The sequence below is a fragment of the Lacerta agilis genome, chromosome 11 (genome assembly GCF_009819535.1).
Source record: "Lacerta agilis isolate rLacAgi1 chromosome 11, rLacAgi1.pri, whole genome shotgun sequence".
NCBI lineage: Eukaryota > Metazoa > Chordata > Lepidosauria > Squamata > Lacertidae > Lacerta > Lacerta agilis.
Window position 1 is genome coordinate 33293459 of NC_046322.1, and position 144179 is coordinate 33437637.

A 144179-nucleotide genomic window follows, 5' to 3' on the forward strand; every position below is an offset into this window, starting at 1 on the left:
GGGAGAACATTGGCAGCTCCCTGCCAAAGGCCCACCAAAGCCTGACACTGGCCCTGATTTGCCTACAGTCTCCAAGTTCTACAGAGCTACCCTACCCGGAAGAGATGAAATTTGTTTGTGGAAGTAGAACTGCATACTTCAATGAAAGGAATGGGAAAGTCTGTGTAACAGCACACGAAAGCTCATACCAAGAACAAACTTAGTAGGTCTCTAAGGTGCTACTGGAAGGAATTTTTTATTTTATTTTGTTTTGACTATGGCAGACCAACACGGCTACCTGCCTGTAACTGGAACATTGTATCCATCATTCATCTGTCTATCTATCTGTCTATCTATCTATCTATCTATCTATCTATCTATCTATCTATCTATCTATTTTCTATCATTTACCTACCTATCTACACACACACACACACACACACACACACACACCCCACCCCACCACATTTTAGTTTTAAACTTTATGCACAGCAGCATTAGCAAAGCCATGGCAGGAGGGACACATGCAAATCAATTTCTGCAGAAGCTGCAGAACTGCACCAGAGATCCTGAACTGTGGTTCGGGTAATAGTCTTAACTTGTTTAACTTAGCTGCACCAAATGTATAGTCAGGGTGGTGGTGGGGAGGAATATATTGTATGCACTCAGAAATTCTGCATGGATACATAAGATCATTTTTTTCTGCAGTGTCTGCCAACATGTGTCTATGCATTTACGTGAAATCCACTGAAGTACCATTAACCGCTACTTGGCATAAAAAATGTTCTCCAACGTTTGTGTTTCTTTTAGATGGGGAGCAGTATCACTCTCAACATCGTGAGTGAAATACGATTGGATGCAATTCTTTGGTGACTTCTTTCCCTGCTGGATTTAAAGAGATTTTTCTCTTGTCAAAATAAAGAAATAAAAAATAAATAAATGCATTCAGAGAAGAATATTTTAAAATCATTTGTCAGTAAAATTTGTGTTTCAACCAGCTCCGTAGGATTTTCTGATAACTCTAGAATCTCACATAGAAATAAACTGCTAGTTATTGCCATGATTTTTAACTGATTTCTTAAATTGATAAGGATTACAAAGTAGCTGTGATAGTTTACAATGCAACTGAGATAGTGAGAATGTTAATAAAGATTGCAATTTCTTTATAGCCATAGGAGACTCAATCCAAAACATAGAACATGTACATGCAGTTCTCCCCTTATGTACAACAAGATGTACAACATATGTACAACAACAGCAGTGAAAGCTATTGCTTTCACTGCTGTAGTTCCCACTAGTGATGTTCTTAATGTTCAGATTTACCTGCATAGCTTAAGAATTCCACCAATTTGTAATCCTCACCCACTTTACAAATTAAGCATTATGTACATGTGACATTCTTCTCTGGCTTGGAAAATATTCTGAGCTGAGATAACCAAGGAGTCCTAAGACATGGAGATTCCTGGAGCACCATGCTGAATCCCTGGCACCTGAAATGACTCACATCTCCGTAACCATACACCACCAGATAATGTTTTAGTGGCATTTCACTATTTCAGAGCTCAAGGACTAGTTGCATAGGCCAGTGGAAGGCAACTTATACAGCACCATTTGCTGAAACAACATGGGTTACTCACAGGGCTTTTTTTTTCAGCCGGAACTCACCGGAACTCAGTTCTGGCACCTCTCAGGTGTCCGCCATTGCCAATACAGTCGTACCTTGGTTGTCGAATGCCCTGGAACTCATACTTTTTGGCTCCCAGACGCCGCAAACCCGGAAGTGATTGTTCCAATTTGTGCACATTCTTTTGGAACCTGAACACCCGGCGGGGCTTCCACGGCTTCTGATTGGCTGCAGGACCTTTCTGCAGCCAATCAGAAGTTGCGATTTGGTTTTCAAACAATTTGGAAGTCAAACAGACTTCCGGAACGGATTCTGTTTGACTTCCAAGGTATGACTGTATAAGAGAAGAAGGGATGTGTTCATGGTGAGTTCCAAAAACTCTTTCCAGTGCTTTTTTTTTCTTTTTTAAAAAATGTTTAGGGGTACTCTCATTAAACTCTCGCTTCCATCTGAGACTCAGAAAACACTGAAAGGAAATGAGACCACCATTGGGGGTAGCAATGGAACTGATGATTCACTGTGCTAGAGAAGAAACTAATTTTTTTAAAAAAATATAAGTAGTTTCTTCTCACGTTAGATTCACAAAATGTTTAGGGGTATGCATACCCCTGCGTACCCCCAGAAAAAAACTGCCTCTTTCTCTAGAAAAACAGCACTGGTTACTCACATGAAGGGACAACATGAATCAAAAGTGGCTTCAGGGCTCTGAATCTATCCTCAATCAGAAGTTGTGTGGCTCCTCCTGGCCCTTCATGTGTTGAGGAATAACTTCTGAAGGAGGGAGTATTTTCTGAGCATGGGTTCTAAATCATCTGGGAAGCCTCCACAGATAGAAATGGCTCCCCACTTCAGAGGTTATTCCTCAACAAGTGAAGATCCAGGAGGAGCTGTATGATGTTGGGGCGGAGCTAAGCAGCAGCCCCCTCAGACCCATTGCTCCTTTGCATGAAGATGAATGTGTGAAGACTGCCACAGCTAACAGTCAAGGCTACTGCTTAGCTTGCAATCAATTTACCACGTATTTACAAAACCTCAAACACACAGAGCCTGAATCAAGAGAGGCACAAAAATGATTACCAACAATGCTGTCAATGTGGAGTGAATACCACTTCCAACATGACAGTTTGGATTAAAATCCAATTTATATCCCTTACTTAATTGCTATTAATTAATCAAGAACACCAACTATTCAATTACTGCTTTCAGCCTTCAGCAGACCTGTGACAGCCTTTAATTGAGAAAGGCTGGCTTTCTCCATTTCTTTTTTATCCTTAATGATATTTTAATGTATTTGTAGGGTTCAGCTATAACAGTGTTGCTAAATGGGCCTGTTTCTTCTGAAGAATAATAGTTTTCAAAAATCAGTGTTTTCCTGCTGATTTACCAGCTGTTCCAATAAACACCCGTCTCCCAACTTCAAACAACTACATGGCTCCCTTACTTAAATCAGCACGTCAAATCAAAGCCTCTGATTCCTGTCTTTGAAGCTTTTATTGAATCGAAATCTAACATCTCCTTAAGAAGATGCTTCATTTTCTGCATGCACAACATTTTAGTTGTCTCTTGACGGGTGGGAGGAGAATTTTAAAACCTCATACATTGTTATTTTAAGCACAAATGCTTATCCCATAGAGAAGGAAGCAACACCTTGATTTTGTTTTGGGTTTGTTTGTTTTTTTACTGCTAGCTCTCCTGATCTAGTGAAAATAATTACTTGGGGACATGTCAATTAAGAGATTTTTGGTTTCTCCAATATGTTATTAAAAGTAATAAAGATATCATGCTAGATTCAGTGGTACACGGGTGATAATTTCACACGGGAAAAGCATTGTCTACATTTTTTGAAATGTTTAAAAAAAAGACTTGTTTATGCAAAATGACCTTAGGCAAAAGAAAACACGAAATAGGTATAACCTTGTTAGAGGTAAAGCACAGCAGGAAATGACACTTTCAGCTTTACATTTTAATCAAAGTCTGTACTTGATTGCAGACTGAATATTTGCATTTTAAAAAAAATATCCAAAGAAATTACAAATTAAGACTGCAAGTTACAGGCAGACAGCAATTGCAGTAGTAGGTGCAGTCTAGAGGATTTATTCTGGATTTGTATTCAGAAATGAGGTCCTTTCTTTACAGAAATATCAAAATTACGTACCTATTGTACAACTGAATGCCTCCTAAAACACTTATTTGCTAGTCCACCCATAAGGAAGACTCAGGAAAACAGAACTGTGTGGTGGCCACAATTTTCTCTCAGTTTCTTATTTATTTAAAAATGTACTGGTATACCCCACTTTCTGGAGGAACTTCTTCCACTGACCAACTTACAGTCTCCAATAAATGCCAACTCCACGTAACAATAAAATGCAAAAATCCAAAATATAGTGCAATTATTCAAAGCAGCAGGAAAAGAATATAAAACATAATGCAGATCATAAAAGCAGTGTTAAGATATACCAGCCAAGAAGCATTTTAAAAATGCAGAGCTAAAATAGGTCAACTTGGGGAGGCTTAGGAGAAATCTAGAATGTTGTGATGAGTGACTATGTGTTTCTCTATACAGCCCATCACTATCTCCAATGTTTAATGATGGACCCTATAGAAAAAGCCATTGACCACTTACATTTGAAGCACTAGCATAGCACTTTAAAAGTCACCGTTCTCCCAAATAATCTTGGGAACTGTAGTTTGTTAAGGGTGCTGAGAGTTGTTAAGAGAACTTTGTTCTCCTCACAGAGCTACAATTCTCAAAGTAGTTTAACAACTAGCCATTCTTTCCAAGGAACTCTGGGACTTCTAGCTCTGAGAAGGATAGTGGTTTTCAAACAACTCTCAGAACTCAAACTACAATTCCCAGGAATCTTTGGGGGAAGCTGTGGGTATTAAAGTGCTTTAAATGTATGGTGCGAATGTGGCCATTATTGCTCTTCACATCATTCTAGTCCTATGCATAACTATAGCTAGCCTGGATGATATTGAAATAGAGGTTTTATGGATGTTGTAGAACTTTTGGTTCACCTGAATACTCACCACAGTACCAAAATATTATTGTATTACCATTATAATGAAAACAGAGAGTGGGGAAAGGAGATCAGGAACTCTGAATATTCCAAAGAGAAGCACGTGAAACTAAGCACTTTGAAAAGGATATATTTCAAAGATGCTGACATTTGGACATGGTTAGGACAATTAGCTGTGAATGCATTAGCTAATTTCTTTAACTTTCTTTGAAATGAACATTTTAACATTTTAATGCTGTCAGGTCACAGGGAATGATACTGATTTATTCAACATTCTTAAACTATAAGGGGGGGGGGCACAGACTGTATGATGTGCCAGCCTAATAGGGTGCCGTACAAACAGAACAAACCTGGCATCAGGGAACCACCTCTCTTGGGGCAATGGCAGGTAGCCATTGTTTCATCCTCTCTGATTGAACTTGCTAAAACAAATTTGTAATCAAGTCATAACTTCCTTGGTTTTCTCTCACTCTCCAAAATTATTTTCCCATATCAGGTATAGAGGTTATTTGGAGGAGGGTGTCAACAACCACATTGGACAAGGAAGCTCAACATTGCCAACTCTCATTTGGTTTTGCGCTCTCTCTCTCTCTCTCTCTCTCTCTCTCTCTCTCTCTGTGTGTGTGTGTGTGTGTGTGTGTGTGTTTGTGTGTGTACGCATGCCGCCTTGAAGGATATGGCTTCAATAATGAGTACTGCAGCTTTTACACCCATGGTTCACAAACTATGTAATAATAACAGTTCACCATAAATCAAGACAACAATCCTTTCCATGTGTAGCACATTCAAATAATATGATTCACAGCTTGACAAAGAGTAGGTTTTGCTCTCACCCTGGACCATGGAGAAGGAGGAGAACATTGCTTAACATTTGTATATGTGTTTCCAAGGGCTTGTTGGTTGCTTTGCTCTATATACTTCAGTTCAGTGGAGTATCAAGCATCCAAGTTCAAGGATCACTGCTGTTCATGTATGTAATGGCAAGCAGTAGTTTGTTATTATGTCTCAATTAAGTGTCTTGAGTAAAACCAGTGAGTTGGCCAGAAATATTCCTAAGGGACAATCATCACATATCAACAAAGACAAAGTGGCAGGACAGTTTCCCTGTCTTCCCTAATGGTACCTCTGCTTCTCAAAGAGAAATCCACAGTCCAGAAATCCCTGTGGGATCCCCCAATATTCTCATTGGCTCTGGGGACTCCATTCTGCTCCAAAAATGGTTCTCACTAAAACATGTAATCATCTTAGCATAATGAAATAAATTAATGAGTTACCCACAGTATAAACATCTGGTGCTGTGGGCTCCCACATATATTTCCCATTGCAAATATCTGGGGGCTTGTGTTGTACATACTAATGAAAATAATGTATTTTTAGGGAATTTGATAAAGCTAGGGGTGTTAATTTGAGTAGATATTTTAAACTATATGTTCCAGAATTGTGGGGGGTTTTCTTCTGATTTTGGTATGTGTGTGTTTTAACAGAGTGGGTGGATCACACTATAAAAAGATACATTATGTTTAAAGGTCTGTCTCTTAAAAATTATTTACAATACATAAATATTAAACAAAAATATGTTAAGGAGAGAAAAATACGGATGGTACGAGAAAACATATTTGAAAAGATTCGGTGATATGCATACTATTAGACAGCAAATACAGAAAGTATGGAAATATAAATGCATAAAGAAAAATGGAAGGTTATGGAGAGAAGATAACAAGACGCACCTTGATCTAACAGGACCTTGGATATGTGGGAACTGTAACATTGTTACAGGCATCTCACCTGGGCAAGGGTTTCCCCATTCATTTATTTTGAATGCAGTACTGACTTCCATTGAAGAGAATGGCAAAGACCACCATTGTGTATGTATGAGTACATGGGATGGTCTAAGGTCATGGAGTGACCAAAACTGAACACAAACAAATAGAACAAAATGCCCCTTTTCTGATATTTTTTTCTTGTTGATTTTCTTTGAATTAATCACACGTGTTATTTCTCAAAAGGTAAATTCAGATCAATTATCTGATCCAAAAATATGCTCAGCTGATAGATAAGTAGCTATGATGTGATATGTCAGTCATTGCACCAGCAAACTACTACAACACCCTTATACATCATGGCCATCTTATGAATCAGACGGTTCTATCCTTTGTTGCCATATAATTCACTGTGGTGAGAATCCTATTACTTTCAGGGAGCAATCTGAGAATCAGGGTAGTCTGTACATGGCACCAGCCTTTAGAAGGCTGGAAGTAATAGCTTCTACATGTTGGCTCCTCTGTGCAGTGGGAGTATTGTGTAGAATGGCTCACCAATGGATTACCCATAACACTTGGCAAAAATACCCAATGCAGCCATCCACCACCAGGAACATCTAACAGCAACTTCCTTTCAATGTTCTAAGAAAACCATTTATAATGGATTGCCTTTGATGATACAGAAAACTCCTGGCAACTCAACACCCCACAGTACTGTAATTGCACCAATCTGTTTGTTTTTACCTGAATAACAAAGCTAGAAAAAGAAATTTCCCATTTGTCATTTTCATCTAAACTGCAATCCCTCTTTTTAAGAATAAAAAAAAACTCAAATGAAAAATGCTACATTTTGACAGCACTTTTCATGATGATATTTGTAAATTACATCATACAAACTTTTGCTTGACATTAATTAATATTTTGCATATGATTGACTAACACTGCTATTGTTGGGACTACAATAAGTAAATGTGTTGGATGAGGAATAAACTGGTTTCTGGTTTGATCGAAGGGAATGTGAGATTACTGCAGCATGTTTAGGATTGTGCAATGCCAACCAGTTTGGAGGGTTGGACTAGAAATAAACAGTCAATTAAAATATCCAGCTTGCATTGTAGTACAGTATAGGGTATACACCCATACATGAGTGAAGAGTAGCTCCACAAACTCATGGGGAGAGGAATCTACGTTTCTTCATCACACAGGCTGCAGGCACCGGTTAGCAGGGAAGTTTGCAAGCAGGGTAGGATGAATGAGAGACACACTGCTGCCATGGATCTACATGCATGTGGAGAACATCTAAAGGGGTGGATCATCTGAGGCTCTAGAAGGCTGCCCTGTCTTCCTTTCCTCCTTGTTAGCTTCCAGCACCCACCTTACCCTATTTGGGTCTCAATAAGAGAATTTTGCTGCTTGTGTTTCGGGCCAAGTAGGGATTTTTGGCTTCCTCATGCATTAGCCTTGTGATTTCACCTGCACCACACTGTGTTCCCACCAGGTTTTAGGCAACTGATTAGCTAGGGGTGTCTTTAAATAGTTAATTTGTTCATTTTGGCAGCTAGGTGCTGAACTTTGGGAGAAGTAAGGATATCAGTGAGCACCCTTAGGGTGATGCGAGATCCCCGAGCCTAGGAAGGATACAGGTCAACTTTGGGACCAAACGGCCTCACCTGCCCAGAGTTTTGGGGGCCCAGGGAGTGGTGATGCAGGAATGCCTCCTAAATTATTTCTGGGGCTGGGAGGTAGGCAGGGACAGATAGAATTGCTGCTCAATTGACAGGGTTTTCTCACCCAACAATATTGCAGGCCAGGCTTGCCAAATTAAGGTTATTAGTCCCTACACTGATCAATTTTCCCTGCAGATATGTTGTTGATCAGCATAAAGTGCCCCTAATTCAACCCACTTTACTTATCTTGATTCCTTATTTCCGAACATTTAACCAAGCAGGAGAGCCTCCGAAAGGGCACTCGTGGCTGCTAATTTCATCTGACTCAGTCAGATAAACAAACAAAAAGTTATAGGTGTCTTTTCAAATAATGTAGGGGACGAATTTGAGCAGATCGGCAAACTACTGCTGTTAATCTGAAATTGCCAAGATTCATGTCCTCAAAATGAGTGAACCTGTCTGAAAAAGGTTTTGTTTTGTTTTTGTTTTAACTATTTATTTTGTGCTTTTATCCTTTATTTATAATCTTGTGAACCACCCTGATATGACGTGTGGTATGTAAATTTCATAAATAAAATAGAATAAATGAATAAAATTTAATTCAATCCGGACCAAAAATTTAAACAAATTAGAAAAAAAAGCTTTAGGAAAAACTCTCAACCTAAACGTGTCCAGTACAAGCATCCTGCGACCATGTGGCAAATATTTCCTACTAGCCGCTGGTTAAATCTGAGAAAAGGTTTAGCACCAGGAACAGAACTACAACATCTTTTTTGTCATATCCTGGGCAAATGGAGAAGTTCATACTGTGCACTTTCCTTTGCAGATTTATAACTATAGATAACTTCTGCAACTATAAAACGGCAGGCCGTGCTTTTGCAGTCAGTGGTAATAATTATAGCAGCATGAGGTGGTAATAATCTATATTTCTATTCCAAAATAGAACACTTTACAGTCTCAAAAATTTATAATTATAAGCTTTTGATTATTGCCAGAAACTGTAGAAACAGTGTTTCCTACTTAGTCTAATTTCAGTATTGATCAGACGGAAACCTATAACAGATGAAAGGTATTTTACAGGAATATCTGCAAGTTCATTTTTTAACTTTTATTTTGACAGTAAATTAATGCAATATTTGGCAGGGCAGCAGTTGTGGATTGGTAGGCCAGAGCACCAAAACCTTCCAGCCACAAATAGGTATGAGAAACCTGAAACGCTTAACTCACAAGTTGGCTCCTCTTTCTAGGAGTTTTCAACACATATGGCTTTTTCACTTATTTCCTGGCTGCTACAGAACTATTGCCTTGGTTGGTAAATAGGGCCAAACAGTTTTCCACTTCAACACAAAGCTTATTCCTGGAAATAGTTTGTGGCTGTGATTTTAATCACACTTCCTTGTGAGCAAGTTCCTTCAAGAGAGTTTACTGATGTGTTTCTCTCTGTGTGTGTCTCTCTGTGTGTGTTTGGAACAGGGAGATATTTTCTCAGCCCCTTCCCATAAATTAATTCAAAATTAATAATTCCAGCTTTCCAATGGCAGATGTACAAATATGTGACTTCTCACATTGTGAAAGGTTCTACCCCTGTGCAGTTCCTCAACTTCTCGCTCCCCCTATTCCTCACCCCCCAGGGCTGGCCCAAGACATTTTGACCCCTGAGGTGACCACCAAATGGCACCCCCTTCCCTGCCAGGGAAGAAAGGGTGAGTGAACACTGACTTCGGGAACAAAGGGGGGGGGATAAAGATCTACATCAAGATCTGTTGCCCCTGTGGATCCTGCTGCCTGACACGGTTGCCTTATCTTGTAACATGGGTGGGCAGACCCTGCCCTGCTCCAAACAATAACTAAAGAGCAATGCAGAGTTAGGAGGTGTGAAAGCAACTGAGAGCCCCCAAAGAATGGTCACACTTTGCTGTTCAGTCATTCAGGCGTGTCTGACTCTTCGTGACCCCATGGACTAGAGCACGCCAGGCACCCCTATCCTCCACTGCCTCCCGCAGTTTGACCAAACTCATGCTAGTCGCTTCGATAACACTGTCCAACCATCTCATCCTCTGTCGTCCCCTTCTCCTTGTGCCCTCCATCTTTCCCAACATCAGAGTCTTTTCAGGGAGTCTTCTCTTCTCATGAGGTGGCCAAAGTACTGGAGCCTCAACTTCAGGATCTGCCCTTCCAGTGAGCACTCAGGGCTGATTTCTTTAAGGATGCATATATTTGATCTTTTTGCAGTCCATGGGACTCTCAAGAGTCTCCTCCAGCACCATAATTCAAAAGCATCAATTCTTTGGCGATCAGCCTTCTTTATGGTCCAGCTCTCACTTCCATACATTACTACTGGGAAAACCATAGCTTTAACTATACGGACCTTTGTCGACAAGGTGATGTCTCTACTTTTTAAGATGCTGTCTAGGTTTGTCATTGCTTTCCTCCCAAGAAGCAGGAGTCTTTTAATTTCGTGACTGCTGTCACCATCTGCAGTGATCATGGAACCCAAGAAAGTAAAATCTCTCACTGCCTCCATTTCTTCCCCTTCTATTTGCCAGGAGGTGATGGGACCAGTGGCCATGATCTTATTTTTTTATTTTTTTATGTTGAGCTTCAGACCATATTTTGCGCTCTCCTCTTTCACCCTCATTAAAAGGTTCTTTAACTCCTCCTCACACTAGATGGTCACACTAGTGCAGCAGAATAAGAGGAATAAAAAAAATACAGCACAGACGGGCCTGGAGTAGGGTGTTGCTGCCTCTCTTGTGGGGATATTGCAAACAACCCCCGAATTTATAGCTTTCATTTAAAAAGTTAACCTCTAACTCTTACTACTTGTGGAGTTTTTTTAAAAAAAAACGTGTGTAGGCAGAATTGTACCAACTGCTCACTTTGGAGGAAATCTGCTCATGTCCCAGTGTTCTGGCCAATAAATGCAAAGGCCAGAGGAACTCCTGTTTTATTCACCCACTCAAAGCCATGGGGCTGGGGTGCTGATGATATAGATCAAAATTTGTTGGCACAGTTAAGTGCTGGTGAGGAAGAGCTAGGAGGAGGGAGACATCTATTCTGGAGCCCTGAGGCAAGGATGCTTATCCAAGAATCTGGGGTGCTCCAGCACCTCAGATTATTAGGGAGCCTGTGCTGGTGAGAGAACGTTAGCAGCTATGATTTGCTTTTCATTGTAGATCTTTCGAATGAAGTCGATAAAAATGTCTTGCACGTTTTAAACTGTTCTCTCTGCATTGCTGGGGTCCGGCTGGCATGTGAGTTACTTGTGTCAATGAAATGGAAGTTACTTGTCCCTGCTACCTCACACTGAGCCCCCTGCAGCACCATAGATGATGATCCAATTGCCAAGTCAAGAAACCTAGGGGGGAAAGCATCCCATTAAGACGCAAGTGTCTTCACTTTCTTTGTTTCATTGTAAAACTCCTTGTGTAGAAACCATAAGCTATATACAAAGCAAATGCCAAAAGGGGGGGTGCTCTGTAGGGAGAAGAGACTGCAATCAGAGTTTGCCAAAAGGTCAAAAAGTTACTGAAATGAATGTATGAAAAGCTTCCCGTCTGTAGTTCAGTGAGATCAGAGCAATATTAACTACATTTTTAGGACAAACTTGAAAATATTTTAAGGAGCTGCTTGTGACTCACTGAAGACGCTATATAAAGAATTGGTTTTGCTTAGTTAAAACCCTTGCAAGTGGGAATTAGGGAAAAACACTTTTTTTCACAACTGAGCAATTGTTACCTTTTAAATGGCATTGGGTGGGTGCAGCTATGGTTTATTCTCAAAGTAAATGTCATCCAAGTCTTACATAAATAAATCGTGCCCTCTCCAGAGGCTTTTCACTTGGCACCCATGTGTCATGCCACACATCCCCACAATGTTTAGGGTTGATGGGGGGGGGGAAGTGTGCTAGGAAAAAAAGGAGAAGAAATACATTTTTCCCCCATGGAAAGAAAATCCCACATATGTAGCTTTTTATTCCATCTCCCCTGCCGACAAACAAGATTTGAAACATAAACCTAGTTCCGTAAGACATTAAATATTTTACTTTTATCTGTGTGGCTGGGTGGAGGCACTTCAATCGCATTATCTGACATTCTACGTTGAATTTGGAAGTGTAAAATGACTGTACCCTGAAAAGTGCTACATAAATTAATACTATTAATAATATCATAAAAAACGTATTACACACCAACAGCCGACACCTCTGTTTATATGCTTATATTTAGTTGTCTGATCACCTTCTCCTCCCTTAATTAATTTGCTGGGAGAAGTGGAAATGGCATTGTCTCAAAGTTGAGAAGGAGGGGGAGATAATAGCTTACAAATACCTGACATATGCTAGGGTATCTCCATCGGGGTTGTTTTTGTTCTATCCAACAACAATATGATCTAAATGTGGATCCCTTTTTGTTTGTTTGTTTGTTTAGATTGGCTCCAACCCAACCTTAGATTAAACTCAAGGATTCTCCCCCCCCACTGTACATGTGAATAATTTCCCAGAAACATTTTATAGCACTGCAAACTCCTGTTTTATGAATTTGTAAGTCAGACTACCATGGTATATTTGGCAATATTTCTTCATCCCAGTTTGCCCTCTTTTAAATTTGTGCACACTTTTTAGTCTGCTCGAATGGCATTCTGGTGGTATAACCAGCTACAATCATACCACCCAGCCATTCCCAACAAGCCTTGCATTTGTTTAACTTTCACTGCAGTCTTACAGGAGAAAGAGCTGACAGAATTAAGTGGTGTGTGTGTGTGTGTGTGTGTGTGTGTGTGTGTGTGTGTGTGTAGGGTTATACAGTCATATTTGCCAACAGGTATGTGTGAATTTTCTTCTAGTGCAGAAAGAAACCAACTGGCCCCTACAACCAGCTGTCATTCTTCAAATGACATACATACTTGACTCTGAATCCAGTACTGATTTCTCTTCCTCGTCATCTCTCCCCGATGCTTGCCATCTTTTTACTAAAAATTTAAGCACCTTGCAAATATATTTGATTAAACATTTGTCTGTTAGGCTTGGAAAATACAACAACCCACTCCAGTAAAGAGGGGAAGTGAATCTGATGACACAGGGACTAGCCAGCTTCCACTGAAAAAAATATTTGTTTCCTTACATCATTCATATACACTCCCCAGTATGGTTCCCTATATAGCTAACCAGCATAAAACAACAAAATAAATATTGTCCTAAACAGTATCCTAAAACATGAAAATTACAGCATAAGCATTGGCAGCAAATAAATAAATAAAACCAGTTTCACAACATGACAAAAAATATACAATGTATAAGTAGTAGATTACAACCAGGGATGGGGGATAAATTTGATTGGTTCACATTTTAATATGAAACTACCAAATTTACAGTTCCCAAAGAAATATGGAAACCGAAACACAGCTCTCCTTCAAAATTAATGCTTCTCTGAATTTTACAATGCAATTTTCCCACTGAAAAATGCGTACAAAAATGCATGTGTTAATGACAAGTGCAAGAAAAAGTTGTGTATATTAGGGGAAACAACATGCAATTCTATGAGGGGAAAACTGGCTGCGTAAATGCATATACTAGGCAAAATGTGCATGCAGTATTAGGATAAATGAACAAGAAATAGAGATGAATTTTCATGTTGATTTCTTTTCTTTTTCAAAAAAGGTGAATAAAATCCAAACATATGGAAAATTGGAGCTAACCAAGCACAACATTGAAAAAATGAGAAATTTAGAGAAACCAGAACTTGGCAGATTCAACCATCCATAACTCAAGACATGAAGATCATGGTATGCAAAACTCTGGAGGAGATATAAAAGTACCGTATTTGCCTTTGTTGAAATGATCAGAAGAAGGCACCTGGTGAACCAATCTGGGAAGAGATTTCAGCACTGGGGTGCTACCACCAAGAAGGCACTGGTAGTCCACTGCCTCCCTTCAATTGTTGGTGACTCCTAGACTTTAGTTGTGTGAATGAGCACATTCTTGTTGTGTAAATAAAACCCACAAAAGAAGCCTGAACTGCTTCAGGACTGTGGAAGATAGCAAGGAAGAGGTCAATGTTCCCTCTCAAGTTCTGACAAAAATATCCTCTCTAAAGCTGCTATTTGCAGTTCAAGGGAACTTTCAACTGGTGTCAGTGATAAATAAATGTTATGCTTAGGCTTGCCTGTGACTTGCATCAAACTGTGTTTCTTGCACTATGTATATAATTTTAAATGCTGCTAATTGTAAGTGCCATGGTTTTTTTTTAATGTGTTTTACATTGATGGTAATGATTGCTTTATTTATTTTATTCTGACACAAGCCTCTTACTTTTAGAAAGATGGAATAGAAATGTTTCAAATAAATAAATATCAGAATCTACAGTGGTCAAAATAATTCACTTGTTTTCTCTCCCTGCATTTCATAGAATAGTAGAAACATAGAATGGTAGAGTTGGAAAGGTCAACAGGGGTCCCTTATTATTACACCCTCTGCAATCCATGAATCCTTTTTACCTAACGTGGGGTTCAAATTCATGACCCTGAGATTAAGAGTCTCATGCTCAACTAACTGAGCTATCAGGTATTAAATATATTTTAGTCCAAACCTTCACTCCCTAACAACATGGCACTTGTAGGTTTATATTCTCACCTTTAAAAAGCCAGAGACAGACACAGAAACCCCAAAGCTGCAATTAGTAGACACAGGCAGTAAGCAAGGCCATATTGTCTGAAAATGATCCAGAGTATATTGACAATGGGTCCATTCAAACATGGAGAATATCTTGTTAGTGTTCCTGATTATCATAGTAGCACTTCTGCCTTGTTTTCTAATGCTCTTTGCATATGGCAGTATCATCTGTTAAGTTATGGAACTGTGGCTTTTTGGCGGATATACTGGCATGTCACAACACAACAACAACAAACATCACTGGGCAATGTCGCTCATTGCTTTTTCTGGGGGGACGCATACCCCTAAACATTTTGTGAATCTTTGTACTTTTACTGTATTTATTTCCCCCAATTTGAACTGTAAAATGGTGGTTTTTTGAGTCAAAATGAGAGTACCTCTAAACATTTTTTTTAGAAAAAAAGCACTGATGTCACTACTCCCCTATTCTGTCCACACACGTGTGTTTTTGCTCTCCCATGATTCCCCCATGAAAACAGTAGAAAATAACTTTAGGCCAGTATACTGCCCCACATTTTGTCACTTTAGTTCTGCAATTTTCCAGGTTAAGGGGACTGCAAATGATTTTAATTTGCAGGAGTGCCTGGCGTGCTGTGGTCCATGGGGTCACGAAGAGTCGGACATGACTAAATGACTAAACAACAACAATAAATTATCCCCCCCCCCCCCGGAATCAAGTAATAAAGAAATGGGTGCTAAACATGTAATATATTTCAACCCAGAAGTTGCTTTTATGTCATGTGGAAGCTCAGATATCATGCAAAAATTAACAGTTAGGAAGACGTTGAAGAAATGGAATAAAGTGCCATGTTGAATGCTGCCAATATGTTTCACGAGGATCATTGTTCCCATGTTCCTCTAGGGTGAATGTCGGCACTGTGATGAGTTCCACAATAAGACCATCAGCATTCCATGTGACATTTTGTAGCCTTGGATTGGTCACAATATTATCACCATAAACCAGGCAATGATTTATGTGTGTGCATAACTTCAGTCACACGAGAAGTTCCAGCGAAATCAATCTGACTACACACTGGCTAAAAGTTATGCCTAAGCTCAAGTCCTTTATATTTGGATGGAGGCCCATGAGAAAAGGTCATAGAGTCTAGTGGAAATTCCTAAACTAGACTCCTCAATTTCTCAAATCTATAACAGATTCCTTACACACACAAACACCCACCCACCCAAGTTTCTACCGGGCAGTGAAGTTATCTAAAATAGGAAGGCAAGAGAGTCAAAGCTTGGGAACAAACCCATCATATCCCTGAAGAAACACCAATGCAACGTTCTCCGATTCTTATGAGATTTTCATAAGCAGTTCCATGGGCTCCAGATGTTGAAATGTTCATAAGCCTTAACATTATAAAAATGGGTTTCCACACACACACACACACACAGTGTCAATCGGTGTAATACAATCCAGTTTATATACAAGAATGAACCGTTACATAGCACGGAGGACCAATTAAGGACAAAGAGGGGGAAGTTGGACTTTGGTAGCCTAGACTAAGACCTGCCAAGGCAGACCCAGGAAAGGACGGGGAGGGGAAATATTAAAAGAACTATAACAGGACACACACAGAGCACTTTTTTATTTTTTTATTTTTAAAAAACACACTTATTTGCCTGTTTCCCTTAAAGAGTACCTCATAAAAATGGTATTTGTTGGCAAAATATGCCTTTTTCCTCTTGCTTTAATAGCAGTGCTGCTGGGTTTACATTTATGTTTAGGTGTTCTGTTTCCAGCTTCTGCTCTGGTCCTCACAGCAATGGGGAAATTGTGGAATTTACATCCTGGCACTATCGAACAAGATCCTCTGGGGCACCAGCCCCATTGAAATGAAAGGGACCCGCACAGGAGACATTCCTGGCATATCGCCTCAGCTCTGTTTATTGTTTAGCATGCCTGTCTTGTATGAGCAGGAATGTAAAGGCCTAGGCAAGCAAAGAGAAATATCGAGGGGGAAGGAGATTCTAATCTGAAGTATCTATTCTCTTCCCGCACATGTCTTCCATTCTCAGTTGAGACGTTTTATTAAGCAGAATTTTTTTAAAAATAAATAAATAAATAACTGCCCGAGAAAGCGGAGATACGTCCTGACAGAATTTCAACAGGTTATGCACAATCTCGGTGTTCTGTTGCGAGTGCGTCTTAATTAGCAACACAAATGAAAGGAAGGAACAGATTGTAGAGTCGGTGACCGACACCAACTTGGCTCCGCTACTTTCTTTCAATGCCTCTGTGTTTAAAGAGCTGCCTTCTGAGCAGGGCACTGACGGACTGCCCTTTGCAGAAAATGAAACATGGTCACCAGCTAAATTGCCACTTCTCGTGTGTCTTAGCTCGCAGCATCGACTTGCATTACTGAGAAGCAGCAAAGACATTTTAATCTACTGTTTAATACTTCCCTCCCCCCCCCCCGCCCCACTCCCTGGTACCTGATAGAAGAAGCCAAATTGCTCTTAGCAAAAAGAAGAATGAAGAGAAAAAAAGCCTTAGTCATTAAGTGAAAGTACCCTTTTTAAAAGCATTCCATTACTCCCCCACTGGGAAATTTCTGACTTTATTAGCATTTTTTGAATTTACATTAGCCATACCTGAGTGCTACGGTCCTAATGGACACAGATTTGCTGTTTTCCATTCGTTTTGCTGCCAGACCAGTCTTGGTTTTTCAATGGCAGAAGATTGGGGGGGGGGGAGAGAATTCAATGGGAAATGTGCTAAGAGTAATTTTGCAAGCTTATACACTGATACAATGCAAGTTTATGGTAGCATTTCTCTCTCCCATTTGCTTATGAAATACAGGTTTAATAGGCGTATCGTAGCATCAGGTGGAATATTCCTGAGATGGGCATAAATGTCATGCTTTTCTGACTCCTGCCTCATATACTAGCAGACAAACAAATTACAATATGAAAATAAATAAATAAATAAATAAATAAACCACCATGCAGAGTATTCTTCGGTTAATTGTCATCCATATAGTTGCTGTCCACATTTGGAGCGGCCAACCTACAATTCTTCTCTGCTGCGGATGGGGAGAAATTAAATTCAGTTCACATGTAAGAACCTAATATGAGCCTGCTGGATCAGGCTAGTGGCCCATCTACACCAGCATCCTTTTTTTCACACTGGCAAACCAGATACCTGTGGGAATCTGGCAAGCAGGACCGAAGCACAACAGCATCCTCCCCTCCAGCGGCTTCCATTCTGTAAAATGGGATCGTTAGCCACCAAGGAGTTTTAAAGTGTGTTTCTAATTACTGCGCTACACGAAAGAAGAGAAAAATAGCCTCTCCAGCTACCACCACCATGTGCGAAGAATATCTCGCAAAATCCTGGATCTTTCTCAGGACACATATTTGAGGATGAAAAGCCTGCATGCTGCTACGATTGCCATAAATGAGTAACTCCACATATGTTTATTTCTTGATTTTCTTAGTAATTTTACCCTCTCACATATGGACTCATACCTCATTTATTTGTAGAATTCAGTAACAAAGAAATCTTTGAAAAGAATGACAAGTTCTTAAAAACTGCAAGAAGTTCAAAATGCCCATTTTCTCTTTCTTAAACCTGCCTTAAAGATCTTGCTGCTACTGTTTATGAGGTTTCCTATGGAGACATTTCATTAAAAAGAGGACCGTTTATATATATATATATATATATATATATATATATATATACACACACACACACACACACATATATATGGCAATGGGTGGAGAGAAAACCCACCAAGAAAGTCCAAGCATTCCCAGCAATCCTCATGTATTATTTTAAAAAGAACCTTAAATGATATTTTAAGAAGTGTTTATGTATTTAATTTTACGTCCTTTTTATGCAGAAACTGCTCATTGAGTGGAGCAGAGCTGCCATGCCAGCTTACTGGCCTGTGGGTTGCTCTTGTGCAAACATTGGTGTGGTGAAAGTGTGCCAGTCTAGAGTTCCTGTTGGTGTGTTTGCACCATGCTGGCCGCCTTACCACCTTGCCCTCTCCCCTTCCTAGAAAGCAACAACGACCCATAGGCCAGGAAGCTAATGTAGCAGCTTCACCCCACCTGCCGAGCCACTTTTGCTTTTCTATCTGAAAAAGCTTTGATTTTTGCCAAAGTGGAGGGGAATACATTTGTCACTATTGGTTTTGTTCATGAATCTACAAGTGCTGGGTGTGGGGTGGGAAGTGGTGTGTGGGGATAGAGAAGTTCTATGCCAATTCTTCCATGGCAGGTTTTATAGATGCAGAAAGAAGCGTAGCCTGTCCCTTTATGCTGGTCATAGTTGGCATTCTGTTATGAGAACGGATGCCGCTATCAGAAGATGAATGTAAAAGTCGGAAATGGCAGCAGGTTCTCATTTAAAATGAGACGGAGGCCGGCCCTCGTTTCCCACCCTCCGATTCCCTGGCACTGAGATAGGAACAACTGTTTTAATACCATTGCAAGGGATGAAAAAGGGAAGTGGGGAGGGGGAGTAACCTTGCTAAATGAAAGGATGCTAAATAATGTAACTAAGGCTACACTTCCAGATGTTATTAAAATTTCAAACAATGACAGAGTATTCTTGCAGGTACTGAAGGGGAGGACAAGTCCTCACTGTCCTGCCTCTTGACAGAGGAAATAAATCAACCAACACACTTGAGGATACCTTTTCAAGGCTGCATGCTGGGAACTTCATTACACAAGCTGTGCCACATATTAGTATGCATATTGCCACTGATTGGACATAGACTCAGATCTGTAGCCTACTTCTGTCACTATCGTATGACTACAGAATCTGTTTTGTGCTTAGGCAGATGCAGGCCTGGGTAGAAAGCGATGGGGGCAGGAGATGTTCCAACAGCAGCCAAGATCTTTCACCTCGTAGGCAGGGTGTGTGGGAGAACCCCTCTCCTGATTAATGATATGTCTAATCTGCACAGTAGCACTGCATTGCGCATGGAATTCAGTCTCATTGTCATGGTTTTTGTGATGTTAGCTGTAGATGCACAACAATTGTGCAAAGATCAAAGGTTTCGTAACCCAAAAACTGTTGTGCAAATATGAGTGCCATTCAGATTTGGACTATTCTTGTTCTTGAATCTTTAGGATTTCCTTCCCTTTCTCTCTTAAAAGTTGTATTAGCCATTATGCATGTAAATACACACACAGAGAGAGAACACACGATGAAGTGAATAAATCCTTCTCATCTTTGATCAAGATAATATAGAGGGGCAGAAATTGTATGCATTCCAAAAAAGAATCTTACATATGAAGGTCATTTTTATGCAAAATCCACGAGGTGTTAAGATGATAATTAAGAAAATGAAATTCTATAACTCCAGTGTGTTTCTCAGCTCTTCTTTCATGGTATTTTGAAGGATCACACACTGTATTTCCTCCCTTTTAAAGAAAACTCTTGCTACTCTCTTCAACATCCTTTACACTTTCTAACAGTAATTATCTGCTCCAGTCCCCTGCTTACCTTAATTAATGTCTAGTTTGTAACAGTACAATGTGCTTTCAGCATCACTGAGAGGTAAAAAACAGTCCAGCCACAGGCAACTACTGAATCTATAGCTTTGGGAATATTCATTAACGGCAGGAAAAGAATAGGCTTATTTGGGATAGCGCTTAACTGTTGCAAATGATAAAAGTAGGGACATTTTTCACACCTAAATTAAAAACAATCTGTTGTTACATAAATATAATCCCGAGGCAGAGCCGATATTCAGATGTAATGCTTGACCATGCTTTAGAATTACAGTGGTACCTCTGGTTAAGAACTTAATTCGTTCTGGAGGTCCGTTCTTAACCGGAAACTGTTCTTAACCTGAGGTACCTCTTTAGCTAATGGGGCCTCCCGCTGCCGATGTGCTGCCACCGCGCAATTTCTGTTCTCATCCTGAAGCAAAGTTTTTAACCCGAGGTACTATTTCTGGGTTAGCGGAGTCTGCAACCTGAAGCGTCTGTAACCTGAAGCATCTGTAACCCGAGGTACCATTGTATGAGAATGGGCTGAAACAAGCCTTGGGCTTATGTGCCCTCTGGATCTCCTCTTCCAGCTCAGCTAGAAAGAGACGAGAAGCTTCCACTTTAAAATAAATGTGGTTTAGTATGTCCTGGGGACACTAAACTGTGACTAGCAAGAACCTTGCTGAATCAGGTCAGTGACTCATCTAGTCTAGGATCCTGTTCTCATAGTAGCCACCCAGATGCCTATTGGAAGCCCATAAGCAGAAACAGAGCACCCTCCTGCCTTTTCCAGAACATGGTATCAGAGGCATCCTGCCTTTGACCATGGAGACAGAATATCGCCATCATGGCTAGCAGGCATTGGTAGCCTTATCTTCCATGGATCTTATATATGGTTAGTTGAAATGAGTCAACTTTATAAACTCCATAGTTAACACTGACCACAGTGTGCCTAGGTTTGGACGACACAAGAAGCTGCAAAACAAAGCTTTCCAAACTCCTCTTTTCTGCATCAGATCTAGAGGCTCACTGTGGCTCATTTTCATAATGCAAAACCATGTCTTACTGAACAAGACCCTAACATACTTCAACATGATATGGTCCTTCCAAAATCCTTGCATAGACTAGGCAATAGCAGCACCAGAAGGGAGAAAAAAGTGAAAAAGAAGTAAATCTTAAAAACTGAGCCAGAGAAGAACATTGAGGGTGGGGACCCTTCTTCTTGTCTTGGATTGGGCATGGATAACATTTGTCAGCCTACCTCTTGATTTAGCCATGATTGTAGATTTTAGATCCTTGTGTGTCCCATTCTAAAATGGAAATGGGAAAACATTAAATTTCCACTATAAAGGAAATTGTCGTTTCTGTTGGTGCTTGGGGGAACTTAAGAGGGCGATCAGTAAATTTTAAAATAGATCATGTGCTGCCAATGTAGTACCCTCCAAATGTTATTGAACATACTAGTTTGGGCCAGCATGGCCAATGGTCGAGAATGATGGGCATTGTAGTTCAACAACATCTGGAGGTCACCCCATTGGCTACCCCTGGTAGAGATTATATACTGTACCAAAATAGAATTTATTAAGATGGATGTGGATAGCAGTCTTGTAGTTAAAAGATGAGTAGTAGTACATATTCAAACTGTAAGAAGGCTGAGTGTCTCTTCTCATGACTCATTCTGTGTACATGCAGTTATGCCACAGTGGCTTCAGGGCTATCATCACTGCAAACAGGATGATACAAAAGAAAATTGCTCCTGTCATTCTTAAACTAATCAGCTCAATTGAGGGGGGGAGGAATCTCTTATCTTCCTAGAATTACTCATAAGGCAAATAGAGTGCAATAATAATGAAATGCTTCTGCTGCCATTTCGAAATAGTGTGAAACATCAAGCACATCACCAAATTGGTACATTAACTGGAGGGGGGACAGCAGTTTGATGGTTTTTGTGTTTATAAGTCATCCATTCTGCATCACCAATGTATCACGACCCTTTTTATACAGCAATTTCTCTTCCCTAAGCACCCCACACAAATAAAAATGTTGAAAAACACTCCCAATGACAAATTACTCCCCCCTTGTTTTGGAAGGTAGGTAACTTGTGCACAAACACGCAGGATACCAACAAGGGGGAAAGGTGGGGAAGGCTTGGATCAGGCCTCTAAAAATATGAGGGACCCTTGAGAAATGCATGAGCTCACTAGAGGTGGCAGAGATAAAGTGCTGCGCACACACCATCACTGCCCTTAAGTAGCCTGCAAACATTGGTTGCAGACAGTGACACTCATGAGTGAGCCCATTCCTGGAATTAAGCTGAAAGGAAAGCAAGCAGGAATGCCCCCTTTCAGCAGGGCCTGACTCAGGTCCAAGCCAGGTTGACTCCTCCTCAGATGAGGAACCCAATGACATGAAGGACTCCCAGGGCCTCCTGACTTCAGCTGTACTTGTGACATCTTCAAAATCTCAGGAAACATTGCAGTGGGCTCATTTGGAGGGACTCAAGGATATGATTCCTGACTCCCCTGTAGCAGCTGCCTCCCCTGAGGAATCAGAGAATGGAATTGAAATTTCTCCTAGAACCCGAAAATGATGGTGTCAGAAGGTGGAGGCATAGACAACCACTGATGGGCTGTATACCTCAAGACTCAGAACAACCAGCCTCCTCAGGAATACGAGGCCTCCTCAGAAGTAGAGCACCATGAAGACTGGGATAACCACTTACAGCTGGGCCTGCCTAGGTTCTAGGTGACCAGGCTACATAACCTTTCCAATTACAGTATAACAACTTAGTTTCTTGCTCCTGCTCCTTGTTGTTGTTGTTGTTCAGTTGTGTCCGATTCTTCATGACGCCATGGACCAGAGCACGCCAGGCACACCTGTCTTTCACTGCCTCCTGCAGTTTGGTAGCTTCGAGAACACTGTCCAACCATCTCGTCCTCTGTCGCCTTCTCCTTGGGCCCTCCATCTTTCCCAACATCAGGGTCTTTTCCAGGAAGTCTTCTCTTCTCATGAGGTGGCCAAAGTACTGGAGCCTCAGCTTCAGGATCTGTCCTTCCAGTGAGCACTCAGGCTTGATTTCCTTAAGAATGGATAGGTTTGAATGGATAGGTTCTTGCAGTCCATGGGACTCTCAAGAGTCTCCTCCAGCACCATAATTCAAAAGCATCAATTCTTTGGCGATCAGCCTTCTTTATGGTCCAGCTCTCACTTCCATACATCACGACTGGGAAAACCATAGCTTTAACTATATGGACCTTTGTTGGCAAGGTGATGTCTTTGCTTTTTAAGATGCTGTCTAGGTTTGTCATTGCTTTTCTCCTTGCCTGCATCTAAAACCTTACTTTTTGATTCTTGCCTACTCTTGACTGGTCTGTTCTGGCATGCTTGACCTTGGCTTTGCCTCAGGGGCCTGCTATTGGACCACTCCTACTTTTGGACTAACTCAGCATTTATCTGCCTGGCTTAGTACTGTCTACACCAGGAGTGGGGAACCTTTCAAACCTCAAAGGGTGACTGCTTTAAGTCAGTCCTTGCTCTCTCATCCAAGCATGGGAGAGTAGGGCCTGAGCCCTCTGCAGCAGTTTCTTTCATCCTTTTAAAGAATGTGGGAATTATCATTAAAGGCATGGTATAAGCTGCTGCAAAGAGCACTCAGTTGCTATCTCTGCTGCACCAATCACTCTCCTGAGCCCAGTGGTAAGTAGGTTTGTCTCCTCTCCTAATTGGGCAGGGAGCTATTCTGTTTACCCCTGAGTCCAGGCACACCTGAGGGCTACCTGCAGGAGCCAAAACACAGCCAGTTCTCCAGGCAAAGAATGTGTACAAAACCACACATTTTAGAGGAAAGTATGCTTAAAAGTGAATATGTTACTAAGACTAAAAAAAAGCAAAGCATTATGTGAGAAGGAATTGCGTTACCAAAAATTGTTTATAACAGAGAAAGTTGCATGCAAACATATATACATATGTTAAGAGAAATTTGCATGAAAGTGCTGGCAAATTTTCCTAAGTATTTATTAAAAATAAAAGCACAAACTTATGCAACAATGATTTTAAGGTTTGAAAAATGAGAGAAACAAAAATGGACAGATTCAGCCACCCCTAGTACTGGATAAGATTTGATAATGGAATTTTGCAACAACAGTTTAGTCTGCTGCCCTAAATTCCTAGCCATGAACAGTCATATGTTCTTGGATAGGCTATAAGCCAAAACTGGAAAGCTAACAATCAGCAGAACAGCCCCTCCATCCAACCCCTAGTCCAAGGGGGCTGGAATAAAACTGGCATTTCCCACAAACATGAATGTTTCAACTGATAGATGAAAACAAAGGAAAAAATTCTGCTTTTCATTTTGATGTGAGAAGTGTACACATGGGATATAGTCTGGCAAGCACAACAGAAAAACTTCTACTCCAATATTCCTCAAGGATCTTCAGCGGGGCTTCTTTTACAAGTGAAAGCTCATCCAATAATTTTATGCATACTGATTTGGCAATTCTAGGCTGGACACAGGCCTGATTTGTTTGCCAAAAGTGCATCGTGGATGATGATGCTGTGTTGAAACAAGCCGCTGCCCTGCTCCAATTCCAGTGCCAAGCCCTCCATTATATCAAAATTGGCTCTCCATCACCAAACATTTGAACTGAATCAGAAAGAATATCCTCAGGAAACTAAATAAAACACAGAGCATACAGAGGATTCCAATCCAGTGGTCAGTCATTATAGTTTCCGTTAGTAATATTGTAAGTTGGGGAAAAACAAGGTAATGTCCAGTTAGAGATATATGCCAATGTAGTGGGTGTATTTAGTGTTTGGACTTTCCAGATTATTGTGCTATGGGACTGCCACATGTTAAAAAAAATAAATAAATAAAAAACCACACACACACACACACCAACCAAAACAATCTGGTAGGGAAAATCTCACCATCTGGGAGAAACCCAAGAAAGTTTGTCTGCACACTAGATGGGCAAAGCAGAAACATGATTAAAATGCATGTTAAGCGGTCATGTTGTCAGTGTGTGGACCACGCTCCCTCAGAAGTGCTATCTGCTCCCATCACCAAATCCTCAAACACTTATTCAGCAATTACTGCTTTTGGCACCAAGTGTCTGTAAATCAGTGTCCAAGTAAGAAGATGAACAAATCTATGAACAAATCTTTTTACCCTGAGTAAGCATTTTTGCCTTGAGTAAGCATTTGTCTTTCTCCTTAGTAGTAATTTAGGAGGCAACCCAGACCCTGGGTGATGATTGGGCCGCAACCACACCTGCATCCCTGCCATGAATGGTGACTTGGGTGTACTGGCAGAGGAAGGTGGGTGCGGGGTGTGTGGCCCACCCTGGGTGTCATCCGGGGTGTGACATCGCGCGCCACTGCCCCCCAGGGGGCACGCCGCTTGCCACGCACCACCCGGGTCATGCCCCCTGGAATGCACACCAGCCAGGCCCCCACATGTGCGCCACTCCAGGTGCTGGAGCAGGAAGCTCCGCCTCTGCTTGGGTGGAAGGTGGGGAACAAGATGATTGCTGCAATATCCCAGAGCTGGTCAAATGACTGGGCCTGGCGGCACATTCCCTCCTCACCACTGGAAAATCTTTTGGGGGAGCCCTGCCCATGGCACTTCCCCCTGCTCCTCCTTTGGTGGGTGGTAGGGAAAGCTCTGCACTAAGTGTCACTTGTCACTCTGTCAGCATTGACCAATGCGAGGTCAGCTTAGCCAGCAGAGCTGGGCAGAGGACCACCTCCCAATCCAAACCCTCCCCCAGCCCAGGACAAGCTGGGAGGGTTGGGTTGCCCTGCCTTGTTTCTGTCAGCTTCTCATTTTAGCAATCATAACTTCAGCTCACCACATTTCCACATCCCAAACAAAATCCTCCCCAAAATTTGTCAGCATTCTAATGCACATTTCTCTTAATATACACATTTTTGCAAGCAATTTCCTCAAATATAAAACATATATAAAACATGTTATTTTTAAGAATGTATGCACTCTTAAGCACACTTACCTGTAATATGTGCATTTTCGTACATATTTTTTGCTGGAGACTTGTATCGCAAAATTCAGAAAAGTGTGAATTTCATTGGCTATCTGTGCTTTGCTTTGTATATTGTTTTGGGACACACAAATTCAGTGGTTTGCATTAAACTGAGATGTAACTGAATTCCTAAGTGCAATTACAGCCTTGTAAGTAAATTAGTAGAGTTTGAAATTAGTAGAGAGGCCTCTACTAATGTTCCTGGCGAAATCCACTACTGCTTTCACTTGTGACAATGCAGGACTTGGATAGTCTGATAGTCCTGAAAATCATTAGAAACTGACTTTAACATGTTGGGATGAAGTTTGCACAACACACACTTCCACTCTTGCCCCACATTCTGGAAATATCAATGGTCTAGAGCAGGAATGGGAAATCTGTAGTCTATAAGATTGTTTTGGACTACATCTCCCATCATTCCTGACTATTGGTCATGCTGGCTGGAGCTCATTGGAGTTGGATTCCAATAACATCTGGTGGGCCACACATTCCATATACCTGATCTAGAGCAGACAGCTTATAAATTCTTTCCTGGAGAGTTTTGTAGATTGCTGCCCCGACTTTTTGGTGACAGCCTTTAAGACATTTTAAGATGACTATCCTCTTTCCCTCATACCCAGCACCTTCAACTGTTCTCCATATGGCTTGGTTTCCAGACCTTTCATCATCTTGGTTGCCCTCCTCTGCACACATTCCAACTGGGCGATATGCCTCAATGCATACAAAGAAATAAGTAGTTCCCATTTTTTAAAATCGATCTTGTTCATTAGCACCGCAAAGAGTGTGTGACCCCCCCTTTCAAAGCTTTTCCATATTTGCAGCATCTATAGTTCTATATAACCTTATACTAATCTTCACACCAAAAACTAGAGAGAAGCAAATGCACATCCACACATGCCTGTTCATTTTATTTCGCCCTGCCCTAACCCCCCCCACAAAAAGCCTTTTACATTACAGAGTGTATTTTGTTCCAATGCTGTTAGATGTACTATCCTCATCAGTAAATTTGCTCTTTTGTCTGTTGTTGAGGGTAGCCACTATTTTACATGTTACGATTTTTTTTAAAGAAGTTCAGGACAGAGGAAAAAATTGTGCCCCCCCCTTTTTTGTATGCATTGAAAAGGATACATCTATTTCAGCCACGGCAGGGGTTCTTTATCTAGCATGGCCTTTGCTCTGTAGCAGGTTCAACCCAATGGCTAATCCCTCTTTGATCTTTTCTTGTGGATACAAGCTTCACTCTGAAAGGAGAAGTTTGAAAGCAGATTGTTCACACAATGGACCACAGTGCCTGTCCAAATCAGCTCTCTGTACTGTGAGAAGGTAGCAAACAGCCCCAATTTTCAATACAAGGAAGTTTGTGTACACATTCGTTGATTCATTCCTTTCATGGGCAAAGAATGATTCCCCCCCACACAAAGTCAGGCATGGTTTCTCACATGCTGCTGTGAGAGCATGACCCTCACCGTCAGCACCCGAAGGGTAACTGGGAGGCTTGTGATCTCACGCTGACACGAGAACGGGAGCGAAAGACTTTGGGGGGTGGCTGGCTAGCTCTGCGGTGGTAACTTGAAACCAAACGTGCTTCGATCACTACGCTTGTCTTATAAAAATAAAACCACAAGGCTCTTTTAATTATATCAAGGTAAATGGCAGAGGTTTAACAGAGAGCAGGAGCATTCGTACTATTTTAGAGCTGAAGACATGCCAACCTGGCTATTTTCACCATTACACATCTTCGTTAATGACTGGGGTGCAAGATTGCAAAGGGGCTGTGGCTGGCTTATTTTTTAAAAAAGGGAGACACTGAATGGCTTTAATAAGACAATGTTTGTAAACAACTAATATTGCATTGTAGAAAACATTAGGACATACATGAAAATATGGGAAATAAAGGCTAGTGAGATTATATATATATATATATATATATATATATATATATATATATATATATATATATAATTTAGGACTTGGATAATTACAATACTCTGCTGTACATATCATGCTGGAATAATGTTATGTTAGTGAGAGGAGAAACTGAGGAGCTCAGTTTATGCCTCACTGCACTCTAAGTGGGATGCTATTTCAGTGTGACATGTGCATACATTTCAGTCTTACTCCTTAAGTTCCTTGTCTCTGAAGGAGGATGGTGCAGTATGCACTCTTTCATATATATTTTTTACACTCTGGGTGGATTTCTTATATCTCTAATATATTGTATTAAGCAGTTATAATGGTCTTGTACAGTGCTTTTTTCTGGGAAAATGATGCACCCAGTTGCAATGCCCCCACTACCCCCCACCAGTCGGTGGCTAAATGTAAGATATGATTGATAAACTCAAGTAGACAATGCTCTGGAATAGAAATGGCCACAACTTCATTGATTACAGATATAGGTGGAATTTTGGCTCCGGCAAAAATTTGGCTGAAGTTCCTGCTAAAAACAAAGAAAATAAAACCCTGTTCTTGCAACTGATAGGCGCTTTGGCCTGATGAACTCACCCCACTTGTCTTGCATCAGATATGTTTGGGTACAAGCCACTCCCTCTATGAGTTCATTTTGATAGGAGCACATTTATATTGGCCTGGAATTGTTCCACCGAAGCACATTCATCAGTAGGCGACAACAGATACAAAATTTAAAGACAGGTACGGCAACTGGTCTACCGGGTGTTTATTGAATACATAGAATAGGTGTCCTGAATGTTGCTGAGAAGGCCACCACCTGTCATTACCATCCCTGGTGAGGCTTTGTCTGGTTAAACTGGTTAAATTTTCCCAGATCAAGAATTGGGGGGGAAGAGGGGGGGGAACATGCTGCAGTTGCTAGACATCCTTAAGACATGCAGAGAGGAACAGCAGAGAAGAAGCAGAAACTGCTGTACCATGCAGGGATCAGAGAGGAAGGGTCGTAGCTCAGTCATAAAACATCTTCGTATGCAGAAGGTCCTAGGTTCAACCCCCAACATCTCCAGGTAGGCTTGGGAGAGACTCCCGCCCTGGAGAGTCACTGCTTGTCAGTGCAGACAATACTATCTAGATGGACCGATGATCTGACTCTGCACAATGCAGCTTCCTAGGTTGCTATGTTCCAAGAAGTAGTGTTTGAATCAATGGAGGGCATGCCACAGAAGGGGATGGGATATGCCACAGAAGTGGGTTACTGAGCCATTAAAGGAAGGGAGTCCAATATCTGTGTCTGGCCAGAACATCAGGTTGGCTAGGGCCAGAACGAATGGCCATAATGAAAGGGAAAGCTAATCAACCGAATGGCAACCTTTTCAATTCAAAATGTTAGGCCACGAAACCCCTAATAAGTGTCATTCCTGTAATGGCACTACATCTATAAAATAAAAGCAGGAGTAGAAAGTTTGGGGCTGGAGTTGCAGAAGTTTGTAAAAAGAACCAAGAGTTTTTAAGACCTACTGTATTTCATATGTGACTTTCCATGGACGTGACTATTAAGGCTCCTGCTGACGTCAGTTTTGAATGGATAGGTTTGTCTTAATTTTATGTCAATTCTGAAAAATGACTGGGGTGTGAAGCTGACATAAATTTCTCCCCCAGTCAAGTCAACCACTTAAAAGTGACATTGATGTGGACATTAAAACATGGAAATTAATCAACGGCAACCCATCACCCTATTGAGAAGCTGGGAATCTTCTGGAAAAGCAAGAGGAGGGAAATATAGATAGGCAGACAATGGAGGTTTGGTGAGCTCGGGAATTAATGGTCTAGGCTATTATGTATAATACACAATGCTCTGAAAGTACTAGAACTATGCAGGTGCCTATAAACTTGCTTTTTGTGTTGCATTTCGCTGTGTATTAGGTTTAGAGAAAAGAAATAAATAAACTACAAGACTAGGGCTGAACTATAATTTTGCCCATGAAAGTGGCTAGGATACAAAGGGAGGGTAGGTAAAAAGTTTGTTTGTTTGTTTATGCAATGGTTTCCTGTCAGTAGTGAATGGGTTTGGGCTGCATCACACTCACCTGACCTCCCTCTACCTGCATCCTTGTTGCATACTGAGATTGAAGGGGTAGGGGGTGGTGGTAGTAAGGTCAGTGGTAGTAAAGCCAATCTGGTGCATTTACACTGTGCTGACCTCACAACAGCCTTTCCCCTCTCCCCTCCACCAGTATGCAGCAGACCATGCTGAACACAACTGTTTCATATTCTGTATTTTGGTACTATTTTTCAAGAGCTTCTTCCTGAGGCAACCCTAGCCAGTCAGAGATCACAATATTCACCATCATCACATAGTCACACTTCATATTTTGCTACATACCAGTGTCACCAAGCCAAATCAGAGTGAGACCAGGAACCTTTCACCTTGCTCAGAATAGGCTTCATGTCAATCAGGGGCAGCACTGTCCTGGTGGTTCCCTTATGATCTAATGGAAGGGTGAGCAGCAGCACATCAGCAAGCAGTATCAGGAATGAGTGATGGTACCCAGCTCAGCACTCCAAAGATAAGAGTGGAGTGGTATACTTACAATCCGAATAACAACAACAACAACAACAACAACAACAACAACAACAACAACAAACATGCATAAAAATGCCACTGCTGCTATTGTCAACACTTGTCAAAGTAAGCCTGCACTCAGGGACGGATTTGCTTAATTGCGCCCCAATAATTAATTGCTTTATCATTCTGTTTCTCTTTCTCTTCATATTCTCACAATTTTTTTACTTCGGTAGAAAAAAAGAAAAAAGCTGTGCTGAAAAGTTTGACTGAGCTTTAGTCAAAACCAAACATAAACACTAGCTATGTTAGAGATACACCAGTGCAGCCGGTTCTGGAGTTTCACAAAATGCAAGTTAACTGGATCTACTGATGCCAAAAATTAATGTAAACAAGAGCAGAATTGTTCAAAATAACAAGGGATACAACAAAATATAACTATAAGAGAGTGAGGTTGTGCTCCTATTTGAGGAATTAGCCCCACCAAGCATAGCAAGACTCAGGGCTTTCCACATTTACAATTTACAATGGTACAGTAGCTGTTGGATTGAATGTTTTGACTGCCTGCAGCTTTGGTCACATGCCGCTGTTGTCTGAGAGCGAATTGTTTTGCTTCCTTTCCACACTAATGGAAGGCTGCAGCCAAACTGATAAAAGCCCCATGGTTGTAATCACAATTCTCACAGAATCATAGAGATTGAAAGGACCCCGAGGGTCATCTAGTCCAACCCCATGCAATGCAGGAATCTCAACTAAAGGATCTATGACAGATGGTCATCTAACCTCTGCTTAGAAACCTCCAATTCTACAATACTGATATTGTGGAAGTATAGGAGATTAGAAGAGGAACTATGGGCAGTGGCGGAGGAAGGGTGCAGTGGGGGCGGATCGGACAGGGTGTCATCCCTGAGAGGGGGTGACATTCAGTGCGCTGCCTGCCCACAACTCCCAGTCCCACTCCTACCACAAGCTCCGTTGCCCCGTGCTCCCAGCTGGAGGAGGCAGGCAGGCAGGGGAGAGGATGGGAAGGAGGCAGGCGAGCAAACAATGGAGGCGGGCAGGAAGGGAAGAGGAAGGAAGTGGGACCAGTGAGTGCGCCTTTCATTCTGCCTGGAAGACGAGTACCTACAGCTGGACTATCAAGTGGATTTAAAGGGTCACATTTGGGGCGGTGCTGCAAACATGGAAGGGATCTTGTGCTGATTGCCACAACGCCCCCGTGCACATATTGCCATGGTTCCCCCATGTGCGGATCGCTGCGGCTCCCCCTGAGTGGATTGCCCCGCCCCCATGGGTGGATTGCCCTGCCCCTGCTGCTCTGGGTGCTGGAGCAGCTAGCTATGCCCCTGACTACGGGTCTGCCTGAGCTTTGGAACAGCTGGTTACTGTGATTAAATTGTGTCTGTAGCTAATGATTGCTCTACTGCACATTACTTTTACTCAGGTCCAACATCTTTCTCTGCCATCTCTATCGCCTGAACTGAGGTCCCAAACTGACAGCTCATACCAGTCAGAGGACAGTGGCACAAGACAGATGTCTCTTAAACCACACCCACCAAACCACACCCACTCCATGCATAAACTGGGGTGGTGCTTATCCACATGCCAAGCATGATCAAGGCTGCAGCCTGCATCATTCACAAAAGTTGGATTTTTTACAACAGAAGAAAAAGCAGGGTTTTTTTAGTATAGTATATCAGAATACTAGCTGAATAAGGATGATGTTATGTGGCACCATGTCCACTAATCCAGAACCCCCTACACAGCAACTAAGCCACTATAAATGTGCAGAAAGGGCCTTACATCTGAGTAAATATGCATAGGATTATGCTGTAAACTGCTCTAATAAAATGCATAGCCTATCAGCTTGATATACTTACCACAATGAAGTACTGGGCTAACAGATATTCTGCTTAACGTGAACAAAAGGACTTTCTCATGACAGCAGGAATGGTGATATCACTTATCACCAATGCAATGAAGTTTTACAAATGAAAGATCCACCCCCTGCTTTACTAGAGAGTGAAATTGTAAAGAATATTCCACCTGTTACCTTGGATTAGCTGAGTATGCCCTCCAGAGATGTCCTCAAAGATGATATGCCACATGAGAAACATTCCCCAGCATTCCTATTTGGCTACATAATACATTCAAGACAATCCTGAAATTGTTGTGTTAGTAGCTGAATAGGTTGTCATGCTAGACTCCTTAATGACTGCTAACAACTTGAGTAGTCAACATATTCTTCAAACATTTGTTATGTGTTTGAAAATAAGGCACTGATGCTGGTATTTCTTCTCCAGGAAGTGAAATGTCATAAGAAGGGCTCTTGCCACACAATAATTTAAGAGTCATGCAAGTGATATTCTGGCCATAATGTGTAATTGACACCGTCTGCATGCATACTTTCTCATTTAGTGCAGTGCTCCATTTAGCTATTAGCATGTCTGAACAGGAAAAAGTCATGACATAAATTCTGGACCAGAGCTCATGTTCAACATCCTCCAGAGAAGAAGGGTGCAGGTTCTGGAGTCCACAGCTTGTCCACTTCACAAGTGCCTTCATGGTTTCAAAGCCAATGACTACCAAAAATGATAGCTACATACTACCACTGATGGAGGCAGTATGCTTCTAAATACCAGTTGCTGGAAACCACAGGAGGAGAGAGTGTGTTAAGGCATTTTCTGTGTGCTTCTCACAGGCAGTCATAATAATCGCTTGGACTACTGCAATGTACTCTATGTGGGGCTACCTTTGAAGGTGACCAGGAAACTACAACTAATCCAGAATGCGGCAGCTAGACTGGTGATTGGGAGTGGCCGCTGAGACCATATAACACTGGTCCTGAAAGACCTACATTGGCTCCCAGTACGTTTCCGAGAACAATTCAAAGTGTTGGTGCTGACCTTTGAAGCCCTAAATGGCCTTGGCCCAGTATACCTGAAGGAGTGTCTCCACCCTCATCGTTCAGCCCAGACACTGAGGTCCAGCTCTGAGGGCCTTCTGGTGGTTCGCTCACTGCAAGAAGTGAGGTTGCAGGGAACCAGGCAGAGGGCCTTTTCGGTAGTGGCACCCGCCCTGTAGAACGCCCTCCCATCAGATGTCAAGGAAATAAACAGCTATCTGACTTTTAGAAGACATCTGAAGGCAGCCCTGTTTAGGGAAGTTTTTTATGTTTGATGTTTATCATCTGTTGGGATCCGCCCAGAGTACCATATTTTCCGGCGTATAAGACGACTGGGCGTATAAGACGATCCCCAACTTTTCCAGTTAAAATATAGAGTTTGAGATATACTCGACCGCAGATTCTCCACCCGGCGTATAAGACGACCCCCAACTTTTGAGAAGATTTTCCTGGATTAAAAAGTAGTCTTATACGCCAGAATATACAGTATACTTGACCATGAAGCTCACCAGGAGACCTTGAGCTTATCTTACTTTACAGGGTTGTCATGGGGATTAAATGGTGGAGAACAATGTATCCCACCATGAGCTGTTTGGAGTAAAAGGTGGAATGTAAGTGCAACAGATAAATAGAATACAAATAAATACATCTGGATGGCCACTGTGAGAACTGTATGCTGGACTAGATGGGCCATTGGCCTGATCCAGCAGGTTTTTTATTATGTTCTCAGTCAGCCTTACCTGCTTTCTCCATTCTCATTTTTGAAATCCGGTATGGATCACTATTCTCAGGAATGGGCAGGGTTCCCATGAAATCCAGCCACTCTTCCTCTTTCTGGGGAAAAGCAGTCATGGGTGTAATTTGACCACAGGAGCAAAGGGGCTGTTTTGTGCCTTACAGAACGTATGTCCTAATTTATTTATTTTTTAAAAGAACCAGCCTTTGGGACTTTTTGCAGAGAATCAGAGGAACAAAACAAAGGGGGGAGGCTTGCACAGCCAGTCTTTTTGTACAACTGTAGCCTTGATTCCTGATTCCCCCCCCCCCAATTGCTTTTGGATGAGAAGATCAAATTTCCCATTGCAGCTATGGAAACCTTGGATTTATCATGTTCTAAGTGTCCACAAACCAGGATAGAAGAGAAGGTCTTTGTATGGGGCTTTCATTAGAAAGGGAAGTGCAATGGTTTGGAGCCTTAAACCTTTCTCCTATCTCTGCTGCCTTCTCTTCTCTCAGCTCATATACCTGGGAGACAGGAGGTGGTGGTAGCAGTGGTGGTGGCAAATGACACAGATGCAGAAACTTCTTGTACCACTTTCTTAATTCCAGTCTCATTAATAGAACTTTGTCTCCTCAGACCCAGAAGATCAAGATGCCACCAGCACTCTCATTGATTCTGTCTCCTTTGGCATTCCATCCTGTTTCTCTGAGGTGACCTTGGATCACCTTTCAGACGGGCTGATGCCTTTTCCCTCCCCCTCCTTCTTCAATCTAGCAATACATTTTATTTCAATGCATTCTCTGCTTGTTAAGGAACAGGAATTCTCCAAAGCATTGTCAGGGAAAGGTTTGTGCATAACAAAGCCCTTGAAAACTTGAAGCTTAATTTGATACAAAAATAGTTCTAATTGGCTGAATTGAGATATTGCTAATGACCATCAACACCTTGGAGCCAACTGCTTAGGCTGTAAAAATCTCGCTAAAGCTTTTCTTTTCATTAAGTGGAAAGCACAGTTTGAATGAGATTCATGGGAGAATTGTCTTCATTTTATTTATTTATTTCTGTTTTACAGCCCTTTGATATATTGGGGATGATTCTGATGTGTGGAAACCATCTTAAAGATAGGCTTTTTTTCATGAGTTCAGAAGATTTCCTGGTGACAGAAAGGATAATCCGATGGATGGTGGCACATACACTCTCCAACCTTCTGGCTCACCAGGCTTACCTGCCCAGGTCTCAGTAATGCACACCTAGTCAGCACTCTGAGCCACAATTAAATCATGAATTAGCATTATCCATTACAAACTGCTCAGGCATTTGGTAGCATCAAAACAAGGGCAAAGGATATAGTGAAAGAGCAACTAGATTTTGTTGTGGGGGAGAGGGGTTGGAGAGGATGTTGTTGTTCAGTCGTTCAGTCATGTCCGACTCTTCATGACCCCATGGATCAGAGCACACCAGGCACTCTTGTCTTCCACTGCCTCCCGCAGTTTGGTAGCTTCGAGAACACTGTCCAACCATCTCGGCCTCTGTCGCCCTCTTCTCCTTGTGCCCTCAATCTTTCCCAACATCAGGGTCTTTTCCAGGGAGTCTTCTCTTCTCATGAGGTGGTCAAAGTACTGGAGCCTCAGCTTCAGGATCTGTCCTTCCAGTGAGCACTCAGGGCTGATTTCCTTCAGAATGGATAGGTTTGATCTTCTTGCAGTCCATGGGACTCTCAAGAGTCTCCTCCAGCACCATAATTCAAAAGCATCAATTCTTCAGCGATCAGCCTTCTTTATGGTCCAGCTCTCACTTCCATACATCACTACTGGGAAAACCATAGCTTTAACTATACGGACCTTTGTCGGCAAGGTGATGTCTCTGCTTTTTAAGATGCTGTCTACAAACCTAGAGAGGATACACTCAAACAAAAAAGCAGCTGGTCCCTGGCAGGTCCCTGGCAAGTCTCCCAGCCATCCAGCTTAGCTTTCCAAGGCCTGGGGCAAGTGTACTACCTGGCTGTCCCCCCCCCACCCCTGTACAGGCCTGCTTCTGCCCCAAAGTCCTGCCCTAGGCATCAGAAAGTGGAGCTCAGGGAAGAAGGACGTGTGGAACCAGCCTGCTGCTAGAGGTGGGCACTCCATAGCAACTTTGCAAAGCGCCAGTTGTTGAATGGGGGATGGGAAATTTTGCACAACCTGAAATCTTCACCTGCATGTGGAAACCAATGTCTGCATGTGGTTTTTAAGTCTTTGATTTGGGACAACTGGCTATCACTGCAACTGATGAGCTCTCTCAAATAAATTGATCCATTACTTAATTAGTTCCTTTGACCCTACTAGAATCACTTTTTATGTATGCAGATAACATATTGATTTAAAATGAAAGCTATTAAATATTTTGAAGCATGGTTTCTTTTTCTTTTTTAATTATGAAGGGTTTTATTGGGGGGGAATCCATCATTAAAATATACAGACATCTATTGTGGATATACATTTATACGTTTTTTCATATATTAAATAAAAATATTCATACATAACTACATTCAACTTTATTTGTGTTTCCTTTTCCCTCCACCACCCTTCACCTCACCCTGTGCCAGGCTTCGAATCATCCCAGCTGTAACATCTTGAATTCCCAATATTCCATCTTGTATACTATTAATTTTATTTGGTTCTTATCTTTCTTTTACTCATTTTCTTAATTGATGTTTGGTATTTTGATATTCATATTTTTGTTTGTTTTGTATTCCTTCTTTTTTAACCTATATTAGTCATGGAACTTGTTTCATTCTGATAGAAGATCCGGTTTTTCCAATATAATTCTGTATATATTCTTTAAAGACCTTCCATTCCTTCTCCATCCTGTCCTTTGAAGCCCCTCCAATATTTCCCATTAGCTTAGTCAAATTATGGTCATCTATTAATTTGGCAAGCCATTCTGTTTTTGTTGGTATCATGACACTTTTCCAAATTTTTTTGCAACAAGCAACCTTGCAGCCGCTGTTGCATATAAATAGAGCACCTTATCCATTTCCTTTAATTTTTCTGGCACTATACCCAATAAGAAACTTTCTGGTGTTTTACTGAATGAGAGCCTAAACATTTTTTTTCATTTCATTGTAGATTAAATCCCAGAATGATTTAATGCTTGGGCAATTCCACCAAATGTGAATTAGGGTGCCCCTGGACGAATTACATCTCCAACAAATGCTGCTCCAGTTTTTGTTCATTTCGGCAATTCTATCAGGTGTTAAGTACCATTTATGTTGAACCTTAAGAAAATTTCTTTTAATATATAGCATTTGGTGAATTTCATATATTTAAGCCACAATTTCTTCCGTTGTTCAAACATTATATTTTTACCAATATCCTGTGCCCATTTTATCATTGATGCTTTGATTAATTCATTCTTTGTTTCCCAATCCAAAATCAGGTTGTATAATTTGGATTTTTTTTTTCTTGAATTAAATATTTTTCATATTTGGAAATTTGGAAGCATGGTTTCATCGGTTGCTATCCAGAGCAAGCTGAGTGGACGGCAGCCATTGTCTCATCCTCTTCTGTTTTTGTTTCCATGTGAGAACAAACAGCAGGAAAGTAATAATTTTAGTTCTCCTTAAAATGCTGCATATATTATTTTTCCTCCATTAAAAAAGGAGTTATGGTTTTAAGTATGCTCTACCATTTCTTTTTGAAACATCCACTTTTTCAGCCTGCATTTTGCAGCTGTAGCCTTTCTTCAGAGTGGAACAGAAAGGTGTAAATGATATTCACGCCTCTTAATTGGAGTCATTCACAGTTCTCTGGGCTAGCCTAAAGCATAAGATTAATGTTTTATTGAGAGTAACCAGCAACTAAAACTTTATCCAGATGATCAGTTCAAAGTGTGCCCCTGCAGCATTCTAGCCTTAACTAGATAGTTGGATAAGCACGTATTCAAAGGCAATAGCACAACCATGTGGGATTCTATTGCAAACTGGGGGGTGGGGGTGGGGGATCAAGGAATGTATAGCAAAAAAAAGAAAATTAATTCTCATTTAAGGTATATATTAGGTCACACCAACACTTACTTTCTTTGCACCTCTAACTGGTTTTTATTAACACTCAACAACGTGGATTAGATTTGCCGGGAATCCCAAGGTTGTAGAATATTTTATTTATTTATTTTGTATTAAATAACAAAATTAAGCATTTATTTACACAACACTGGAGTATATAAATATAAATGAAACTCATAAAGTAAAGCTGTTAGGTAACAAAACCCTCGTATTTGTTTGTACCCAAATTTAATCATTGTGGGGAGGATACCCAGCATAGTTCAAAATACTGAGTGATATCCAACATTGCATGAGGGAAACACTCCTTCCTCTCTTCCCACCTGCAGCCCTTATGGCTGACCAAATATACATCCAGAGGACTCCCATTTCTCGAGAGCAGATGGGAGAGGGACACACAGGATGATGTGAGTGGGAGGAGAAGAAGGGGAAGTCACACTGCATGATGGGAAATCTGTTCAGCTCATGGATGTTCATCATTAGATAGCATCTACTGTGTGGTTATTTTCCCTTCTTTTAGATGTACTTTTTGTTGTTGCATTGCTACTCACTGTAGTTAATTTAAACCAATGAGGTATTCAACAACCTATCTATTATGTTAGCAAAAGTTGCCATACAATTAGTTCACTTTGGAACTACAGGCATCCAACTTTCTGAAACACCTGTATGTAACCCTCTGGCACTATTGAATCTCAATCTAACCCTTTGAAACTAGGAATCCAACTGTCTGAATTGAATGATCCAATCCTTTGAAAGTGTTCTGATCATTCATTTGTAACTTAGACAGCTTTCCCCTTGCATTACAGTATGAAAGCTTGTTAAACGATTTGCAATTCAATGAAGGCCATCACTGGATGAAACAGAATTACAATTAAATAGTTCAAGGGAAGGTTCAAATGCTTAAATTTAGTCCAAGCATTCACATTTAAAATAAATAAATAAATTCACTAGTGCTAAATATTTATCATGTTGAATTGAAGCAACCTTTTTAGATGGCCTCTTTAGAATACCATAGAATACGCTCAGGAGTGACTGATAAAGGATATCATTTCAAATACATGTGTATGTCACAGCTTGTTCTCTGCTTGCTGATTGGGCAGTGTTAATAATACTGAGAGAAATCAGATTTCCTTTGTTCCATGCCTTCTGAATTATTGCCATTGATATTCTAGCACCTAAACGCTCTTCAGGAAAATGCACAGAGAGGGCAGCGAACTGCGTATGCAAAGTCCCGTCCCCAACGACTCGTCCCCACCAGTCACCTTCTTGCACTGTGTGACCGAAGGGGACACTGAGCAGAGAGAGAAGCCTTTCACAGAGTGGCTTGCTATAAGTTGCCAGCCAGATGCCAGTGATAAGTCCACAAGTCTGCTTACCTTAAATGGTCAGGGAGTTTGTGGAATGGCGCTTGTCACTCCACCATGATCTGGTGAGGGGCTTTGTATAGGGGGAGGGGGGTTTCCTAGACTGGTGAAACCCCAAAATGGTTCTCGTGCCAGCCTTGGAAGTGGATTATAGCCTGCCCCCTAATCCAGGTTCATCGGACTGAGCCTGTAGGCTTCACTCTGGTTCGCCTATTGGGTATTTAAACCCAACCAGCTTCCATATCCTCATGCAGTTCCTGAAAGCAGGACTTAAGCTCAAAAGTTCCCCTCTTCTCCTGTGGTTTCCCTTCAGTGGCCACTTTGAGAACAGGATGTTGGAGTAGATGGGGCACTTCCTGATCCTTCTATCAACCTGCTAGACCATTTTGTGAAACGCCTTCTCCCCTTCTCCATTAAACAAATGAACCAGCACTGCTTCCTCGCTCTACTGCCTGCTGTTCACTATGCTGGAGTTGACCACGCAAGCTGCATCGTGTGACAACAGCCTTAGATTTTTATGCATATATATGTTTATGTATATACTTGCTCCAAAACTATCTCCTTTCATTGATTTTCCTCAAAAGGCTTTTGTATCGTGAGTATTCAGCAAGGGCTCAATCTGTGGGCTTTGGAGCTGACACACCAGTTTTTCCACCCCTGTTGGAATCAATGGGAGGAAAAATACAAAGGAAAGGACAGATATAAAAGGAAGTGGCAAGTGATTACAAAACAAAACCAGTGGAAAGCTTCCTCTTCTGCCCTGTTAATGGGAAGCCTGGTGAAGCTTTGGACCTGATGGTTCTGCTGCCACAGATTCTTCCTTCCCTGTCCCCATAGAAATGATCTGACCATCAAACTTGTTTCTGCATTTTTATTTTTTTAGTTCCTACAGAACTTCAGTGCTCAAGTTGTTTTGTAATAATCTATTCTAATTCTCTTGGCTTTCTGGATAAATTCCAGCTTACTTCTGCTTCTTATTTTGTTTCTGTGAGATGATATATTAATAATATAATAACTCCTTTTATGAAGCTCCACTTGTCTCCCAGATTGTACTTGAAGCAACATCAGATGTTGTATTTTAAATAAAAATAAATTACCAGATTAATAATTATTTTCCAAATCACTTCATTATCTCGAAGTGTAAGAGTATGCAGTGCAAGTATTCAGTGCCAAGACTGGCATGCCTATCAAGGAAAAGGTTATGAACGGATATATTTTTACACTTCATTTACAGAAGCCATGTCATATTTGGCTGATAACAGCTGGTTACCTTTGCAAATGCATTGGATCTATATTTGTTGTGCTTCTCCCTATGACTGTTTTAGCAGATAATTTATGCATGAGCAGAAGCAGAAATCTCAGTCTCCCGTTGGGGTCACATCCTTAGTATTGTTATGATTATTATTATTAACCACATGAGTATGCTATCCTTTCTACAAGGAAATTCAGGACAGCGAGCAGGCAGTTACCCAACACTGTACCCACATGAGGCAATAAGGTGTGGAGGCCTCTTTGGCACCCCCCCCCCCAAGAAATGACTGCAGGTTTTGAGCAGTCCTGTCAAATGCTCAAAAATCTTACTGGTTCAAATGTAGGCTACCCCTTCCCTACTAATCTGCCCATCTTCCCCAAGGAAAAATACCCTAAACCCTGTTACCTTAGCTGGTCATTTTCTGCCAGGGATTGTGGGAATTCAAGATTGTGGGGTGACTAATAAATGATTAGTCCCATGATTCCTACCAGGAAATGATGCCCGCAATTTCCCACTTCAGAGAAGCCTTCTAGGGCCTTTCCTGTGTAGAAATCAGTCTTACACTCTTCTCCTATGCCATGGATTCATTGTGTGTGGTTTTTCTTTTTCTTGTAGAAAGTAGAAAAGACTGGTGAGCATTCTAGGCAAGAGGAAGGTGAGAGATTAATTTTGAGTTGGACCCAACTCAGAGAGTGTTACACCCAACACAAAGTGGAGGGGAGGTTGTGTTTGTTTGTTTGTTTGTTTGTTTGTTTGTTTTAGCAGGAGCATATGCATTTCAATCTCCTCCCAAGTGAAATCTCTCATCACCAGTGGGAGGTAGTGTAGGCCAGCTTAAGAAGCCTAAGACCAACCACTTATCTGTCAGGGACTGGCTGGATGAGAAAGAGGGGTGGGTGTTGCCCACTCAAGAGCCCCCCCCCCCCAGGGATGACACAGACGGCAATGATTTAGGCCCAGGACAGTGGTAGTGAGATACAGGACCAGTCTGCAGAAGGGACAAGCTGGGAGATGCCAGATGCTGGAGGGTTGAGTGATCAGGGTTTGTGTGTCAGAAGATGAAGGCCCTTCCAGGACAGGGCTGGGTGTGAGAGTTTCAGTGTGAGCACAGACTCTGACAGAGAGGAGTCAGAGGTTGCCCTTGCTGCCCAGCAGCTTGACAGTCCCTGTCCTAATGGCTCTCCTCAACCCCTGACATGTGGGGACTTGAGGAGGGTCCTTTACATTGCAGAGCTACAGGCCAGACAGATCCAGAAGAAAAGTCCACCCCCTCACTGCAGTCTATATCTTGGAGGGATCAGGAGTGAGAGGCTAGAGGGGGGAGGTGGGGGCCAGTGGTCAGTTCCAGCAATGTCTTCACCTAGGCGAGACAGGCCAGAGGAACTCTGCAGTATTGTTTACTTTCCATAAATAAAAGCTAATTGCATTTCATGCATTTCCTGTCCTATGGATGACCTATAGTCACATGACAGCTCCTTGACAACATCTCAGGAGAGAATTGAATCTGGAACTCTGTAGTCAAACTGAGGGAAAGCTGTTGCATATTGGTAGAGCCCATGCTTGACATGCAAGAGATCCCAGGTTCACTGCTTGGTGTCTCCAGCTAACTGGATATCATGTAACATGGCTGGCACCTTGGAAATGCTGTTGCCCATTAAAGGACATGGGGCTGAGCCAACTGGACCTTTCATGTGACTCAGTATATGGCAGCCTCAAGCATTCCAGCTCTCTAGATTGGCTCAAGAAGGATGCTGCTCCTGTCTGATTGGTTCTCCACTGATCCATTTGAGATGCGGAGCTGACTGTTGTTTGTGCCAATGCTCCTTCTACCTGTATCCCTTCCCCTGTGGTGGCTGTATTTTCCTTCTATGGTTGGAAAAGCAGATTGGAGGGAGAGCTTTTTTTTCTTTTTTTGTAATGTTTATTATTTCATTTTATAATGTAGATAACAGCAGATAAAAATGATAAAACAAAATTATAAACCAGGCACATAGAATGAACACATTTGCACATGGGTTAAAATAACAAAATCCAAGTAAAGGCTGTCAACATTATCAGATGGAAGGGGAGCATTTTGATCACAACCATGGCCTGCAGGGGACAGATTTAAGTACTCCCTCTCAAAATGCCTCTGTTCCAAAAATAAATTGCAGCTTCTATTAGCCCCCATCCCAAGGTTGACTTTCACTGTTTAGTACCAGTTTGGCCCTCAGCTGAAACCAGTTCTGCTTGATCTGCAGTTTCCTGCACCCATTACATCCTCCCTCAACTGACTGAACAGGATCACCTTAATTCTAAGTCAAATTTGTTGTTGTTGCTGCTGCTGTTGTTGTTGTTGCTGCTGCTGCTGCTATTGCTTACAACAATTTTCCTGGAATGTTTGAGATCATGATTATAAGTCTAGGGCAGGGATGTGGAACCTGGGCACATTCCATTGTTGCTGAACTACATCAACTGGCCATGGGTCATCGTGACCAGGGCTTATGTAAGTTGGAGTTAAGCTACATCTGGAGGATCACAGGTTCCCCATCCCTAGCCTAAGGTCCTGGGGATCAGCAACAAATTTTAAAGGAGGTGTCTAAACATGATTTCCCTCCTCCTTCATCCAGACAAGTAGCAGCCTGCTGGAATCAGCTCTATCTAGAAAATGTCTTTTGCTACTTACTGCTGAATTTATTGCTTATGTGTGCTGCCTTTTATATAGCAAACTAAGTAACAGTCCAGAGCCCTATTCAAAAGGCCCTCTGCTTCCAAGAAATGGCAATCCATCATGATACAAGCAAATATCCAGCAGGGACACAAGACTAATCCATCCCGGCTTATTGGTTATAATTAAGCATACCACATGAATAGAGCCCTTCTGGTATTTCTACTGATCTGCAACTGGGGAAGATCACAAAACCTATTAAACACAATCGTCATTATAGGGTGTGTGGTTTTTCTTTTTTTTCTTTTTTAGCTTTGCTAATGACTTAAATGTGTTGTCTTAACCAATTATACTCTGGCAGACATGTGAAAATAAAATCTAGAACATCAAACTCACCAGTCAGTTCCCAAATAACTGATGCTTTATCAAATTCATCCACACGCACAAGCAAATGCAAATAGAGGCAATATTCTACTTTTGTGCGATATAAATGAGCTTATCAAGATTAGACATGAACTCTTACAATGAGCTAATCAAAATAGAAAGCCGAAAGAGATGTGTGATACATCCTAGAAATGTCTTAGTTTCATCATACAGCACACACTGTAAACCCCATTCTAGCCCCATCCTTCTTGAAATGAGAATCTTTTGCTGGACTTTATGTGGTCAGCATTTATGGAAGTTGCAGACAGAGGCAAACTAATAAATTTCTTTCCTTAAAGGTTCCACAAACTATGGTTTGTGTGCTACACAGGCAGTTTCTGGGCAGCTCACAAAAGGGAATATAAATAAAATAAAACAAAGCTCCTGAGCATGACTTTGGATGGATCTACACTGATATAAAAATGCTTTAAAAAAACCCACAGTATAACTCTCAATGCAATTCCCCATTGATGTTGGATTGCTGCTCTACAGTGCCCTCTGGTGTCACGTCTTTATACAGTGGTACCTCTGGTTACGAACTTAATTCCTTCCGGAGGTCCGTTCTTAACCTGAAACCATTATTAACCTGAGGTACCACTTTACCTAATGGGGCCTCCCACTGCCGCCACGCCGCCGGTGCATGATTTCTGTTCTCATATTGGGGCAAAGTTCTTAACCCGGGGTACTACTTCCGGGTTAGCGGAGTCTGTAACCTGAAGTGTTTGTAACCCGAGGTACCACTGTAATGCCTTTTTAATGTTTTAACTGACCGGTGTAGATCAGTCCTTTGTGTGAAGTGGAAGCCTTTCCTTGCTCTCCTAGTCATCGCATTCTCTAGCCACATGCTGGGGACCAAGGGAGCCTGGTCAAAGGAGGCATTGTGGAGAGGGCAGAAGGAGAAATGCGGTCTTCAACCTCCAAGCTGCAAGGAAGTGAGTGAGAGTTTCTAGCTTGTGAGAAGTGAAAGAAGAATGGGCCTAATGAGGTGATGGAAATATAAGGAGTCTGGAAATGGGAGAAGTCAGAAAGCCCACAACATTTGGGAGTTGGGATGCTTGAGAAATATGAACCCCATTCACACATTACTCCTGTGTTCCAAGGGCTGCTGGCTCTGCCCCTGAGGTTATAGAGCAGGGGTCCCCAAACTAAGGCCTGAGGGCCAGATGCGGCCCAATCGCCTTCTAAATCCGGCCCGCGGATGGTTCGGGAATCAGCATGTTTTTACATGAGTAGAATGTATCCTTTTATTTAAAATGCATCTCTGGGATATTTGTGGGGCCTGCCTGGTGTTTTTACATGAGTAGAATATGTGCTTTTATTTAAAATGCATCTCTGGGTTATTTGTGGGGCATAGGAATTGCTGAAAAAGTTTGCTGACCCCTGTTATAGAGCTTCCTCCAATGTCCATACATTAGGCATGGATATCTGAAGGGGGAGGCCTATTATCTCTATGTTTCTGGCTTCCCCAGGACCTTGAACACTGAGTGGCAGGACCCATTGAAGCCTAATTTGTGAAGCTCTGCCTTTGTAGTCTTTCCCCCTGTAGACACCCATGATGGAAGCAGAGCTGGGGAGGTTGTGCAACCTCAGGGGCAGCCCAGCTACCCCTTGTTTGTTTGTGTGAGTGACATGACTTGGTCCTTGCCTCCTGGGCTAAAGGGTGGGTTGGGATTTACTTATTCACTGCACTTATTGAATGTTCCAACATAGCACTCAGCTCAGAAAACACATTGTAAAATTGAGAGAAAAAGCATTTAGAGCTGTATATTTGGAGATTCCATTCTCTTCCCTTCATCATACCTGGGCCTGGGAAATGAGTTTTGCTTAGCAGTTCCTAGACATGTCCTTTCTCTCTCTTTTGCCTGCCCGCCCATCACAGTCTAAAGTGAATTTAATGCACTGGTGTCACATTACAGATGATTAATATTGTGGCATTAATATTATGGCTGTCATTGTCACAAAACCATGAAAAGCCACATATCCTCCTTGTGCATCTTCAGCTTGGGGCGGCTTCAAATTGGTCACTGTTCCTTCATTTGAAGTTCTTGAATTTAGGAAACACGGCAAAATCTGTGTGTGGATTATTGTGTGTGACAAATGCACACAGGTGCTCACAGAATACACATGCAGCAAAGAAGTGCCTACATATGTATCATGCCTGTCCTTTTTGACCTCATGAGGTAATAGGGATTTAGGGGGTGTAGTTTATATTGAGGAGAAGGCATGCGGTAGGGCAAGGGGTTAAATATTGCCTTCCCCAGTGTGGCTGCTCCAAAATTGCAGTCCAAGAATGGAACTTGCATGTCACATCTCACATGTCACCAACAGTACAATCTTAAACTCAGGACTATTGAATTCATTGGTGGCTTACTCCTAAGTAAATGGGGTGAGAACTGCAACCTAACTTCTCTCCTTTTTCCTTGTAAGCCACTGGGTGCTGTCCTGTCTCCCCTGAAGTCAAGATCAAAATAAAGCTGTGATCTCAGTGGGATCAAGGTTGCAACCAAAGAAACCAGAGCTGTGCTGCAGTGATGTGCTTCCTATTAATGTATATTAAGCTTAAAAGCTTTCTACTAATTATAATAGAACCCAGACCATTAGATTATTGTGGGAAGATAAATGGTTTGGGCTGGGAATGTCGAGTCTCTCCCACTCTGCTTGGGAAAATATATATATATTAAAATTAAAACAGATTTCCAAACCTCCCAGACTCAAGATTCAAGAAGCACATCTTCTCCAAAGGAAAGGATTGGAAACAATACCTGGAACAGCATGCTCTAAGAAAATAGCAGGCCGTGTCTAGTCTTCTCTGGGTGAAATTGCACTGAACAAGTTTCCAGCAAGAGAATTGTAAGCCCACAGACTACAGGCAATACTGACAGAGCTTTTAATAATAGTTGCCCATTGACTTTAGAATTTCAAAACTAAAGTCTCTCCAGCCTCTCTCACTCTCTGCATTTGGCTGCCCTACTTTGAGCCATGGGTATCCCAATGAAATGCATCTCCTCCACCCCCCACACTCCAGCTTGTGATGGCTTCAGAGCAGATTCCTGCCTCATAACACAGTCAATGGGCTGTCCATGTGCTTTTTATCTGAAGAAGCCACACCTGTATTATGGTTCTGTGTTTTTCCATTTAAAAAAAAAAAAAATTGTGAAAGCAGTCCAGAAAGCTTCCTCCACTCAAAACACTGTCCCATCCCCCTCGTCTAACAAACTTAGGCAGCAATAGCCTCTTAATGGGGAGTAAACCCTGTTGAACTCATTGGACTTCTGATTAGAGATGGAAGAGGAATTTGTATGAAAAATGTTCATAGAAATATGTATCTAGTGTATTTTGAAAAGTAGTTTGTCTATCCATTTTTCTGCCTTTTCTCTTGGATTCAGACACCTCTAGTGATATCACCACCAACTTGGCACAAGGGTTCCCATGATAGGGGCAGCAGTTAGTGAGGAAGTTAGTGACAATATTGTCTTAATCTCTCCACATCATCAGTGATGAAGATGCCGCCAATGCCAGCTTGTGTTGGCCTCCTTTTGACCTCTGTGTGGTAAATGTAATGATAAAAGGTGTTAAGTACTTAACTTGTGAAAAAGAAGTATCTCCATAAAGGATTACATCACCAATGACATCGGTGGGTGGGTGTTGTTTGAGGAAAATGGCTCCCACAGGCCAAACTGGGTTACCTGGTGGGCCAAGAATGGTCTGCAGGCCAGAGATTCTCCAACCCTGGATTACAGGAACCTAGAAGGTATAACTCATTTGATTTTTCTCATGGTTTTTGCTCCTTTCTCCTATCCACTGTAATGCCAATCATTAAAATGACTGATCCCCAGCTGGAGTTATGCAGCTCAAGGCAAAGGATTTCAAACAGCCATGAAAGTTGTTGATATTAGCTAGATATTCATTGCTCCCAAACCTGAAAACTACTACATTACGAGAAATGCAGCACCAAGAGAAGAAATTGATTTTGTTAACATGATTATTATTATTTTTAATATAGAAAACACCCATCCTCACATACATTCCTTCTGATTTTATTGTGCTCCTGTCTGGTTACAACAGACAGTAGTTTCTCTCCAGATCTTAAGAAGATATGATTTAAGAAGAATGGATGTTGCAAAGAAGTTAGTGAAACATCTGGCCATTGTGAGGAGAGAGCAAGATTCATATTCATGGGCCAGCTGCCTGAAATAACTATTTTCTTCAGTGCAACTCACCAGTTATAGCATTACAGTGACTGACTATGGTGTTTCTACGAATGACTCGAAGAGTTGTGATTCAGATGTACTGAAAGATTGCTGTCCACTGACAGATGTACTGTGTACGAACTGGGAGTGGTGGTGCAGCAAACATTGCTCTCCAATCGGCTCTTGAAGTTTAGCTACACAAGACGTCAAAAGCAAAACCCTAAAAGGAACTGAACTCTACATGAAACTAAAACACCAAGCCGAGGGCAAAAACAGGTTTTTAATTTTTTGAAACTTCTTTCCCTTCTCAAGTGTCAAATTTGCAATGAATAATGCATCCAAAGAATTCTTCAGTTCTAAATTCTGAATAACAAATAAGTTCATCAAATGAGACACACCACCAACTTCTGCAGTTCACTTGTGGCAACTTTTTGCTTACATACACAACACCTGCCTTGCTAGTTATGGTTTGGGTGCAGGCAAGGTCTGTGGCATCTTTAACTTGGTCAAGGCCCAAGCAAAATCAGAACACTAACAGATATATCACATCTTCAAGTTTACAATAGATTGATCTTACGAAGCAGCACATTTTAAAACAGGAATGGAATGTGTGCTTGCATTTCTTCCCCACAGGGTTCCTGAGCACGAGAGGCAAAAGTTCACCATCATTGCATCTTGGTCACACGTAGGGATTGGGGAGAAATCTGATTCAGTTCTCCTTTAAAGCCAAAGTTATCAAATCCACACTTTCAAAAACAATAGGCGAACCAAAACACAGCCAACTTTTGCACTTGTCCGAAATTTGCGATGCAGTTCTCCAACCAACAAATGTTTACAAAAATGCATGTACTAGGGGAAAGTGAGCAAAACAATGAATATATTAGTGAAAACAGCATACAAGATGCATTATATTAGGGAAATTGCCTGCAAAAATGTGTAAATCAGTCAAAACTGCATTAAAAATATGTTTATTAGGATAAATTCTCACTGAAATGCTGAATAATTTTCATGGGGATTTTTTTAAAAAAGAAAATTTGCAAAGTGCTGCAGAAATGTGGAGAACTGAATTGAAGACTGGGAAACTGAGAACATGAGAGGACCCAAATTAACAAATCCTTCCACTCCTACTTACAATAAGCTATTGCATGCAGCTATTCAAAGCATTCTCTGAAGATGCTATCTTCAAATGGGGAAGAAATTTGTTTGGTTCGCATTTTAACACAGATTGAACCAATGCACACACTTCTTCAATTTTGCAAGTTGAAGTCCTCTCCCCCCCCCCCCAAAAAAAAATGAGTACCAGAAAGAGAGGGGGGAGAGAGAGATGGGGGTAATGTGAATTAAAATGTGTATATTGGTGAAAATAACATACAAATGTGCATTATACTATGCAAATTTGCTTTTAAAAATGATTTAAATGATTAATCTGTGGAAGGACAGTGTTAGTCATTGTAGTCCTGGGTTGTGAAATCATCAGACTAGTCAAATCTTTTTATATTGGAACTTCAACATCTACCAACTGCAGCAAAAGGCATAAGACAGAATTAAAGAACAGAGTACAGCAGAACACATTCTGAACATAGAAATTTGTTTTTGGTACAAGAACTCACCTGTTTTTCACACACATTTCATGCAAAAGCTCACTGCTCACTCCTGGTTAGTTTTCTTCAATTTTAGCAACCTAACTTAGGTACATGAAGCCACTTTTATTGGCGCTATTGTTAAACAACGGAAAGTCAGAAACCCTTGCAGACCTATTGCAAATCACCCAGAGATCCACTTCTACCTTCTGTCCACCCATGGGGCAGGCAGTGCTGAAACACAGAGACCCATAGCTGAATCAATCAGTATAGAGCAGCTTCCTATGTTATAGAAGCCTTTGTTTATTAATGCAAATTGCCTTGTCCTCCCTGAATTTTTTCGATAGCTGTTTTGTTTTTGTTTTGTTTTGTTTGTTTTTAAAGCAACACACCACTTAAACTGTTGGGGTTCATCACAAGATGTGGCTATAAGCTCCATGCATCAGTTGATGATGTCTTATACTCAAAGCAACCATCAAACAAAATGTTATGCACACTTTAGCGCATTAATATATTTGGATTAACTTCCAAAAAAAAAAAAGCTACAGAAGCAATTCTTTTTATAACTCTTTAGACCAAGTTGCTCTTAGTGATGAGTTCTGAGAACGAAAGAGCTGTTTGCTAGACTGTGTCAATTTCACTGAAGTCTCTGTGGTCCAGCTCTAATAGATGTCTTGGATTCAAATAACAAGGTTTTCAAATTTCAAGACATGCCACCCAAGGGAGAGCCATCCCTTGGGAAAGAATATAGACCCCAAGGGAGAATGACAAATACAGTGCTGCCACATGGCTGTTCTTCATAAGAGAGTTCCATCTGTTTTCCACTGAGATCTTTTTTCCCCATGGCTTCCACTCATAGCAAGTTTGACCTTTGGTATTATTTAGTTGTCATCAATAGTGCATACCCATTAGAACAGAGTGCAGACTGCATGGTGCCATTGGTAGCATGAGAGTCTTTGAAATCACTTCGACAATAGGCTTACTTGCTTACCATTCAAAAGCAGACATTGCTGTCTTGGTTTTAAAAGGTGCACTTCACATCTCAGAGGTAACGTCGTCAGCTTTTCCAAGCAACGGAACACGATTCTGCAGAAGCTCGTGGTCTGAATCTTGCCTTTCTATAGGGCTCTAGCAAGCATAGCAGCAACCTCAGGGCAACAATTTTGGGGCAGATGCAGAAACTATGTAGTATAACCCCGTTATCAAAACCAAAGTGTGAATCCATTATGACAACAAGGCCTTCCAGATGTTGTTGGACTCCAATTTCCACAGTCCTACCTATCCCAGTCAGGGATGGCAATTTGTTGCACAGTCACTTTTGGACAGTCACAGGTTCTCCATCCCTTCCTTAAGAATACTGTGTGTAGTTCTGGCCACTCAAATGAAGGTATCCTAGAGCTAGGAAATGCAGAAAAAATGGCACAGTCATAGGGATCAATAAAGCCTTATTTCCTTTCACTCCCAATTGGTACACGGATGGGATCATGTGTAGGCATCTCAAGAGGTTTTTATAGGAAATAGAAGGTCTCTGTGTGTCTCCCATATTATCATCTAGCCTTCCACTTCTGTTCTGGAGTCTGAGCATGCCGAGGGTATGGATGTGTCAGTTTTGTATATGTTCATTCATAAGCCCACTTCGTCCTCTCTCTGCATTTGATCTGCTTTAAAGTAAAGTAAAAAAAAAAATACATGTGCTTATCACAATACAATACAATACAATACTAAACAACAATTTTATTGGCATAAAAATATTAATTAATACTTATGTTTATTGAACTTGTGTTTTTTCAAAACCTGCATTTCTAAACATATTTTCTCTCAACATATGTATTTCTTATTTTAAAATACACATGTATATGGGGCTTTAACAATTTTTAGCCAAGAGCAGCTAAATAATTACAAAATTCAGAGAGAAGTGTCAAATCCAAAGGATAAGTGTCCTATCTGCATATAGGTCCAAGAGGTGAGGAAGGATGGAAAAGAAAAAATGGAATATTACAACAGAGAGTCATTTCTCTTGAACCCTATGGAGGTCACAATTGTGTGAATGCCGCACCTCCACAAGAAAGTATATCATACCTCCCAATTTTTCAACCTGTAGCTTTTAAACTTTTGAATAACCCCCTCTTTCACCCTTCCTGCAGCAGTACCAAATATAAAGAATCCATTTTTGAAGCAGGAGTGGGGAACTCTTTAATTGGTAATTACTGGTATTTGATACAAAATATTGTATCCCAAATATTTGGAACAGTGACAGGGAGAGATCTAACAGAAGCATTGATCTTCAGGGAGATCAGCATGGCTAATCTGAAGACAAGTCATGGCATCTTCAATTATTTTCTAACAATAATCTGATAAATTGCATTGAAGAAATAAGGTGTACCCCCAAATAATACTTTTCTCTCCCGCCCCCACTCTTTGTTGATGCTGAAAACATGCCCCTCCACCTGCATTATAAATGTTATAATGCAACAATCGGATAAACTGATTACTCTGATGGCGGAACTGACAGTATTCTTGTCTGTATAACTTGTTTGCAATTTTACTCTTAAAAATATGTGTCTTCTATATATATATATATCAAGAGTTCACCTTTGTGGAATTCTTAGCTCTACTGTGGCTAGTTTTCATGTGCTCAGATGACTGCACATCATCTTCTTTTTTTAAAGTTTAAAACAGAGGAGAGTTACCAAAGTAATCCAATTAAATTCAGCAGGACTGCACATTGCTGCTGTCTAGTAGGACCAGGAAATGAAGTGATGGATTGCTGGCCACATTACTTATCTCTTCTTCCCTTTTTTTTGCAAAGGTGAACAGGATCCCATCAGAGATTAATTTGAACCAGCCTACATAAAGGTTTTATAATGCAGATTGAAGATATTGGACATATCCATGTAAAGCACCCCTTACAATCTCCTGTCTTCCAGCCACTGGAAGACTTCTTGACGGTGACGCTTCATCCTCCTTAATAACCCCTGTGTTTTACATCTATTTTTGATATGAAGCTGCCTTACCTTGTCACCAATTATAGACTCTGAAAAGACCTATCTCATTAGAGGACTTATAGTGCTTGTTCCTGAATATGATGCCTGGTATGTGGCTTTTTCCTCTTCGTGCCAACTGGAAAACACCCTTGAAGTGAAGTGGTGTCAGTCATAAGACACAAAGGGTACACAGGTAGCAATGCTGAATATGGTATTAATCATACTACACCAGAATGAAAAGAATAGTTTTGAAGATCCTGAGTTTGCTTGACATGGCTTCTGCCATTGCATAGTACTCAGTACCTTGGGGAAGAGCTGTAGCTCAGCGATAGAGCACCTGCCTTGCATGCAGGAGGCCCCGAGTTCAAATCCTGACATCTCCCAAGGAGGGCTGAGAAAGACATGCGCCTGAATCCCTAGAGAGCCAGTCCATGTTGACAACATTAAGTTGGATGGACCAATGGTTCACTATAAAGCAGCTTCTTATGTTCAATTTTGGGAGATTCCCTTGTCTTGTCACCCAGGTTACAAGGCCTAGTGCAGGGGTCTGCAACCTTTGAGACGAAAAGAGCCACTTGGACCCGTTTCCAAAGGAAAAAACAACAACTGGGAGCCGCAAAACCATTGCGACATTTAAAACAAATATAACGCTGCATATATTGTTTCTTACCTTAATGCAATAATAATAAATAACGTATAGGAGCCAATGCAAAGTATAATCAGTAAAAACAACAAGAATAAGTTCTTACTTTTTTGCATTGACTCAGGGGCGTACCCAGGATCAAAACTGGGGGGGGGGGGCGCAAGCCATGGTCGTTCAGGTTGTGACATTTCAGCACGGAAAGGCGAATGAAACCAAAATTTTAGGGAAATTATATATAATTATAGCAGTGCTTTATTACAATTATTTGCTTGGTTTTTTAAAATTTTTATTCTAGTTACATGTCTTATACCAGGGGTGGCCAACTCCCAAGAAACTGTGATCTACTTTCAGCAGTGATCTACCCCCGTTTTTTGGGGTTCAACTCAAAGTTGTTTTTGGGGGTGGGGTGGGAGAGAGGGCTTCCCCCTCTAAGATAGGTTGACAAGCGAACTAAGAAAGAAAGAAAAAGGGGGGGAATTTGGTTTAAAAAGGGAGAGGGAGGGACACAAAGGGAAAGAGAGAAAGGAAGAGATGGGGTAGAAAACAGATGGGGGTGAGAATGGAAAAGTGGGGTGGAAAAAATATAAATTGGGGGTGGGGTGGGGAGAATATCTATTAAAAATATGTAGTAGTTTAAAAAATAAAAATAAAGGGGGGAAATCTTTTTCTTCTTTTTCCTTTTTTTGAAAACAAAAACAAAAGGGGAAGAGAAAAGAAAAAGGGGGGATAGAGGGAGAAAAGGGTAATAATAAAAATTCAAATAGAGTGGCTGCAGCAGCTGTGGGGGGTATTTGTTTGTTTTTCGTTTGTTTGTTTGTTTGTTTTAAAAATGGGATTTCCCCCCTTGGATTAAAAAAGGAGGGGAGGAAGAAAAAGAGAGGGGGGGTGTGGGAGAGCAAGGCAAAAAGCCACAAAGCAAAAAACAGGTTTGGGGGGGAAGGAAAAAAAGAAAAGATATTGGGGGGGGGGAATTAGTAGTAAAAAATATTTTAAAAATAGTTTTTTTAAAAAAAGAAAAGAAATAAAGTAGGGGGGTCGGGGTCTCCCTTTCCACGGGGGTGGCGCCCCGCCGCCATCCCTTCGGCCACCAAGCGGCCCGATCCCCGGGGACTCCCGCAGCCTGCCAGGCCCAGCGGGAAGCCCCCCAGCAGCAGCAGCAGCGGCTGCGCATCGCGCCCGCCGCCCTCCCTTCGGCTGCCATGCGGCCCGATCCCCGGGGGCTCCCGCCGGCAGCCAGGCCCAGCGGGAAGCCCCCCAGCAACAGCAGCGGCGGCTGCGCATCGCGCCCGCCGCCCTCCTTTCGGCCGCCATGCGGCCCGATCCCCGGGGGCTCCCGCCGGCAACCAGGCCCAGCGGGAAGCCCCCCAGCAGCAGCAGCGGCGGCAGCACATCGCGCCCGCCGCCATCCCTTCAGCCGCCACGCGGCCCGATCCCCGGGGGGTTCCTGCCGGCAGCCAGGCCCAGCGGGAAGCCCCCAACGAAAGTGTCAGCGGCGGCAGGGCCCATCGCCCTCCCGCGCCGACGGCAAACAATTGGCCGCCACGCGGCCCGAACCTGGGGGCTCCCTCAGCGCTCTAGGCACGGCAGGCAGCCCCCTAAGCACAACCATAACGGCCCGATCAGCGGGAGGCCCCCCCAAGGCAAGCGGCGGGGGAGGGGAGCAGTGCCCTGTGCCCTCCCGTGCCGCCAGCGACGCTTCGGCCGCCAAGCGGCCTGATCCTGGGGCTCTCCCTGTGCCATCAGGCCCGATCCAGGACTACATACCTGCAATGTGGAGCTCCTGGATCCTGGACGTTCCTGAACCTGCGGGAGAGAAACGAAAAGGGGGGAAATCTGGCGGCTCTGCCGCTTTTACCTGGGCCTTGACCCCGCCCCCGGCCTCTGTCCTTTGTCCCATCCTGGCCAGAGGCAGGTCAAAGCCCATCGCCCTCCCGCGTCGCCGCCTCCTGGCTCCATCCCCTCCTTTCTCAGCCTCGCCGGGGAGTCACCATTTTGCGACCGCGGGGAGCCGCAGCAGAGGTCCCGGGGAGCCGCATGCGGCTCCGGAGCTGCGGGTTCCCGACCCCCGGCCTAGCGTTTCCCACCAGCACCTTGCCATCTTGCCTAGTTATTTAGTGGCTGCCCAGTCATTCTTAATTGTTGCACCGGCAATGAAATGACGTGACGATAGGATGGTATCAACGGGAAGGCAACCCCGAGCCACACCCGAGGGCTCCCTTTTATTAGCAATCTCACACACTGGTTAATGATTAGTTCCACAGAAACAACTTCAGCGACCAAATAAGGAAACATACAGCCCAATGGTGATACATACCATATAAGGAAATGCTCCTACACAGGGTACTCTGGTAACACCCCAAAACTTCCCCACATGACATCTCCATTGCGTACGTGCTCATCCTCCGTGCCTCTCTCTCATGCACCCCTCCCGTGATGATCTTGTGACTTTCCAGTACTTTTCCACCACTCCTTTGTTCTGCTGTCCCGCTGACCTGTATCTCCCGTCCTGACGTTCCAGGATCAGCGTGGTTTGCCAGCGCTGTATTTCCAGCCTTGGCAGAAACGACGTGGTTTGCCAGCACCAATCTGACCATATTCCCTACACTTAATTACTTATCTTTTCCAGAGAACTACTCAGAGAAATGTCAAATAACAATGCTTTCCTTTTTAAAAAAAATTCTTAAATGCTAATCGGTTTGTTTTGGGACTCACATGTGGTTATTTAACTCTAGGGCAGACTTCTCTAACTAGGGGCCAGAGCTGGCCCACCCATGCGGCGCAGTGAAGTGCCCACTTCAAGTGGCAGAAGCACAATGGGCAGAGTTCCACCTGCCCCACCACTCCTGCCGCCAGCAGGATGCCCTCCTCTTGCTGGCGAGAGGGAGTTGTTCCAGTGCACGGCATTTCAACTCAGCATCCCCCACCCTGGGGCAGAGATGACAAGCAGCAGCACCATGCAGACTGCTCCAACTCCCGCAAAGTTCAACGAGAGCCAGGGCATTTCAGCAGCAGAAATGGTGATGGGGGGGGGTATGATGGTGGTGCCAGTGGGTGGTGGCACAGCAGGGGGGACAAGAGGTGGCATTTCCCATTTTGCCTCAAGTAGCCCAGAGTGCAACTGTGTTAATCCGCTGCAACAAAACCAGTTAAGGAGTTTTGAGGCACCTTAAAGATGAACAGAAATGTCTTGGGTGGGCTAAAGTCCATTTCATCTACTCTACGAAAAGCTTATGCCATAAGAAATATGATTGCGTTTAAGGTGCCATTAGTCTCCTTATTGTTCTTGAACCATTATGCAATTTCTCCAGGATGATATTGGTAAACTATTAAATCCCTGTGGAACTATTTCCACCCCCCTTATAATACCCTGCAGATCAGAATGAAAGTCCCTGAATAAGGTAGGGATGCTTCAGTTTTGGCAGTATCAGCACCAGCAGAAGCATATTAAGCTATTATTTTAATATTACGCCCTAAAAGGGAAATGGAAGGAAACATGTACTAAAGCAATTCAGATAAACAAATCCCTGATTGTTTTTTCACAGTTCAGGATCTGTATGCACAGCTAAGACAGAGAGAGAATAAGTAAAGTGCTTCCCAGAAGACAAAAGTAAGACTATTACGCATGGAAATGTACCATCGCTAACAGCAACAGCAATCAGGCTTTTATACCAAGCAGTTTCTCTGCAGCATAATGGAACAGAACACAAAAGCAACTGAATCAAATAAATGAATCTCATAAGCAAATGGGGATTCCAGCATATCAGATAGATGCATATGTCAGTTACTTTCTTCCTTAGGCTGAATAACACCAGTGTTTTCCTTTGTAATTCTTGATTTTTTATTGTCAAAATCCCTACAATTAGGCAACATTTATAAATTTAATCCTTCTTTTGCTGGGTGAAAAGCCAATGTTTTACAGTATAATACAAACAGGCTATAATCAGCTGCAAGCCGTGGGGAAGGGGGGGGGGCGTAAGCATTTTTCTCCCTGTTAACAGGTGGGGAAAGAAACAGTGCAGAAACTTTCAAGCCAATCTTTATTTGTTCATAACCCCTTGGCCACACAGGAGTTCAATTAAATATACCTTAAAGCCATATTGTTGGGGCTTTGGATCCTTTACTAACTATACCTTAAGCCAGACTATTGGGTCTTAAACTGAGGTACAGTAGCATCATTCAGGACATACTGATAACAAAGTGTACCTGAGCATGTCTGGAGTTAATTTCTCTCATCACAGTGCACCCTGCTCCAAGACATCTGAGATTAGGTTTCATGGCATCCGTATGTTTCCCTTCAGTTTCCCTCCAATTCGAGCCCCCAAATATAGAAACTTTATTTTCTATTTTATTTTACCAATTAGCTTCTGAAGGCCTGAGAGATGTTTTATTTCTAAAATCAAACTACAACCTACCCATAGTGAAATGTTTTCGCCCTCTGAACCAGAAGATAGCAGTCTTAAAGGTCATGTTTCATAATATTTCCAGTTCTCTGTGCTTTCCCCCTTTTTTTTCAAAGGAGAAATTATTCCAGTAGTGAATTCATCGTTAAGAGACTCCTAGGTATTCATCCTTAAGCAGACATTTGCTGGAGGCACACAATATTTAGCTGGTCAGATTCTAAGCTTCTGTAATATCTGCTCAACTTTGATGGGTCTTGTGTAACATGACAATTAACTGCAACTCTCCAGTACTTCATTTTAGGGCCAAATGAGGGGAACAGGGTTTTTCTGATGCCTCACAGCACCCTTAACAAACTGCAGTTCCTAGAATTCTTTGGCAGAAACTATGACTGTTTAAGTGGTGCAATACTGTTTTAATATGCAGTCAGTCAACCCATTTAGTCTTTTTAGGAATGAGACTTTCAAGACATGACATAAAGGCTGATAATCCTAGAAAGATCTTCAACATGAACACCTCCTATCTTTGTTTGAATGTGTTGGGTTTTTTTGCTCAAGTTTGGGGGCATTAAGGCTTTTGCACATATGGAAATGTGCAATTATGCCTGACTGGACAATTAACAGAATTAGAACAGAGATTGAATGTAGTTCAGGAGGAAACGAGAACCAAGAGCTTTGTCACTTCAAACATTTTAATGAGTGTAAGAAGGCTTCCTGAAAGAAGTCATGTCTTTGGGGAACGATTACTGCAGGAACTGATTGTTGAGGAATGCTCGCTAATCTCCAAGGGAGAAAGTGTGCCACCACATCGTAAGGGTTGGGAGCAGTTGGTGTTGCAGGAGGAAGGGGGAGGAAATCATCATCGAAGAGCACAGGAAATAAATCAGTAGACATGTCTTTGTTGTCCCTTCTGAGGAATAGAATGATTACTTAGGCAATTCCACAAGGGGCTTTGAATTGTTATAGGCACTGTGAGCTGCAGAACTTGATAAATCAAATTCGCTGAAAACAGATTCCCCCTGAATAAAACTTCAGTACATTGTGACACTAGCACAGCCAGCATAGGTCATAAGTTTTATGAAAAAGCCAAAACAGACGTTTATAATCTTTTCCATGGGTTTTTAAGAATCTGAATCGTGTAAAGATCAATAACAAGCCATTCCCTTGCTAGCAGAGCATTTGTTTCTTGTGTTCCAAAGGGAAGAAATGATTGTCTTAATTAAGATGAATCAGACAGACTTTCCTGAGAAGAAGCATCTTGAGCAGGCCATTTGGAGTGCACAGTTGGGACTGGGAGTAGAAGGAGTGCTCAGGGAAAAGGCAGGTGTATTTCAAGCTGCACCTCCCAAAATAATTTTTGGTTTTAAAGGGGTTAAAAAACAACAACTCCACTTTTAACAACTAGCTAACAATATCAGAAGCATAATTTTTTTTTACAAAAACAAAGAACAGTAAACCTGACCTATTCACTGAACTAATATGTGATGTCTATCTATCTATCTATCTATCTATCATCTATCATCTATCATCTGCCTAATACATTTCTAATGGTAGGCATTCAACCATGCAGCTCAATGGTATTTATAGAGTTTCTGTATGGTTTCCCATCTAGACACCAAACGCTACCAGGTATGGAGAAGGGGTAAGGCATGGAAAGAGTCCTGAGGGCTTAACAAAGTGGCCTGGAAGGGCATATTTGGCCCATTGTCCTGATATTTCTCACCCCTGCTCTAGCTTCTAAGTGTTCCAAGGAGCTGAGCTATGGGGCACAGTGTTTTGCTTTGATCTAGCAAGCTTGGCTAGCAAAGCTTAATTTAGCAGCCTTGCATAATCTGTGTTAGTAGACAAAACAGAATCCTTTATAAGGCATAACCTACCTTGCTTGTTAAGATCAACTTTCCTCACCTCACATGTAAGCTCCCAAAAGTGTCTGCTTATGGGATCTTAGACCTGAACTATTTAATGAACTATCTAATCCCCATAACCCCAGGTCGTGAACCACCCTGAGATCTTTGGATGAAGTATAGTATACAAATTTGAAGAAGATGAGGAAGAAGAAGAAGAAGAAGAAGAAGAAGAAGAAGAAGAAGAAGAAGAAGAAGAAGAAGAAGAAGAAGAAGAAGACTGAGGCACAGTTAGTGGGTGGTTCCTGAGACTGGAGGTTGCCTGAAGAAGAAGAAGAAGAAGAAGAGTTTGGATTTGATACCCCGCTTTTCACTACCCGAAGGAGTCTCAAAGCGGCTAACATTCTCCTTTCCCTTCCTCCCCCACAACAAACACTCTGTGAGGTGAGTGGGGCTGAGAGACTTCAGAGAAGTGTGACTAGCCCAAGGTCACCCAGCAGCTGCATGTGGGGGAGTGGAGATGCAAACCCGGTTCCCCAGATTACGAGTCTACCACTCTTAACCACTACACCACACTGGCCTGCTCTTGATGGGGTTACACTCCCTCTGAAGGAGCAGGTATGTAGCTTGGGGGTACTCCTAGATCACCTGCTATCTCTTAAGGCTCAGGTGGCCTCAGTGGCACAGAGTGCCTTCCATCAGCTTTGGCTGGTGGCCCAGCTGCACCCCATCTGGTCAGGGATAGCCTAACTTCTGTTGTCTAGGCTCTGATAATGTTTGCATTAGATTACTGCAATATGTTATACATAGGGCTGCCCCTGAAAACAGTTCGTAAACTCAGCTGGTACAGAATTCAGTGGCCAGATTGTTCACTGGGGTTAGGATGTTTTGAGCATAGCCACCATGGTCTGACTGCACTGGCTGCCAATTAGCTTCCAGGCCCAATTCAAAGTACTGGTTTTGACCTATAAAGCCCAAAACAAATGTAATAAATGATAATGATAATAATAATGGCTCAGATTTTGGAAAGCTAATCTTAACTTGAAAGGCAGTGTCTCAAGTAACTAGGAAAAGGACTGCAGCCTAAATAGCTAACATACATCAACTAGACGGTGATATATATATATATATATATATATATATATATATATATATATATATATATATATATATATATATATTCTGAGCAAACAATGAAGCTGAATCTTGTACAGAATTTTGACTTGCTTCCCCCCACTTTCAGATGACTATTAGTAGAATTCTGTCGCCTGTCAGTGCTTCCTGAGGTTTCTGTACTGGTACATAATTTAATCATTCCAGCTGAAGTGTCAGACAGTTAAGTGCATTATTAGTTAAAAAGAAATAGTAGTTTACTCTGAAACAACATATTTGCAACTTGTTTTTAAACTATTAAAAGAAGAGCAGAATATCAGGACGATCTGTAGCAGAGGTTTGGGGGGGAGTTGTAATTTACATGTGCAAATTTAGGATTGTTGGTGAATCTGTAGATCTACTGCACCGCACAACCATTATGGGCATCACATTTATGAATTCATTGATAATGTAAACAATGTAAGTGTTAAAGAGATTTATTAGAGACACCATTTATTGTGATGAAATAATTTTTCTCCGCAACCTACTCCTCTGCACATTTTGATTAGTATTCACTGAATGTTTCTTTCCTCCTCCCTCCCATTTCTTTTTCCTTGCATGTCATGTATTTTTAGTTTGTGAGCCTGATGGCTGCATGGAGCGTCTTAGCACTGATTGTTATAAACTGTTGAGAGCCTTTCCAGCTAAAGGGAATTTTTTTTTAAAAAAAAATGTTTGATCTCTGTTAGCATTTAACGTCTGACAATATCTGATATCAGATTTTTGCTCCAGTTTGATGATACTGGCTTTCAATATTTGATCTCTGATAGGTACTGATAGGTGATATGCAGTGGCATTTAGCATTGATAGCACTGTTTATTGACATGGAATAATTTTACATGGAAAGAAAAAGAGCACTAGCTGCTGTGCAATGGTAGTTAGGGTTTGGCAAGTCTTGCAGCATTTTTGGAGTAACAAATTACCCGGACTTGTGAAATCAGCACATTAGAAACCCCCCCTTTGCTGCACAGAATATTGTGTTCCTGAAGGTTTCCACAACTTTCAGTTCCTTTGTGTCTTTCCTCTTGTCTTCATTACTGGTGCATGGTGCTCACTGAAACACTGCAAAGAAAGCACAATGGATGAGATTGGGCTAGCAGAATTCATTTTGTGTAGTGTTTCATGAGTGCATATCACTTAGAAAATGAATCTTGATGCAATGATATATACAAACACATCAAGATTACTTGTGGGTGTGTGCACAGTATTATATGAATGCACATATATAGGTGGTAAGAAGAGGGGAAGAAAGATGCAAAGGAATCAAAAGGTGTGGCAAGCTGCAACTTGAATTGAAAAGTGAATTAATTTGAAAACAAATAATTGTTTTAAATTACCCCAGTTCAACTGGAATTCAGGTGGAGTGGGGTGCAGCACAGAAACAATGAAGGAACAGAAGCAGCAAGAAAATCTTCTCATCTTAACCATGCAACTGTGATGGCCTGGGAGTCAGACTCTGATGCTGAACCTGAGGGATCCCAGCCTGCACAGGATTCCCCGCCTCCAGAACCAGCTGAGCCGGGGCCAGGGCTTGAGCCTGAAGGATCCCCACCTGTGCTGGATCCCCAGGTGCAGGCATCAGCAGAGTCTGCTCTGGCTCCTGATGGGAGGGAGGTCCCATTGCCTGCAGGTGCTCCACTCCCAGCCTCTTCAGAGGAAGCTGAGGCATCCCCTGGGTCCAGTAACCCACCATCCTCTCCTGAGCTACAGAGGCTCAGGGCAGAGAGGCGAAGGGAGTTAAGTGTCTGCAGGAGGAGTGCTCGCCTCCAGGCCCGGAGGAGAGGCGAGTCTCCGGAGGATCGGGACCGCCCTAAGCATAGGGCCAGATAAAAGCCAGCCAGACCCAGCCCAAGTTGCGTGAGCAACTTAGTTGCAAGCGTGTGCTCAACCTGCAACCTTGTGCCTGAACCTGCCTTGGACCTTGATCTGCTCCCTGCCTCGCTCCCTGCCGGATTGACCTCCTTTGGACCCCTAGACCCAGGACTGGATTTGGACCTCGCTTCATGGACAAACCCTTGGGGCCAGCACAGTTTGCTCACGCCACACCCGCACTCCCCCTTCGCTGGGGTGCGTTCGGGAGGAACTAGTAGCCATGGCTGACCAGGCGGCTGCGCTGGTGGCATTGGCCCAGGAGAACCAGGCCTTGACCCACACCGTGCAGCAGCTAAGCAATGTGGTTACGGCGCTTCAGCAGCGTTTGGATGCCTTACTGGCTCCTGGGGCCGCCGCCCCAGCTCCTGGCAAGTACCCAGTGGCCCTGCCAGAGAAATTTGATGGGTCCCCAGCCAGCTTTCCCATGTTTCTCGCCCAGGCCAAGCTGTATATTCAGGGGCGAGCTCGGGATTTCCCTGACGATCGCACTAAGGTGCACTTCCTGATCAGCTTGCTGAAGGACCAGGCGGCCAAGTGGGCGTTGCCGCTGCTCCGGCAAGACTCCCCCTTGCTGACAGACTATACGGGGTTTTGCAATCATCTGGAAACCACGTTCGCCAACCCTCAGAAGGGGAGTCAAGCCAATCGGGCAATTCGGCGGTTGAAACAGGGCAAGTCCACAGTGGCCACCTATGCCACGGAATTTCGGCTGCTGGCGCAGGACTTGACCTGGAACGACTCTGCCCTGCGGGACCAGTATCTCGAGGGACTTTCAGACGAGATACTGGATCAGCTGGCCACGTTGGATCGCCCTGCCACACTGGATGCCCTCATCCAACGGAGTCTGCAGATAGACGATCGGTTGGAGGACCGTCGCCAGGCCCGGGGCCGCCGGCACTCCGGCCTCCCGGCGCCGGTGCTTCCCTGCAGTTCCGTGGCCAGAGCTGAGTCATTGGAGGAGCCGATGCAGCTCGGGGCAGCGCGGCCTCGCCTCTCCCCCTCGGAAAAGACTCGGCGTCGGGAGGGGAACCTGTGTCTCTACTGCGGTGGGAGTGGACACTACGCCCAAACCTGCCCTGAGAAACGCCAGCCGCAGGGAAAACGGCCAACCCCAGTAGCCGATGGCCCAGGCTACCTGGGGTCCCAAGCATCGCATGATGGGCCCTCACCAGTGGAATTGCAACACCTCATGATACCGGTGCGTCTATACCCCCCCGGTGGGCCCTGGATTCTCACCCACGCTCTGGTGGATTCGGGGGCAACCCGCTCCTATATGGACTCTGCCTTCGCCACTCAGCATCAGGTGCCGCTTCAGAACAAGCCGGAACCAGTACAGGTGGAGGCAATTGACGGACGGCTCCTACGCTCGGGCGCTGTTACTCGGGAGACCCAGCCCTTGGTCCTGTGCTACCAGCAGCACCGGGAGGTGCGAACCCTGGACATTGCCACCATGCCCCGGTTTCCCCTGGTGCTTGGGATGGACTGGCTGGAGTCGCACAATGTTCAGATCGACTGGGTCAATCGGACGGTACGCTTCCCAGACCCGGGTTCCCATGCTCAGTCCGAGTTAGTAGCAGCTGCCCCCATGGGTCAGGCTTTGTCAACGCTCCCTGCTGTGTACCAGGACTATTTAGACGTGTTCGAGGAACAGGGAGCAGACAAGCTGCCGCCTCATCGGTCCTTCGACTGCGGCATAGACCTACAGCCTAGGGCGCCCCTGCCTGTGAGCCGCTTATATTCTCTTTCGGAGCCAGAGCGTGAAGCCTTGCAGGACTTCCTTCGCAAGAACCTGGAACGCGGGTTCATTAGGCCCTCTACCTCACCCACTGCCGCTCCTGTACTCTTCGTTAAGAAGAAGTGTGGGGAGCTTCGCCTCTGCCATGACTACCGGGCCCTGAATAAGATCACCATCCCAGACCGGTACCCCTTGCCCCTTATTGCAGAATTGCTGGAGCGGGTGCAGGGGGCGCAGATGTTCACCAAACTGGACCTCCGAGGGGCCTACAACCTGATTCGGATCCGTGCCGGGGACGAGTGGAAGACTGCATTCGGGACCCGGTATGGGCAGTTTGAATACCTGGTTATGCCGTTCGGATTATGCAACGCGCCCGCCGTGTTTCAACGGTACATCAACCACGTGTTCCAGGACTTGCTAGACAAATACGTGGTGGTGTACCTAGATGATATTCTGGTTTATTCCCGTGACCCAGCCCGTCACAAGAGTCATGTTCGGTCCGTGTTGCAGCGCTTGCGGGAGCACCGACTGTACGCCAAGCTCAGCAAGTGCGAGTTCCACCAGCGGTCAGTAGACTTCCTTGGACACCGACTCTCCCCTGACGGGGTGCAGATGGACCCTGGGAAGGTGGCTGCGGTTCGAGAGTGGGCAGCGCCCCGGAACTGCAAGGACTTACAGCGGTTCCTAGGGTTCGCCAACTATTACCGGACCTTCATTGCAGATTATGCTCATCGCACCACCCCATTAACCCGACTGCTGCGCCCCAAGACGCCCTTCTCCTGGGATGAGGAGGCTGAAGTGGCATTTCAGGGGTTGAAAGCCTGTTTCCAGAGGGCGCCGATTTTACAGCATCCTGATCCCTCTCGTCCCTTCGTGGTGGAGACTGATGCCTCCAGTACGGCTCTCGGTGCCATCCTGTCTCAGCAACAAGGACCCGATGCGCCACTGTTACCCTGCGCTTATTACTCCCGGCAGCTCCTTCCGGCGGAGCGTAACTATACCGTGTGGGAGCGGGAACTACTGGCCATCAAGGTGGCCTTTGAGGTCTGGCGCCATCATCTTGAGGGGGCACGACACCCGGTGGAAGTGAGAACGGACCACCGGAATCTGGAGTACCTCCAGACCACCCGCAAGTTGAACCAAAGGCAGATCCGGTGGGCGCTGTTTTTCTCCCGGTTCCAGTTCCGGATCCGCTACATCCCTAGCTCCCAAAACCGGAAAGCGGATGCCCTGTCCCGGAAACCTGAGGACGTCGCAGACACTGTACAGCAGGCAGTACCGACGACTATCTTACCACCAGCCGCATTCCTGGCCACTCAGGAGGCCAAGCCGCTGCAGGCTCGGGTGCGAGAACAGCAACGGGTCGACGCTTGGGCACAGGAACGGCTCCGGGAACTGTCTGACGGGTCATGCCCTCGATATCCGGGGCTGGCCCTGCACCAGGGCCTACTGCTGCACCAGGGTCGTCTATACATCCCACCAGGACCATTGCGGGCTGAGGTTCTCCAGATGTCCCACGATGCCCCAGCAGCAGGGCACTTTGGGCGGTACCGGACCACCCATCTGGTAAGCCGGGAGTTCTGGTGGCCCCGCCTGAAGGCTGATGTGGCACGCTATGTTGCTGGTTGCGATGTCTGCCGGAGGGCCAAGGGTCCTACCGGGCGACCCCCCGGTCTGCTCCAGCCATTACCAGTCCCACCGCGTCCCTGGCACACGGTCTCGCTGGACTTTGTGGTGGACTTGCCCCCATCTCGTCACTGTACCTGCCTCCTGGTTTTCACGGACCATTTCACTAAGATGGTGCACTGTGCCCCCTGCCCGTCCATACCCACAGCTAAGGAAACGGCTCAACTGTACTTGCAGCACATCTTCCGCCTGCATGGCCTGCCCGAGCGTGTGGTTTCTGACCGCGGCGTCCAGTTCACATCCCACTTCTGGCGAGCCCTGCACCAGACCCTTGGGACGGAGGTCTGTCTATCTTCGGCCCACCACCCGCAGACCGATGGCCAGACGGAACGGGCAAATGCGGTGCTGGAGCAGTACCTCCGGTGTTACTGCAGTTTCCAGCAGGATGACTGGGTCGATCACTTGCCATTGGCGGAGTTCGCCTACAACAATGCAGTGAACGCCTCCACCCAGCAGACCCCGTTCCAGGCCTCCTACGGCTACCATCCTCGTTTGTTCCCGGATGTGCTGCCAGCTTCCGCGGTCCCCGCAGTGACAGACTGGCTTCAGGAGCTTCAGTCCCAGCAACAATTATTGATGGAGCAACTGCGCCAGGCCAAGGACGCATACAAGGCCCAGGCTGACCGACATCGTCAGGAGGGGCCAGAACTCCATGTTGGCGATCGGGTGTGGCTCTCTACCCGTCACCTGCATCCTTCTCGGCCCTCACGAAAGCTGGATGCACGGTTTGCCGGCCCATTCACCATCACTGCGCAGGTGTCGCCGGTGGCGTTTCGCCTCCAGTTACCTCCATCGCTCAAGGTTCACCCAGTGTTCCACCGGTCCCTACTTAGTCCAGTCGCCCCGCCCGACGAGTTCCACCCAGACAATCCACGACCGCAGCCAGTTTTGGTTGAGGGGGAGCCTGAGTACGAGGTGGAGCGCATTCTCGACTCACGATACCGCAGGGGGAAGCTCCAATACCTCATCGACTGGAAGGGGTATGGGCCTGAGGATCGTTCATGGGAACCAGCGGAAAACGTCCACGCACCTGCCTGCCTCCGTGATTTCCATGCAGCTTACCCCAGCAAGCCTGGTCCGGCCCCTCGGTTGAGGGGGGGGCCTGGGAGGGGGGATGGTGTGATGGCCTGGGAGTCAGACTCTGATGCTGAACCTGAGGGATCCCAGCCTGCACGGGATTCCCCGCCTCCAGAACCAGCTGAGCCGGGGCCAGGGCTTGAGCCTGAAGGATCCCCACCTGTGCTGGATCCCCAGGTGCAGGCATCAGCAGAGTCTGCTCTGGCTCCTGATGGGAGGGAGGTCCCATTGCCTGCAGGTGCTCCACTCCCAGCCTCTTCAGAGGAAGCTGAGGCATCCCCTGGGTCCAGTAACCCACCATCCTCTCCTGAGCTACAGAGGCTCAGGGCAGAGAGGCGAAGGGAGTTAAGTGTCTGCAGGAGGAGTGCTCGCCTCCAGGCCCGGAGGAGAGGCGAGTCTCCGGAGGATCGGGACCGCCCTAAGCATAGGGCCAGATAAAAGCCAGCCAGACCCAGCCCAAGTTGCGTGAGCAACTTAGTTGCAAGCGTGTGCTCAACCTGCAACCTTGTGCCTGAACCTGCCTTGGACCTTGATCTGCTCCCTGCCTCGCTCCCTGCCGGATTGACCTCCTTTGGACCCCTAGACCCAGGACTGGATTTGGACCTCGCTTCATGGACAAACCCTTGGGGCCAGCACAGCAACATCAAGGTGTAACTTATCCAGTTTCCCTGTTCCTTGGAAAGAGAGTAGTCTGAATAAATCCTGAGACTGTAGATTCCTGGCTGAGGAAGCAGATGGGCAACAGGTTTCATGTAAACCATAAACTGAGTTCCACGGTATTATTAATTGCAAAGAGCCCATAGTGGGTCATGTAGATTACATATCAGGATCGAAAGCAGAAACCTTTGCAATTATAGCATGAATAACGCACACCAAAGACAATGAACAGTCTTGAATTTAACTAAAAGAACAATAGCAAAGTAATAAGTATTTTTCCATAGCGGGTTAAATAAATTGGTGGTCTTTTTGAAACTAAGGGAGACAATAAGAACTGCACTTTGAAACTACCTGATGGTTTTCCTTTGGAAACAGACTTCAAGGGGCAATTTTTCAAAGTGGTGATTTAGTGATTTATATTAATGGGAGTCGCATGGCTGTACTACTGAGTGACACTTTCAAAGTGCCCCCCTACCACCGTTCTCACCCAGCTCTCTTTTTGTCCCAGTCCAGCTGTTTTCAGTACTGCGTCGAAGATTAAAAACAATTCTAATTTGCAGTATGAATCCTGTTGCGCCTGTGAAATCACATCAGTCTAATCGCTGATACCAATATTTAATTAAAGGAAACCAAATATACCTAAGCCCACGTTTAAAAAGGCGAAAAATGCTTGCCTGCTGGGTAATCCTCTGAATTACTCAATCAGTGGGACAAACTGCTTTTGACTCTGGAGAAGAAAATCAATTTGTGTCAAAAGATACTAAAAGGTCAAAAACGCAGGGTTCAAATCTGACCCCATTGAAGGCAATTGCAAACCTCCCATAGTTTTTAATGAATCGGGAGTGAAACCATGGGGCGTTGTCCTGTAGTTCTTCATCAGGCAGAATGTCCATTTTATTAAACGGCTCTATTTTTTATATATATAAACAGTTCCTTTTAAAAAAATTGTATGCCTTGTTTGCTGGACCATGGGAGAAACAAAAGGCTAACTTCACTTGCCTTTTAAATGCAGGCTTTCCAATTTTGAAGAAAGGAAGGCAACGTTCTCCCAACTCTAATCCTATCCTACCTGACCCTCTTCAAGTACGCCAATCGGGTTTGATGCCAAGGTTCTCAGCCTCTGATAGCCGCCAACCCATAATCAATGTGGCATCAATATTGCAAGGTTTTTAAAGTCTCATATTGCAAGGATCTAGTTATCTCTGTAGTATGACACCCCCATTAATCCTCTTTGGGATAGAATGTTGCCTCACTATATGTAATGATGGCAGTGAAGTTCAAAATGTGCTCACATTTGATTCTCAGCTGCCATCTAGGATATCTCTCACAATGTGATTTACTCTAGAGCTGATCTGCATGTGTGTGCCATGTATGTAAACATGTATGAAGTAATAGTGTTCAAATGGTGAGCTTGTTGTTGGCACCTGTCTGTCTCAGGAGACAGTGGAGGAGTGCGCCTTTGGAGGTGGAGTCAAACTGTTGGAAGGTTACAGTGCCTGTTGTGGATGTAGAGACCGATATGGGAGAGACATGTTTTGTTGCAACTGGGACAGATGAAGGTGTCTGGTTGTGAGCAGGCAGTATATATTTCAGTCAACAGAATGGAACTCTAATCATGTGTAATCCTGGTTGCAGTCCTGCACATATCTACTCAGAAGTAAATCCTGCAAAATTCAATCGACATTATTTCCCAACAAGTGTTTGACTGTGATTCCAGCATTGCAGGAGGTTGGACTATGTGCATAGGATTGCAGCTGTAGGCATTCTTTATTGCACAAAGGAACCAACATCAAGCAACCAAGGGGCCTCATTAAAGCTGTGTGTGTGTGTGTGTGTGTGTGTGTGTTTGGAACACCCAGCTCACCTGTGAAAGTCATGTTCCTTAGGAAATAGAGAGCACACTGGAGTAAAATAATAGATGCATGTTCTTTCATACAAAATGCTACTGTCAGTATACTTACTAAACAAATGGCCAAGAGCTGCTTCATACAGTCATTTCTTAGAATACTTAGACAAAAGTCGTTTAATGTAATTTTTAAGGGACACAGATGTTAAGAGGTCCTAGTCTGGTTCTGGGACCTTTAGGAGTCTTCTGCTGAGCACCAGGATTTGGGGAAATCCAAAATTATACCTGCCCTTTCTGACAGGAAAACCCAAAGATCCTCCTCATCTGATGCTGTGTTGCCAGAAGCTGTAGTGTTAGAGGGAGGCTGGTAGCAGAGATCCCATAACTGAGATCCCAAAGCAATATTGCTATGTGTCAGGCATTCGCATAATGGATCACCATGCCAACAAATTATTTTGAGGTGATTTCTCTCTTAAATTATAGCTGTGTAAATCAGGCCAAGTTACTTCTGATTGCACACAGAAGCAGGGAAGAAGGAGAAGCATAATAAAGAATGTCTCATTACTCACAACTATTGGTTATAGTTATCAGGTGTTTGTGTCTGAAGTTGACTGACACAACTCCTCATTAGCTAATATCAAGAGGCCATAGTAAGAAGTTAGAATGTACTCCAGAACTGCCATTAACTGTACCCGCTATTTTTGACCATCATGAATAGTAGAATCCATGGTAGGGAGGCAATCATTATATAACACAGAAAAGTCTATACCCCAAGGAAGCATAAATCATAAGTTGTCTGTCTAGACTTCTCAGATGGGGTGGCTTGGTTGTAAGAGCGATTACCATACATGTGGAGTCAGTTGATGGAAGCAGCTTAACCAAGAACAAATGTGAAAATAAGCTCAAATTGTTTTTTATAGAGCTGATTTATATTAATTAACTACATTTTAAAAGCTCAGAGACGCCTTACTAAAATCATTTGTTTCTTTGTATAAAAAATTAAGAACAGAGCATTTGCGTGCAGCATTTGTCCTTATGAAATGCTTGTCTTTCCAACCAGCATATTTCTTCCAATTTATCCAAATACATTGAGTTCATATTGGAGTGCTTAAAGTTTTATGAGCAGAATTTTTACTTTCAGACTTGATTGTCTTTTTTCCCCCCTACATGAAGTCTTTATTAGCATAGAAAAGTCAGTCTTTGTTTTTTCTTCATATAATTTTAACACACGTTGAACCATTCATGAGGCCAGGATAAATGCATGTGCAACAAAAGTTGACACATAGGCCCAGTTAAGGCACAGTGATAAAGCCCATGTGACCACGAAGGAGCCACTGGAATCCACTGTTTCTTGAATTTAGCTAACCACAGTTTATTGTTCCATTGAACCAGGCTAAAGTGTGGTTTGTTTAAAGCATGGAATACTGAAGCATGCCAAAATCAGGAACCACAGTTTGTTCTTGCTTTATTTCAATAAATCTTAGTTTAAGCTAACCACATTTTGGAAGTGGATGCTTTCAGTCTTCTCCTCACAGTTACAAAGAGGAAGAAAGGGGCAGTTGCTGCAGGATTTGGAAAAACCGTCCCCATGAACTACTATAGTCCATTGGCTGACCTACTGCTAAACAGGACACTGGAGCATCAGAGAAGGAAGGAGAAGGATTGTATCCCCCAAAGTTCACTATTCAAGCATGAAAAACAGGCATTTCCCACCATTCCCCCTGCTCTGTGGAATGGCTTTCCCTCTGCCATGCATAAAGTATTATCCATCAGTCTGTTCAGTAGCTAGCTACTAACCATGATGGCTATACTCTGCCTCCATGGTGAGAGGAAGTAATGCTTCTGAATACCAGTTACTGGAAACTAGAGGAGGGCAGAGTGCTCTTGTGCTCGAATCCTGCTTGCTGGTTTCCCACAGTTGGCTACTGTGAGAACAGGATGCTGAACTAGATGGGCCATTGGCCTGATCCAGCAGGCTGATCTTATGACGTATCATTTCCCCCAGGCATTCTCTAACCCATAAGATAGGAAACTCCCCCCCCTTTTATATTGTTTCTCTGTTTTTAATGATGCATTTTTATGTTAGAGCTTTTTAAATGTTACATAGTTTGAAAATAAAGAGTCATCTTTATTACATAGAACTGTTTGTATGTGTGGTTTCTACTTCAATACAGGGAATGCACACATATTGCTCTTGCTAGGTCAGGGCTTCTGGGTTTTTTAATTTAAATAAAACCCAAGCACCACCAGTATTAGCTTTGCTTCTAAAAATGCCAATAGTTTTAGTTTTGTTTTTTTACAAACACACTGCATACGGTCATAGGGAGGAATGGCTCTGTTTAAAAGCTCATGACAACTTTCCTCAATCTTTGTCTAGTGACATGAAATCAGAATATACATTCCTTGCAAGGCCAGGATTAGGCACCTGCTACAGAACCAGAGACATCATTAGCAAGAGAGGAGCAATGAGTAAACACAAAATTAAGATTTAGATGTTAACTTCTATGTAATGTCAATGTTTTCAAACAGTTGCTAAACCAAGTAGAAATCCAAGAGTGGAGGGGAATATGACTGAACCAAATTTTGTATTTTAACTTTGTGTTTCTTTGGTTACCAATAATTTATGCTCCTTGTCTTTGTGGAATACCACAGAACTTGTGAACTTTAAGCTTTTACTTTTTGGACATGTCTGGTGAGAATCCCAGCATTCCTGGGCTCAGTCAGAAGCTAGAAATAACACATCAGGGTTCACTTTCCATTTCCCTTAGTGAAACAGATGGATCAGTCCATTAACTCTTTTGACATAAAAAGGATTGAGAATCAATGACAGGAAGGAAGGAAGGAAGGAAGGAAGGAAGGAAGGAAGGAAGGAAGGAAGGCAGGCAGGCAGGCAGGCAGGCAGGCAGGCAGGCCGGCAGGCAGGCAGGCAGGCTACCAAGTTTCACTCTGGGATAGGGCTGGTGCTACAATGAGAGTAGCTGAAACAATTGCCCCAAGCAGTAACCATGAGACAGGGAAAGAATTTGACTGCCACTGCCACCACACATGCACACCCTGATCATTTGCCTCATCATCTGCCTGCCAGCCCTGCTGCTTTTGCTGCTGGACAACAAATGCCTTCTCATCCAGGAAGATTCTCTGCCTGCCTTCTACTCTGCTTCACTCTGAGAAAGGGCCACTCAAGGTGAAGTGGCTGGGAGTGCGCCTGGGCTGCTACAGTTTGCCATGGCAGCTAGTTATGCCATTTAAATCCTCTTCGTCTATCCTCTGGACAAGTCAGGGAGGGGAAAGGTACAGGGGGATAAACTACTAGCTAAAACAGTGCCAGTTTTTTTGTGAGTAGCCATGATAGCCTTAGTCTCTATGAATTTCTCTCACCATCTTTTAAAGCCATCCAAATAATCCCTCTTCAGAAAGGTGGTGGGTTAAAAGTTATACTTCTCCATAATTATAGACTGAAAATTCTGATCCAGGTGACCTAATCTGACAACCCTTCTCTTCCCCGCAATCCTTTTTTTATGTTTCTCTCAAAACACTGTGTGACAATTTCCACTTGATACAGATTCTTCATGGAATGACATAGGGACCAAATACACGAGAGGTCGTCTCTTTCTCTACACACACTTCTGGGTGTTAACAGGGGGGTCAGGGTGCTCTTTGTAGTTCCACCACCTTAAGAAATTTGGAGAGGTGGCAACCCAGGCAAGGGCCTTTTCTGTGGACGTCCCTAAGTTGTGTCATTCCCTCCCCACAGAGTTGTGTCTGGCACCTTCACTCTATAGCTTTTGGTGAAGGCTGAAGACCCCCCCAATTCCTGTGACAATATTGATACTAATACTATTATTAATAATACAGTAAAATGTAGGGTGACTTGCCACATGAATCATTCCTATCATATGGAGAGTTTCTACACCACTGACAGGTATCCTGACAACTGCAGTCCTTTTCAAGGCTGATCCAATCACATTAGAAGTAGTAAATGAGCCAGTTTTTAAATGAAGGGTTTTTCTTTTAAAAAGAAATCCTGACAAATTATTACTCTGAATAAAAACAAACCTCAATAATCTTCTGCATTGTGTCTTGATACCATTTCAAAATGTAAGTGCACTTATGACAAGCATTAAAGGGTATGTTAAACAAAATCTAGGTCCATTGTAAACGGCAACAAAATTGATTCTCTCCCCCCATACACATACACACTTCATAAAAATATCTGATAGGGGAACAAGCAATCATCTAACTGAAGAAAAAGTAAACATATCCTTATATTGCATTTTTGGCAAAATCACCACAAATGGTAAATGTATATCATACACACCGTTTGCATTTCTTGATTTTTTCTGTTTGGTTTTGGCAAATTGGATCTAAAATGTTAGGAGTATTCCTGGTGTCTGAAATATATACTTATTTCTACAACACTATCCATATACCATATAGTTACATACACTGAAAGATGTGATTATATGTTCCTAATAAATTAGTGACATATGAATTCTATTTTATATTTTTTAAAAAGCCTGAAAAAAATCTAACTTTTTAAATAATAATAATTACCGTTAAGTCTATGAAATGAGAACTTTACAGTCTCCATGCCAAAATAGTTCTGGCCACTTAATTTTTTTATCAGTGAGTTCTGTCCACCTGCAATTGGCATCTGTTTGGGATTGTTCAGCTGTGCTAGAGAACGTTACAAGTTATAGGGTGAAGTCTCACTTATGCTCTGTGTACTTCGCTAATGCTTTCTGTACAAATATAATGAGTTTCCTGCTTACTATCATGTCTCATTATTTTCACATTATTCCATATTCCTTTATACCTTTATTATTTGTAAGCAGTTAAATTGCCATAAAAAATGCTAATTTGAGGGGATGGGTGTAAAACATCAATATCGGCCACATAGCCTAGGATTACTGTCAGACATAGCTGTCCAAAGAATATGAATATTGTCTATTTACATGGACATGGCTGAATGCCTGTCTCAGATAGACAAGAATACAATAAAGATCTACATACTATGGTAGTTACACCCATCCAACTGATTCTTTCTTCCCTTATTCCCCAATAGCCCATTTATCTGTACACTTAAAGGGGGTCTGTTTACTTCCTACACCCATTAATACAGTGGAATAATTGAAATCACAGCTTGTGGCCCCAGTGCTTTCCAGGTTTAGAAACTCTCCCCTCTTTCCTTTCTCCGGCTCAAACATCACAATGTCAAAATGTTCCTCAGATGTTCTCTGGGGAATCGGAGAGGCTAATTAGGGTGAGCTTCTCAATAAAGAATATAGTTGTTAAAGGAGCTTTTGTACACACTGGAGTAATGATCATTCTTTACACAGACCATGATTTGTTACTGCAATTTGCAGCCATATATCTCTTAGGAACTAATTCTTGTGTTATTTATTGCACGCATGATTATTAATGATACCTTAACAACTGTTGGAAGTAACTTATTTCACCTCAGGAAGTCAAGTCCTTTAGCTCACTGTTTACATATCCAGGGAAACATCCATTTCTCATGAAATACTTTAATGAAATAGCTTCTTAAAATTTCAATATACCGCTGGTTAGAAAGAATTGAGGAGTATTGACCATATAGCTCTTCTAAATTTGACGGAAAGTACAGAACACAGTGCCTCAAACACACAGACCTGTACTCTCTGCTCCAGATCCCAATGCATTCACCTGTTTTAGCCAGATACTAGTGACCCTGTGACCAGGGAGAGGTTTTCAGCTGGAGCCCTCCCACAAAAAAACAAAAAAAAAAACATCAGAGCTTGAGTTCCCCACCTTGTACTTTTCTAGTGGCAACCCCATAGAATCCACTGGGGTGTCACTTCTGAGCAAACATGCATAGGAATGAAAGCAGTGTATGAATGGTGTGGGATTTTCATTTGGAAATAAACCTGTCAGTTTACCAAAAAAAAAAAAAAATGGACTAAAAAATATACACACCACACAAAGCCATGTTTCCAGAGATGCTGTCTGAGTGTTTTTGCCATCCAGTACACTCACCCTACTGTTGAGCCTTAGGAAAGCAAGAGAAGCACCTTTTAAACAACAGCTTCTGCTCTTTCCTGGCGTTCCTACTTTGCCAACCATTGCTTTCCTAACAGTTCAGCAGCAGCAAGTTTTTCAAATACCTTGTTGCTTGCTTTCACATATAATATTTTAAAAGTTCCACTTCATGTGCAGAGCAAAAGGTTTTCCCCTTTCTTAAGTGAATTAGCTACAATAAATTAAAGCAGGCACTGAACTTTATTTTAAATCGAGTTCTCTTCTCCCCATCCATTGAGATTACAGTCAGCCTTAGGTTATGATACCATATGTTAGCACTTCTCTGGGAGTAAACTTCTCTTGAACTCACTGGGACTTACTGCTGATACCATTCTGAAATGTGCTTCCTTGCCCCCTTCTTGTCAAGCCACACACGCTTTGCATGTCTTGGTAACCGGCTTGCCTCTCAGAGCGCTCTTAAATATGTTCTTCCGGAATGCGTTTTTTGGGGGAAAAAATTCCTATTTAAAACAAAGTGAATTTGTGATTTCTGGATCCACTTTTTGTTCACTGCCCAGCCCTGTGCCCTACCTAGCCCAATGGGTACCAGCTGCCACTGCCCACAATCACACAGGGATCATTATCTGTGATAGTTCTGACTTTCCCCTAGATAACACACACGGGTGTGAAGTTACTTCTGCCCACTGGTCCTGGCTATAGCTTGATAGATAAATCAAGTTCAGGGGAAAGTTAGGGTGGGTGTTCCTTAGCCACGTCTCTGATCTCCAGATGATTAGGCTCAGAGTCCTTTGAAAATACGAACCAAACAAAATTGAAATAATAAAATAAATGGTGTTCTATAAAGCAGGGGCAAGGAAATGTCTTCAGCCAAGGGCTGAATTCCTCTGTAAGGAACCTTCCAGGGTCAGCATGCCAGTTGTTGGTGGGACTACAGAAAAGAGAGGGTGGAGCAATACAGTATTCCAGCCACATATTTCTCTACATTCACTCCATAGCTGCCAAACTTCCCTTTTTTGGCAGGAAATTCTCCTATCAGTACTACAGTCATACCTCGTGTTGCGTACACTCCGTGTTGCGTACGTTCGGGTTACGCACCTCCACGACCCGGAAGTCCTCCACAGAGTGCACACGATGCATGGGTGCACGCAGGTGCACAGAAGCGTTCTGCACACTTCGCGCATGCGCAGAAGCGCAAAAACCTGTGAACTTCGGGGGGGGGGTTGTTCGTTCGTGTTAAGTACACCCAGGTTATGTGGTGCGACCCGGATCGAATCGTGTACGTGACACTGGGTACCACTGTATACTATAGACTATAGTACTGATAGGGGAATTTCCCGCAAAAAAGGGAAGGTTGACAGCTATACACACAGACACACACCTGTATCCAGGCAAACAAGAGGCATTATCACAGTTAACAGACACATTCCAGGCAGGCAAGATCTCTCAAGGAGGGCAAAAAGCAAGACTCGTGTTGGGTTTGGCTTGGGGAGAAGCCTGGGAAGGAGGCTTGACCTAGGGAGAGTCCCAGGGACCAAGCAGGGAGCCCTAGAGAGCTCCATTCAGTTCCTGGGCATGCAGAGGTTTTTACCCAGTCTCTGCCTTCCCTGCATAATATCTTCACTTTCACTGTTGGTACCTTCACTATTATAACAAAAGTGTTTGTGAACACTTGCATGCGTTTTGGCCATTCGTGCACACAATTTGAAAAGTGACGTGCTTTGCAAATTAAGGGGAGGGGTGTGTGAACAGCTGAAGGTCAGCGTTTTTATTATTAAAGGCATGATATTCCAAGTTTTCGGTAATTAATAGCACCATACAAAGATTGTAGTTTAATGAAATTTTATAACATCAACTTAGTTAACCTCAGTTGATATAAGGCACATCATGACAGACCCAGGGCAATTGAAGGCTAATTACATCTTTTTAACATAAGTTTAGTGCTCAGTCATTCACTACTAGGAAAAAAAGATTGAGAGCAGGACTGGCCATATAATGAGGCAGAGTGAGGCAGCCACCTCGGGCAGCCCCCCCCCCCCGTTTTATGCCCTCCTTGAGAACAGAACCCTCAGGTGTTCTGCCTCAGAAGTAAGTCAACAGACAGATAGGAGAGCTTCTGTACATGGAATGTGGGCAGCAAAATGGCTTGGGGCAGCCCTGGTTGCCAGTTTTACCAGAGGAAATGAAATTCCACTTTTCTAACCTCTATGCTATTATTCTATCCTTATCTTCTAACGAACGTGCTACATCTGGGAAACTCTCAGCCTGTATGTTTTGCAGGTTATTTCCTTATTCATATTTATTCCAAACTCCTAAGCCTTGCAAACAATGCACATTTGGATGTCTTTCCACCTTTGTTTAGACTGTCCACTAAATTGCCTCATCTCACTTGCTCAGCATTAAGGCAATGGCCAAAGAACTAGGATTGCTATAGAATTTCCCCAAACTACGATTCCCATCACAGCCAAGCTTTGTGGAGTCTCCTTCCACAGTCCTTCACTCTGGACTGGATTCCAAACTGCCCAGGGTCTGATCTAAATTGAATCACATAGATCCTAAGAGTCTCTCAGGCTTTGGTACACCCTCATGCGCAAGGATATAGAGAGTGTTGTTGTGAGCTTTATTTATTAGCAGATGGCATGGAAGGGCTGTGTTGCTTAACTGACCACCCTCTGGACGAGCCACTGCTGCATAGTGGAACAGAGTGAGAGGACTGAGGTGGCGGTGTGGTAGGTGCAGTGTTTATGCAGTGGCGGAGTCAAACTACTGCTCCTGCCATTGTGTTTGCACCACACTGATTTGGCCACTGCTGTGCCCCTTCCCCTCTCCACCCTGGTAAGCCATAGTGACTGGGTGAGAGAAACATCAGGTGGCCATGCAGCCCAACCTGCTAATGCCCTTACATCATGAATGGAGTCCTCCTAGAATACTGAACTTGACAGTACTTCCTAGAAGCAGAAGGATGGCCAAGAGGGCCACTGCTGCATAGTGGTGGTGAAAGCCAGCACATGGATGTTGCATCCCACCACTCATATGTGTCAGGGACTGGACTGAGGAGGAATGGTGGGGACTCCGCCCCCCCCTTTCTGAACCTTCCCGAGAAGAGGAGGACAGTATAGATTTACAACAGTGGTTTGCAGAAGGTCATAGTTCAGAGGCTGCAGAGGAGAAAAGCTGGGAAATATTGGGAGAGGAGCACTAGGGGAGAGACAGCTGACAGACTCAGTGTCTTTAGAAAGCATTCCTGACCCCACCCCTCTCCCAGGACCTGGCATGCATTGAGAGTAGTAGAACAGAAAGCTCAGAGGCAGAAAGCACAGATCAGCCGATGCAGGGATGATGTATAGTAAGAGAGACGGAGCGGGTGGGACTTTACTCGGAGCAACGCCATCATCTAAGAGACACTGCATTTTCATGTTCTCTCTCTGTGAATATTGAATAAAATACATGGTAAGAACTCTTATTATTACTGTATCTGCTTCTTGGCTGCCACTGTGGGAAGAATCAGATTCCCTGAAGCCTGACAATATTATCTCTTTCGTGGACCACAATCAGTGACATGTGTACTTGTATATCTATCCCTGTTGTTTAAGAAGGAAACCTGTTTGAGACTGCAGGAGAGGTAGGAGGAATGATGCAGTCCTATACACCACCCATAGACCACCACTACCACTACTACCACCAGCCCCTCACCTCCTCCTCCTCTATGAAAACTGCCTTGTTTACTTTCGTAGAAAGATGTGGTAGGAATTAATAAACCCAGTGATGATAATGTGTAATAATTCCAATGATCCTCTGTTCCTCTTGAGGAACAGATGTCAACTGTAGACTATGCACATCCTGCATAGTTTGTGGCTATGGTCTGATTTTCCAGTTTCCTCCACTTCTAGGTTCACCTGCAATGATACCAAAGGTACAAGCATCACATTTTGAATGTCTCCATGGAATGAAATAAACCTTTGGAATGTGTCCTTTGTGGTGGGAATGGCTGACTTGACACCCCAAGTAGTGATGCACATACTTGCAGCTACTCAATGAAAAGCCTTCCAGACTCTGGACCAGCTCCACTTACCTGGCTGGCAATTTACTCCTCCTGGGCAGAAAGGAGTATAAAGTTGACAGCTTTCTGTATAAATGGTGCTTTGCTTGGATGAGGTCTAAGAGAGCTCTTACGTTTCTAGTTTTGGTCATCTTTTCTGACTCTGAGTCACTCCAGACTGCTGCCTGCAGCCCAGCCAAACCTTTTAGAGCAATCGCATGGACACTTTTAGGCTGGTGCAGTTTATCCATCTTTAAACTGCTGCACTGCTGAAATATCTGTCAAGTGCAGATATGGATTCCACTGTCCCCATGGAGATCTTGAGGTTGGCGGGGAGCGAGAGCAATAACAAATGCAGAAGTGACAGGAACGTGCCTCCAGGATTGACTGTCTTGGAACGACCGAGGAGGCAAGATTTGGAAGAAACCCATGAAATCTGCATATCTAAGGAGTCTGAAAACATCATCAGATGAAAAAAAAAGTGAATATCGGGACTGAAAAGGCTGCAGGAGTTTGCAAGCAAATGTCAAGAAACATACAAAAAGATGTCAAGAGAAGTATGACAAGCACTTGGCTGAAAAGATTAGGGGGCTAAATATATGCATGATGAGCAGCAGCGCACTGTTCCTTGGAAAGAAGAGGTGAGGAGTTTTGTAAGCGAAAAGACAAAAACAACCCACATCATTTTTATGGATAAATTTGAATTAGAATGTATGTAGAAGTCGGAGGCCAACAGGGTAGGGTTTGTCCTACCATAATAGCATTCCAAATAAGGACGACTGAGGAATTTGATCTTTGCAAATCCCTACATGAAATGACCTGATCTGTACCTCCTGGGCTAATGTCTGTAAAGAAGGGGTGTGAGAGAGTTCTGAGGTAGGCCTCTCTGCCTTTGGCTCCTGTGCCTGTGATTCCCCACCCTGACCTATGTAGTCCTGCCAAGGAGTGAAGAAACAGCAATCTGGGAATAGAAAGGTATAGCAAATTCTTCTCACCACCTTGCAGGACACTTTGGGGGTCCAGCTTACTAAACTGAATGTACCAAGTGACTTTGCCCACTCCATGGGAAGAACATAAGAAGAGCTTGCTGGATCAAGCCAATGGCCCATCGAGTCCAGCATCCCATTCTCACAGTGGCCACCCATATACATGTGGGGAATCCTCAGGAATAACTCAGCCCTGCTGGGGTTTCCAGCAATTGGTATTCAGAAGCATCACTGCCTCCAACCAAGTTATATTTGATAACTGAGTGACTGTCTTCTCCAGCAAACATGGTAAAGTGCAAGGCCTCCTATTGTTAAGATTGTTATCAAAAGGTTTAATGTCTGCTGCATGAAGAATTAACCAGAGAAGCAAAGTAGAGTTGAGTCAAACAGCGGTAAAAGGCTGTTTATGGCAGATAAGTGGTGGGTTTTTGTTGGGGAGATCCTCAACTCTTCCCTAGCCCCAGATTTTTACTCAGTGACCCCTTCCACAGGTCACTTCATTCCCAGTCAAGTTTACTTAGAGCTTCACAACAGCAGTCAAATTATTGTTTGCACTTCTGGAAAGTTAAAACTCCATACCGTACCATGACTTTGCAAGATCATTCCTTTATGTGGAATTTGATTATACTGAGGTTGTACCTGGCTGAAGATGATGGTTCTTCAGCCTCTGTATCACCCTTAGGAAATTAGCTGATGTGGTGAATGTCTCGGTTTGTGATTTTCCACTTAATTTGTGGTGAGAGATTCATCTGTGTTTGTTTATGGCCACTGATGTGCTCTGACTAATAAGAAATGGATGTTTCATCTCCAAACAGAGAGTTTGTGCTTTGTTTCAAAGTTGCCATGGTCAGTCTCAGCATGCAATTTTCCGTGTAACTGGTGTGCTTGGCACTGCAGTTGCCATATGGAAACACTGATTCCCAGTCATCCATATAATGGACTGTACACTATGCAGGCAATCTGTAAAATAACGATGGTCTTTATATGCAGCTATGTTAGTTCTTTTCATTAGCTGCATGCCTAGTAGTGTCTTGTCAGTCATTGCGTTAAATTTATGAATAAAGAACAGACTAGCCTGAAGCAAGGCAAGCAAGCTATTGCTGTGGTTTTGTTTTGTTTTAAAAAGCAGAAGAGCACTGATTGGTAGAAAACCATGTGGTAGGACATATGTTTCATCTGATTCTGAAGCAAGGTGTGAAGATGGTGTTATGTTCCTGTGGAGGGGTCGTTCATGGTGAGCCTGTTGTCACAGGCGAATTGTTAGCTGGTGGAGTTTGGTTTGACAGTGGTGATACTCCCTTGCAGGGGTGGGGGGCATTAAGATGGTCCACCTGCAGAGACTTATGGAATCTGATGGATCCCTGAATGCTCTGGAGGGATATTCCAAGTGATATGGTTGGTTCCTCTTTTGATGTTCTAGTCTCCCTGTGGAACAGGTGGGCAGAAAGGGCTGTAGACACTTGCTAGATCATCACCTGGTCGTGGTGAGTGGGCTTGCATGTTCCTATGACCCTTGTGAGTGAAGCCATTGAGAGTCTCATACACCCAGCAGGGTCACCGAAGGCGGTAAGGTCAAAGGGGAGGAGCTAGACAAAGAATGATCCAATAAGTCCTCAATGGCAGAACAGGCAGATGATAACAAGCAGTATGTTACAATGGCTGTGAAGGTGGCTGAAGGCTGCAGCTGATAAGAATCTACCGGTCATTGTGATACTCATGCCATCGGAATAGAGTTTTACAGTGAAGACTGTGCATTGGTCAGTGTGCACTGATCTACACACATAAAACAAATTCACGCACAGGCATCTTCCAAAAACCCACCCCAAACCCCCAAAGTCCCATGGCGATCAGCTATTATGGAAGACAACTTTACTCAACTATGAGTGATCACCACAGAAGCAGCAGACAGGATCATTCTTGGGTGTCTCCTCCAACACTGCAGAGCCTACAGTCTGCCTCGAACTCAAGATTGCTGCAGGTAGTGAAGCAGGAAGGATGACAGCGACAGCTAAAGCACAGCTGGCATAAATCTCAGGCTGAATCTTGGTAAACACAGGTATGAGCACATTTTTGTGCCTACCATACAGTTTAAAAAAGCCTTGCTTCTCTGCCACCATTGAATCCTCAAGTAGTTGTCCAGCAGAGCTGTACCGAGTGGTGAAAGGGCTTATGGGATCTGCCCAAGAAGAAGGATACAAGAAGCAATACTGAAACCAGTGAAGTGCTACACACACACACACACACACACAAGCTGGTGCTTCTACATGTAGAGCTGCTAGAAGGCAAATAACCCAATAAACTTAATGTGCTCACACATCTGGTGCATGTGCACTGCTGGATCATGGCCAGTGACTTCGCTGAGTAAGAATGTGTAACACTGGGCCCTCTGTGCCTAGTTCTGTATTGATCTATTAAACTTGTTTTCCTTGCCATTGCATGGCCCAGTGAGAGTTGTGTGCGGTTTGCCAGCCATTTCCCTGCCTCTCTGTTCCATTGAAAAAAAAGAAAGAAAGCTTCAAAATCCCCTGAACATACAGGCAAATAATTACAGCTTATGAAAGCTTTCCCAGGAAAAGGCAGAAAGGACAAAAGCAATAAGCAAGCTTAGGAAAAGCAAAGCAACTTTTTTTCCTTGAGTAATGACATAACTGCTCAAGGATTAATATATGTCAGGCAGCAGAAAACCACAGCCAACCAATGATGCAATGCCTGGAATAAATAAATAAAAAACCTCCAGAGCTCTCCCCAGGATTATATGCAAGACATAGGATAGCAAAAAAAGGAACTCAAATCAAATGATTAAGAAAAAGAAAAGGAAAGCTATGTTTTAGAGCCAAAAAATCACGAAAATCTCAATAGATCTTAAAAAAAAAACCAAGCCCAAGTAACTTTAACAAGAGAATGCAAACCACATGCTCTGGAATTGAGTCCCAAACCTCTGAACAACTCCAGTCCAATATAGACAGATTACATGGATGTGTTCAGGTTCCATTGAATGTTGACCTTTTCACAGCAGTGGTTGCATCCTGAAGATTGCTGAAGATTGTTCTCCAAGAACAAGCAAACCAGAACATTATCTTATCTTGGGGCCATCAAACAGGAGAATGTTTACAAGCTCCTAGGAGCCAAATTCAACTCCTTCTACCTTCCAGTACAGCTGTACTATGCACATGTTCCATATCAGCAAGACCACTTCCAGACTGCTGCTATTTTTGTGGGTGGAATTGAAGCATGAACTGACAAATTCAGGCCGCGTAAGTAAAGCCAACTTGGTGCTCTTGCACAAGAAACTCCCGTCCAAAAGGGAACCTCAAACTTCTTTCAGTAAAGCAAATGATGGGGGGATGCACTGGAATGTGTGGGATAATGATTGCTTAATGGGACATGGTATAGCGCCCTGCAAATAAATAACTCCCCATCCCTGGCAAGCTCTTTCCCCCATAATCCACCCCCTTTTGCTTTTGAATTTGCAAACAAGCACCCTTCAGGAGGGCAAACTAAACCCAGGGACCCCAAGTGGCTGACCTCTACTTTAGGGGAGGTATGGTCCATGCCAGTTTTGCATGTGTTAATTCATAAACCCATTAAACTCCATTTTCACATGAATCTTTGATTAAAAAAATATATCAAAAAATCTGCATGAAAATTCATATTTAAGTACAAATTTTATTTCAAAATACTCCTGCAGAAAAATACTATATATCACTGTAGATGTTTCTAAATATATTTTATCTGAAGGTTTTTAAGGCATTTTGGTACTTTTTTTTTTTTGAGCCAACAAGTGTAGTGCAAAATTTGAAAGAGAAATGTATTCCAATCTACACCTAAATCTGAGAGGTGTGGATTGGATCATTTCACAGTGGAATGCAGAAAAAAATCAAATTCCTCTTGCCCATCTACTTTAGGGTCTTAATTTCATAATGATAATATGAGCAACATGTGGATGGTTGACATATGCACACAAGAGAATTTGGCTAACTAGAAGTTTGCAAGCAGCCGAAGTTCAGATAATAGGCACTCAGCTCTGCTTGCAAGCTATCCCTTGTTATATTAGTAGAGGAATATATGCATGCTATTAAGGTGGCCTTTTATTAAGCCTCTGATCCATTATGCGGGCGCACATAAGCATATTTTCAGAGCTTTCACTGCCCTGTCATGATCAGGCAAGAGTGCTTATTCATAAGGAGCTGTATCTTCATTCTCTAGTCATTAGTGTGAATGGGTCATAAATCATGCCACTGCGTCTGTAACCTAGTTATAGTTCTGACAGCAAGAGGTTCTGAAATCATGGTTTCATATTGAAAAGCTTTAAAAACTCATTAGCTTTTGATAATTACGCTAATATCTTAAAGCATTCAGAATCATTTCTGGGAAAGATCAGGCTTGGAATGTCTGTTGAAGTTTTTTCCCCTCAACTTTGCGAGAACAAAAAAAAAAAAAAAGGCAAGAATCCAGGAAATGGGTCCCTTTGGGTGGCAAATGGTCCAACCAATGCAGAGAAGGAACACTGTGCCTCTTGGGGGAAATGCCACACATTTTAGTGGAACTTCAGAGCTAGAGCTGCAGTTTCCAGTGAGGACGTTGGCCATGAGGGACCAGTCAGATGGTGCTTCACTTAGCTACTGCAGTAAAGAACACACTGATAGCTTAGGTGGGAAAACTGGGTAATGATAAGAAGAAACATAGCAAACTGCACTAGTTTGCATATACATAAGAGGCATAGCTATTAAGTTGCACTATCAGAGCTTATAGGATTTTTATATCCTTAGCCTTCCACCAGTGGTCTACAGGAGTCAGGAAGGACTTTGTGCTGTTTGACATTGAGGTCTTCTCCGGATGTTTTGCTCTTCCTTACCACATGCAGTTTGGTCACTTGCTTTAATAATTGGGCACCCATTTGCTCTGCAGCAGATGTGGGGTCCTTTGAGGCTCCAGATGTTGATGAACTACAAGTCCCATCAGCTCCAGTAAGGATGGCCAATGGCTAGGGATTATGGGACTTGCAGTTCAGCAACACCTAGGGTCCACCTTTGTTACTTTCTTAGAGGGATAGCCTCATTAGTCTGTTGTGGCAAAAAATAAATAAATCACATGATGCCTTAATGATGAACAATTTTATTATGGAATAGGCCTCTGTTGGAACCTTTGCTTTTGAAATGCTGTGCTCTGGATTGTATGTCTTGTCTGGGAGTTTGAGGGTAGTATATGGTGTTGCCTGTGTGACAGTAAACTACATCAATTGACTCCAAGATGTCCCATTGATCCATGGGAGCAGCCATGTCCCATGCTTTGCTCAGTGACGAAATAGGACTGGATACTATTACTAGTATCAAGAAAGGTTTGTGTTTTTCACTGAAGTAGCAACTGATCTGGGCTGCAAACATTCAAACTTGTTTGGAAAAGGAAGCTCTTTCAAGAACCATTTCCCCCAGAGTTCCTTTTTCAAATGAAATACTTTTGCCGGACATCATTTGATTCTGCCCTAATTTTTGGCATTCGGGGGTTCTTTCCTGAAGTTTATTATTATTAGACTTCTCCTTCACACGGTGTCCTCCATGAGATCACTTCAGCCCTGTCTCCCCAAGAGCTGATTATTATGAGCCCATATTTCCCAACCCAGTCAGCAGTCAAGGGTGATGGGACTTGTAGTTCAACAACATCTGGAGGGTATCAGGTTGGGCAAGGCTACTATAAGTGCTTTTAAAAAGAACTGCCTCCTCCCATAAATGTGTAAAAAAAAAATAAAACACCATTTACAGTAGTATTAAGGGTGTGTCCTAATAGTGAGAAATAAAATGTGCTGCTTTGTTTTCTCTTTCTGGACTCTAGAAATGCCGTGAACCTTTATGTTGTGAGTAGCTAGCCTCACCCGCTTCTAATGAACTCCCAACTTTATTTTTTTTTTAAAAACAAAACCACAGTCTTTATAAGTGCTATTCCCACAAGTTTTCAATGAATCAGGTAGAGGAAGAGGAAATGAGGGAGGACACCCTGTTTTTAAAGTGTTGTTCCGCTGAGTGCACTTTAGTCATTGCTTTTTATTTTATTTTTTTGCATAGACTGCCAGCATATTTCAAACAAAGATTCTTCTCCTCTTCCCCCCCATTTATCAGATGCCGGACATTTTCTTGCAATCTCCTTCCCCCCCCTGTCACCTCCCTTGTTTGACGATTTATTATGAGGGAATAACACTGAAGGTTTTAATGTGAAATCTTCAATGCAGGCAATCATTTTCACGGCACTTATTGACACCCCTTGCATGCTTTCTGTCAAATAATCTTTTTTTGCGTTTGGAAGGGTTACTCCCACACTTATCTCTCTCTCTCCCTCTCTCTCTCTCTCTCTCTCTCTCTCTCTCTCTCTCTCTCTCTCTCCTCGCCCTGTGGTAGAATAACACTGCAAAAGTATTGAACTGCTGACACAATTGAAAATATGCCAGCCCTCAGCAAGCTTGTTGTTATAGTTGCAAACTTGCATCCCCAGTATTCTCCGCAAGCAGCTGAGAAACAGAAACAGCTCATTCTGGAGTTCTTACAGAAGCCACTGCCATGAGGAAGGGAGGGCAGCCGGCATCTCCTCAGTTTTAGACACGGAGAAAGGTGAGGGATCATTCCGAGGCTCTTCTGTGGCATGGCCAAGCCCTCAGCGTGTGAGCTTTTCCACGGGATTTATTTTTAAAGGTGCAATCCATTTCCATTCCACCACTATGTCATCTATAATTTAAATTTATGTGACAAAGCTCGAGGTTTGCCAGTGAAGCAGCTGGAGCAAACTCCCCATTTTGCCACTGAGCATGTGGATTTGTTGAAGGTATTTCACCTGACAAGCCCTGTTGAAAGTACCCCTACGTCTCCTGACAAGCATCCATCAACATGCAATATTTATTCTTCTGTTTTAGTTTCGCAGCAAGTAATTGGCAGCTCTTCAGCAAGGAGCAGGTTTCCTGCTGAGCCAGCACCACCTGTACAGCTTTGTGAGCCCAGAACAAACACTCTGAAGTGAGAGAGTTTTCATAAGGGTATGGATACAATGAACAAAGTACATTTACTAAAATGAAGGGGAACAGAATTCTCTTGTGTAACCCCTCTACTCTTATCACTGCTCTTCAACATTTTATTTTGCACTAGGAAAAAAAAGTGTAGGGGAAATGTTTATCTATCACATTGGCTCATACATCTGACAACCTAACTTTCCACAGCAGACCCATGATATTTATGGGTCTCTGTTTTCAAATATTCACCAACAGACATCCTCCTGGTAAGAGTTTGATTTTGAAAATATATGCCCTCTGAACAGCGATACCAGGAATGGGATACCCGTGTGTGTCCATCCCCCCAATGTTGCTGGACACCAACTCCATTCATTCATCACCATTGGCTACGCTGGTTGGAGGTTGATGGGAACTGGAGTCCAATAGCATCTGGAGGGCCACAGATTCCCCAGTATTGATCTACATGAGTCAGAAAGGTGAAGGTTCCAGAAAAAGTAAGCCTTCTCTTGCTAGTTATCTATGAGGCTGTCTTATACTAAGAATGACCAGGGTAGAATACAACACAAAATAAACAACAATGCCAAATTACAAGCAACAGATTCGTCCAAATACAAAGAGGCGGCTAAAGCAACAGAGAAGGCTAATAACATCCCCACACCCACACCCACACATGGAAAATACGTGGACCAGTTAAAATAATTAAAATGCCAGAGTGAATAAGAACTTGGTGTAGCGGGGCAAGGCACTGTCAATCTAAACTTCTTTGAGAAGTAATTTGACCATGACAACAGGGTTATTACAACCCCTACTACCTATATCCTGCTCTATAGAAAAGATCAGATCCGGAGTACATCCCCACAATATGTTGGACCAGTGAGGTTTAGAGATAGCCCCCTGCTTGTAATGGCAGCCATGAAGTCCCAAGTTGGTTCTACTAAGGCAGCCTCAGCATATATTTTGGAAATTCTCCAGGACCACCATTCATAGGTTCTCCAACACCATATCAGGGACCACCTCAGCCAGCTCAGGAAGGAACTGATGGACAGTGTGGTCTTCAGTACATCAGCAAAATCCCTAATCTGTCTTTCTGGCCCCAAAATCACCACATCAGCCATTGCTATTCGATGACTGTCCCAACCCACCCATAATCAGTCAGAAAAAGTTGATACCATGGTGATATACTGAGATCTGTCTCTTCTGAGAGTCATCAAGCCATTGAGAAGGATCATCTGAGAGCCACTAAAGAAAAACAAATGTTCTGCTAAACATTAGAAATCTTCAGGGAATTATCTTCTGAAGTATAGTTATAGCCAGGCATAGTGAATAAAAGCGGTGGCAGCTCATTACTGTCCGTCTCTTCTCTCTTTGTGTCTTTAGAATTTATAGGTTCACTTTTCTTTGTGTGTCAGTAATCTCATACTAATGTTCCTACCTCAAAACAAAAGAGCACTATTGTGCATCACGCTGCAACATCAACAAAATTGCCAGCACCATTTCATCTTAATGATTGCTATTAGAAATGGTGGAGCAAGCTGTAGAATTTACATATCTTCACCTTTAAAGGCTAGGTTGATGTTTGCAGGCCTAGAAATAGATGCTATGTTCTCTAAAACTGATGGGGCCATCCTGATGTGAAGCAGGATGTCAATCAATATGCGCTGCCTGGCTACAAGTGGCTGCCCCCCCCCAAATGCAGTTCTGGGGGTGGTGTTTTTAATTAGAGAAGAAGGCATGGAAGGAATGGTCTAACTCTCCCTCCCCCAGCACGGCAATCCTAATCTGATCTACCCACAACCTGGCTCCTATCTGAGTTTTTTTTTAAAGTCTATTCTACTAGTGCCCTTAATGAGGGCTGCAATAATGATGTTCAAAAAATGAAGCCAATGCAAATATGAATTCTCTAGACTAGTTCCATTAATTTTGAATGGGGCAGTAAAATTCATTTTCCTTTTCACTTCGTAAAGAAACACATTGCAGCCTCCAAACAAAACAGCTGAGTGTGGCACCTCTGAGGATCCAGGCTATTCCACAGCCTAAATCTTCCCAAGTGCCATCAGGGGGAGAAGAATCTGAGCAACAGGAAGTCAGGATTTTCTTACAAGATTCAAGACTCTGAACAAGGAGGGACCAGCTTTCACCAGCTGCCTTCTGAAGTGGTACAGCCCTAGGAGAGTTGCACCACATGGTATTTTTGAATGTGTAGCTCAGACATAGGCAAAAAGGGGAAATGGGCATATGTTACTTCCTATCATGGTTTCAAAATAATATTTTAAAGAGAAAGTTGTGTACCGTTAAAGCAACTGAAAGAAGGATGGAAACAAATTGAAGGTTATAAGAAAGCAACAAAGAAAGAAAGCTGGGGAGGTTTTAATATTTTTTGCTAAAAGCAGATTAGGATTCAGCTTTACAGCTGCAAATAAAACATTTTAAGTGTGTTTTAAGTGCAATATACAATGTGACACTAGATGGTGATGGTGAGCCTTATGGAAAAGTCAATGTATTTTTAAAAACGCTTTTTAAAAAAAGTATTTTAGAATGTTTTATATATGTGTGTAGACTCCACTAAGATAAAATCTGTCAATTTAAAAATACCTAAAAATGCTGTCAATAATCAAAATGGGAGATGGAGAAAGCAATTTACTCATGAGGATGGAATGCAAACCAATGGGATAATGGCAGCAGACATTTGAGTGTTTAGTGAGAAATGGGAAAAATCTACTCAAAATGAGGAGGATGAGTATGTGTTTCTCTTACTGAAATATGAAAGTGAGCTGGGTCCATATCCCTACCCATATGACATGTTTCTTATAAAAAGATACATGAAATAAACAGACTCTCTTAACAAAAGACTAGATAAGCAAATCTTGAGGGTGGTTTATGGTTAGGGAACAGTTATCTTTTCGAGATATAAGAACAGAGCCTGTTTAAATATATTCTGACTCTATGCTTATGCTTCTTCTTTTACTGAAGTAATTTGGTAACAGCTGTAAGGTTTTCAGAAAGAAGAGCTTGGTAATGCCCCAAGGTTTACAGTCTCTTAGTTACCAAAGTCAGTCCTTCGCAGAAAGGCACAAATTGGAGACCTTTGCACAGAGGAAGATGCAATATTCCCATCCCACATAATACAGGCAGTCATTCACTGCTAACAATACAAATCATGACACAATACCCAGATATTATTGAGGTCCTGAAGCTAATATAACACCAGTATATTGCATATTGCCTGTATATCCATATATCGTACCGTATATTGAATATTATCATTATATCAGTAATGTTGACTGAACTTTCCAACACGTGGCTTGCTTTTCAGGACCACAGGCTAGGCCAGCGTCTGATTTTTTCCTATGTTGCTTTTTAAATTAGAACTGGCAGCAAAAAATAAAAGGCAGGCCTCAGAAGCATAAAACACATGCATGCAGTGTACTTGGCTAAAACAAACACCGCTTTGGGATGTCTGCTTCCTTTTACTGGAAGAAGAAAGCGACATCCGTAGATGTGGCTTCCTGAAGACAAGAAAGTCAACTTCCCTAGACCATCAACAAGAGTTAAATCCTCCGTCCAAAGACAGACTCCATGGCAATCAACTAAATACTCCATGTGCACTGGGGATGTGTGACATGCTTGATAATGTCAATAATTTTACTTGACTTTTAAAAACAAAGCTAGCAGAAAAATTTAAAGTCTTTTTAGGAGCAGTGGCAGAAGAAGAGATGAATGAAGAAAATTGTGCTACATATCATCTTGTCTTATAAACTGTAAATGCCAGCAGTCATAATCAAGAGTTTATTGTACAGGGCAATCTGGATGATTAGAAATTGGATTCAAGTTCATAAAAAAACAGCTTGACATAAATCTCATCCCATTTCCCTACTAACATCAAGAGCCAAATTTATCCCTTACGCAACTCTGCTTAATTGTTTGGGGGCAAGAACAGGGATTATTTGGGCAGGTAAATTCTATTTTTTAAAATAAAAATAAAAAAGACCATATACATTTACATATTTATTGAAACGCTTTGAGTCATGCCTTCGGGTACTGAGAAAGAAGGGTTGTTTTTTACACTAGTATTTGAAGTTATTAATTTCCCCAATGTAAACAAATTTGAAAATAATGGCAGACTGAATTCACACAAATTATTAGCTGGAGTAGAAATACAGCTACTCTTCTTCTTTTGCTTAGGCTTTCTATAGTGAAGTATTTTGTTGAAAAATTGTACGTAACTATGCACCGGTATCTATCCTAGTTTTATCCTTTTTCAGAACACAGGGTTGTATCACTGCTGTCGATCAGCTGAAAGTAAGACTTCCATCAGCAGAATGAGGAGGGAAGAAATTTCCACCTGTTACCTTGTGGAGCCTCTAGCACTCCCCCTCCATCTCTCCCAAGGGATCCCCCAACCCTCTGGAACACATTTATGGGGTGTATGGGGGGGGGGGAGGCTGCAGAGTGGGAAAATTGCTGGAAAATGCTTCGCTTTAATGGAAGGCTTTGTGTCTGCTGAGTGACACAAGCAGATACACCTAGTAACCTGAAATTATATCATATAGGGCATTTCACCCAGGGCTGACTTTGCCACACACATTTTAGGCTGTATTATGAGGAGAGGATAGATGGTAGCAGGAACCGGTGTCTCCTGTGAAAACTAAAAGGGAAATTCGCCAACCCCCAGTGCAGCCCTAGTTGCACCAATCTGCATGCATGCAGCCATAGGTTTGTTCTCTTTTAAGCAGACCTCTTGTGTTATGCCATCCACTGATGTGACATACTGCAATATTTGCTGTAATTATTTGTTGAGGTGCTTATGCTATACAGATAGTAGCATTGTGTTGCCCATATGAAGAAGAAGAAGAAGAAGAAGAAGAAGAAGAAGAAGAAGAAGAAGAAGAAGAAGAAGAAGAAGAAGAAGAAGAAGAAGAAGAAGCAGCTTACTGGATAGCTCAATTGGTTAGACTGTGGTGCTGATAATGCCAAGGTTGCAGGTTCAATCCCTGTATGGGACAGCTTCATATTCCTGCATTGCAGGGGGTTGGGCTAGATGCACCTCAGGGTCCCTTCCAACTCTATGATTCTATGATTCTATTATTCTAATAATGGTGGTGGTGGTGGTGATAAAGTTGCTCTTTATCTCTCAGAATGACCATGTTTAAACACCTTTTGCATTTAACTAACTTGTATCTTATTCAAGGCACAGGTACCAAAGAGTATTCACTTGCCAGGATGGAGCCCATCTTTGGCACGGATGCAAGTCACGAAACAAGAATGCATCTTAGAAAGATGTGTGTCCATGCAGAGCTGTAAGCTCAGAATAGTACTTATGGCATAAATAAGCCAGTTTTCTGACACAGCATTGTAGTTGTTTTGTCCCAAGCTTTGAAGCCGGCAGGGGGGACGGGATGGACTTTTCAAGCCTGAGGGTCATATTTTTTTAATGGACAACCTTCTGGAGGTGGCATGCTAGCTGTGGGTGGGGCCAGAGGTGAAAGTTTGATGGGCAACCATGTGACTTTTACCTTTGTTCAACAGGCTACGTTCCAGCCATTCCAAAACCGTTGGTCTCTCCACACTTAGCTCTCCTTCTCCATCCAGTTGAGCAAGAGGCATAAGCATAGTTCAAGAACATACTCCAGCCAGACAAAAGCATTTGAGTGGGGTGCAGAAAAGGAAAGCCAATACTAGGATAAGTTAGGATATGCTTTATAAAGAAACATTAATACTATCATGAATCTGTTATCAGACCTTCTCCATATGAAATCTGAACCAGACCCAAAACTATTTGACTGGCGCTTCATGAAGCAATGTATGCAGCTGGAATATAACAATGAGATAATTTTATAAGATGGTGGGTTGGTGGCAGGACTCATGCCAAACAATCCCAGATTATTAAGTAGTGTTTTCTGGGCATTCTTACAGTTTTAAAGCATCCTTCAGATGAATCGGTTGTGCCTGGCAAATGATAAAAGCATCCTGCATTGGCATCAGCATTGCCAATCTCCAGCCTATTTATTTCTGCCGATGAACTTCCAGCATATGAACAGTAGTTACAGACACCACAGATGGAAATCTGAGCGAGTTGTGATATAGCACATCAGGAGCCAGTTAAGGTAACTGCTTTGCAATCTGCAAGTTAGTCTTGTGAAAAGATCCCATGGCATTTTATGCAAGCACGGGGGGTGTTAGCCTCAGACTCCTGGACTAGTTCCAAGTTCTGTTCTATGCATCTGGAACAGTTACTTTAATTCCCATTGGACAGGATACACTTGATTTTCCATCCTGACTCCTGAATGTTGTTACTTATAAAAATTCTGCAAGATGTCCCAAGGGCATAGTCAGTGTGTCATTTGCTTCGGAAAGATCCTTTCAATTCCAAGAGGGGGTGAAGTCTAACTCAGTAGAACCTTCGGTAGCTGAACTTCTGCCTACTAAGAAATATGGTAAATGTTATACAAAAAACAACAACAACCAGAACTTGGATATGACAGCTTGGACACCTGCAGTCAATAAAAAGCCCCTCCCTGCCTGCCATCAGAACACAGCCCACCCCCACTCCCAGGCCATGAATGAGGTTTTTTGCAAAGCTTCCCCCTTTTCATGATACTTCAGTTCTCTTAACTCCTCTGCACATCTCTCTTTCAGCTGCCTGCTTCCCACACCTGTCCTTGCATTAAACCAGTTCACAGCCTACCTTTCTGCCACAATCTGGCCTTTATGCAATCTTCCCACTCTTAACTCTCAATCTGCCCTGCCTCCCAACACACCTGTCTTAATCTTTAGCTTCCTTGCCAACCGCTTATCTCTAGGGCCTGTGGGAGGCTTTTCATTGCAAAATGCATATAAAGTGTTATGTATTGAAGTTCTCACCTTGGCCACCAGGGGTGTGTGTATATAGTTTATTCTGCTGCGGTTTTCACTCAGGTCAGCTTATGCAAATGAAGGATTAGAAACTGACACTCAGGGATTGGTTAGCTGCAGAATGTTGTTACTGTTACATTGTAGCTGAGCTCTATATAAGCTGGTGGCTGAGGCCTCCAGCTCAGTTCTGTTCCAGCCTGCAAATAAATAAGAGCTGTTTTGGAAATCGCTGTGTTGTCTGTTGTGTCCACCCACAACTTAACACTGGCGACGAAGGTGGGATCATGGACATCAGAACACAGACAGCACACAGCCAGTCAGCGCAAGGGCAAATCACTGAGCTGAATCACTGAGCTGAATCACTGAGCTGAAACGCTGAGCGAAATCACTGAACAGAACCAACTCAGAGCTGCCCGTTCTGGCTAGAGCACTGTGTTCCATCCATCGCCCACCACGTCGGCATCGGAGTCATGGCTACACTAGTGCCTCTACCGCCGTTTGCCCCGGCCTCTGAATCATGGGACTCATATCTCGCTCGGTTCGAATGCTACCTTCAAGCAAACGAGCTAACAGAGGTATCAGAGGAGCGGAAGCGAGGCCTTTTCCTCAGCCTCTGCGGGCCCGAAGTGTTTGAGACGGCCAGAGTTTTAGTCGCTCCACTCGCAGTTCACAGAGCACCGTGGGACGCGCTACAAGAAAAGCTACGCGGCCACTACGCGCCCAAGCCGTCCAAAATTGCGGCCCGCCACGCCTTTTACCACCGGAACCAGGCAGAGGGGGAGTCGATCAACGACTACGTCGCCGCTCTCCGAAAGGCCGCATTAACCTGCGAGTTCCGAGACTTAGACGATGCCATGATGGATCGGATCGTCTGCGGGGTCTGGGACAACCGTCTGCAACGGCGCCTCCTTGCCAAGCCAGACCTCACGCTGCAGAAGGCCATCGAGGAGGCTGCGGCCTCAGAAGCGGCTGAACTCTCCGCCCAGGAGATCCGCAAGGCCAGCAGCCCACGACCTACAAAAAAGCCAATCGCCGTACACCATGAAGAGGCTAGCAGCGACGAGGCATCAACCAGCGAAGACGATGACGTGCACCAGACGAAGCGGGAATGCGGGAAGTTCAAACAGAAGTCCAAGGGCCAATCAGAATGCGCCGGCTGTGGAAGCGACCACCCCCGCGTCAAATGCCGATTCAGAGACGCCATCTGCCGGCAGTGCTCCAGAAGGGGTCACATCGCCAAGGTCTGCCGATCTACGCCATCAAGCACAGCCTCTTCACCACCTCGCGAGTCCAAGTCGTCAACCCGGTCCGCAAACAGTAACTGTTTCGCTCTCACCAACTGTTGCTGCTCATCCGGAATCACGATTGGACAAACCGACTCGCCTACGCGACGCAAACTACACATCACGGTGCTCATCGAAGGAGCTCCGTGTGACATGGAGATCGACACCGGGTCTGCCCTGTCCGTTGTGTCCTGGAGCACTATCAAAAGACTTGTGCCCAAGCTGTCTAAGAGGCAGCTTGACCGACATCGTGTACACCTGAGGGACTACCAGGGGAACGACATTCCCGTGACGGGCGTCGGCCAGTTCCAGGTCAAGTTCAAAAACTTCTCGGGCCCACTCCGACTCGTGGTAGTTGAAGACCCGCGGCCCAGCCTCCTAGGGCTAGAATGGTTTGGCGCCCTCGGTCTGGAAGTCACCGGCATCAACTGCATCTCCAACGCGGAAGTGGAAAAGTTAACTAAAGAATTTGCCGAGGTTTTCGATGGCACCTTGGGCCAATATACAGGCACACCCATCTCCTTTAGCCTTGATCCACAAGTAGCTCCAATCAAGCTAAAGCCACGCCGGGTTCCGTTCGCCCTCAAGGCTAAGGTGGACGAACAACTGGACAAATTAATCGCGCAAGGGGTTTTGGAGCCGGTCGACCATGCCAAGTGGGAAACGCCTATCGTCACACCTGTCAAGCCGGATGGGTCGGTGAGGATATGCGCAGACTACAAGTGCACGATCAACAAGGCGCTTCAGCAGCACGCTTATCCCGTTCCCGTCGTCCAACACCTGCTGCATTCTTTGGGCGAAGGCAAGGTCTTTGCTAAGCTGGACCTTGCCCAAGCCTATCAACAACTGCCTGTTGACGACGCCACCGCTGAAGCTCAGACGATCGTCACCCACCGAGGAGCGTTCCGATGCCGCCGACTACAGTTCGGGGTGAGCGTGGCTCCTGGCATCTTTCAAAGCCTCATGGAGCGCCTCCTGCAGGGACTGCCAGGCGTGGTACCATACTTCGATGATGTACTGGTATCCGCAGACTCAAATCAGCAGCTGTTCGAGCGCCTCCGCGCTGTGCTGACCAGGTTCCAGGAGGCCGGACTCAAGGTAAAGAAAGAAAAGTGTCTGATTGCCGTTCCACAGGTGGAGTTCCTGGGCTACCTCATCAACGCCTCTGGCCTTCACCCAACGGCATCCAAAATCCGGGCCATCCAGGAGGCCCCGATTCCAAAGAACAAGACTGAGTTGCAGGCGTTCCTAGGGCTGCTGAACTTCTACAATATGTTCCTGCCCCACAAGGCAACGCTAGCTGAGCCTCTCCACCGCCTGCTCAGCACGAAGGCGCCATGGTCCTGGGGTCATCGGGAGACAGCGGCCTTCAACGCGGTCAAGTCCCTTCTCTCCTCAGACAGTGTGCTGGTACAGTACAGTGAAGCCAGGCCACTGGTCCTCGCCTGTGACGCCTCGCCCTTTGGCATCGGTGCAGTCCTCAGTCACCGGTTCCCGGATGGGAGGGAAGCACCACTTGCTTACTTCTCTCGGACGCTGTCTCCGGCGGAACGGAATTACAGCCAGCTCGACAAGGAGGCACTGGCGCTTGTGGCTGGAGTGAAGAGGTTCCACGAATATCTCTACGGGAGAACCTTTGACCTCATCACTGACCACAAGCCGCTCCTGGGCCTCCTTGCAGGGGACAGACCAACTCCGCCGATCCTCTCGCCACGCATGCTGCGATGGACTGTTTTTCTGGCAGCATACAGCTATCGGCTCATTCATCGCCCGGGAAAGTCGCTGGGCCATGCTGATGCCCTCAGTCGTTGCCCCCTTCCGGCGTTGGTGGAAGATCCAGCTCCTGCTTCATCGGTACTCCTGCTTGAGGACCTTCCAGCTGCACCAGTGTCGGCTACCGATGTGGCCTCCGCATCTTCCCAGGACCGCACCATCAGACGTGTGCTCAACTGGGTGTGGAGGGGGTGGCCAGAAGGGCCATTCACATCTGAGTTCCAGCCATTTGCGACCAGACAGCATGAGCTCTCGGCTCATCGCGGCTGCCTACTGTGGGGAGACCGAGTCGTGGTTCCCCAAAGACTCCGCCAACGCGTCCTTGAGGCTCTGCACATCGGCCACCCAGGGATCGTTAAAATGAAGGCGTTGGCTCGGTGTTACGTCTGGTGGCCTAACATGGACGAGGCCATCACCTCCTGGGTTGCCTCCTGTCAAGCGTGTCAAGAATCGAGACCTGCACCACCGGCAGCTAAGGGCAACACCTGGGAGACGCCAAAGGCACCCTGGTCGAGGGTGCACATTGACCTTGCTGGCCCTTTTCACGGCCGGACCTTTATGGTAGTGGTGGACGCTTATTCGAAATGGCTGGAGGTGGCTCTGATGCCCTCCACCACTACTGAAGCCATAGTCCGGGTGCTGCGGGGCCTATTCGCAACGCATGGATGTCCTGATGTCCTCGTCTCCGACAACGGGCCACAGTTCACATCAGGCGCTTTTGAAAGGTACCTCTTGGGGCTGGGCATCCGCCACGCCCTAACAGCTCCATTCCACCCGGCCAGCAACGGACAGGCAGAACGAATGGTGCGCTCAGCGAAAGAGGCACTGGCACGCATGGACCAGAAGGACTGGCATGAGCGAGTTACGGAATACTTGCTCGTGCAACACATTACCCCGCATGCAGCCACAGGGCGGAGTCCAGCTGAACTGCTTATGGGCCGTCGCCTCAGATCTCCGCTCGACCGGTTGCATCCAGACTTCGGGGTAGCCGAGCCCCCGGGCGGTGCTAACGCACCAAGGTCTTTTATTCCCGGGGATAGGGTTTTTGCCAGAAACTACGTGGGGGACATTCCTTGGGTGCCGGCCACGATAGTGGGAGTCACTGGGCCCCGCTCATATCAGGTGGCACTTGAGGACGGGCGGTTGTGGCGCCGGCACATAGACCAACTGAGGCGCAGGGTTGGAACTTTGGACGATACCGCAGTACCCTCAACGGCAGCCTCAGCTCTAGAACCGACACCATTGGAAGGCGAGGCTCCATCTACACCCCATTCACAAACTGCGGACATGGGGCCAAGCCGAGCCACTGCAGGGGTTTTGCCTGACTCCCTTGAGACGCCGACCACCGCCTTGCCTGAGTGTCCACCAAGTCCGATCGTGACAGGCCTTCCAACAGCAGCGGAGCCGGAGACCTCAGGCCCAACGACACCAGTGGTAGCACAGCAGTCGCAACGGGACTCGGGCAGCCAACCAGGCTCTGATACTGGCCCACGGCGGTCAGGTAGGGTTCCCAAACGCCCAGCATATCTAAAAGACTATGTTACACACAATTTGCACACATAATGCTGCATCGTAAATTGAACTGTTATGCTATGTGTTTTAAATGAATATTGCTGTATATAATGGAACCACTATGCTTGTAACCTAATGCCTTATCTCGGTGGGGAGGGGTGTTATGTATTGAAGTTCTCACCTTGGCCACCAGGGGTGTGTGTATATAGTTTATTCTGCTGCGGTTTTCACTCAGGTCAGCTTATGCAAATGAAGGATTAGAAACTGACACTCAGGGATTGGTTAGCTGCAGAATGTTGTTACTGTTACATTGTAGCTGAGCTCTATATAAGCTGGTGGCTGAGGCCTCCAGCTCAGTTCTGTTCCAGCCTGCAAATAAATAAGAGCTGTTTTGGAAATCGCTGTGTTGTCTGTTGTGTCCACCCACAACTTAACATAAAGTATTTGCTGCTTTCGTTTCTTATTTTAAGACAGTTCGACCACATGGAGAAGTGGACTATAAATCTTTTTAAGTAAGTAAAAAACAGGCTCTTCATTTGCCTCACATACATTCTACCATTTCTCAATATTATCTGGGTCTCTGCTTCCTCGTTCACTAAGTGGTTAGATTAGAATGTTTGTCAGTATCCAAGCCATCGTTAATTTCCAGCCAGTGAAACATTTAAGATGACTGCTCTATAGAATACTGCAAATCCCAGTGACTCGCTCTTTACTTTTCTGAATAATATTTCATTGCGGTGCTTGGAGCAGTTTCAAGGAGGCAAATGAGACCACGTATTTGAGCAGGTGTGGTGGCCCATTAACAGAAGATCAATGCTGATAATGTTCTAATCAACAGAAGTGTCTCACAGCCAGTATATTAGCCTCTATGAAGAATTAAGTAACATGTGTTGCCAATCTTGGGCATGATCCAGCCAGAATTAAGCACTTCAAGGTGTCAGTGAATTAGGCACATGTTCAATTTCTCCAGCTGAATTACAGGAACCTACAAGTGCTCCACTTTGGCTGGATCATGCCCCTCTGTTGTAAGTTGTGCATTATCTACCAAAACACTCAGCACATGCATGCTGAGTGCCAAAGTTCATCGTGTGCATCTGATGAAGTAGGCTATTGCTTATTGGAGGGGGGAACCCCTCCATGCTTCAGTCTCTACTGTGCCACAGTGACTTTCACCTCTTATTATCTACATTTATCTCTCAGTAATCCAGTGAGGAGAACTAGGAGCATATGGCTGCAGTGCTTCTTAATCTTGCTTCACTGCAGATGTGCACGTTAGGACTCCAGAACAAATGGGTTTTGTTGGAAAGATTGCTCAAGTGCTGAGCTTTCTTCCCTCCCATTTGCAGAAAGAAAGATGTTTCTTCTGCACACAAGCCTTTAATGAGGCTTTGAAGCTTCTGCCACTGCCAGGTGCAATGGCTTTTCAGATAGGCCAGCAGTCTACTTCCCTCTTTAAGTTCCTAAACTGTGGTTTAGAAGGGTTTTTTTTAGTGCTTTTCCTACTCTAAAGGTTTAGCAATTATTTCCTCTTTTAGCATCACCACAGATTTGGGGACCCATTTGGGGATTTTTACAGAAGATGTCGAAGGGAGCAACTGCTGTTGCGAAGTTCATGAACATCATAGCAACAGCCAGTTGTGAAAGTTGCTTCAGGTTCTCACCAGAAACTTCTCTAGGTTTTTCGTTTCTGTAATAGATTGCCCTTAGAAAGAAAACATAAATGAGGCTACATAAAACAATAAGTTCACAATAGTTTTGGAGACCAAAATATTATGAATTGTGTCTTTGTGGATTGTAAATTATCAAAGCACAATAGATCTACGCCAGTAAATGCATGCAGGGAATTTGCAATTTTAGCTTTAGGTTCCTATAAAAAGGAACATTTATCTGAACACCTGAAAGAAAAACTAGGAAAATGGAAGATCTATTTAAGATTTCATTGTTACAAGAAACATCTGTGGTAGGATTTTTATAATGAAGTAAGATTTGAGAAAAATGTGATTTAATTTTCTCCACTTGCATCTTTGAATGCATTTGTGTGCATAGATAATATAGCGAAGTACCTATACAGGCAAACAGTAGAATTTATATTGCACAAAATCTGTCTGTCCTGTATGTAGGATAGAAGAGGAAGAACATTTTATGTATCATTGGCTTTATCAAATTGGAAAATATTCTGTTTAGTTTTGCTAGTTTATACCACTTTTCCATCAGCTCAAAGTTGTCTGTAAAGTTTTCAGATGAAGTATATAGAAAGCTTGTGCTGTGAAGACAAGAGATAGATATTCTTTTGTTCAGATTTCCCTATTCCTTTCACAATTGGGTCCCTCTCCAGTAAACATTTGTGCATGAGAGCAATTTGCTATGAGGCTCTCATCACATCCTCTGCCCAGTAGGATCCCACAGTTGCAATCATTGACTTTTGTTAGTGACATGAATGAAGCAGTCACTGCTGAATTGTAGTCAGGTCAATGAAACTAATAGTGTCTGAGGATCTTGCTTAGACTGCTCAGTTTGCTCCCTTATTAGTATACTGATGATCTATAAAGGTTTTGCAGCAGAAAGCGGCTGCAAAAACACTGCCCAGAGTTTATTGCATGCCGTACAGTTTAGAGTCCTATAAGCTAAATGAAAACTGATTTATGTCCAGAAGCTATTCTTAAAATTTTTGCTTTTAGCTTTCCATTGATTTGAAATAATTCTTCTGTTGTGATGGGATTTGGTGTTTAATCTTGTTGTCTTTTTTTAAAAATAATAATAATAATAATAATTGACATATTTTCTCTCACGGGACTTGGTTGTTCAAATTAAAGATTCATTTCAAGTGAATGTTGTCTATTATTGCAAAAAACATAGTTCTTACTAGAAGACTGAGCCAAGGAGGAACATGGTGCTTCCTTCATATATCACCAGGATTCCCACTCATGAAAACACATATACAGCTCAAGCACACGCACATGGATGTATTTTACTACATACACACATGACTAGAACTGGAAAGTGATCACCATTCAGAATTTCCCACCATGCTACACAAAATAAGTAGGATGGCACCATTCATGTGTGATGGTATAGGTGATGCTCTTCCTGTCACTAAGATCACATTTATGAGCACAATGGCTGTGTTCTCCCTCCCAGGTCAGGGGCAGTACACCTCTGAACATCAATTGGTGGGGATCATAAGTGGGGAGGGTGCTTTGCCCTCAGATCCTGCTTGTAAGCTTCCCATAGGCATCTGGTTGGCCACTGTGAGAACAGGATACTGGACTAGATGGGCCTTTGATGTGGTCAACCAGGGCTCTTCTTGAGATTATACGTCCAAAAAAAAAAGTGTAAATTATGAAGCAGTTCTTGCAAAAAACAAAAAACAAAAAAAAACCTGCAGTGCTAAGAACAAATGACAGACTCAAAGCCATCACTGTGACTCCATATTCTCCAAGATTTGTCAGATGGAAATCTGTGCATTTGTTTTATGTTACATAAGAATATGGGAACTGCAAGTTGCTGGCATTGGAATGCAGATAAGGATGGCTTCTTTCATTTATGGTGGAAATGCTGCAAAGCAAATGGTAACTTTGTGAAGTAGCATTAGACCCGCCCCCCTTTAGTGCCTATTGAAATATGTGAAAACTTACACAAGAGCTGACCATCAAAATCAGGCAATATAGAGCATTACATGGAAACCTAATATACCAGAAAAATTCAGAGAAGCTATTGACAAATGCTGCTTAGTAACTCTAAGAATTTCAGGGCAAGGTGTAGATTTTTTTTTTTCATTTGTAGAGCTGGAGTGCTGTAGTAGTTAGAGTGTTGGACTGGGACCGGGAAGACTAGGGTTCAAATCCCCATTCAGCCACAAAACTCACTGGGTGATCTTGGGCCAGTCACTAGCATTCACCCTAGTCTACCTTAGACGATTGTTGTGGGGATAAAATGGAGGGTGTTTAGAGGGTGCCCCCAACTTCATGCAATTTTACATATGTGCATGGGGGCCCAGAATGTAACCCCCACATAAGTGGAGAGTCACCTGTGTAGAAGTACAGCCTCAGTACCATCATTGTGACGTACCAGTGCCAGAGGAGGGAAAAACTTAAACACGATGCAGTTTCTAAAAAAAATAGACCAGAGGCAATAGTACTTCATCAAGCAGAGCTTTACTTCTACTGAAGACAAATGAGCATAATGGTCACAAATTCAATGCAGTGGTACCTCGGGTTAGGAACTTAATTCATTCCCGAGGTCCATTCTTAACCTGAAACTGTTCTTAACCTGAGGTACCACTTTAGCTAATGGGGCTTCCCACTGCTGCCGTGTTGTCGCTGCGCGATTTCTGTTCTCATCCTGAAACAAAGTTCTCAACTCAAGGTACTATTTCTGGGTTAGTGGAGTCTGTAACCTGAAGCGTCTGTAACCCGAGGTACCACTGTACATTCAGGATTGGCACATTCCATAAAATTCCAGTTGCAGCACTTACAATAAAGTTTACAAACTTACAATAGGTCTAAACCTTAACACTACCACATACAGAGCAGCACACTAGAACAAAGAGATAGAAAAGAGAAAGTGAGACCCAGGCTCCTCCTGGTCTTACTATTCTAGTCAGCATGACCTTGACAGAAAGATAACAGAATCAATTTAAATCAACTGTACTCAGCTTCCCAGAAGAAATAACCCAAACAACAGAAGCCTCCTTCCTGTTTCTCTCACATACAAAGAAGCCTTCTAGAACACTCTTGAACCAGCAGAACAGAAAAGATCTCTACACGTCAGATCAATACTTTCTGTACTAAGAAATGCAAACTGACACTTTGGGGTGTGTGTGCAATTTTCTTTTTGCCATAGTTAAACTATGGGACTAAACCCCCATAAGATGTAGTGATGGCCATCAACTTGGATGGCTATTGTTGGCTGTGTGTATTAGGAGGGAGCTGTTAAGTTTTCAAATGTGAACCCTCCTGTAATCTTCAGTTGAAGGGTGGTATACAAATTTAATAAATAATGATAATAATAACAAGGAGCATTCATCTTGATTTGCTTGTGGGGTGCTTACACATCTTCTCTTTAATCCCTCAACCCTCCCAGACTTTATAGTGCATTTTCCCATCACTTTTCTAACTTCAAAGAATCCAGGGTTGGTTTCCCTCCACAAACTGGATATGTTCTACTTGTGTGATTAAACACTTCGACCCACGTAAACTGCAAAAAAACCACAAAGTTCTCGTATGCTCTTGAATCCTTCCCACAAAATATGGATAGTCTGGAGGCGCCATAATTCTTTCAAGGGTAGGCTAGTGTACCCCACCTATTGGTATGGGAATCTTCATCCATTGTGTAGAAAACAAGGATGCTCACCTGGTCCTGGTCCACAGTAGCCTTTCAAGTCACTGGCCATTTAAGACTTTCCAAGACTTTCACTAGTTTAGTTTGCACTGATTTCAGCTTTCACCAGTCCATGGCTTTTTGTAGGATCTGCTTTTCATTACATGGGCTTATTAACACATCTGCCAGAGATGAATTTATGTGTACATTGAAGGGTGTGATGGTTTAAATTATGATGATATTTTAAGATCATAAGAATGAATTATGTTCTAATGAAGTGGGTTACATTTTTGGTTTTATTGTAATTCTTGTTTTCTTTAGCACATTGCTTGTCCCCTCTTCTGTTATGTACTCAGTTAAATGAAATTCTTTTTTATTCTTTTTTTAAAATCATAATTAATGCCATAACTAGTTGGACATAAATGGGATGAGTTCAACCATATTCCCAAAGAGCAGAAAGCAGCCTGAGATGCAACCAATAAAAAGTTGCATGGAGATTAGGAAACTTTGTGGCATCCTCTTATTTTAAGCCACTGTATTTCTTGCACCTTTTTGTTAAAAATAAATAAATAAATAAATGCTGCACTTCATGGAAAAGAGCAAGTCAAGGAGGACTTGTTTCAAGTAAAATATAAAATAAAATAAAATTCCTTCCAGTAGCACCTTAGAGACGGAGGCAGTGAGATATTTTACTTTCTTGGGTTCCATGATCACTGCAGATGGTGACAGCAGTCACGAAATTAGAAGACGCCTGCTTCTTGGGAGAAAAGCAATGACAAACCTAGACAGCATCTTAAAAAGCAAAGACATCACCTTGCCGACAAAGGTCCGTATAGTTAAAGCTATGGTTTTCCCAGTAGTAATGTACGGAAGTGAGAGCTGGACCATCAAGAAGGCTGATCGCCGAAGAATTGATGCTTTTGAATTATGGTGCTGGAGGAGACTCTTGAGAGTCCCATGGACTGCAAGAAGATCAAACCTATCCATTCTCAAAGAAATCAGCCCTGAGTGCTCACTAGAAGGACAGATCCTGAAGTTGAGGCTCCAGTACTTTGGCCACCTCATGAGAAGAGAAGACTCCCTAGAAAAGACCCTGATGTTGGGAAAGATGGAGGGCACAAGGAGAAGGGGACGACAGAGGATGAGATGGTTGGACAGTGTTCTCAAAGCAACTAGCATGAGTTTGGCCAAACTGCGAGAGGCAGTGAAGGATAGGCGTGCCTGGCGTGCTCTGGTCCATGGGGTCACGAAGAGTTGGACACGACTGAACGACTGAACAACAACAAGTTTGCTCTTGGTATGAGCTTTTGTGTGCATGCACACTTCTTCAGATCTACTTGTTTCAAGTAGATGAATTTAAACCACAAAGCCTGCATTGTAACCAAATGGAACTTTATCGGATAAGTTTATTTATCAGTATTGATTTATATTCTAGAAGTAGATGCATTAAGGGTGATGAACTTGTGGCCCTCCAGCTGTGGATGAACCAGAACTCCATCATCCCTGACCATTGGAGTCCAACAACATCTGGAGGGCCAGAAGTGCCCCATCTGTGCATTAAGATAAGACCCAGAGGAGAAAAACTGAGAAGGCACAGTGTGGTGTCTGCGAGGACCAGAAAAAGTAGAATTACTTGGTGTCTGTAAATCTTGCATCATACTAATCGAAAGTATTGCTTTAACTCAATAAAAGGTTGACCTGAAATATTGCTAAAATTACCTGCCACCCAAAGCAAATTTGGGGTTTTAGTCTTCAAACTCCTATCATATGGTTTATGGGAGGGCATACATGTTCCCAGGCAGATAAAATAAATATGGTTCAATGTACCATGGAGGAGGAGGAGAAAACTACTGTTTATGTAGAAAGCAAATGACTCTTTGGCACAGACATTTTTTTAAAGCACTGAATGCTGAAAGAAGGTAACGTTCCTCACCCAAATGCTGCTGTTCCTCTCATGAGTTCCTGTTCAGGGTTGGAAAAGCCTTCAAATTCATTCAAAGTAAAGCATTTTCTCCCGCACTCATATTACAGCTATTTTGCTGTTCTAAGCAATATACCACTTCAACAAAATTAGCCTGCAATTACACTTGTAATAAAATGTAAATTTAAGGCGGAAAAATATGGAGCGCTCGCGAATTGAGAGCACTTAATTTTCACTTAGATTCCCACAGAGTGAAGGGTTAATTTAGTAAGAGAGATAAGAATGCAGTAATTATTTCCTCCCTGTTTCTCAGTGAGAGAAAATAACTTCTAAGACTTTAAATTCAATGGCCTAAATCAACCGTTCATATTACCTAGGTAGAAATCCCATGGAATATTAGAATGTACAATTAGCATCAATGTTCCTGAACACCTTTCACTGTGGTTAAGGTTTAATGCTTTGAATGTGTAACACTATGAAAATAAGATAAAGGCTTTGAGTTTCCCAATATTAGTCAAAGAGTATTTATTTATTTACCTTCTCCTTTCTGACATCTGGTTTATTATGACAGTTTTATTCAAGAGATTTTCATGCTTACCAGTTCAGCATTTTAACCAAGAATAGCCTTGATTCATTTCTAATGTACCCCTCATTGCTGCATTAAACCCTGGTGGCTTTTCATTAAAATACCTTTAATTTCTACAAAGAAGCTTCATGATAATAATGCTTCAGGGGGTACTCAAGGGTACACAGTACCGGCACGTCTTTTTGTTGTTGTTAAAACGTGTGACACTAACAACTTCATGGTGAGTACCGGCACTTATTTTTCTAGAGGGGAAAGCACTGGTCACTATATTAGTTCAACTCCAACACGTTCTCACAAGCATACACAATCGTGGGTTTTTAAAAAAACAACCCAAAAAACAATATTTTGCAAATATAACATGGTTTATCCTCCGTGCTTTATCCTCTGATACAGTACACTTTGCACCGCGTATTATTATAGAAACCTTATCGAGAAAGAATTAGCTTCTGCTGTTTATTATGCACCACCAGAGCATGTATCTCAGAGTGGGGTAGACTCAGCAGGAAGAAAGGGAGTGATTGATAATTGTATGGAGGGGGGGGGATAGAAACAGTGAAAACAAAACAAAAAATAAACTTTACAGCAGCAGCAGCAGATCTGCTGTTACTTACGAATTACTAACAACTTTTGTAAGTTTTACATGCTTATTCCATCTGCTATTCATTAAATAAAAGTTGCCATGGCAACTGCCACATGACATGGTATTTATGCTACATCTGATGTACAAAGCATAGTTTGTGTAGGAGTCTGTGTATGTGTATGATGAGGCAGCTGGCATCTCTGCCATTTTGTTGCTGCTCTGGTGGCGGGAGGGGGGAAGAATATACTGCAAGTACTCATTTGAGTACTGACATTAGTGCACATTTGCCTAAAACCTCCGACCCCCTCTCCCTCCCCCACCTCCTGCCCAACCACCCCATCCCCACCCAAATTCTAAGGAACTGGTCGCGGAGCAATTTCAGTCAGGCATAAAGCTTCACTTCTTCTACAACAACACCGGTACCTGCTAGGAAATTATTCGAAGAATGCAATGCTTCAGAGAAAAGGTCGTCTCAAGACTTTATGAGACAGTCCTTTTCCTTCATCGGCTTGTGTCCAAAAGGGATGTACAGTATGGAAAGAAACAAACGCCCAATACCAAAACAGAAGCTCTTGTCTGAATCTTGAGCCAAAAATAAAATAGCAAGGGCAGGTTAGAGGCAAGCCATTTGCCTGCTTCGTCATGTCCCTCAGAGTTTGTGATAAAAAGTGTTAAGACAAAGGCATCCTCACACCAGTATTCATCCAGTGGTTTGTCAAAGGCTGGGTGGAGAACTTTATGTTATGTGTGGCAGACCAACATGATTCACAAATATTAACCAGGGGTTTAGTAGTCAGCTTTGCAGTGCAGGAGCTCATCATGGCAGCTCCCATAACATCACCCTCAAGGAAAGTCCAAAATGCAGGAAGTGGATCTATCGTTATAATATGGGCCACACATACACACTCTCACACCTATATACAGTGTTTTCCTTCTAGAAAACAAGGTGCCTGTACTGTGTACCCTTAAGTACTCCCCCCCTGGGGGGGCACTGCTTATACACCAAATAGCACATAGCATACTACCCAGTTTATTAGGATCCACATGATAACAATCTTATGCAGAGTTACTAGTTGGGACAGTCTGGGAGTAAGGTCCACTGAACTCAGTAGCATCTACTAGGGATGTGGGCATGGCAGGGAGATTCCAAAGCAGACTCACCCAATTTGAACAGAGCAAATCATGATCAAGATTAAATCGTTGGTCAATTGTGCCTCCTTGCCACCATGCCCTTTGACCCTGCTACAAACTTCTCCAAAATGGAAGGTCGGTATGGGGAAAAATCGGATCAAGCTTGCATTTAAAGGTGACCCTAACCTAATCCATGCATTGAAGAAGAAGAAGAAGAAGAAGAAGAAGAAGAAGAAGAAGAAGAAGAAGAAGAAGAAGAAGAAGAAGAAGAAGAATACACAAAATGAAACACAACCATCCTTCCAAGTTCACATTCCTCCCAATTTTGCAGTGCGGTTTTCCAGCCATGTAGTGCATATAAAAATGCATATACTGGGGAAAAGTCTGTATAAAAATGCATATATTCATGAAAATAGCATTATATTAGGGGAAATAGTTTTGCAAAAACAAAATGAGTATATTAAGCAAAAGCGCATACAAAGATGACGGTACAATTTGTACCCTGTTTGCATCCTGTCATCTCTGATAGGTTCCAGAGCAAGCTGGGGAAATTAGTGTGAAGGGATCAAGAAAGCTTAATAGGAGAAAATTGCTGATGAGTTTTCACAGGGATCTTAAAACAAAATAAAAAAACCATTCACAAACCAATGTGGAAATGTGGAGAACTGAACTGAAGAGTGGAAAAATAAGAAACTGAGAGAAATGAAAATGGATGGAATCACCCATACTTAATGGTAGGAAACAAAATTTCACCTCCTGCCACTGGTAAATGAGTCAAGGCACCAAATAGAAAATGGGCACAGTAGAGAAACACAGGATGCCATGAAGAAGGGATTTTCATGCACCAGCCGACACTGAATCACATTTAGCTGAACAATGATCACTTCTGATGAGTGAAAATTAGAGCTGTCAGCCTATTAAAGAACTTTTAGCCAAATTTATTGTTTTGACTTTCAACCAATTAATTAACTGATTACATTTCTATATTGCAGGTCCTTAATAAAGGTGGTTTTTTTGTTTTGTTTTTTTAAGGATCCTGAATGGCTGTGACAGTTTCAATTAAGCGTGACAACGTTTGAATTAAAACAAGCAAATATACCAACAAAAGCTATCACTGCTACCTTTTTTGTTTCAAATCTTGAGAGCAGATAATGAAGAATAAGGCTAAATTCATGGAGGCCGGGGATATCAAAAACACAGGAAAAACCCTGCTGAAGAGGTCAGGATGTTGGAGCTACTACTGCAGTTTAGGTGCAATTATATTGTGTGTCGTTCAGACTTACAGTCTATATCAGAGATGAGCAATTGGGATGAGGATTGTCGCACTTTCCTCTGCCCGTGTGCTTTGTGGTTGATCAGTCCTGCTATTCATGTCAGTCAACTATGAGAACTGGAAATGTCCAAAGTAGGCAAAATCAAGCCAAGATATTTTCATGCCAGAATCAAACTGTAGGGTACAATCTGGCAAGTCTACGAAGGAAGTGTGGGCTGGGAAGTGTCCCGGGGGCCAAACAAAGAAGACTGTAGGGTCACATTTGGTGGACAGACTGAAGGTTCCCCACCCATAAGTCTTCCCTGGTCTCTTCTACAAAGCTGTGGCCCTATCTCATGACACAGTGTTAGTGCTGGCAAGGTAGAGTAGCAAGAGGATCAGAAGCTTTGCCTGGGGTTTGTGTCATACAAATAAGTGAACAACGCTGCCAGAGGTTTGTAGAATTGGGTGTTGGTCCTGCTTATAATGCTTCCTTGACACTGCTCATTGCTGTCAAAGCCTAAGCTAATCATTCACTTCTGCTCTTTTGATGCAATTTATGTATGTGGCCAGTAAAACATCCCTACTTCTTAAAAGTCTTCTTAAATCACACTTGTGAACCTGTCTGCCTTCCTTGCAGTTTAATTTTCAGAGTACTCACCAGGCAGTTGTGAGCAGATTGGTGTGTGTGTGTGTGTGTGTGTGTGTGTGTGTGTGTGTAGGGGGTCGGTTTCTAAGCTCCTTTCACCTGTTCGGATTCTTTCTCCAATTACTAATTCCAGAAAACTGTGAAGTTCACCAGACCTGTTTCACTTGCTCTGTTCATTATAACCTCAAAGTGTTACTACATTTCACATCCACCACCGACAATTTCCCGCTTGCGTTTCCAGCTATTATTACGTTGTCTTTCTTGATGGTTCCTCGGGTGGCCATGATGGTTGTGCAACAGGGAGCAAGGGAAACATCTTCAGCTTTACAAGCTGTTAAATCTTTACGCAGGTGTGTTCGAGACTAGCACAGCAGAAATTAAGTTATCCACTGCAAAAGTTAGACAATATGGACTGCATACCCAGAGGGGCAATCAGCACAGGCTTGGGAATAATCAAACATATCTGAAAAATAAACAGAGCTCGTTCACATTGCACTTCAAATCCCAGTTACAGTGCAGAACACAGATGCTAATCCCTTAAAAGAAAGTGGCACCTCTGGGCTGTAATTAAATCATGCATGCTCCACATGACCACATAGATTTCCATATAACACCATTTTATCCTTTGCTTAGAAAATGCTCCTTGGACCATCAATACACAGTAAATGCTATGTGAAAATAATAGTAACATCTCTTTTCTTCATTTTTTTAAATATTCCAAATCAATGCCACACTTCTCAAACAAAGAAAAACAATGATCCAGTGATTCTCACCTTAGAAAATACAATCTGACATGTATACAGAGTGCAACTGGATTTCCTGCCCAGGGGCCTGGTGATGTTAATTAAATCCACAGCTGTATTTCCTCCACATTTGGGGATCTTTCCCATCCTTCCCTTGGGATCATAGGAAGGTGCCTTATAGCAGGTCTAACAGTCTGTCTAGCTCTGGTCTGTCTTCAATGACAGGCAGTAGCTCTCTGGGGTCTCAGGCAGGGATCTCTCCCAGCCCTACTTGGACATGCCAGGGATCAAATTTGGGAATGCAAGGCAGATGCTCTACTTCTGAGCTAAGGCCTTTGCCCACCCTTAGAGTTCCCTTCCATGCTGCCCCCACAACAGTTGTTGTTGTTGTTGTTGTTGTTGTTGTTGTTGTTGTTGTTTTGTTTTGTTTTGTTTTGTTTTGTTTTGTTTTGTTGTTGTTGTTGTTGTTGTTGTGTTTTACAACATCCCAAAAGCACTTTACAAGACCTAGTGTCAGGGACTGGACACTGGAGGAGGAATGGTGAAGACTGCCTCCCTCTCCTCCTGAACCTTCCTGAGAAGAAGAGGACAGGATAGATTTACAACGGTGGCTTGCAGAGGGTCACTGCTCAGAGATAGAAAAAGCTGGGAAATAATGGAGAAGAGGAGGGGGAAGAAGCAGAACAGGAACAGCTGGCTGACTTGTTCTCACTGGAGAGCATTTGAGACCCCCCTTCTCCCAGAACCTGGCGAGCAGTGAAAGTAGGAGAGCAAAGAGCTAAGAGGCAATTGGCCTTAAGCAGCCACCGTAAGGGGTGGGGGGGTGTGATGCTGAGAACTGAGAAGGGAAGGGGGGAAGAGTTTACTCAGAGCAATGCCATTACTCCAAGAAGCTACCTTTCTAAGCCTCTCTCTGTGAATTTTGAATAAAAGACTTGGGTAAGTGCTTTTCCTGTCTTCTATCCCTAGCAGCCAGCCGTAGGGGAAAATCAGATTCCCTGACCCTGACACCTAGCTGGAGATACCATTTCAAACCTGGTGCATGTGCCTTCACATAGATTTACAAGTCAGAAGAAAAGAAGAGCCATGCTGGATCAGGCCCAAGGCTCATCTAGTCCAACATCCTTTTCCCACATTGGACAGCTAGAGGCCTATGGGAAGCCCACAAGCATACCCTCCAACATTTCTCCATGTTGTATAATAATAATAATAATATTAATAATAATAATAATAATAATACCCCATCCATCTGACTGGGTTGCTCCAGCCACTCTGAAGAGCTTCCAACAGATTTTTTAAAAAACCCCATAATTAAACATTTTTTTAAAAAACTTCTCTATACAGGGCTGCCTTAGATGTCTTCTATCTTCTAAAGGTTGTATAGTTACTTGCCTCCTTGGCTTGGGTGTCACATAACTCCATACCCTCCATACATTTCTCTGATGAAAATAGGGACATCCTAAGGAAAAGCGGGACATTCCAGCATCAAATCAGAAACTGGGGCGGCTTCCGTAAATTCTGGACTGTCCCTGGAAAATAGGGACACTTGGAGGGTCTGCACAAGCAAGACCTGAGCACAATAGCAATTTCCCTACTTGAGATTTCTAGCAGCTGATACTGAGAGGCCAACTACCTCCAACAGTGAAGGTAGAAGATAGCCATTAGCCTCCAGATGTTTGCCTACTAATCTATGGGTGAGGCCATCCTCCATCGTGTGCCCATTTGTGAAATGAGCTCCCTACGGAGATCAAGTGAGCAACCATGGCGGAGTACTTTTGCAGACATTTAAAGATCTTTCTCTTTTCCCAGCTCTTTCCTGGCTGCTGGTATTCAGTTCTTTGTACACTGTGAAAGGCAGCAGGTAAGTTTTTAAAAAAATTGAAATAAAAAGATCTAAGATGCGATTTTATGCAAATGTGTGTCATGGACCTCTGCTCGGAGTCTTTTTTAAGCTCCGAGCAAATCCCCCTGGTTATCACCATAGACCATGTCATGTTGCAGGAAGATGGCTTAATAAATGTGTGTGCATCGACTCACCACCATTTGTCATAGAATCCCTTAGCATTTTAGGTATGCCATGCTTCTGTGACATCTCTGAAATGTGATGCATGTGCATCTCATCACAAACTCATCTAAGAAATCTGTAAGACATGTGCTATTTCATAAATTTCATACATGCCTAATGTAATAGATATATAATAGTATTGTACTCCTGTTGTTTCCTATTCTCTTATCTGTTATTCAGATATATAGCTACAAACTATGAAGGAAGGCTAAAAGGCATGCAACTCAAATGCACTTTAATAAAGTCAAAAATCCGGCTGGCTAGAAATTGAAAAGTTATTTATTTAATTATTTGTAATAGTTTCATATTGGCTTTAAATGTAAAAAGCTTCTCAAGCCCACTGAGAAAGCCAAAACATGATATATAGAAAATACAGTTCACCAAAAGTATGACATTAAAACAACATTCCAAAGCAAAACGTAAATATTTTTTTAAGCAGAGTAACAGCTAAACCCATAACTGTAAACTATCAAATTAGCTAAAATCAGGCTGAAGCATCAAGGTCTTTAAATGCCTTCTTTTACATGGAGGAAACCAGGTGTACATCCTGCCAAAAGGCATTCCAAATGGAGCCACCACAAAAAAGTCTCCGTCTCCTGTGTCCACCAATCTGATAGATCTTATATATCTTATTAGTGGGCATGTGAGCAGTTAATGTTCTTAACCGATAGCCATGTAAGAAGAAGAAAGTGACAATGGTGCAATTCAATCCCAACCTCAAAAAAAAAAAAAAACTTTTTTTGCATTACATCTAACATTAACTTTAGGAAATTATTCACATCTGCTACTATATTGCAGCACCTATATTACACTGGCCTGTGATATTCAAGGTGTGATATGATCTCAACAATCATCATATAGTTTACATTTCTGTGTAACCATGGCTGTAATTATTTCTACTCATCTTGCATCCAGAGAGGGAGAGGAAACTCTTATATCTGCTGCCACTCCACAAATATCAATGGTGTGTATAAAATAAGAGGGGTGATTTATTGGCTGAAAGGGATAATCCATAGCTCAACTGAGGTGCAGTACAACTGTGATTGACTTAAATGGAACTGGATTCTACCACCTCTTTATTTTACTGTATCCAGCAATATATCCCATGGATGTCTTCAGATATTCTACCAAAAAAGGAAAAGGAAAAAAAGGAGAACACTTGCCTGTGTTTTTCAGGCAAATACCTGCCATTCCCCACTGCCTCCTTTCTGTTTCTCCACCCCGTCCCCCAACAAAGCACAGACTTTTACTAAGAGTGATTTGAAATGTGGCTGCTTCAGCTCCACTGTTCCCTGTGGCCTGATTCTGAGAGTCATCATTTAGGTCAAGAATTGCAGCTGCTGTTGCAGGGATTTTCCCCGATCTCGGTGTATCAGGTGTCAGCTGATGCTCGAGACCTGTCATCTCACTGATGGGCTGTGACATAAGGGGATGTTACATGAAGCAACAAGGCAGAAACATAAAAGAAAGCTTCGAGCATGGATACTGCCTGATATTTTGAATTGCAATTGTTCTGAGAATCTGAGACTATTCTAGAGAGAAAGGCATGGGGGGAGAGAGAGAGAGAGGGAGGGAGGGAGGGAGGGAGGGAGAACCAGTCCTCTCTTCTTTTCATATGTTCATATCTATTTGTCTCCTGATCTTCCTCCAAGTGACCAATTGTGTTGGACTGAGACAGATGCAGATTTAGGGGAGTGCAGCCGGTTCAGTTGCACTGGGCATGGAGCCTTGGGGGTAGAATGCAAAGTGAGAGGCAGGGGACACTGAAATTCACATCACACCAAGGCACCACTAAAATTTGATGTTCCAAGGGGTTCTCCCAATTCAAGTTGCTTATATAGCTATGCTATTGCAAAGGGTCGCTGCACAAACATTTAAATTCTAATTGGCATTTAAATCCTATTTTCACACTGTATAGTTCATGCATCTGTTGAAAGGGACTCTTGTCCATGCAAGCTTATACCACACTAAATGTTACTGGGATGCGCCTGTTGCTTTGTCCCAGCTTCTGCCAACCTAGCAGTTCGAAAGCATACCAGTGCAAGTAGCTAACTAGGTACTGTTGTGGTAAGAAGGTAACTGGCATTTCCATGTGCTCCGGCTTCTGTCCTGGTGTTCCGTTGTTCCAGTAGTGGTTAAGTCATGCTGGCCACATGACCCAGAAAGTTGTGTGTGGACAAATGCCGGGTCCCTTGGCCTGAAAGCAAGATGAGTACCGCAACTCCACGGACCCACACACTTGCGTGCTCCCTCTAAGTCAGGGGTCAGCAAACTTTTTCACGGACCCTCAGACCTTGTGGGGGGCCAGACTATATTTTTTGGGGGGGATGAACGAACAAATAACCCAGAGATGCATTTTAAATAAAAGCACACATTCTACTCATGTAAAAACACGCTGGTTCCCAGACCATCCGTGGGCTGGATTTAGAAGGCTATTGGGCCGGATCTGGTCCCCGGGCCTTAGTTTGCCTACCATGCTCGAAGCGATGGTCCAGCTTAGCTTTTTGTGTGAACTGGGTCACTGAGTGTTAGCAAAATTGCAACAGCTAGCTCCTTGTAACAATGTTTCCTAGCTCAAATTAAGACAAAAGGTATCTGTGGAACATTTTGGAAGACGTAACACTTAACTAGTCCCATTTTGGAACCGACTGCACTATTAAGAAATTGATTGTAATTAGGTATACTTATGGGAGTAATTGTGTAATTAAGTAATGCATAAGTTGTATGATTGGTTGATCTAATTATGTTTACAAATGGGTTTCCCTTTAAAAAGAAATTATAATGAGAATGGAACTTTGAAAATAGAGGATGAATTTAGGATGATACTGCCGTCCATTTTTCCAGGAATGAAGGGTGACTGTCAACTGTTACTTTAACATTACTCACCTGCTTCCCACTGAAGGTTGAACGGAAAAGACTTCTCAGCTTTTCAGCTTCCCTACCACTTCAGCTGGTGGTCCTCTGCCTGATTGTTTGTTGAACATAGATAAACCTGTCTCTTTCTCAGTCTTCAGCATCCTCTGTCACTGAACATTTTAATATTGCCGTCCAAGGTAGCTTGCATGAGTTTGTTAGAGTTTGTCCGACGGTTCTACAACTAATCTATATATAAGTTGTCAGATATTATCATTTGCCTTTATTTTCTAAGCCAAGGTGCACAAATCAAATGCAGGCAGCTTCCACATTGGGTACTGATCGTGGAACAGGCACACTTCGTTTATTCACTTTTTAAGGGCATTTGCATTACCTGGTGATCAAAACATACTCCTCTCATGTTTTCCCTGTTCAGAAACTCTGGCTGTGCAATTTCCTCAGGTGTAAATGATCCACCACACAGCTGCTCCAGCTTATACAGACCCATAATAACCGGCATAGATGGGCTACCTTCCCAAGTTAATGAACCTCATCAACCCCTCATTTTCCTCTACAGCTTATGCAGAAGCTGCCATCTTGACCATTGGACCCATTATTGGTCTTGTCCGCTGCCAGAGCCTGTATTTGTATACAGGAGAAGTCCCTAACTCACTGAGGGTTTGAGACTCATCGGCTACCCTCACCTGATTTAGCTGACCAGTTGAAGCCATTTCCGGGGTGTAGCTGCTGTTGCATGCTAACAGCTTCTAGGAGTCACAAATGAGAGATGAGTGCAGGGTGAGGCCCAAAGGCGGACAAACTACTCCAGAAGAAGCATGACATGTCCCCCACCAGAGGTGCTACCTGAAGTGTAGGTGGGTTCCCACAAGGCAAGACACAGTGATAACAGCAATAACCTTTCTTGAACTACATAACTGGACAACAGGGGCAAAGCAACTGCTTATATACATTTCTGGAGGCCTGGGCCACTCCCACTCCCAACGTGATTGGCTGTCTAAACTTCCAAGCTGCGAATCTTAAGTCAGAGTTTAAGGGCCAATGTCAGAGTCCCAAATCCTGAAATGTTCTGTGATTGGATATCATGTATCAAATCAGAACACAGGGGCTCAGAATCCTTAGACCAGACTCAAGGTCAAGCAAACACAGACCACTGAATACATAACACTACCACTCCCCTAACACCCCATACACCCCAAAGTGTACGGTGTATGCATAAATAAATAAATAAGTTGTACTTAAACAACAACAACAACAACAACAACAACAACTTGTTGCAGGTGTCCAAAGAAGCTGCAGAGCTACGCAGACCTTGTTTCTCAATAATATTTTTTCCAAAGAAGACACCTTAGAATACCTCCCACTCTCACATATGTAGAAAAGGCCTTCATCCAAATTCCGCATAGGAGTCTCAGACTCCATTTTATTAGCTGCCTGTTCCCAAAGCCAATGTATCAAAACAGACCCAGCTTTCATCACTGCAGAATATTAGCAGCTGTACGTAGAACATGAAAAATGCCTCCCAAACCTACGTAATTGAGGAGACCAACGTTTTCTACATAGGAATTGTGCACATTTAACATCAGATGCTAAGATCATTACATTCTCTATTTAGCTCTGACATCTGATGGACTTCAGTTCATGTTTTCCTGGAATAAATTGTAAGTAAAATGGAGCGAAGGCCTCAAGGCTTCCCCCCTGCTGCTAGTGAGCGTCATGCACCATCTCACATTCTGACCTACAGCAGCTCCAGTGCTGTGGCAATGAAAGATCTGAATATATATATATATATAATCTCCATTCGAACAGATCTTCTTTTTGGGAGCTGCAAAATTACTTCTCCACAGCCTGGGCACTAAGAACCCAGAATATGATGGTGAGATCTATATTTTATTAGGGCAGATGACATGAAAATTACCATGCAAGCCTGTCTCGAAATAGGTTAGCCAGGGTCTGAACACTGAATCAGAGGACATGCAGTGCCTTGTGCCAGAGTGTTAGCGCTTCACCAGATTTTTGCTTCTGGCATGCTTACGGCACACACACAGAAGACCTTCCATAGCGCTAAGTCATTCTTCTCACTTCATAAATTTTCAAAAGGTATTAATCGGAGGCCTCCCAGAAACAAAGTTCATCCGCTGGTTAGTGAGAGTTTCAAGCCAAAAGCTCGAGTGTTCCTGGGTTATGAAACACACAGGCTTAAAATACCCAGCGGGCCACCAAAGTAAGCACCAGCTGAGAGGGGCAGTGATCTCAGCAGTCTATGCTGGAGAGGAAAAGCCAATGCACATTCAACTTGTACGTGGGTAGGCTCTGTCTGCCTAGATGCCATGAGCACCTGGGGTCAGTTCAGGAGCAGATGTGGTCCTGCTCCTCCTCCTGTGATACACTAGATGTGAAAGGAAGTGGAGTCTAGCTCTTTGCTCTGTGAACCACACTGTCAATATGGCTAGGGCTGTGTTGATTGTCAACAGCACCCGGCCCTGGAATAGGTGCAACAAAATGCCTCTCAACATATGCAGGGTGCTTTTCTCCTTTCACAGCTAGACCCCAAACATTTTGGATTTGGGAACAGATTCCAAATCTCTATGCATGGTTTTTGGGCAAGAGTGAAACCAAATCCTGTCACTTTCTTCTATAGAACAGGGGTACCCAACTCCATGTGTTGGACTACAACTCCCATAATCCCTGGCCATCAGCCATGGTGGCTGGGACTGATGGGACTTGAAGTCCAACAATCTGAGGAGAGCACCACACGGTCTACCCTTGCTTTAGAAACTCACTAATTTGACAATACGTGTGGAATACAAAGAATCTCTCTTAGCTATTATTTATTTATTTATTTTTTAAATGAGCCATAATCTTTTTGTATTAGGAGCTAAAGGGGTCAGGGGAGTTGCTTCAATTTTTTTTTTTAAAAGTATACTGAGAGGCAAGGCTGTCACTATAGCATTCCTGAATATATTAACTCATCTGACTGAACAATGCCAAGCATTTGTGTTCTGTTTTGAACAGCCTTTCCAGCACCCCTTGATTGATTTGAGCATGATAGCGATTAGGATGTCTGTTGATTCTCCAAATTTACTTGTTTCTTTGGGGTTTTTTATTAAGGAAAAAAAGATTTTATGCCCATTTATATTCAATATTTACCGTGTGCTCAAACTAGAATTGGGGGGGATTGTGTGCTCGCATCTGTTGAGAGGCAAGAAGAGCTGACTTTTTTTTATTATTGCTTAGGGTGAAATGTGTGAAATTAACAAGGAGAATAATCCACAAAGAAAGAATGTGTGACATTGATTGTCATGTGGATTTGTATGCAGCAGTGTGGGAGAGATAACTGAAAGGATTTACTATCATTATGTTATGACGCTATTAGAATACTGAACTGGATGGGGTGGGGGTGGGGATTTTGGGATTTGAGAGCTTCAAAATGGGTGAAGCAATTGAGGAAGGACCATAGCTTTGTAGTACAACTCAGGAGTTTGCATGCACAAGGTCCCCAGGCTGAAACCCTAGAAAGCCAAACCTAGTGAAGATAACATTTGGCTATGTAGGAGAAAAGGCAGCCTTGCCTCCATTCTGCAACCACTATTGCCACCCCCCCCCTTTCCCCTGCTTTCCATGGGCTATGTGACTGCTTGGGGCAAGGCACAGAAGGGGAAGGCAGTGACTGGCAGGCCCCAGAAGAGGATGTTGATCATCTCTGGTTGGGCCAGGGCGGGAGAGTGCCAGAGTCCTGTCTAGTCCAGTTGCGTGGGATCAATTTCAGTCTGTTACCTCCGAGGATGTGGACAGGCTGCTTGGACGAGTGAAACCAACCACCTGTCTCCTTGATCCTTGCCCATCCTGGCTTATAAAAGCTAGCCGGGAGGGGCTGGGCGATGGGCTGCGCGGGGTGGTGAATGCTTCCCTCTGTGAGGGAGCCTTCCCAGCCCCGCTGAAAGAGGCGGTCATTAAACCGCTTCTTAAAAAAACATCTTTAGACCCGGCCAATATGGCCAACTATCGCCCAGTCTCAAATCTACCATTCTTGGGCAAGGTGATTGAGAGGGTGGTTGCTGAACAACTCCAGGCACGCCTGGAAGAAGCGGACCATTTGGATCCCTTCCAATCGGGATTCAGGCCTCACCATGGGACTGAAACCGCCTTGGTCGCGCTGGTCGATGATCTCCGGCGGGCTAGGGACAAAGGTGAGAGCTGTTTCCTAGTTCTGCTGGATCTCTCAGCGGCCTTTGACACCATCGACCATAACATCCTTCTAGACCGGCTAGAGGGGTTGGGAGCTGGAGGCACTGTTATACAGTGGTTCCGCTCCTTCCTCCTGGGCCGTGTTCAGAAAGTGGTGGTGGGGGATGAGTGTTCAGACCCCTGGGCTCTCACTTGTGGGGTGCCTCAGGGTTCTGTCCTCTCCCCCATGCTTTTTAATATCTATATGAAGCCGCTGGGAGAGATCATCAGGGGGTTTGGGCTGGGTGTTCATCAGTATGCGGATGATACCCAGCTCTACCTCTCTTTCAAATCAGAACCAGTGAAGGCCGTGAAGGTCCTGTGTGAGTGCCTGGAGGCGGTTGGAGGATGGATGGCGGCTAACAGATTGAGGTTGAATCCTGACAAGACAGAAGTACTGTTCTTGGGGGACAGGAGGAGGGCAGGTGTGGAGGATTCCCTGGTCCTGAATGGGGTAACTGTGCCCCTGAAGGACCAGGTGCGCAGCCTGGGAGTCATTTTGGACTCACAGCTGTCCATGGAAGCGCAGGTTAATTCTGTATCCAGGGCAGCTGTCTACCAGCTCCACCTGGTACGCAGGCTGAGACCCTACCTGCCCGCGGACTGTCTCACCAAAGTGGTGCATGCTCTGGTTATCTCCCGCTTGGACTACTGCAATGCGCTCTATGTGGGGCTGCCTTTGAAGGTGACCCGGAAACTGCAATTAATCCAAAATGCGGCAGCTAGACTGGTGACTGGGAGTGGCCGCCGAGACCACATAACACCGGTCCTGAGAGATCTGCATTGGCTCCCAGTACGTTTCCGAGCACAATTCAAAGTGTTGGTGCTGACCTTTAAAGCCCTAAACGGCCTCGGTCCTGTATACCTGAAGGAGCGTCTCCACCCCCATCATTCAGCCCGGACACTGAGATCCAGCGCCGAGGGCCTTCTGTCTGTTCCCTCACTGCGAGAAGCAAAACTACAGGGAACCAGGCAGAGGGCCTTCTCGGTAGTGGCGCCCGCCCTGTGGAACGCCCTCCCATCACAGGTCAGGGAAATAAACAACTACCTGACATTCAGAAAAAACCTGAAGGCAGCCCTTTTTAGGGAAGTTTTTAATGTTTGATATTGTTGTATTTGGTTTCTGTTGGAAGCCGCCCAGAGTGGCTGGGGAAATCCAGCCAGATGGGCGGGGTACAAATAATAAATATTATTATTATTATTATTACTGTTGAGGGTGGGACTGATCTTGTGGTGGTGGGGCTTTCTCTTTGGCAGAAAAGACACGAATAGCATCAGTTTCCCATAGGTGATTCTGGGACTGGTAGGTCCAGACCCATCCCAAGTGAGGAATGATCCTTCTTAGGGCCCAGAGAGTACTCTCCACTACCACCTTCCCATGCATTGACCCAGGAGCCTCACTGGGGCCTTAGGGAGCAGAGTACAGGAGAGGCAGCAGTTGCTGGTGCTGTGCAAGAGACACTTAGCCACAAGGCTTTAGTGCATGGGTAGGCAAACTAAGGCCCAGGGGCCAGATCCGGCCCAATTGCCTTCTCAGTCCAGCCCGCGGACAGTCCAAGAATCAGTGTGTTTTTACATGACTAGAATGTGTGCTTTTATTTAAAATGCATCTCTGGGTTATTTGTGGGGCATAGGAATTCGTTCATTCCCCCCACCCCACCCCCAAAAATATAGTCCGGCCCCCCACAAGGTCTGAGGTACCAGCCCCCTGCTGAAACAGTTTGCTGATCCTTGCTTTAGTGTAAAGCCTTGAGTAAAAACGTTACATCACACAAGCCACTGTATTGAAAACTGTTGACCAGAATAAAAAGTTTGTTGCATGTGTGGTTTTTGTGTTCCTTTATTCAGTGAGTCCACTGAGCCCAGTACAGCAAGGTTTCTTCTTCAGAAACAAATAAAAAAGCAACCACTATCTCTAGAAGATTTGTAGTGGAGGGTGCTCTTTTCCAATGTTGTTAAGTAGCATTGAAATCATCTTGTTTGTTTGTTTGTTCTAAAAATGTATATACTGCTTTTCATCCATTAGATTCCAGGGCAGAGTGCAAAAATATAAATACAATATAACGAAACAGCACAATGCAACAATACAAGTAACAGGCAACAAATTCCCAAACTAGGAAGCAAACAGAAACCATAAGAAACAAATAAACTTGCCTGGGAAAATAACAAAATAAGTCGTGACAACTTGGTGAAAAAATGCGCTTCACCCACTTGGAGAAGGGACTCATGTGAAGATCATAATGTACAGGCAGACTACATCAAGGCTGAAATTATTAGTGACAGGGAGGAGGGTGGGATGCCTGCAAGTATTTGGACACCACAGTACTAAACTCTAGATCACAAGCCCATGTTGGGGCAGTGGCCAAGAAGCAGCAAAGAACTGTCCCTGATATGGAGTACAGCTGAGCAAACCTGCCAAGATATCAGCATGACAGATGTCAATGAAGCTTCTGCAGCACTTGCTGCTCCATCAAGGCTACTCAGATCAGGGTGTTAGTTGAAAATAGGCATACTTGCTTCACTGCAGAGCACATGGTTGGTCAGATGAAGCTCCTGGTCACTTTGGCATCAATGGTGCTTTTGTTTTCTTGTATAGATAGCAAATCAACTCAAATGCTTTGGATGAAAAAGGAAAAAAGTGGGAAAGTTCTATCTTAAACTCATCCATGACAACTGGTGTAGCATGTATTATGGATAAACTGAATTATGTTGTCGTACTTTGCTGTTGTGATTAGACATCAGAGTCCAGCTATAGAAAATGTGGTAGGAAACCCGTCAACATTCATCAGATCTATTCAATGAAGTGATAAATATTTACTACCATCATACCAGGACAACAGTTGGTCATATCACCAAAGAGCTTTCTTGAAATAGGCTGTATAATGGGGGAGAGCTTCCATTCTTCTCAGGAATAAGGCTATAATTTTTTCATCAGGCTTTTTAAAAGAACAAGTTCAATGAAGTTTTCTGAAGCGCAACAAAGTGAGAAAATATGACAGAAGAGAACACAAAAAAAGGACAGGAAACGAAATACTAGAACAAGAGTTGAAAAGGGTGATCAACAATTTTAATCATGCAAATTATGCCAGGTTAAAATAAGAGTCCCCAAACATGATTGATGAGCAAATTGCCTTCAATAAGCTACTTCAAAACTGACAAAATTGCTGCATAATGGGCATTCCTATGAAAGAAATAGCATACATCCGTCGTATACCTTGTCACATGTGATAACTTCATGTGTACATATGAACTCAGTGCAATCATCACATCTGATAACCTTCTCTTCAGTCGCATGCTAGCCAGCTCCTCCATGAACTTACTTGCTAGAAAAAGCCTTGTTCTTGATGAGAATTGTAAACTTCGTGATGGTGAGCTTTATTATGTTTGTATCTTCTGGTGCACTTTATTGAAAAGAATAAGCAAAAGACAGGTCTCTGCACTACAGAGCTCACAAGCTAAAGTTAGTTCTGGGAAGAGACAACAAAAGGAAGGAAGGCTATGCAAATGCATCTAGGTGTGCTTAGGCTTCATTTCAGTGGGGGGATAGAAATGTCAGGTTTAAGCCAAAACGCAGAGCAAAATTTATGATACATAAATGTGTGTACTGTATGTGAATCTCTTGTTTTTACTTTAAAAATGACAGACACTGTGGGGAGGAGAGGCCAGTGGGGTGGATGAAGATGCATGAGGCCTACAGCAAAGCAGATACACCAGGCCTACAGCAAAGCAGTTCTTCTATACTTGCCTGGAAGTAAGCCCCATTAAGTTCAATGGAACCTCTAGGTCTAGCTTCGTTCAATGAGATTTACCTCCAAGTAAATCTACACAGGCCTTACTGTTCTTCTGAATCTCGTCTCATCCCTTTTTTTCCCAACTTCCCCCTTTTTTTGAAGAACAAAATGAGAAAATAACATTCTAGCATTATATTCCTGGGTAGGAAAGCGGGCCTCAGGTAATGAACTTAAAACAGTCTGGAAAGGGATTCACAGAAGCACAAGAGGAGCCTTTTCTACTATCTTTGTCCCAGTCTTGGTTCACTTGAGGTAAATGCTAGCAACTTGAATAGATGTGTGTGAGCAATGGAATTATCTGGAAAATCATTTTGGAAAACTGGACAGAGTTTCTGGTTTAAACCAATCAATGATTTTGGTGGGCAGTTGTTAAGTTACAACACACCGCAGGAATCGTTTTAAAGTCACTGGGCAAAGCATTAGTATCTTTCAGCTTGTTTAGTGCTAACACTTCCCTTTCCATCAACATGCATGAAAACTTAGGGATTCCTTTCTGAAGCTGGCTCAACTTGCTTGAAAGGTACTTTTCCTACAAGCGCTGTGGAAAATCTTGGGCAGCTGTACAAAAGTACACTGCTGAGTTCCAACTACACGTCCAAGAATGATGTTGGAGTCTTCGCGAGGAGCTATGCAGCGATAGTTTAGCCACAAATCCGTCTCCCAAAATTTCTGCGCCTCTCCATACTGAATGGATGGGGAACCTGTGGCTTTCCACGCATTGTTGGACTACAGTTCCCATCATCCTCAGCTAACACGGCCAATGGTTTGGGGTGATGGGAGTTGTAGTTCAGCAGCTTCTGGAGAGCCACACATTCCCCAGCCTTGCTGTACTGTTTGACACAGAGGGGCCATCATGCAGTGGCAATGCATATGATCAGCTCTGCAGACTTAAGGTTCCAAGTTCAATCCCCAACATCTCCCATTTATGTGTCGTATTTGAATTTACAACGTTTTATATGTGGCTGAATTGCAACTAATCACCAAACTTAAAACCATGGAGAAACCTGGTCTGAACAAAGACATTGGATTATTATCTCATTATACATAACAAAGCTATCTTTAGCCATCTCACCCCTTGCCTTTCCCTGCAAGACTAATTGCAGCCATTAAGAGTCGTCAACAGGTTTTCCACACCTATCAGCTGATCACCCATTCCCACCACCCTTCTGAGTAATACCGCTCCCCACTCCCCTCACTATATTTAAGGATCTGGTGGCTTCTGTTTCAGTGTATCTGAAGAAGTGTGCATGCACACGAAAGCTCATACCAAGAACAAACTCAGTTGGTCTCTAAGGTGCTACTGGAAAGAATTTTCTATTTTGTTTCAACTATGGCAGACCAACACGGCTACCCACCTGTAACTGGTTATATGGAAATGTTTCTTCTCCCCGATCTAAAATTATATTACGAGGCTGCATGTATGGTATGGCTAAAGGAGTGGTTTCTTCTTAACGATAACGAATTGTTAGATATAGAAGGCCACGACCTAAGGTTCGGCTGGCATGCGTATTTACAGTATGGTAAATCTGCTGTGCATAAAAGCTTTACAAGTCACATCTTTAGGAACGCGCTATATAAAACCTGGGAGAAATACAAAAGAATACTAGAACCTAAGACCCCAAAATGGATATCACCCCTAGAGGCAAAAGCAGTTAAAAGAACAAATACGAAAGCCAGCTGGCTTACATACAACTCGCTAATAATAAAAGATAAAGGAGAGATTAGGTTAAGAGAATATGAGGAAATAAAAGATCAATTGGGCGGGTGGCTGGATTATCATCAATTATACGGAGTCTTTCAACAGGACAAAAAGGTAGGATTCCCCAGTGAACCAACAAAGCTAGAGGTGGAGGTAATAAACAACAACTACAAGATAATTTCGAAAAGTTACCAGCTTTTATTAGAGTGGGAAGTAATGGAGGAGACAGTTAAAAACTTTATGGTAAGATGGGCTCAAGATATTGGACGGCCTATTATGATGAGCGAATGGGAACATCTATGGAAGGTTAATATGAACTTTACAGTCTCGTCAAGTGTAAAAGAAAATATGATGAAAGTTCAACATAGATGGTACCTAACACCTTTAAGATTGTCAAAGATATATAAAGGAGTTACTAGCGCATGTTGGAGATGTGGGGAGAGTAATGGAGGTATGTTCCATATGTGGTGGGCATGCCAGAAAATAAAAGCGTTTTGGGGACTGATCTACGATGAGCTCAAAAAAATATTAGGAATTAATTTCCAAAAAAAACCAGAAATTATGTTACTAAGTATAATGGACAAAGAAATACCAAAGAACCTGAGAGAGGTCTTCCTGTATGCCACAGCGGCTGCCAGAATCCTAATTGCTGGGAGGTGGAAGGAACAAGAGGTGCCTACAATTTCAGAATGGCAAAGTAAATTGCAGGAATTAGCAGAAATGGCCCAGATAACAAACAATATGAGAGGAAGATCAAAGCAGAATTTTCAAGAAAGTTGGGTTAGATATACGGCGTACGTTAAGAAATACAGCAGGGGGCAGATACAAATGATTGCTTTTCAATAACCTTGGTAAAATGGAAGGGAAGAAAAAGGGAGGGTTAGGAATTCAAAATTCGGTACTGGTAGATAATGTAGTGTCGCAGAATGGACATAAAGAGAGATAAACATATGGGCTACACTCGTAAATGAGAGTTAGTCATGCGGACGGGTTCGACAGGAAGTCAAAGGGGGGTGGGCCTCTTTTCTTTTTCTTTTTTTCTTTTTTTTTCTTTTTTTTTTATTCCCTTTTTTATATTTTTTTCTTCATTTTTTAATCTATTTTTTTTCTTTTTGTTTATTGGTGTGTGTGTGGTTTTTTTTTTTTTTCTTTTCTTTTTCCTACTTTTCCTTTTTTTCTTTTTTTTACACTTAGCCTTACATATGGGTTTGTAAATAACATAATACGCTGGGTTTGATGGAGATAAATAAAAGGATGAATGAGCTTAATTGATAAACACCGAGAATAGTAATCAAAATGATAGAGGCTAATTTATTTGAGATGTACAAAGCCTTTTCCTTTATATATAAACAGAATGTATTTGTTATATTTGTATTGGTGTATGAACATTGTAATGTAAAGCGATGTCATATGAATTAATTGGAAGATAATAAAATTGTTTATTTAAAAAAAAAAAAAAAAGGAAATGTTTCTTTGATGTGTCTAGATCCAGCCATAGTGTGTGTGAGAGAACTGTATTACTATGGCCCATCCTGGGCCTCCTGTCTACGGTGGCATAAAGAATACAATTAAACTGAATAAATATAGAAGGTTTTGATTTGTTATGCAAGGAATGAATGAAACAATCATATGTGGTAGTTTCCAGGCATTTTTATTTTAAGCCCACAATCCTATATACATTTACTTGGAAATAAATCCCACTGAATTAAGTGAGCATGAACAGGACTGGGTTATAAGCATTACTTTACAAGCTTTATTTCCCCTCGTTCTGTTCATAGCCTTCACTGTAACTTGAATAAGGTAAAATGACATTAAGCAAAAATAAGTTCATGCACATCTGCTCAACTTCTTAATACAGTTGTACAAATAAAATAAAAAAGAAACATGTTTGTTCTGAGATTTGACCAAGTTCTAGTTTCAGGATGAAACATGGTTTCCGGGTTGGTGTTTCCTTTTTCTGGGAGGGGGGGGGGTCCTCAATGTATTTGCCAAAATAAAACCCAAACAGGTACTTGCTTGTTTTTAGTGTTTTGAAAAAAGCCCCTCCATCTCCCCATCAACATCCATGCATATGCAAAATGTTTGAATGTGCCAAAGAAGCTTTTTTAAGTCTCAGTATTCAAATATGGTATTTAAGAAGCTTTTTGCACAGGCATGGATGTTGATGGGGAGATGGAGGGGCTTTTTGTCAACAGAATGTCTGCTAGAATGCAAAACCCACATGCAGGCCATTAAAAAAAAAACAAGCAAAGATATTCTGCGTAGTTTAGACCACAAGGTGCTTAATTTGGAGATACCTTAGGGACTTTCAAGTTGAAGGATTGGCTACAAATATTCTAGTGAAAATATTATCAAAGAACATCTTTACTCTTCAAAAATACTTGGAGTGTCTTTAAAAGATAAAGGTGTTCAGCAGGTGAAACTTCCCCAAATACAGTTTCATTAATTTCAAAATATATGCTTTCTTTCCCTCCTGCCCCAGCACATTTTCTCATTTAGGTGTAAAAAATTATAGTACTTCGGGTCCCCACCAGAGAAGAATGCCAAACCAAGCTGATGGACTATGCAGAAATAGCAAAACTGACTGGAAAACTCAGAAACCAAGAGGGCAAAAACTTTGCAAAAGAATGGGGGAAATTTATTTATGTTATTTAGAAGACCACTGTAAGCAGATGGAAACATTGGCAGGATTTTGATTTCACTGGTAGTGTAACCATTACCATGGATAATATGGATTGATATAAAAGTTAGAGTTTGGATGAATATGCGGTTTTACATGTTTAATATGGGACCCCATGGAGGGAAGTCCTGAGATTTGGAGTAATCTCAGTATATGGATATACATTTGGATTTTTATAACTTTGTATTTGTAAAAACAAATAAAAATGATTTCAGAGAGAGAGAGAACTTTATACTTATATAGCATGTCACTAACCTTGTATTTATGCATCAGAGCACTGTGAAACCTTAGCACAATTGAGTCCAGGGCATATATTGTTGCACTGGGTGGCCTCATGCCCTCGGTGCCAGGGGCACCCATAGGAAGTAACATATTAGACCCGAGGGAGAACTAGAGGATCCCTACATTCAAGCACATTATTAACTGTAATCATTAACCCAATGACGGCAAGAATATACAGTATAGGGCAGAGGTCAGCAACCTTTTCCAGCCGTGGGCTGGTTCACCATCCCTCAGACCATTTGGCGGGCCGGACTATATTTTGGAGGGGAAAAAATGAATGAATTCCTATGCCCCACAAATAACCCAGAGATGCATTTTAAATAAAAGGGCACATTCTACTCATGTAAAAACACACTGATTCCCGGACCGTCTGCGGTCTGAATTAAGAAGGCGATTGGGCCGCATCCGGCCCACGGGCCTTAGGTTGCCTACCCCTAGTATAGGGCCCATTCTGATGGTCAAATTTCTACACCTGTCTATGCAGAGAAAAGCTAAAGGAATTCAGGTATTGAATGTGGGGAGGCAGTTTGATGGGGGAAAGTGAAGTTGTGATCATGTGTAGTAGTCTAGTACACTACCCGTCCTAAGTTACATACCTGTGTGTACATAACCTTATGGAGGAATTTGACAGTATGAATGAGCTCTTAACCTGTGCCTATTTATAGAATGTTGAGACAATCAGAATGTTCTCCAATGTACCACTTACAAGTGTACAAGCAGTGACAAGCACAGCATTATCTTGGCAAGGATTCATTCACCTGTTAGGCCCTTAATTCACTGTAGGCAGATGTATATTTTATTTAACACTCATATCACCAAGAGCCATAAATAAAAAAAGAAGACAAAATAGCCTTGATGGGGCTGACAGTGGCCAGAAAATTAAGCTAAAGCTTTTTTATTTGCCATGAACTCATCTCCGTTATGTACAGCAATTATACGTCCATAAACAATGCATAGCCAAAATGTGGTTTTAGTTAAGGGCTAGTGGCCTGGCCTAAACAAATAAATCTAAGGGATCTAATAAAACACATTAATTTCAGAGGATGAGAGTTAGCCGAGCCCTTGCAACACAGGTTCATGAAGAAGATTTAGGTGACGTATGGTGGCTGTTCATAGTCTCTTTGGTCAGTGGTTATATCCAGTGCTAATTTGGGTTTGAATTCGCACGTAACTTCCATGGGCAAGTGTCTAATAGCACTTGCCCATGCTCAGGGATGTCCCTATAATTGGGGAGAATCATGTGGCCACCACAGATGATGGGTGGCAGCAACCTCACAGCTGTTCGGTTTCCCAGCCATTTTGTTCTGTTGCCAAATGGCCTCTCCTGTGCACCTACAGCCTCCTATCTAGATTGCTGCCAGAGAGTAGCACCAGAAGACTGTTGTTGGGCCCAGGGCATTTGTGCTGTGGGGTCCCTCAGATATCTATGTTGTCCCCTAGGCTTTTTAATATCTATACGAAGCCAATGGGAGCTATATGGGCATTTGGAGCATGATACCATCGATATGCGGATGCCACTCCGCTTTACCTCTCTATTGCATCTGACCCAGGAGAGGCTGTGCAGGTGCTGGATCAGTGTTTGGAGGCCACGATGAGCTTGATGGAGACCAATAAATGAAAGCTGAATCCTGACCCTCATACCCACAATTATACTGGCTGTAGAATGGTAGCTGATTTCTCTATTCTTTCAAAAAATGCTTTTGGGGGAAATGGAAATTATAGCCCGTGTCAGTGATTATGAGCAGAGATCTTGAGGGAGACAAATTTTAATTATTTCAGAGTATGAAAAAAAAACAGCCTTCTTGCAAATGAGGCATTATATATACTTAGGATGTGTGTATGATAGAGTTTCATATCCCCCCCATACAACTGTTCAGGTTTCATGTGTGATTCTTTTTTATCACTGTAGGCAAAAGATGACATACACTGTTAATACACTGTTAATGTTCCTCATGCATTATCATAACGGCCTCAAAGGAGCTCAGTGAAAGTACAGAACATCTTTACCACTGCAGCTCTATAGTTTTCCACAGGTGCCACACAATTTAAGCAGAATTGTTTCCTTGAAAGCCATTATCGACATGAATGAGACATTCCCATTATTTTCAGCTCAGTGAAACAATGGATGACAATGGCTCCTTAGGAGGCACGGTGTATGAGAATCAGCTGAGTTTCACATTCCAAAAGCAAACTGGGACTCAACTAAAAAAAGGGAGCATAGCACCACTATGCCATATTGGCAGTGGTTTTCAACTAGTGTGCTGTGGCAACCTGGGGTGTCTTGAATGATGGCCAGGGGTGCCGTGGGCAACACTGGCCTCTTTCTCTCTGTCCTTTCTCCCTCCTCTGATGCCCTCTTGCATCTCTGCCTCCCAAAGGCTTGCACAGCTGTTTGTTGCAGCAGCCCTGGCTACAAGCTTCCCAGGCAAATGGTGCCTCTGGGGATGGCCGAGGTCAGGAGGGCTTCCCAGGCCCCTCTGTGAGGAGGTACTTCTCTTTGGGGCGTGGGGCCAGCTCAGAGATGGGGCAGCTGCTGCGGCTGTCTAGAGGACTCCCGGAGAAAGAGGAGGGGAGAGGAGGAGGCTGAGGAAGCACTCCACAAGGAAGGGTGTTTGAAAAAGTGTGAGAGGCTGCCAGCTCTGCAGGCAAGGGGTGACATATCTGGGCTCCTGAGTGCCACAGAAAGAATGTAGTTGGTCAAGAGAGCTGTGGATTCAAAAGGGTTGAAAACTTCTGCCCTATGGAGATGGGTGCAGAAAGCTGAAATATTGCCTGTTGTGCCCTCTTCCTCACTGGTCTTCCTTCTGGTGCATTGCAGTAATCTAAGGGCGAATCTCATAACTCTCCTGACAGGTGATTTGTGGAAGTTGCCGAACCAAGTAACCAACTAGAAGGATTCTTGTTAATACCACCAGTTTTCCTATAACTTGATATTGGTGGATAGTTTTGATGAACTGCAAAAGCATATTTAGTTTGCTTTCTATTGCCACCCTGGAACTTTTCTTTCTTAGAGCCACTTTGTTTTGTATGATTCCTTGCAAATGAAGGAGAACAACTTTTCTGCTTGTATATGTTGATAATATAATTTTGGTTACTGAGAGCAAACAAGATTGTACAAAAACAAGATTGGGTGCAGGCCTGACGTCCTGACTGTGACAAAGGTGACCTGTGTGTTTGCTTGCTTGCTTGCTTCCTTGATTAACAGCTGTTGGGAACTTCAAGGTCCCTGCTCTCCCTTCTTATGGTCTTTGTACTGGACCTGGAAACTCCAATAGAGAGCATTCCATGTCAAGAAGTGGGCACCCTATCAAATGACAGGGCAGGAGCTACACAGAGCAGGGCCTTTTCACTGGTGGTGCCCATTGTATGCCTCGCTCTTCCCAGACCTGTTCTCTTTTGGCCTGTATTTTGGAGCGTTATAATTTAGGAAAACTTTGGAGGAACTTGTTGACAAGTCTTATCAGTCGCTGACGTATGAGTGGATTTTATTTGCTGCTATTCTGGGCTTCTGGTGCACCAGGGTTTACACCAGAGTAATAGAGCTGGCCAGGATGCCAGAAGGGATACAATTTATCCATTATCTGCACAGCAGGGGGTGTTCAGTCAGCAGTGCAAAGGCTGAGCTGAAGCGTTCCCTGCTGGTTACCTGCTTTCAGCAATAGGGGTTGCTGTTTGGTAGTACCCGATTGGTTAGCTGTCAGTTTCTAGAGCTCCCTATTGGTGGCTATTAGGTAATTCACAAAATACAGAGTCCATTCAAAAGCACAGTGTTCATTCACAAAGGAGTAACATAAATCTCCATTGCTACATATTGGGTGTATATTTCAATGGTTGAACGTACAAGTTTATGGCCATGCTGTAGTGTAGTGCTTATGCGGCTGTCAATAAAAGGTGGCTGGATTCATTTTCTCAGGGTTTGGGGGGAGAGGTAACAAAACTGATTTCCAATAAGTGCCCACCTTTATTTCCATAGCAAGTCCTTGAGTCTGTACTCTGAATAGTGACAACTAGATTTAGAGGCCCAAGTTGCTCTGCCCTCGCATGAAGTCTTGCGTTTGCAATTTTGGGAGAGGGGAGACTGCCCACTGGAGACCGGGCGGGCTGGAGAGGCCCCCTAGATGTAGAGGCCCTAGGCTTCAGCATACTTAGCTATACATACTGTAAATCCGGCACTGCTTCTAGCCAGTGTAGGTTTTGCATTCGCATTATAAACTTGCTATTTGCAGACAAATCATCTGAAGCCTAAACTCCAATTTTAGCAATTCCCAAACTGTCTACCAGAATGTACTAGTATGTGCCCCAAGGTAGACTGAATATACCCTGAAATCCAGACACCATTTTAGGTGCACCTAGCTCTCCACACTCCTTGGAGTAAGGAGGCACTCCACAGAATATGAGCCACAGTGACATAATTTCAAGAGAAGAAAAAGGATTCCTTAACACAAAGTGACCACCATTTTCTGTAGAGGCCACTATTTTGCTTCCTGAAGGCACCCATTTCTTGCAGTTATTACTTCTCACATCTCACGATTGACTCCTGGCACCGAAAGCAGGCTTTAGAGCAAAACTGTGCCAAGCTCTGGCTCTGAATGAGCCCTGGTGTCTGCAAGGCACCTGGCATATTATTGGCATTGAACAACAGATAAGATAAAGAACAAGAAGTCCTGGGACTGCAAATAGACTGCAGCAGCTTTGAGCGACATTCCTTGCCTAACCATTATTGCAACACAAGGTGTTGGCTTTACCAAGATCTGAATAGTCTTTCAACATGCCCAGACTAGACGGGAGGGGAAGCTCAATAAATTAGGAAGTCCCTCCTCTCACAAAGCTTTGGCTTAGCTCATACAGCAAACAGTTCCCCATCCTGATTTCCTTCCCGTTGCCAAGGGAAAGGCTGACTGAAACTTTAAATGGTTTATATTGGCTCGGGCGAGGGTTGTTCAGCCAAAAACGGTTTATGTTGACTTGACTCAAGCCAGGGGATACACATGCCTTCCTTCCCCTTTCAATGTTCCATACCTTTTTATTATCGAATGACATATTCCTGCTTAGCAGCAGGATAAACTCTTCCTTCTTTCTTTTTCCTACTGATGAATTGAAACTTCTTCTTCTTCTTTACCGCAGCTGCTAATTCTTTGGCTTTATGTCCTAACCCTGACAACCGATCATTTTGCAACCCAGGTAGCTGCCATGCATATCACAGAGACTCAGGCAGCACCTGCTTTTTTACTGTTCAGGTTGCATAATTCCATAAGATACACCTTTCTCTCTCTTTCTCTTTCTCTCTCTCTCTCTGCAGCTTTTAAAAGTTCATTTACTGACTTGGTGAGAATCCGCTGTGGCTTTTATAAAGAAACATCCACACCATCTCTTATTTTGTACAGTACAAAGATCTAACAAATTGGAAATTCCTCACATGGTAAATTAAGACCATCCTTTGTCAGGCTCTGGCCTGGATAATGATAGCTGATGTTTCCTTCATGGAAGCTAATGTCAAAAGACATTCTCTTTAGACATGGGAATCTCTCCTGTGTTTGAGATATAATAACCATCACACTCTTCTTTTGTGAAACAGAGCAGACAAAGAAGTTGAAAGGTTCCAGATTTGAATTGGTGGTGGTGGACAAGCTGTGAACTGTTGCTCAGTCAAAGGGTAATATACTCTGGCCTGAGGTAGCCTATGTGATGTCCTCCAGCTGCTGTGTGACCACAACTCCTATCATGCCAAGCTAGCATGACCAATGGAAAGGGATTGTGGAAGTTGCAGACCAACAAAACCTGGAAGGCACCATGTTGGCAGCCCCTGGTCCAGCCTCTGTCACCCTGGTCCAGCCTCTGTCAGGGCAGCAAGGGCCACTGTGGGGCATGACAAGAGGGAGACCAGCCTCTTGCCAATATAGGGTGCAGGTGCTCTCTTTGGAGATCTAATGCAGGATTATTGTCTGTGCTGTCCACAGAATGAGTCCTTGGCTATATAATAATCTGGGCGGCTTCCAACAGAAATCAAATACAAAAATATCACACATTAAAAACTTCCCTAAAAAGGGCTGCCTTCAGGTTTTTTCTGAATGTCAGGTAGTTGTTTATTTCCTTGACCTGTGATGGGAGGGCGTTGCACAGGGCGGGCGCCACTACCAAGAAGGCCCTCTGTCTGGTTCCCTGTAGTTTTGCTTCTTGCAGTGAGGGAACCGACAGAAGGCCCTCGGCGTTGGATCTCAGTGTCCGGGCTGAATGATGGTGGTGGAGACGGTCCTTCAGGTATACAGGTATATGACAGCATTAGGAAAATTTCAAGACATATTTGCATCCACTGTGCTCTGCATATAGTTAGAAAGAAAACAAATATTACAAAGACACTATAACTCTCCTGTACTCTGTTGATGGAAGGGGAAATTAAGCCTTGCAGCAATTTCCCAGGAATGACTCATCACATAAGGAAGTGGGGAACATGTAAATGCAAACAAAATCTCTTGTTTCGGATAACATTTGTCTTTTTCAGGCATGCCAATTTTAATAGGTAACACAGCAGAGGCACTTTCCCTCAAGCCGATCAATTTAAGGTATAAGATTTGGTGAATGAACATCTTCTACTTCCTATAGTTTATGTTCCAGAAGTGTTCCATGTACTTGTGAGATTTTTTCAGAAATTTGCAAGAATGCTTGGCTATAAAAATCTATATTTGAACAAATTACAGTGGTACCTGGATTCTCAAATGTCTCCATTGACGAACTTTTTGGAACCTGAATGCCAAAAACTCAGAAGTAAATGCTTCCGTTTTCAAATGCACCTTGGAATCCGAATGGCTTCAGCTACGTCTTTTTCAATTTTCTCTATTGAATTTGCAGACTGTCCTTTGCGCCTCAGTTTTTTAATGTTTCGGAACTCGAACAGTCTTCCGTAACAGATTACATTCGAGAACCAAAATACCACTGTATGTTAACTTGAAGAAATAGTTCAACTCATGGAACCTCAAACTTATGGAAGGCTGGAAACAATTTTCTATTATCCCCCCCCCTTCCCTTGCAGGCTATCACCCCCTCAATCTGCTCCAGAACAGCACAGGAGTGAAATGCATGAGTTTACAAGGGGAAGGGGAATTGGCAAAGCCTGACTCTCCTCCCCTGAATGGGAGATTCCACTGAATTGCCAGTCCTCCCACAAATGGAATTGCACTATCCATTTGCAAAATGGCTACCCTGGAGCCAAAAACGTTTTTGGTAAGACACAATAACATGAAAAATCAAAGAAAGGAAAAGAAAGGAAGAACCAATAGAATGGCAGAATATAAAAGCAGGAGTTAAACAACAGGTTTAAAAACAACCACTTAAATCAAAGTAAAATGATCTTCGAGGCTATTGAGAGAACACAAGAACAGGACTGAGTGGCTGAAAATTGCTGTTTAGGACTGAATCTAATGGGGAGCAGTGATGGTGCTGAGGAAGAAAGTCCAAAACTTTGGTTTCCACCACAGAAAAGGTCTCTTTATGGATAACTATGATATATCTTCCCCGTGTTGGTCAGGAATGCTGACAAGGAGAAAATGTCTTAGGTGAACTGGTTGGTGTGTGTGTGTGGAATGTAAACAAGTTCAACAGTTTATTGCCAAGACTGTCTCCATATAAGAAAATCTAAGACTAAAGGGGACTCATACTTTTGGAGATTATTTGGCAACTGGTGAACATGATGAAGCAATTGTATGGGCACGCTGCTATGCACCCAAATCTTGATTTCACACACTGCCTCAAGTGATGTTTTAGAAAATTTTGAAGTGGCATAACAATAGCCTTGTTCCTGCCCAGTGTGAGAAAATCACAACAATCTTTGAAATGTGATTCATTCTTTTGTGTTTTTTTGGAATGCACTGCATCTCCCCATACATTTACTTTCCTTTTAGTACAGCTCTGATGAATGTGTGTCCTTCAGAATATTCATTTTCAGCGAAAATGGCATTATTTCCATTATTGCAATGAAACTGTTCTGTTTCTCTCAGCCACCTCATTCCTTATCATCAGCCATGCTCAGTGCTTGACTTACAAGGCAATTAGAAGGGGACTGGCTCCCTTACTTTTGTAAAAAAAGAAAAGAAAAGAAAAGAAAAGAAAAGAAGAAAATGCAAAACAATTGCTTTTTTGTACATAAAATAATCAGATGTTTCCCTATATAATGATTATATCATATATTATTTTAAATAATGAAGAAACAAGGAAGACATCAAGAAATTATCATCACTTCAGGTCATATTAAATTGACATTTCAAATTCCAGTAGTTTATAAGGAAATTCCATGTTTCGATAATTTCCTTAACTTTTCTGACAGCCCTCTTACTGACTATCTTTAGAAGGTTATAAGGAAGTGGGCAAATTTTTGCTAAAACTGAGGTGATTCATGGGCCAGGCCTTATAGATTTCATTAAGTGGTTCCTATTCTCCCTGATAATCTGAACACTGCCATAGTCTCAGGTTAAATAAAGCACCATTTTTATAAGCTGTATTGCGGCAGTGTATTTGCAATGGAAACACATCTTTTCCCCCATGATAAAACTGACACCAATTAAGGCTGGATTCAGACAGCACATTATTCCATTTCCCTGACATTTCCTTACCTAATAATTTCTGCATATTATGTGATCATTCATATGATGTAAAAGGCACTTCTGGAAATCTAGTGGAATCTAGTGAAAGTTTAGAGATCATTTCCCTGTTGTTTCTAGGCGGGGGGCGGATCCACAAGTTTTGCATTGGAAGTTCATGTGATGACATTTAGGGTGGCATCCCATCCTGTATATATGACAATACAGGTTTGAGAATCTGAGAATCTGATCTGGGTGGCATCCCAGCATACAGTTGTTTCCCGCCATTAAAAACGTAGTGTGGTGTGGAAATATATTGATTAAAAAGAACAGAACAGGCACTGCAGTATAAAAGGAACTTTACAAACAAGGACAGAAGTGTTGGAATTATAACCAGTTAATCTAACACAATGAACCCCACATCTGAATGCAGCCTAAATGAGGGTGAGTGCCTAAGTTCTTTCTACTGTCTTCTATGTTATAGCCAGTGCTATTTTTCTAGAGGTGCCGGAATTCACTATGAATGCCTCTCTTGTTCTCTTAGAATGGCAATGGCGCCCACCCAAACAGTGGCGTACGGAGCCGCTTTGCTGCCTGCAGCAGCAAATGCAGGGGCACCCCCCAGGGGCGGGATGCCGCTCCGTAGCACGTGTGTGTCGTGATGTCACGACGCATGCACGCTACGGACCGCAGTCTGTCCGGGTTGCCGGGCGCAAGCAGCCGCCACATGGACAGACTGCGGCAGCACATCCGTGCGGCGGCTGCTTGCACAGCAACTTGCACAGTTGCTCGCGCCCGGCATCCGGGACGGATTGCACAAGTGCGCACATGCACAGTCCATGCGGGATTCCGCACTTGCGCAGTCCATCCCGGATGCCGGGCGTGAGCAGCACCCCGTCCATGCGGCAACCCGTAAGGCTGCAGCACGCGAGCAGCCGCTACACGGAAGTGGTGCTGGGCGGTGGCTTGGGAGTCGGGGGGTGACGGCGAGTGTCACCCCCCCCTCCAGGCTGGAAACAGCTGAAAATGGGGGCATGTCGCTCTCAACGCCCCCACCTTTCTATGCCACTGCACCCATGAGGTGCCAAAACTGAGTTCCAGCGAGTTCCGGCTGAAAAAAAGCCCTGGTTATATCCATATGAATTTCAGAGCACACCATGTTTGAATCTGCACAAAGAAAAGTGATTCTGTCCCCCTTAATACAGTTCCCTAGGAATGGCTGGACAAATTGCACATGCTTGCTGTTAAACATCCTTTGCTTTTTGTATGGACTTTCTGTCTAAAAGTTAGAAGAACAGATCCGAGCATTACCAGTAAGCAAAAAGTTGGTCATCTTGAAATCATGTCAAGTGAATTCCTATTTATAGAAACAGTGAAATCAGAGGCTGTGTGAGCACTCTGAGGTTTGCAACATTTGACAAATTGTAATTTTGTTCTTCACAAACTCCTAAACACTTCCTGCTAAGTGACAACAAGCCTCAGCAAGTTTCCACAAACCTTCTGCAGCTTCTTCATTTTCGTATAAAGAACAGATGCCATTTTGGTGCTGCTCTGAGCTTCTCTGCTCTCTTTGCACATGCAAAAGACGGAGCTCACATCCTCGGGAAATATGATCGCCTAGGCCTGGCAGAAAGCTTCGCCCCACCCCACCCACTCACTTTCAGTAGTGCAAGGGAGGTCAACAGCTGGCTCAACACTACAACCCTGTGTCAGTCTTGAAAAACATACATGCTGCAGCCTTCAAAAGGAAAAAGGGGAAAAAATAGCACGGTGTGTGTGTGTGTGTGTGTGTGTGTGTGTGTGAAGTCTTCAGAATGTTATATTCAAAAATCCCCCAAACTATGCAAATTATGGTCAGTGTACTAAGCAAACCAGCAGTTGAAATTCCACAAAACTTGCTTTACCCAACTTGGCTGTTTGTTAAGTAATTACTTAATTTTCTCCAGAATCAGCCATTGTTTTCAGGTTGTTTCATTGTTGTTTTTGTGGGGGAAAGAGTGAAGGATGCGGAAAGGAGGAAAATTAGAATCATATAGAAGACCAATCAAAGGAGATCATTTTGCATTCAAAAAGGATTGCAGAAACTCTCCCCCTGTGCTCTATGGACTGGTGGCTCTGAAAATACCTGACAGTTTTGGCAGCCATGATTCAAAAGGCTGCATCTCTCTTCCTCTACCCACCCACCAGCAATTTCACACAGAATCTCATTCCCATATTTTAGCAAACACTTCTAGGATCACTCTAAATGGTCCCAGGTTCAATCCCTGGGATCTCCAGGCTAGGCTGACAAAAATTTCTGTCTGAAAACCTACAGAACTGCTTTGATTCAGTGTAGACCATAAATGGCACTCAGTCCTGAGGTCTTCTTCTAATGTTCAGAATTCATCTTAACCTCCCCTCTTATATTTTCCCACTTCACCATGAGATGGTTAGCGTGGTTATGTTTTCTCCAAGGAAAAAATACATAAATGTGAAGAAAGAAGTTGGAAGTGCAACACGCTTTCCCACTTCTTCCTTAATCTCTATGTGCATTTCAAGACTCAGGTGAATTATTTTACCCAGATCTCTTGGAAAAGCAAAGTGTGTTTTCTTTCTGTGTGTTGGGGGAGTTGGTTCAGGGGAGAGGACAGACAACCCAAATATGCCCACGGCCCTAAAAAGCTTGGTGACCTCTGGGGTAAACAGAGTTGGGCTACTCATCTGATTCCGTATAAGGCCTTTTCCTGTTTTCCTACAGTAGACATCCCCAGTGGCTTTCTGCCCATAGAGTAGGGGCAGGGCCGTCTCATCATAGGGACTGGGTGGTGCGGTGCGCCAGGGCGCCGGGCCCCCAGGGGCGCCCCCACGAGCCTGCTGGCATACCGGGCACCCCCTCCCCAACCCGACCCCACGGGCGGGTGCTCGCGCGCCAGCGGCATAGCCGCTGCCGCCCATGCTGCTGCCCGGCGGGCTGCTCCCCGGCCGCCCAGCCCCGTCTTCGAGCGCAGTGAGCAGGGTGGAGCCGCGTGGCCCTGCTGGCAGCCTCCCCCCACCCCCACGGCCAGCCGGGTGCTTGCACCGCCCGCGCTATCCCCCGGACGCCCCGCCATGTCGCGAGCCTCCCCCCTGCTGGAGGAGTGCCCTCCAGCCCTGCCAGCTGCGCCACCCTCACCTGTTTCCTCCATGCCACAGCGTGGCTGGAGCCTCCCCCATGCCGGAGGAGTGCCCTCCAACTGCTGCCTGCTCGGAGGGAAATATGGGTGGATTCCAGCCAAGGCAAGGCGGCCGTGCTAAGCTTTCAGCTGCCAAAGCAGCCGGCCAGGGAGGTCAGCCAGTTTTTCCTGTCTGTCACCATCGATGCCAACTTAGCCACAGATGTGTGCGGGATCTTGCCCGCTGCACCTTACGAGAAGGCTGTTTACCAATGGGGGAAGGGGGGAGCTGCACCTGGTGAGCTGTTGCCTGCTTTCCAGCAGATGAAGATGCAGGAGCTCAGTGCAGGGTCCGTGAGTGAAAATGGAAGTCCCAAGATGACAGGGGCGCCGGGGGGGGCACCAGAGGGATCTTTGAACCATGGCGCTGGATAGGCTTAAGACGACGGCCCTGAGTAGGGGTGCTCTCTTTTTCCATTGGAGCAGCTGACCACCCTGCAGTGTCAGAACCAATCAGAGGAAGTATTGCTTTTGAATACCAGTTGCTGGAAATGAGAGTGCTCTTGTGCTGAGGTCCTACAGTCACCTGTGTGGCCACTTTAAGAACAGGATGCTGAACTAGATGGGTCATTGGCCTGATCCAGCAGGCTTCTCTCATGTTCTGCTTCAAGTCAACATATCTAGCTTTCAGCAAGCCATATAATGGGTTCAGTTTCATAAGAAATAAGAGCCACCCTTTTAACTTAATGGGAGTTCTGTACTGGTAAAGCTTGCGGGATTCTGCAAAAGCACCACCTCAACAGCAAGCAAATAATTGTTTTTGGCTTATTATTTCTGAGGTATGTCATCCTCTTACCCCCTCCCCTATTTCAATAGGTATTATACTACTAATTTCCAGTTCTGTTGCCAAGCAGCAGAGATGAAATGATGAAAACGGTTGCCCTGAAGTCATGTGGATGAATGGAGATCATAAAGAACCTTGTCAGAGGACACAAGGAATCTTGTCAAGTTTCTCCTGTTCACTGTTTTTAAACTTTGTTTTAATTAGCAAGACATCAAAATAAATAAAAGCCCTTGCCTAAAAAAATTAAAACAAAGAAATAATGATTTATTCCCCCTGCAGTCCCAACACTTTGAAAGCAACTGGTTGAGGCGAAAGAAACATGATGGCAGCATAGATTTATTTATTTAGAGCATTGGTACCTTGCTCTTCAGCAAAAAAAAGGTTCCCAGAGTATACAAACAAAACAAAAAAATTGTCTAGTAGCACCTTAGAGACCAACTAAGTTTGTTCTGGGTTGGTCTCTAAGGTCTCTAAGGTGCTACTGGACAATTTTTTAATTTTTTAATTTATTTTGACTGTGTCGGACCAACACAGCTACCTACCTGAATCTACAAAGAAGAAGAAGAGAAGAGTTTGGATTTGATATCCCGCTTTATCACTACCCGAAGGAGTCTCAAAGCGGCTAACATTCTCTTTTTCCTTCCTCCCCCACAACAAACACTCTGTGAGGTGAGTGGGGCTGACAGACTTCAAAGAAGTGTGACTAGCCCAAGGTCACCCAGCAGCTGCATGTGGAGGAGTGGAGACACGAACCCGGTTCCCCAGATTACGAGTCTACCACTCTTAACCTGTACACCACACTGGCTCTCCCTACCCAATCCCTACCCAAATCAAAATCAAAACTCCGGCACCAATTTCTAAGCAGTTGTCCCTGTGGTGGCCAGTTGACATAATTCAGGGGCAGCTGGACCTATAGCAAAGCTGATGAAATGATCCCTGCTTCTTATCTCTCCCACTGAGGCATCTGGAGGAATAGCTTCTCCCAGACAACAGTTTAGGGGAGAGCAGTCCTGACGGTGAAGCTGGCCTGTCACAGCATAGCCAGCAGAGTGAGCTCTTTTTGAAGTAAATTTAATCCGATGTGACTGTGACATGGTTCACACTTAATGCCAAGCCAAATCATAACTTGCAAACAAGCAACCTTGTGGGCTTCTGATGAGAACACTGTGGTCATTTTGCTCTTCCTCCGGTCCTACTGCTACCATGCTGCTATGAATTCAGTCAATGCTTGGCTTAGTGATTTTTGAACCTGGGCTCTTCCGGACAAAGCGGAAGCAGTAAACCATAGCTCATACCTTAGCTACAGCCCATAGTGAGAAAAAGCAGGAACCTGAGTGCAGGAAGCTGGAAACACACAAGAGACATGTTTGCCCTGTGCTGCACTTTGGAAAAACCTAACTGAGAAGCAAGATCTGCTGGGGTGTTGATGTTGTGTGCTCCTCCATTGTAAACTTGGGTTGTGTATATGTGTAAGTAAAACTATATATGCTAAAGACACCACAGTTTCCACTGCAAGGAAACCAAACCCTGGGAAGCCCAGTCACCTCTGCAGCCTTTTTCTGCTCAGAGACTGGGGCAGAACCAGTGCTGGATTTAGGTATGAAAGCATGTCAAAGTGCAAGTAGATAAATAGGTACCGCTCCAGCCGGAAGGTAAACGGCATTTCCGTGCGCTGCTCTGGTTCATCAGAAGTGGCTTAGTCATGCTGGCCACATGACCCGGAAGCTGTACGCCGGCTCCCTCGGCCAGTAATGCGAGATGAGCGCCGCAACCCCAGAGTCGGACACGACTGGACCTAATGGTCAGGGGTCCCTTTACCTTTAAACAAGCTATAGCTTAGGGCCCCACTCTCTTGGGGCCCCCCCAAAAAAATTTAAAGGGAAAAACCTGGATGTACATTTCCAAAATAAAAGATAAAAAACAAATGAAATAAAACCTACATACAGCAACAGTGGTTTGTGTTGTGTAGGCTCCTATGATGTAAGTAATGGGCCCCGCCTGCTAGCCTGCTCCCTAAAATATCACTGGTTTGCTCTTTTCTATATATAGGGGGCCTACATTCTGCATGGACTGGTTGCACGGCAACATGTGCAAATGGCTTTTGATACCTATTAGGTTCAAAAATTACCATGTAGCATATATTCAACACAAAAAACAGCGACAATTTGTAGTTGACAAAGGACAGCTGGACATATAAAGGGCCCCATTCAGTAGCTTCAGTAGCTTAGGGCCTCATGAAACCTAAATCCAGCGCTGGGTAGAACATAACAGTATACACTTGTGTGGGTGTGGGTGGGTGTCCATATTCCACATGATTTCCAGTCATATAGATGCAAATTAATTAGATTGTCTTGACTGAATCACACACCCTTCATTCAGCTATGATATTTTGAAAGCATTGTTTGTTGCTTCTGTCCAATATTTCATCTCACAAATAAGAAACCTGATTGATTGATTGATTGATTGATTTGCTTTTATATTGTTCAAGCTATTGTAAGAGTCAAATCGAGGAGGCCTTTCTGATATTCTGTTCCGCTGATTCCAGTAATGTTCAGCAATATTCCCCTGCTTTTGCTGCTATTCCAAACTCTGATATCTTTTTCACCTCCTTGCACCAATTGTGGCAGGAAACATCAAGAGATGAAAGCCATCAAGGGTTACGAACTGATATGTTATTAAGGCTGTGATCCTGA